Below are 128,612 nucleotides of genomic sequence, written 5' to 3'. Positions count from 1 at the left end.
GGGTGTGTGGAGGCAGCATATATACATGGATGGGGGTGTGTGGAGGCAGCATATATACATGGATGGGGGTGTGTGTGGAGGCAGCATATATGCATGGATGGGGGGAGTGTGGAGGCAGCATATGTACATGGATGGGGGTGTGTGGAGGCAGCATATATACATGGATGGGGGGTGTGTGGAGGCAGCATATATACATGGATGGGGGTGTGTGGAGGCAGCATATATACATGGATGGGGTGTGTGGAGGCAGCATATATACATGGATGGGGGTGTGTGGAGGCAGCATATATACATGGATGGGGGTGTGTGGAGGCAGCATATATACATGGATGGGGGGAGTGTGGAGGCAGCATATATACATGGATGGGGGGAGTGTGGAGGCAGCATATATACATGGATGGGGGGAGTGTGGAGGCAGCATATATACATGGATGGGGGGAGTGTGGAGGCAGCATATATACATGGATGGGGGGAGTGTGGAGGCAGCATATATACATGGATGGGGGGTGTGTGGAGGCAGCATATATACATGGATGGGGGGAGTGTGGAGGCAGCATATATACATGGATGGGGGGTGTGTGGAGGCAGCATATATACATGGATGGGGGGAGTGTGGAGGCAGCATATATACATGGATGGGGGTGTGTGGAGGCAGCATATATACATGGATGGGGGTGTGTGTGGAGGCAGCATATATACATGGATGGGGGGAGTGTGGAGACAGCATATATACATGGATGGGGGGTGTGTGGAGGCAGCATATATACATGGATGGGGGGTGTGTGGAGGCAGCATATATACATGGATGGGGGGTGTGGAGGCAGCATTTATACATGGATGGGGGTGTGTGGAGGCAGCATATATACATGGATGGGGTGTGTGGAGGCAGCATATATACATGGATGGGGGAGTGTGGAGGCAGCATATATACATGGATGGGGGGGTGTGGAGGCAGCATATATACATGGATGGGGGGTGTGTGGAGGCAGCATATATACATGGATGGGGGGTGTGTGGAGGCAGCATTTATACATGGATGGGGTGTGTGTGTGGAGGCAGCATATATACATGGATGGGGGGTGTGTGGAGGCAGCATATATACATGGATGGGGGGTGTGGAGGCAGCATATATACATGGATGGGGGAGTGTGGAGGCAGCATATATACATGGATGGGGGGGTGTGGAGGCAGCATATATACATGGATGGGGGGTGTGTGGAGGTAGCATATATACATGGATGGGTGTGTGTGGAGGCAGCATATATACATGGATGGGGGAGTGTGGAGGCAGCATATATACATGGATGGGGGAGTGTGGAGGCAGCATATATACATGGATGGGGGGTGTGTGGAGGCAGCATATATACATGGATGGGGGGAGTGTGGAGGCAGCATATATACATGGATGGGGTTTGTGTGGAGGCAGCATATATACATGGATGGGGTGTGTGTGTGGAGGCAGCATATATACATGGATGGGGTGTGTGTGTGGAGGCAGCATATATACATGGATGGGGGTGTGTGGAGGCAGCATATATACATGGATGGGGGGAGTGTGGAGGCAGCATATATACATGGATGGGGGTGTGTGGAGGCAGCATATATACATGGATGGGGGGAGTGTGGAGGCAGCATATATACATGGATGGGGGGAGTGTGGAGGCAGCATATATACATGGATGGGGTGTGTGTGTGTGGAGGCAGCATATATACATGGATGGGGGTGTGGAGGCAGCATATATACATGGAAGGGGGGTGTGGAGGCAGCATATATACATGGATGGGGGGTGTGGAGGCAGCATATATACATGGATGGGGGGTGTGGAGGCAGCATATATACATGGATGGGGGGTGTGTGGAGGCAGCATATATACATGGATGGGGGGAGTGTGGAGGCAGCATATATACATGGATGGGGGGAGTGTGGAGGCAGCATATATACATGGATGGGGGGTGTGTGGAGGCAGCATATATACATGGATGGGGGGAGTGTGGAGGCAGCATATATACATGGATGGGGGGGGTGTGGAGGCAGCATATATACATGGATGGGGTTTGTGTGGAGGCAGCATATATACATGGATGGGGTTTGTGTGGAGGCAGCATATATACATGGATGGGGTTTGTGTGGAGGCAGCATATATACATGGATGGGGGTGTGGAGGCAGCATATATACATGGATGGGGGGTGTGTGGAGGCAGCATATATACATGGATGGGGGTGTGTGGAGGCAGCATATATACATGGATGGGGGTGTGTGGAGGCAGCATATATACATGGATGGGGGGAGTGTGGAGGCAGCATATATACATGGATGGGGGGAGTGTGGAGGCAGCATATATACATGGATGGGGGGAGTGTGGAGGCAGCATATATACATGGATGGGGGGAGTGTGGAGGCAGCATATATACATGGATGGGGGGTGTGTGGAGGCAGCATATATACATGGATGGGGGGAGTGTGGAGGCAGCATATATACATGGATGGGGGGTGTGTGGAGGCAGCATATATACATGGATGGGGGAGTGTGGAGGCAGCATATATACATGGATGGGGGTGTGTGGAGGCAGCATATATACATGGATGGGGGTGTGTGTGGAGGCAGCATATATACATGGATGGGGGGAGTGTGGAGACAGCATATATACATGGATGGGGGGTGTGTGGAGGCAGCATATATACATGGATGGGGGGTGTGTGGAGGCAGCATATATACATGGATGGGGGGTGTGGAGGCAGCATTTATACATGGATGGGGGTGTGTGGAGGCAGCATATATACATGGATGGGGGTGTGTGGAGGCAGCATATATACATGGATGGGGGAGTGTGGAGGCAGCATATATACATGGATGGGGGGGTGTGGAGGCAGCATATATACATGGATGGGGGGTGTGTGGAGGCAGCATATATACATGGATGGGGGGTGTGTGGAGGCAGCATTTATACATGGATGGGGTGTGTGTGTGGAGGCAGCATATATACATGGATGGGGGGTGTGTGGAGGCAGCATATATACATGGATGGGGGGTGTGGAGGCAGCATATATACATGGATGGGGGAGTGTGGAGGCAGCATATATACATGGATGGGGGGGTGTGGAGGCAGCATATATACATGGATGGGGGGTGTGTGGAGGTAGCATATATACATGGATGGGTGTGTGTGGAGGCAGCATATATACATGGATGGGGGAGTGTGGAGGCAGCATATATACATGGATGGGGGGAGTGTGGAGGCAGCATATATACATGGATGGGGGGTGTGTGGAGGCAGCATATATACATGGATGGGGGGAGTGTGGAGGCAGCATATATACATGGATGGGGTTTGTGTGGAGGCAGCATATATACATGGATGGGGTGTGTGTGTGGAGGCAGCATATATACATGGATGGGGTGTGTGTGTGGAGGCAGCATATATACATGGATGGGGGTGTGTGGAGGCAGCATATATACATGGATGGGGGGAGTGTGGAGGCAGCATATATACATGGATGGGGGTGTGTGGAGGCAGCATATATACATGGATGGGGGGAGTGTGGAGGCAGCATATATACATGGATGGGGGGAGTGTGGAGGCAGCATATATACATGGATGGGGTGTGTGTGTGTGGAGGCAGCATATATACATGGATGGGGGTGTGGAGGCAGCATATATACATGGAAGGGGGGTGTGGAGGCAGCATATATACATGGATGGGGGGTGTGGAGGCAGCATATATACATGGATGGGGGGTGTGGAGGCAGCATATATACATGGATGGGGGGTGTGTGGAGGCAGCATATATACATGGATGGGGGGAGTGTGGAGGCAGCATATATACATGGATGGGGGGAGTGTGGAGGCAGCATATATACATGGATGGGGGGTGTGTGGAGGCAGCATATATACATGGATGGGGGGAGTGTGGAGGCAGCATATATACATGGATGGGGGGGGTGTGGAGGCAGCATATATACATGGATGGGGTTTGTGTGGAGGCAGCATATATACATGGATGGGGTTTGTGTGGAGGCAGCATATATACATGGATGGGGTTTGTGTGGAGGCAGCATATATACATGGATGGGGGTGTGGAGGCAGCATATATACATGGATGGGGGGTGTGTGGAGGCAGCATATATACATGGATGGGGGTGTGTGGAGGCAGCATATATACATGGATGGCGGTGTGTGGAGGCAGCATATATACATGGATGGGGGGAGTGTGGAGGCAGCATATATACATGGATGGGGGGAGTGTGGAGGCAGCATATATACATGGATGGGGGGAGTGTGGAGGCAGCATATATACATGGATGGGGGGAGTGTGGAGGCAGCATATATACATGGATGGGGGGTGTGTGGAGGCAGCATATATACATGGATGGGGGGAGTGTGGAGGCAGCATATATACATGGATGGGGGGTGTGTGGAGGCAGCATATATACATGGATGGGGGGAGTGTGGAGGCAGCATATATACATGGATGGGGGTGTGTGGAGGCAGCATATATACATGGATGGGGGTGTGTGTGGAGGCAGCATATATACATGGATGGGGGGAGTGTGGAGACAGCATATATACATGGATGGGGGGTGTGTGGAGGCAGCATATATACATGGATGGGGGGTGTGTGGAGGCAGCATATATACATGGATGGGGGGTGTGGAGGCAGCATTTATACATGGATGGGGGTGTGTGGAGGCAGCATATATACATGGATGGGGTGTGTGGAGGCAGCATATATACATGGATGGGGGAGTGTGGAGGCAGCATATATATATGGATGGGGGGGTGTGGAGGCAGCATATATACATGGATGGGGGGTGTGTGGAGGCAGCATATATACATGGATGGGGGGTGTGTGGAGGCAGCATTTATACATGGATGGGGTGTGTGTGTGGAGGCAGCATATATACATGGATGGGGGGTGTGTGGAGGCAGCATATATACATGGATGGGGGGTGTGGAGGCAGCATATATACATGGATGGGGGAGTGTGGAGGCAGCATATATACATGGATGGGGGGGTGTGGAGGCAGCATATATACATGGATGGGGGGTGTGTGGAGGCAGCATATATACATGGATGGGTGTGTGTGGAGGCAGCATATATACATGGATGGGGGAGTGTGGAGGCAGCATATATACATGGATGGGGGGAGTGTGGAGGCAGCATATATACATGGATGGGGGGTGTGTGGAGGCAGCATATATACATGGATGGGGGGAGTGTGGAGGCAGCATATATACATGGATGGGGTTTGTGTGGAGGCAGCATATATACATGGATGGGGTGTGTGTGTGGAGGCAGCATATATACATGGATGGGGTGTGTGTGTGGAGGCAGCATATATACATGGATGGGGGTGTGTGGAGGCAGCATATATACATGGATGGGGGGAGTGTGGAGGCAGCATATATACATGGATGGGGGTGTGTGGAGGCAGCATATATACATGGATGGGGGGAGTGTGGAGGCAGCATATATACATGGATGGGGGGAGTGTGGAGGCAGCATATATACATGGATGGGGTGTGTGTGTGTGGAGGCAGCATATATACATGGATGGGGGTGTGGAGGCAGCATATATACATGGAAGGGGGGTGTGGAGGCAGCATATATACATGGATGGGGGGTGTGGAGGCAGCATATATACATGGATGGGGGGTGTGGAGGCAGCATATATACATGGATGGGGGGTGTGTGGAGGCAGCATATATACATGGATGGGGGGAGTGTGGAGGCAGCATATATACATGGATGGGGGGAGTGTGGAGGCAGCATATATACATGGATGGGGGGTGTGTGGAGGCAGCATATATACATGGATGGGGGGAGTGTGGAGGCAGCATATATACATGGATGGGGGGGGTGTGGAGGCAGCATATATACATGGATGGGGTTTGTGTGGAGGCAGCATATATACATGGATGGGGTTTGTGTGGAGGCAGCATATATACATGGATGGGGGTGTGGAGGCAGCATATATACATGGATGGGGGGAGTGTGGAGGCAGCATATATACATGGATGGGGGGAGTGTGGAGGCAGCATATATACATGGATGGGGGGTGTGTGGAGGCAGCATATATACATGGATGGGGGGAGTGTGGAGGCAGCATATACACATGGATGGGGGGAGTGTGGAGGCAGCATATATACATGGATGGGGGGTGTGTGGAGGCAGCATATATACATGGATGGGGGGAGTGTGGAGGCAGCATATATACATGGATGGGGGGTGTGTGGAGGCAGCATATATACATGGATGGGGGGAGTGTGGAGGCAGCATATATACATGGATGGGGGAGTGTGGAGGCAGCATACATACATGGATGGGGGTGTGTGGAGGCAGCATATATACATGGATAGGGGTGTGTGGAGGCAGCATATATACATGGATGGGGGTGTGTGTGGAGGCAGCATATATGCATGGATGGGGGGAGTGTGGAGGCAGCATATATACATGGATGGGGGTGTGTGGAGGCAGCATATATACATGGATGGGGGGTGTGTGGAGGCAGCATATATACATGGATGGGGGTGTCTGGAGGCAGCATGTATACATGGATGGGGGTGTGTGGAGGCAGCATATATACATGGATGGGGGGAGTGTGGAGGCAGCATATATACATGGATGGGGGGAGTGTGGAGGCAGCATATATACATGGATGGGGGGAGTGTGGAGGCAGCATATATACATGGATGGGGGGAGTGTGGAGGCAGCATATATACATGGATGGGGGGTGTGTGGAGGCAGCATATATACATGGATGGGGGGAGTGTGGAGGCAGCATATATACATGGATGGGGGGTGTGTGGAGGCAGCATATATACATGGATGGGGGGAGTGTGGAGGAAGCATATATACATGGATGGGGGTGTGTGGAGGCAGCATATATACATGGATGGGGGTGTGTGTGGAGGCAGCATATATACATGGATGGGGGGAGTGTGGAGGCAGCATATATACATGGATGGGGGTGTGTGGAGGCAGCATATATACATGGATGGGGGGTGTGTGGAGGCAGCATATATACATGGATGGGGGTGTGTGGAGGCAGCATATATACATGGATAGGGGGTGTGGAGGCAGCATATATACATGGATGGGGGGAGTGTGGAGGCAGCATATATACATGGATAGGGGGAGTGTGGAGGCAGCATATATACATGGATAGGGGAGTGTGGAGGCAGCATATATACATGGATGGGGGGGAAGGCAGCCATTAAATACATGGATGGGGGGGGTGTGGAGGCAGCATATATACATGGATGGGGGAGTGTGGAGGCAGCATATATACATGGATGGGGGGAGTGTGGAGGCAGCATATATACATGGATAGGGGAGTGTGGAGGCAGCATATATACATGGATGGGGGGAGTGTGGAGGCAGCATATATACATGGATGGGGGGGAAGGCAGCCATTAAATACATGGATGGGGGGAGTGTGGAGGCAGCATATATACATGGATGGGGGAGTGTGGAGGCAGCATATATACATGGATGGGGTGTGTGGAGGCAGCATATATATGTAGCACCCTGAGGATTCGGCTGCTACAGGGGTATTGCACCTCAACCCAGAGGTGTGATATTCCACTCCCGGGTAAGGATGGAGTGTGGAACTGAGCTCAGTTAGCTGCATGCACTACACACATCCCATTTCCGGAGGACGGACCAATGGTACTCCCACTTAATAATGTGCAGGTACGACCGAGTCTGTCCTTGGCTGGAGTGGGAGGGGGGTGGAACATCCCAGTAGTGTAGGGGCAGATAGGGGGAGCAGCCTGGGTAAAGCTAGGAGCTCATTGGGTGCTGGTCACCTGAGCTCACACATAGAGGGAGTATATAAGGTGGGAACCATCTTAGATCAGGGTCAGTCAGTCTGTCAGCCTTTGTGCAGAGTCAGAGGAAGAGGAGCAGAGCAGCCCCAGAGAGAGTGAGAGTGGAGCAAGAAAGACCCAGAGGGGGAGACAGAAGGAACTCTGAGAACCCACATACAAACACAGGGTGAAGAGTTGGCAAAAGGGTACCGGATCCCAAACTGGTGGGGGCTAAAGCATACCTCAGCCAGAGACCGGAGGCCGTGGGCAGGATCTGCCACGGCCACCCACTACATCCACCCTGAAGGCAAACCACGTGTAGGGTCAGGGAACCCAAGGCCAAGGGTCTCCCAACAGAAGGCCCGAGGGAGCTGGACCTAGGTGGATCCCTGGTGGGGACGGCCAGAAGAAAGGACAAGAAGGAGGGCTCAGGGACACGCTCAGGACTTGCTTGGGGGTTGGCTGAATCCAGGACCTGGTGGACGCAGCACGGCTCGGGTGGTCACTCAAGGCCGGAGTGACCGGAATATCTGCAGTAAGTAAACACCCTGAACTGCACAACCCGACTCTGTCTTTACTTATCATCTACGCTGCACCACCACAACCCCCATCCTCTGCACCTGACCCCCTGAGGCCATACCCCTCCCGTTGGGGGTTATACTATCTAAAGCTGCACCAACACCATCAGCCTCAGCGGACCCTGCTGCAGCGGCGGCCGTAGTGACCGCAATCCAACGGGTGGCGTAGTCGACATAAAGAACTTTGTAACATCTGTAGGACTGCCACATACTCTGAGCTTGACACCCTGGGCACGGACCGGGTCACAGCCACTCGGAGACTACAACCCCCATCTGATCTGGCTCCGGGTATTCCCCTAAAGAATATGGCCCAGGGGGTGCGTCAACTTTGGCGTAGTCGGCAGGATTACGTGCCCACAACAACCAGGTACTGCGTGCCTGAAGAAAAGAACGAGTTTACCTCAAAAAGAAGTCTCCTGCCGGTTCCGGAGGGTCCCCGCCATCGGACCCCATCACAGGTCGTTTCCCGCCGGTTGTCCGCCATTAACAGCTTTTTCCCGCCATCTGCAGAGTTTCCCGCCACTGGGAGACGATTCCCGCCATTTCCAAAGGTTTCCCGCCTTGGAAGAGCGGACGCCATTATGGGCGTGCCAGAGGGTGGCAAGAGGCCGCCTCCCATCGTGGGCCAGGACCGAAAATGGCGCCAAAAGTGGAAACCGCGCCCACCAACAGAGACTGTGATGCTAGAGGTGTCTGTCAGCGTGAAAGAACTGCCCCTGGAGCTGACAATCACCAAGTGGCCCCGGGACCGCCCTCGAAGTGGGAGGACTGAGAAGAAGAGAGCAAAGATGGGTGTCGCCTGGAGCAGTCTGGAGAGAGCGCACCCGGAGACAAGAAGCCTAGAGCTGAGTCCAGAAGAAGCTTACCCGGAGATGGAAGAAGAGCAGAGCAGCACCGGCCCGCTGGCCAGGAGCCTGCTGGAGACAACGGAAGGAGAGCAGAGCAGCACCGACCCATTGGTCAGGAGCCTGCTAGAAGCAACGACCCCACTAGGCTTAGTGGAGGTCCTGGCACAGCTCCCCCGAGATCGGGAGTGTGCACAGACTGCGCTGGAGGGCCTCGCACGGAGGATGGCCCGGGTGCAGCGGGAGACGTTGGCGGAGTGGAGCCGTGAGATGGCCCAGCAGACAAGAACCCGTCAGCGGAGCACGCCACCCGAGACGAGGCGACAGACCGCCTCTGAGGATGGCGCAGGAGGACTGAAGGCCGGAGACGGCGCCGAGAAGTGAGCCGAACGAAAGGAGGCAGGTAAAGGGGACGTCTCTACCCCAAACCGGGAAACCGCGTACCTGCCCCAGCTCCCCGTCGCAGAGCCCGAAGTATCCCCTGCCGTGCCCGTCGCTGCAACGTCACCGCCGCAGACTAGGCCTCAAACGGGAGCCGCGACCCCTGTGACGTCACACGCCTCGACCCCGAGCGTGACCAAGCAGGAAGTACCACCAGCCTGGTCGCAAGGCCTAGTACCCCCGGGCGCCGCAATACCAACAGCGCCCCCTACCTCCGCGGAGCCACCGGCCTGGTCGCAGGGCCAAGTAGCCCAGGGCGCCGCCGTCCTTACGGTGCCCTTCACTTTCCAGGTGCCCCAGGCCTGGCCACAAGGCCTGGGCAACCCGGGTGCCACCACCACCGCGCCCATAAAACCAAGAGTGCCGCATCTGGGAGAAGATCTGTTCGCCCAACATACGTGCCCGAACGGGTCTGAAACTGAAACTGTCCACAAAGAAAGAGCAGGAGGACGCCGTCGTTGAGTACGGTAGTATAGAGACTGTATATAGTTGCCCGTCGGGGCACAGTGAACTGTTGCTGCTAATATAGTCCCCGTTGGGACCAGAGAATTGAACTGTTACCCGTATTTCCCTTAATCCCACTGACCGAGGACTGAGAGCGGTCATCCCTTTCCTAAATACCTGGCCGAGGACTGAGAGCGGCCATATCCCCATTGTATATAGTTGCGCTTCCTAAAGCGCCCCCTACCGGTTTTATAGGAAAACCATTTTTCTAGAGAAACTGTTGCATTTTTCCCGGGCACACGTTGCACAGTGTCCGGAGGAGGAGCTAGAAGCGAGGAAAAGTCTACAAGAATGTTTTATATGAAAAGTTTTATTGATATATATATATATAATGTTTTATATGATGTTTTATATGTTTATGCAAAAATTGTATGTTTTGGTGTTTTATATCTTACAGCCCGAGGACGTGCTGTGATTTACCAGGGGGGAATGTAGCACCCTGAGGATTCGGCTGCTACAGGGGTATTGCACCTCAACCCAGAGGTGTGATATTCCACTCCCGGGTAAGGATGGAGTGTGGAACTGAGCTCAGTTAGCTGCATGCACTACACACATCCCATTTCCGGAGGACGGACCAATGGTACTCCCACTTAATAATGTGCAGGTACGACCGAGTCTGTCCTTGGCTGGAGTGGGAGGGGGGTGGAACATCCCAGTAGTGTAGGGGCAGATAGGGGGAGCAGCCTGGGTAAAGCTAGGAGCTCATTGGGTGCTGGTCACCTGAGCTCACACATAGAGGGAGTATATAAGGTGGGAACCATCTTAGATCAGGGTCAGTCAGTCTGTCAGCCTTTGTGCAGAGTCAGAGGAAGAGGAGCAGAGCAGCCCCAGAGAGAGTGAGAGTGGAGCAAGAAAGACCCAGAGGGGGAGACAGAAGGAACTCTGAGAACCCACATACAAACACAGGGTGAAGAGTTGGCAAAAGGGTACCGGATCCCAAACTGGTGGGGGCTAAAGCATACCTCAGCCAGAGACCGGAGGCCGTGGGCAGGATCTGCCACGGCCACCCACTACATCCACCCTGAAGGCAAACCACGTGTAGGGTCAGGGAACCCAAGGCCAAGGGTCTCCCAACAGAAGGCCCGAGGGAGCTGGACCTAGGTGGATCCCTGGTGGGGACGGCCAGAAGAAAGGACAAGAAGGAGGGCTCAGGGACACGCTCCGGACTTGCTTGGGGGTTGGCTGAATCCAGGACCTGGTGGACGCAGCACGGCTCGGGTGGTCACTCAAGGCCGGAGTGACCGGAATATCTGCAGTAAGTAAACACCCTGAACTGCACAACCCGACTCTGTCTTTACTTATCATCTACGCTGCACCACCACAACCCCCATCCTCTGCACCTGACCCCCTGAGGCCATACCCCTCCCGTTGGGGGTTATACTATCTAAAGCTGCACCAACACCATCAGCCTCAGCGGACCCTGTTGCAGCGGCGGCCGTAGTGACCGCAATCCAACGGGTGGCGTAGTCGACATAAAGAACTTTGTAACATCTGTAGGACTGCCACATACTCTGAGCTTGACACCCTGGGCACGGACCGGGTCACAGCCACTCGGAGACTACAACCCCCATCTGATCCGGCTCCGGGTATTCCCCTAAAGAATATGGCCCAGGGGGTGCGTCATATACATGGATGGGGGAGTGTGGAGGCAGCATATATACATGGATGGGGGAGTGTGGAGGCAGCATATATACATGGATGGGGTGTGTGGAGGCAGCATATATACATGGATGGGGGAGTGTGGAGGCAGCATATATACATGGATGGGGTGTGTGGAGGCAGCATATATACATGGATGGGGGTGTGTGGAGGCAGCATATATACATGGATGGGGGGTGTGTGGAGGCAGCATATATACATGGATGGGGGTGTGTGGAGGCAGCATATATACATGGATGGGGGTGTGTGGAGGCAGCATATATACATGGATGGGGGGTGTGGAGGCAGCATATATACATGGATGGGGGAGTGTGGAGGCAGCATATATACATGGATGGGGTGTGTGGAGGCAGCATATATACATGGATAGGGGGTGTTGGAGGCAGCATATATACATGGATGGGGGGGTGTGGAGGCAGCATATATACATGGATGGGGGGTTTGTGTGGAGGCAGCATATATACATGGATGGGGTGTGTGGAGACAGCATATATACATGGATGGGGGGTGTGTGGAGGCAGCATATATACATGGATGGGGGGTGTGTGGAGGCAGCATATATACATGGATGGGGGGTGTGGAGGCAGCATTTATACATGGATGGGGGTGTGTGGAGGCAGCATATATACATGGATGGGGTGTGTGGAGGCAGCATATATACATGGATAGGGGTGTGTGGAGGCAGCATATATACATGGATGGGGGGGTGTGGAGGCAGCATATATACATGGATGGGGGGTTTGTGTGGAGGCAGCATATATACATGGATGGGGTGTGTGGAGACAGCATATATACATGGATGGGGGGTGTGTGGAGGCAGCATATATACATGGATGGGGGGTGTGTGGAGGCAGCATATATACATGGATGGGGGGTGTGGAGGCAGCATTTATACATGGATGGGGGTGTGTGGAGGCAGCATATATACATGGATGGGGTGTGTGGAGGCAGCATATATACATGGATGGGGTGTGTGGAGGCAGCATATATACATGGATGGGGGAGTGTGGAGGCAGCATATATACATGGATGGGGGGGTGTGGAGGCAGCATATATACATGGATGGGGGGTGTGTGGAGGCAGCATATATACATGGATGGGGGGTGTGTGGAGGCAGCATTTATACATGGATGGGGTGTGTGTGTGGAGGCAGCATATATACATGGATGGGGGGTGTGTGGAGGCAGCATATATACATGGATGGGGGGTGTGGAGGCAGCATATATACATGGATGGGGGAGTGTGGAGGCAGCATATATACATGGATGGGGGGGTGTGGAGGCAGCATATATACATGGATGGGGGGTGTGTGGAGGCAGCATATATACATGGATGGGTGTGTGTGGAGGCAGCATATATACATGGATGGGGAAGTGTGGAGGCAGCATATATACATGGATGGGGGGAGTGTGGAGGCAGCATATATACATGGATGGGGGGTGTGTGGAGGCAGCATATATACATGGATGGGGGGAGTGTGGAGGCAGCATATATACATGGATGGGGTTTGTGTGGAGGCAGCATATATACATGGATGGGGGGAGTGTGGAGGCAGCATATATACATGGATGGGGGGAGTGTGGAGGCAGCATATATACATGGATGGGGTGTGTGTGTGTGTGGAGGCAGCATATATACATGGATGGGGGTGTGGAGGCAGCATATATACATGGAAGGGGGGTGTGGAGGCAGCATATATACATGGATGGGGGGTGTGGAGGCAGCATATATACATGGATGGGGGGTGTGGAGGCAGCATATATACATGGATGGGGGGTGTGTGGAGGCAGCATATATACATGGATGGGGGGAGTGTGGAGGCAGCATATATACATGGATGGGGGGAGTGTGGAGGCAGCATATATACATGGATGGGGGGTGTGTGGAGGCAGGATATATACATGGATGGGGGGAGTGTGGAGGCAGCATATATACATGGATGGGGGGTGTGTGGAGGCAGCATATATACATGGATGGGGTTTGTGTGGAGGCAGCATATATACATGGATGGGGTTTGTGTGGAGGCAGCATATATACATGGATGGGGGTGTGGAGGCAGCATATATACATGGATGGGGGGAGTGTGGAGGCAGCATATATACATGGATGGGGGGAGTGTGGAGGCAGCATATATACATGGATGGGGGGTGTGTGGAGGCAGCATATATACATGGATGGGGGGAGTGTGGAGGCAGCATATACACATGGATGGGGGGAGTGTGGAGGCAGCATATATACATGGATGGGGGGTGTGTGGAGGCAGCATATATACATGGATGGGGGGAGTGTGGAGGCAGCATATATACATGGATGGGGGGTGTGTGGAGGCAGCATATATACATGGATGGGGGGAGTGTGGAGGCAGCATATATACATGGATGGGGGAGTGTGGAGGCAGCATACATACATGGATGGGGGTGTGTGGAGGCAGCATATATACATGGATGGGGGTGTGTGGAGGCAGCATATATACATGGATGGGGGTGTGTGTGGAGGCAGCATATATGCATGGATGGGGGGAGTGTGGAGGCAGCATATATACATGGATGGGGGTGTGTGGAGGCAGCATATATACTTGGATGGGGGGTGTGTGGAGGCAGCATATATACATGGATGGGGGTGTGTGGAGGCAGCATATATACATGAATGGGGGTGTGTGGAGGCAGCATATATACATGGATGGGGGGAGTGTGGAGGCAGCATATATACATGGATGGGGGGAGTGTGGAGGCAGCATATATACATGGATTGGGGGTGTGTGGAGGCAGCATATATACATGGATGGGGGGAGTGTGGAGGCAGCATATATACATGGATGGGGGGTGTGTGGAGGCAGCATATATACATGGATGGGGGGAGTGTGGAGGCAGCATATATACATGGATGGGGGTGTGTGGAGGCAGCATATATACATGGATGGGGGTGTGTGGAGGCAGCATATATACATGGATGGGGGTGTGTGGAGGCAGCATATATACATGGATGGGGGTGTGTGTGGAGGCAGCATATATACATGGATGGGGGGAGTGTGGAGGCAGCATATATACATGGATGGGGGTGTGTGGAGGCAGCATATATACATGGATGGGGGTGTGTGGAGGCAGCATATATACATGGATGGGGGGTGTGGAGGCAGCATATATACATGGATGGGGGGAGTGTGGAGGCAGCATATATACATGGATGGGGGGAGTGTGGAGGCAGCATATATACATGGATAGGGGAGTGTGGAGGCAGCATATATACATGGATGGGGGGGAAGGCAGCCATTAAATACATGGATGGGGGGGGTGTGGAGGCAGCATATATACATGGATGGGGGATTGTGGAGGCAGCATATATACATGGATGGGGGGAGTGTGGAGGCAGCATATATACATGGATAGGGGAGTGTGGAGGCAGCATATATACATGGATGGGGGGAGTGTGGAGGCAGCATATATACATGGATGGGGGGGAAGGCAGCCATTAAATACATGGATGGGGGGAGTGTGGAGGCAGCATATATACATGGATGGGGGAGTGTGCAGGCGGCATATATACATGGATGGGGTGTGTGTGGAGGCAGCATATATACATGGATGGGAGGGTGTGGAGGCAGCATATATACATGGATGGGGGGAGTGTGGAGGCAGCATATATACATGGATGGGGGTGTGTGGAGGCAGCATATATACATGGATGGGGGTGTGTGGAGGCAGCATATATACATGGATGGGGGGACTGTGGAGGCAGCATATATACATGGATGGGGGGGTGTGGAGGCAGCATATATACATGGATGGGGGGGTGTGGAGGCAGCATATATACATGGATGGGGGAGTGTGGAGGCAGCATATATACATGGATGGGGTGTGTGTGGAGGCAGCATATATACATGGATGGGGGGGTGTGGAGGCAGCATATATACATGGATGGGGTGTGTGTGGAGGCAGCATATATACATGGATGGGGGAGTGTGGAGGCAGCATATATACATGGATGGGGGAGTGTGGAGGCAGCATATATACATGGATGGGGTGTGTGTGGAGGCAGCATATATACATGGATGGGGTGTGTGTGGAGGCAGCATATATACATGGATGGGGGGAGTGTGGAGGCAGCATATATACATGGATGGGGGGAGTGTGGAGGCAGCATATATACATGGATGGGGGGGTGTGGAGGCAGCATATATACATGGATGGGGGGTATGTGTGGAGGCAGCATATATACATGGATGGGGGTGTGCGTGGAGGCAGCATATATACATGGATGGGGGAGTGTGGAGGCAGCATATATACATGGATGCGGGTGTGTGGAGGCAGCATATATACATGGATGGGGGGGTGTGGAGGCAGCATATATACATGGATGGGGGGTGTGTAGAGGCAGCATATATACATGGATGGGGTGTGTGTGGAGGCAGCATATATACATGGATGGGGGTGTGTGGAGGCAGCATATATACATGGATGGGGGGAGTGTGGAGGCAGCATATATACATGGATGGGGGGAAGGCAGCCATTAAATACATGGATGGGGGTGTGTGGAGGCAGCATATATACATGGATGGGGGGTGTGGAGGCAGCATATATACATGGATGGGGGAGTGTGGAGGCAGCATATATACATGGATGGGGGAGTGTGGAGGCAGCATATATACATGGATGGGGGGTGTGTGGAGGCAGCATATATACATGGATGGGGGGAGTGTGGAGGCAGCATATATACATGGATGGGGGTGTGTGGAGGCAGCATATATACATGGATGGGGGGAAGGCAGCCATTAAATACATGGATGGGGGTGTGTGGAGGCAGCATATATACATGGATGGGGGGGTGTGGAGGCAGCATATATACATGGATGGGGGGAGTGTGGAGGCAGCATATATACATGGATGGGGGGGTGTGGAGGCAGCATATATACATGGATGGGGGAGTGTGGAGGCAGCATATATACATGGATGGGGGGGGTGTGGAGGCAGCATATATACATGGATGGGGGAGTGTGGAGGCAGCATATATACATGGATGGGGGGTGTGTGGAGGCAGCATATATACATGGATGGGGGGAAGGCAGCCATTAAATACATGGATGGGGGTGTGTGGAGGCAGCATATATACATGGATGGGGGGTGTGGAGGCAGCATATATACATGGATGGGGGGAGTGTGGAGGCAGCATATATACATGGATGGGGGGAAGGCAGCCATTAAATACATGGATGGGGGGTGTGGAGGCAGCATATATACATGGATGGGGGAGTGTGGAGGCAGCATATATACATGGATGGGGGGGGTGTGGAGGCAGCATATATACATGGATGGGGGGAGTGTGGAGGCAGCATATATACATGGATGGGGGGGAGGCAGCCATTAAATACACGGATGGGGGGGTGTGGAGGCAGCATATATACATGGATGGGGGAGTGTGGAGGCAGCATATATACATGGATGGGGGGAGTGTGGAGGCAGCATATATACATGGATGGGGGTGTGCGTGAGGCAGCATATATACATGGATGGGGGAGTGTGGAGGCAGCATATATACATGGATGCGGGTGTGTGAGGCAGCATATATACATGGATCGGGGGGGTGTGGAGGCAGCATATATACATGGATGGGGGGTGTGTAGAGGCAGCATATATACATGGATGGGGTGTGTGTGGAGGCAGCATATATACATGGATGGGGGTGTGTGGAGGCAGCATATATACATGGATGGGGGGAGTGTGGAGGCAGCATATATACATGGATGGGGGGAAGGCAGCCATTAAATACATGGATGGGGGTGTGTGGAGGCAGCATATATACATGGATGGGGGGTGTGGAGGCAGCATATATACATGGATGGGGGAGTGTGGAGGCAGCATATATACATGGATGGGGGAGTGTGGAGGCAGCATATATACATGGATGGGGGGTGTGTGGAGGCAGCATATATACATGGATGGGGGGAGTGTGGAGGCAGCATATATACATGGATGGGGGTGTGTGGAGGCAGCATATATACATGGATGGGGGGAAGGCAGCCATTAAATACATGGATGGGGGTGTGTGGAGGCAGCATATATACATGGATGGGGGGGTGTGGAGGCAGCATATATACATGGATGGGGGGAGTGTGGAGGCAGCATATATACATGGATGGGGGGGTGTGGAGGCAGCATATATACATGGATGGGGGAGTGTGGAGGCAGCATATATACATGGATGGGGGGGTGTGGAGGCAGCATATATACATGGATGGGGGAGTGTGGAGGCAGCATATATACATGGATGGGGGGTGTGTGGAGGCAGCATATATACATGGATGGGGGGAAGGCAGCCATTAAATACATGGATGGGGGTGTGTGGAGGCAGCATATATACATGGATGGGGGGGTGTGGAGGCAGCATATATACATGGATGGGGGGAGTGTGGAGGCAGCATATATACATGGATGGGGGAAGGCAGCCATTAAATACATGGATGGGGGGGTGTGGAGGCAGCATATATACATGGATGGGGGAGTGTGGAGGCAGCATATATACATGGATGGGGGGGGTGTGGAGGCAGCATATATACATGGATGGGGGGAGTGTGGAGGCAGCATATATACATGGATGGGGGGGAGGCAGCCATTAAATACACGGATGGGGGGGTGTGGAGGCAGCATATATACATGGATGGGGGAGTGTGGAGGCAGCATATATACATGGATGGGGGGGAGTGTGGAGGCAGCATATATACATGGATGGGGGTGTGCGTGGAGGCAGCATATATACATGGATGGGGGAGTGTGGAGGCAGCATATATACATGGATGCGGGTGTGTGGAGGCAGCATATATACATGGATGGGGGGGTGTGGAGGCAGCATATATACATGGATGGGGGGTGTGTAGAGGCAGCATATATACATGGATGGGGTGTGTGTGGAGGCAGCATATATACATGGATGGGGGTGTGTGGAGGCAGCATATATACATGGATGGGGGGAGTGTGGAGGCAGCATATATACATGGATGGGGGGAAGGCAGCCATTAAATACATGGATGGGGGTGTGTGGAGGCAGCATATATACATGGATGGGGGGTGTGGAGGCAGCATATATACATGGATGGGGGAGTGTGGAGGCAGCATATATACATGGATGGGGGAGTGTGGAGGCAGCATATATACATGGATGGGGGGTGTGTGGAGGCAGCATATATACATGGATGGGGGGAGTGTGGAGGCAGCATATATACATGGATGGGGGTGTGTGGAGGCAGCATATATACATGGATGGGGGGAAGGCAGCCATTAAATACATGGATGGGGGGTGTGGAGGCAGCATATATACATGGATGGGGGGGTGTGGAGGCAGCATATATACATGGATGGGGGAGTGTGGAGGCAGCATATATACATGGATGGGGGGGTGTGGAGGCAGCATATATACATGGATGGGGGAGTGTGGAGGCAGCATATATACATGGATGGGGGGGTGTGGAGGCAGCATATATACATGGATGGGGGAGTGTGGAGGCAGCATATATACATGGATGGGGGGTGTGTGGAGGCAGCATATATACATGGATGGGGGGAAGGCAGCCATTAAATACATGGATGGGGGTGTGTGGAGGCAGCATATATACATGGATGGGGGGGTGTGGAGGCAGCATATATACATGGATGGGGGGAGTGAGTGTGGAGGCAGCATATATACATGGATGGGGGGAAGGCAGCCATTAAATACATGGATGGGGGGGTGTGGAGGCAGCATATATACATGGATGGGGGAGTGTGGAGGCAGCATATATACATAGATGGGGGGGGTGTGGAGGCAGCATATATACATGGATGGGGAGAGTGTGGAGGCAGCATATATACATGGATGGGGGGGAGGCAGCCATTAAATACACGGATGGGGGGGTGTGGAGGCAGCATATATACATGGATGGGGGAGTGTGGAGGCAGCATATATACATGGATGGGGGGGGAGTGTGGAGGCAGCATATATACATGGATGGGGGGGGTGAGGCAGCATATATACATGGATGGGGGGTGTGTGGAGGCACCATATATACATGGATGGGGGTGTGTGGAGGCAGCATATATACATGGATGGGGGTGTGTGGAGGCAGCATATATACATGGATGGGGGGGTGTGGAGGCAGCATATATACATGGATGGGGGGGTGTGGAGGCAGCATATATACATGGATGGGGGGGTGTGGAGGCAGCATATATACATGGATGGGGGAGTGTGGAGGCAGCATATATACATGGATGGGGGGTGTGTGGAGGCAGCATATATACATGGATGGGGGGGTGTGGAGGCAGCATATATACATGGATGGGGGTGTGTGGAGGCAGCATATATACATGGATGGGGGTGTGTGGAGGCAGCATATATACATGGATGGGGGGAGTGTGGAGGCAGCATATATACATGGATGGGGGGGAAGGCAGCCATTAAATACATGGATGGGGGGGTGTGGAGGCAGCATGTATACATGGATGGGGGAGTGTGGAGGCAGCATATATACATGGATGGGGGGTGTGTGGAGGCAGCATATATACATGGATGGGGGTGTGTGGAGGCAGCATATATACATGGATGGGGGAGTGTGGAGGCAGCATATATACATGGATGGGGGGGGAGTGTGGAGGCAGCATATATACATGGATGGGGGGGGTGTGGAGGCAGCATATATACATGGATGGGGGGGTGTGGAGGCAGCATATATACATGGATGGGGTGTGTGTGGAGGCAGCATATATACATGGATGGGGGGGTGTGGAGGCAGCATATATACATGGATGGGGTGTGTGTGGAGGCAGCATATATACATGGATGGGGGAGTGTGGAGGCAGCATATATACATGGATGGGGGGGGTGTGGAGGCAGCATATATACATGGATGGGGGGAGTGTGGAGGCAGCATATATACATGGATGGGGGTGTGTGGAGGCAGCATATATACATGGATGGGGAGTGTGGAGGCAGCATATATATATGGATGGGGGGTGTGTGGAGGCTGCATATATACATGGATGGGGGAGTGTGGAGGCAGCATATATACATGGATGGGGGAGTGTGAGGCAGCATATATACATGGATGGGGGTTGTGTGGAGGCAGCATATATACATGGATGGGGGAGTGTGGAGGCAGCATATATATATGGATGGGGGGTGTGTGGAGGCTGCATATATACATGGATGGGGGAGTGTGGAGGCAGCATATATACATGGATGGGGGAGTGTGGAGGCAGCATATATACATGGATGGGGGGTTGTGGAGGCAGCATATATACATGGATGGGGGTGTGTGGAGGCAGCATATATACATGGATGGGGGGGGTGTGGAGCAGCATATATACATGGATGGGGGGAGTGTGGAGGCAGCATATATACATGGATGGGTGTGTGGAGGCAGCATATATACATGGATGGGGGAGTGTGGAGGCAGCATATATACATGGATGGGGGGGTGTGGAGGCAGCATATATACATGGATGGGGGTGTGTGGAGGCAGCATAAATACATGGATGGGGGTGTGTGGAGGCAGCATAAATACATGGATGGGGGTGTGTGGAGGCAGCATATATACATGGATGGGGGAGTGTGGAGGCAGCATATATATATGGATGGGGGGTGTGTGGAGGCTGCATATATACATGGATGGGGGAGTGTGGAGGCAGCATATATACATGGATGGGGGAGTGTGGAGGCAGCATATATACATGGATGGGGGGAGTATGTGGTGGCAGCATATATACATGGATGGGGGGAGTATGTGGTGGCAGCATATATACATGGATGGGGGAGTGTGTGTGGAGGCAGCATATATACATGGATGGGGGGAGTGTGGAGGCAGCATATATACATGGATGGGAGAGTGTGGAGGCAGCATATATACATGGATGGGGAGTGTGGAAGCAGAATATATACATGGATGGGGGAGTGTGGAAGCAGCATATATACATGGATGGGGGGTGTGGAGGCAGCATATATACATGGATGGGGGGAGTGTGGAGGCAGCATATATACATGGATGGGGGGAGTGTGGAGGCAGCATATATACATGGATGGGGGAGTGTGGAGGCAGCATATATACATGGATGGGGGTGTGTGGAGGCAGCATATATACATGGATGGGGGGTGTGTGAGGCAGCATATATACATGGATGGGGGGTGTGTGGGAGGCAGCATATATACATGGATGGGGGGTGTGTGGAGGCAGCATATATACATGGATGGGGGTGTGTGGAGGCAGCATATATACATGGATGGGGGGAGTGTGGAGGCAGCATATATACATGGATGGGGTGTGTGTGGAGGCAGCATATATACATGGATGGGGGTGTGTGGAGGCAGCATATATACATGGATGGGGGGTGTGGAGGCAGCATATATACATGGATGGGGGGTGTGTGGAGGCAGCATATATACATGGATGGGGGGTGTGTGGAGGCAGCATATATACATGGATGGGGGGTGTGTGGAGGCAGCATATATACATGGATGGGGGAGTGTGGAGGCAGCATATATACATGGATGGGGTGTGTGTGGAGGCAGCATATATACATGGATGGGGGGGTGTGGAGGCAGCATATATACATGGATGGGGGGGGTGTGGAGGCAGCATATATACATGGATGGGGGGGGTGTGGAGGCAGCATATATACATGGATGGGGGGTGTGGGAGGCAGCATATATACATGGAATGGGGGAGTGTGGAGGGCAGCATATATACATGGATGGGGGTGTGTGGAGGCAGCATATATACATGGATGGGGGGTGTGTGGAGGCAGCATATATACATGGATGGGGGTGTGTGGAGGCAGCATATATACATGGATGGGGTGTGTGTGTGGAGGCAGCATATATACATGGATGGGGGGTGTGTGGAGGCAGCATATATACATGGATGGGGGGTGTGTGGAGGCAGCATATATACATGGATGGGGAGTGTGGAGGCAGCATAAATACATGGATGGGGGGGGTGTGGAGGCAGCATATATACATGGATGGGGGAGTGTGGAGGCAGCATATATACATGGATGGGGGAGTATGTGGTGGCAGCATATATACATGGATGGGGGAGTGTGTGTGGGGCAGCATATATACATGGATGGGGGAGTGTGGAGGCAGCATACATACATGGATGGGGGAGTGTGGAGGCAGCATATATACATGGATGGGGGTGTGTGGTGGCAGCATATATACATGGATGGGGGTGTGTGGAGGCACCATATATACATGGATGGGGTGTGTGTGGAGGCAGCATATATACATGGATGGGGGTGTGTGGAGGCAGCATATATACATGGATGGGGGAGTGTGGAGGCAGCATATATACATGGATGGGGGAGTGTGGAGCCAGCATATATACATGGATGGGGGAGTGTGGAAGCAGCATATATACATGGATGGGGGAGTGTGGAAGCAGCATATATACATGGATGGGGGTGTGGAGGCAGCATATATACATGGGATGGGGGAGTGTGGAGGCAGCATATATACATGGATGGGGGGAGTGTGGAGGCAGCATATATACATGGATGGGGGAGTGTGGAGGCAGCATATATACATGGATGGGGGTGTGTGGAGGCAGCATATATACATGGATGGGGGGTGTGTGGAGGCAGCATATATACATGGATGGGGGGTGTGTGGAGGCAGCATATATACATGGATGGGGGTGTGTGGAGGCAGCATATATACATGGATGGGGGGAGTGTGGAGGCAGCATATATACATGGATGGGGTGTGTGTGGAGGCAGCATATATACATGGATGGGGGTGTGTGGAGGCAGCATATATACATGGATGGGGGGTGTGGAGGCAGCATATATACATGGATGGGGGGTGTGTGGAGGCAGCATATATACATGGATGGGGGGTGTGTGGAGGCAGCATATATACATGGATGGGGTGTGTGTGGAGGCAGCATATATACATGGATGGGGGGGTGTGGAGGCAGCATATATACATGGATGGGGGGGGTGTGGAGGCAGCATATATACATGGATGGGGGGTGTGGAGGCAGCATATATACATGGATGGGGGGGTGTGGAGGCAGCATATATACATGGATGGGGGAGTGTGGAGGCAGCATATATACATGGATGGGGGTGTGTGGAGGCAGCATATATACATGGATGGGGGGTGTGTGGAGGCAGCATATATACATGGATGGGGGTGTGTGGAGGCAGCATATATACATGGATGGGGTGTGTGTGTGGAGGCAGCATATATACATGGATGGGGGGTGTGTGGAGGCAGCATATATACATGGATGGGGGTGTGTGGAGGCAGCATATATACATGGATGGGGGAGTGTGGAGGCAGCATAAATACATGGATGGGGGGGTGTGGAGGCAGCATATATACATGGATGGGGGAGTGTGGAGGCAGCATATATACATGGATGGGGGGAGTATGTGGTGGCAGCATATATACATGAATGGGGGAGTGTGTGAGGAGGCAGCATATATACATGGATGGGGGGAGTGTGGAGGCAGCATACATACATGGATGGGGGAGTGTGGAGGCAGCATATATACATGGATGGGGTGTGTGTGGTGGCAGCATATATACATGGATGGGGGTGTGTGGAGGCAGCATATATACATGGATGGGGTGTGTGTGGAGGCAGCATATATACATGGATGGGGGGGTGTGGAGGCAGCATATATACATGGATGGGGGAGTGTGGAGGCAGCATATATACATGGATGGGGGGGGAGTGTTGAGGCAGCATATATACATGGATGGGGGGGTGTGGAGGCAGCATATATACATGGATGGGGGGTGTGTGTGGAGGCAGCATATATACATGGATGGGGGTGTATGTGGAGGTAGCATACATACATGGATGGGGGAGTGTGGAGGCAGCATATATACATGGATGGGGGTGTGTGGAGGCAGCATATATACATGGATGGGGGGGTGTGGAGGCAGCATATATACATGGATGGGGGGTGTGTAGAGGCAGCATATATACATGGATGGGGGGTGTGTGGAGGCAGCATATATACATGGATGGGGGGTGTGTGGAGGCAGCATATATACATGGATGGGGGGAGTGTGGAGGCAGCATATATACATGGATGGGGGGGAAGGCAGCCATTAAATACATGGATGGGGGGGTGTGGAGGCAGCATATATACATGGATGGGGGAGTGTGGAGGCAGAATATATACATGGATGGGGGGGGGGGAGTGTGGAGGCAGCATATATACATGGATGGGGTGTGTTTGGAGGCAGCACATATACATGGATGGGGGGGTGTGGAGGCAGCATATATATATGGATGGGGGAGTGTGGAGGCAGCATATATACATGGATGGGGTGTGTGTGGAAGCAGCATATATACATGGATGGGGGGGGTGTGGAGGCAGCATATATACATGGATGGGGGGGAAGGCAGCCATTAAATACATGGATGGGGGGTGTGGAGGCAGCATATATACATGGATGGGGGAGTGTGGAGGCAGCATATATACATGGATGGGGGGGGAGTGTGGAGGCAACATATATACATGGATGGGGGGGTGTGGAGGCAGCATATATACATGGATGGGGGTGTGTGGAGGCAGCATATATACATGGATGGGGTGTGTGTGGAGGCAGCATATATACATGGATGGGGGGGTGTGGAGGCAGCATATATACATGGATGGGGTGTGTGTGGAAGCAGCATATATACATGGATGGGGGTGTGTGGAGGCAGCATATATACATGGATGGGGGGGAAGGCAGCCATTAAATACATGGATGGGGGGGTGTGGAGGCAGCATATATACATGGATGGGGGAGTGTGGAGGCAGCATATATACATGGATGGGGGGGAGTGTGGAGGCAGCATATATACATGGATGGGGGGGTGTGGAGGCAGCATATATACATGGATGGGGGTGTGTGGAGGCAGCATATATACATGGATGGGGGGGAGTGTGGAGGCAGCATATATACATGGATGGGGGGGATTGTGGAGGCAGCATATATACATGGATGGGGTGTGTGTGGAGGCAGCATATATACATGGATGGGGGTGTGTGGAGGCAGCATATATACATGGATGGGGGTGTGTGGAGGCAGCATAAATACATGGATGGGGGGGTGTGGAGGCAGCATATATACATGGATGGGAGAGTGTGGAGGCAGCATATATATATGGATGGGGGTGTGGAGGCAGCATATATACATGGATGGGGTGTGTGGAGGCAGCATATATACATGGATGGGGGGGTGTGGAGGCAGCATATATACATGGATGGGGGAGTGTGGAGGCAGCATATATACATGGATGGGGGTGTGTGGAGGCAGCATATATACATGGATGGGGGGAGTGTGGAGGCAGCATATATACATGGATGGGGGGAAGGCAGCCATTAAATACATGGATGGGGGGGTGTGGAGGCAGCATATATACATGGATGGGGGAGTGTGGAGGCAGCATATATACATGGATGGGGGGGAGTGTGGAGGCAGCATATATACATGGATGGGGGGGATTGTGGAGGCAGCATATATACATGGATGGGGTGTGTGTGGAGGCAGCATATATACATGGATGGGGGTGTGTGGAGGCAGCACATATACATGGATGGGGGTGTGTGGAGGCAGCATAAATACATGGATGGGGGAGTGTGGAGGCAGCATATATACATGGATGGGGTGTGTGTGGAAGCAGTATATATACATGGATGGGGTGTGTGTGGAGGCAGCATATATACATGGATGGGGGTGTGTGGAGGCAGCATATACACATGGATGGGGGGGTGTGGAGGCAGCATATATACATGGATGGGGTGTGTGTGGAGGCAGCATATATACATGGATGGGGGGGTGTGGAGGCAGCATATATACATGGATGGGGGAGTGTGGAGGCAGCATATATACATGGATGGGGTGTGTGTGGAAGCAGCATATATACATGGATGGGGGGTGTGTGGAGGCAGAATATATACATGGATGGGGGGGAAGGCAGCCATTAAATACATGGATGGGGGGGTGTGGAGGCAGCATATATACATGGATGGGGGAGTGTGGAGGCAGCATATATACATGGATGGGGGGGGGAGTGTGGAGGCAGCATATATACATGGATGGGGGGGTGTGGAGGCAGCATATATACATGGATGGGGTGTGTGTGGAGGCAGCATATATACATGGATGGGGGGGAGTGTGGAGGCAACATATATACATGGATGGGGAGGTGTGGAGGCAGCATATATACATGGATGGGGGGGTGTGGAGGCAGCATATATACATGGATGGGGTGTGTGTGGAGGCAGCATATATACATGGATGGGGGGGTGTGGAGGCAGCATATATACATGGATGGGGGAGTGTGGAGGCAGCATATATACATGGATGGGGGTGTGTGGAGGTACCATATATACATGGATGGGGGGGTGTGGAGGCAGCATATATACATGGATGGGGGGAGTGTGGAGGCAGCATATATACATGGATGGGGGGGAAGGCAGCCATTAAATACATGGATGGGGGTGTGTGGAGGCAGCATATATACATGGATGGGGGAGTGTGGAGGCAGCATATATACATGGATGGGGGGGGGGGAGTGTGGAGGCAGCATATATACATGGATGGGGTGTGTGTGGAGGCAGCATATATACATGGATGGGGGAGTGTGGAGGCAGCATATATACATGGATGGGGTGTGTGTGGAAGCAGCATATATACATGGATGGGGGGTGTGTGGAGGCAGCATATATACATGGATGGGGGGGAAGGCAGCCATTAAATACATGGATGGGGGGGTGTGGAGGCAGCATATATACATGGATGGGGGAGTGTGGAGGCAGCATATATACATGGATGGGGGGGGTGTGGAGGCAGCATATATACATGGATGGCGGGGTGTGGAGGCAGCATATATACATGGATGGGAGGGTGTGGAGGCAGCATATATACATGGATGGGGGGGTGTGGAGGCAGCATATATACATGGATGGGGGAGTGTGGAGGCAGCATATATACATGGATGGGGGAGTGTGGAGGCAGCATATATACATGGATGGGGGGGGAAGGCAGCCATTAAATACATGGATGGGGGGGTGTGGAGGCAGCATATATACATGGATGGGGGAGTGTGGAGGCAGCATATATACATGGATGGGGGGGAGTGTGGAAGCAGCATATATACATGGATGGGGGGGTGTGGAGGCAGCATATATACATGGATGGGGGTGTGTGGAGGCAGCATATATACATGGATGGGGGGGTGTGGAGGCAGCATACATACATGGATGGGGGAGTGTGGAGGCAGCATATATACATGGATGGGGTGTGTGTGGAAGCAGCATATATACATGGATGGGGGGTGTGTGGAGGCAGCATATATACATGGATGGGGGAGTGTGGAGGCAGCATATATACATGGATGGGGGTGTGTGGAGGCAGCATATATACATGGATGGGGGGAGTGTGGAGGCAGCATATATACATGGATGGGGGGGAAGGCAGCCATTAAATACATGGATGGGGGGGTGTGGAGGCAGCATATATACATGGATGGGGGAGTGTGGAGGCAGCATATATACATGGATGGGGGAGTGTGGAGGCAGCATATATACATGGATGGGGGAGTGTGGAGGCAGCATATATACATGGATGGGGGGGAAGGCAGCCATTAAATACATGGGTGGGGGGGTGTGGAGGCAGCATATATACATGGATGGGGGAGTGTGGAGGCAGCATATATACATGGATGGGGGGGAGTGTGGAGGCAGCATATATACATGGATGGGGGGTTGTGGAGGCAGCATATATACATGGATGGGGGTGTGTGGAGGCAGCATTTATACATGGATGGGGGGAGTGTGGAGGCAGCATATATACATGGATGGGGGGGGAAGGCAGCCATTAAATACATGGATGGGGGGGTGTGGAGGCAGCATATATACATGGATGGGGGAGTGTGGAGGCAGCATATATACATGGATGGGGGTGTGTGGAGGCAGCATATATACATGGATGGGGGGAGTGTGGAGGCAGCATATATACATGGATGGGGGGGAAGGCAGCCATTAAATACATGGATGGGGGGGTGTGGAGGCAGCATATATACATGGATGGGGGAGTGTGGAGGCAGCATATATACATGGATGGGGGGGAGTGTGGAGGCAGCATATATACATGGATGGGGGGGATTGTGGAGGCAGCATATATACATGGATGGGGTGTGTGTGGAGGCAGCATATATACATGGATGGGGGTGTGTGGAGGCAGCACATATACATGGATGGGGGTGTGTGGAGGCAGCATAAATACATGGATGGGGGGGTGTGGAGGCAGCATATATACATGGATGGGAGAGTGTGCAGGCAGCATATATACATGGATGGGGGGTGTGTGGAGGCAGCATATATACATGGATGGGGGAGTGTGGAGACAGCATATATACATGGATGGGGGAGTGTGGAGGCAGCATATATACATGGATGGGGGAGTGTGGAGGCAGCATATATACATGGATGGGGTGTGTGGAGGCAGCATATATACATGGATGGGGGGTGTGGAGGCAGCATATATACATGGATGGGGGGGTGTGGAGGCAGCATATATACATGGATGGGGGGTGTGTGGAGGCAGCATATATACATGGATGGGGGAGTGTGGAGGCAGCATATATACATGGATGGGGGGTGTGTAGAGGCAGCATATATACATGGATGGGGGGTGTGGAGGCAGCATATATACATGGATGGGGGGAGTGTGGAGGCAGCATATATACATGGATGGGGGGTGTGTGGAGGCAGCATAAATACATGGATGGGGGTGTGTGGAGGCAACATATATACATGGATGGGGGAGTGTGGAGGCAGCATATATATATGGATGGGGGTGTGGAGGCAGCATATATACATGGATGTGGGAGTGTGGAGGCAGCATATATACATGGATGGGGGGTTGTGGAGGCAGCATATATACATGGATGGGTGGGTGTCGAGGCAGCATATATACATGGATGGGGGGGTGTCGAGGCAGCATATATACATGGATGGGGGGGTGTCGAGGCAGCATATATACATGGATGGGGGGGGTGTCTAGGCAGCATATATACATGGATGGGGGGTGTGTGTGGAGGCAGCATATATACATGGATGGGGGTGTGTGTGGAGGCAGCATATATACATGGATGGGGGGTGTGTGGAGGCAGCATATATACATGGATGGGGGGTGTGTGGAGGCAGCATATATACATGGATGGGGGTGTGTGGAGGCAGCATATATACATGGATGGGGGGAGTGTGGAGGCAGCATATATACATGGATGGGGTGTGTGTGGAGGCAGCATATATACATGGATGGGGTGTGTGTGGAGGCAGCATATATACATGGATGGGGTGTATGTGTGGAGGCAGCATATATACATGGATGGGGGAGTGTGGAGGCAGCATATATACATGGATGGGGGTGTGTGGAGGTAGCATATATACATGGAAGGGGTGTGTGTGTGGAGGCAGCATATATACATGGATGGGGGAGTGTGGAGGCAGCATATATACATGGATGGGGTGTGTGTGTGGAGGCAGCATATATACATGGATGGGGGGGTGTGGAGGCAGCATATATACATGGATGGGGGAGTGTGGAGGCAGCATATATACATGGATGGGGGTGTGTGGAGGCAGCATATATACATGGATGGGGGAGTGTGGAGGCAGCATATATACATGGATGGGGGGTGTGTGGAGGCAGCATATATACATGGATGGGGGTGTGTGGAGGCAGCATATATACATGGATGGGGGAGTGTGGAGGCAGCATATATACATGGATGGGGGAGTGTGGAGGCAGCATATATACATGGATGGGGGGTGTGTGGAGGCAGCATATATACATGGATGGGGGTGTGTGGAGGCAGCATATATACATGGATGGGGGAGTGTGGAGGCAGCATATATACATGGATGGGGTGTGTGTGTGGAGGCAGCATATATACATGGATGGGGGTGTGTGGAGGCAGCATATATACATGGATGGGGGAGTGTGGAGGCAGCATATATACATGGATGGGGGTGTGTGGAGGCAGCATATATACATGGATGGGGGAGTGTGGAGGCAGCATATATACATGGATGGGGGGTGTGTGGAGGCAGCATATATACATGGATGGGGGTGTGTGGAGGCAGCATATATACATGGATGGGGGAGTGTGGAGGCAGCATATATACATGGATGGGGGGGTGTGGAGGCAGCATATATACATGGATGGGGGGTGTGTGGAGGCTGCATATATACATGGATGGGGGTGTGTGGAGGCAGCATATATACATGGATGGGGGGTGTGTGTGGAGGCAGCATATATACATGGATGGGGGGTGTGGAGGCAGCATATATACATGGATGGGGGTGTGTGGAGGCAGCATATATACATGGATGGGGGAGTGTGGAGGCAGCATATATACATGGATGGGGGTGTGTGGAGGCAGCATATATACATGGATGGGGGGTGTGTGGAGGCAGCATATATACATGGATGGGGGTGTGTGGAGGCAGCATATAAACATGGATGGGGTGTGTGTGTGGAGGCAGCATATATACATGGATGGGGGGGGAGGCAGCCATTAAATACATGGATGGGGGGGTGTGGAGGCAGCATATATACATGGATGGGGGAGTGTGGAGGCAGCATATATACATGGATGGGGGGAATGTGGAGGCAGCATATATACATGGATGGGGGTGTGTGGAGGCAGCATATATACATGGATGGGGGGTGTGTGTGGAGGCAGCATATATACATGGATGGGGGAGTGTGGAGGCAGCATATATACATGGATGGGGGGGTGTGGAGGCAGCATATATACATGGATGGGGGGTGTGTGTGGAGGCAGCATATATACATGGATGGGGGAGTGTGGAGGCAGCATATATACATGGATGGGGGTGTGTGGAGGCAGCATATATACATGGATGGGGGGGTGTGGAGGCAGCATATATACATGGATGGGGGGGTGTGGAGGCAGCATATATACATGGATGGGGGGTGTGTGTGGAGGCAGCATATATACATGGATGGGGGAGTGTGGAGGCAGCATATATACATGGATGGGGGTGTGTGGAGGCAGCATATATACATGGATGGGGGGGTGTGGAGGCAGCATATATACATGGATGGGGGGGTGTGGAGGCAGCATATATACATGGATGGGGGGGTGTGGAGGCAGCATATATATATGGATGGGGGTGTGGAGGCAGCATATATACATGGATGGGGGAGTGTGGAGGCAGCATATATACATGGATGGGGGGTTGTGGAGGCAGCATATATACATGGATGGGGGTGTGTGGAGGCAGCATAAATACATGGATGGGGGGGTGTCGAGGCAGCATATATACATGGATGGGGGGGTGTCGAGGCAGCATATATACATGGATGGGGGTGTGTGGAGGCAGCATATATACATGGATGGGGGGTGTGTGTGGAGGCAGCATATATACATGGATGGGGGTGTGTGTGGAGGCAGCATATATACATGGATGGGGGGTGTGTGTGGAGGCAGCATATATACATGGATGGGGGAGTGTGGAGGCAGCATATATACATGGATGGGGGGGGTGTGGAGGCAGCATATATACATGGATGGGGGGTGTGGAGGCAGCATATATACATGGATGGGGGTGTGTGGAGGTAGCATATATACATGGATGGGGGAGTGTGGAGGCAGCATATATACATGGATGGGGGTGTGTGGAGGCAGCATATATACATGGATGGGGGTGTGTGGAGGCAGCATATATACATGGATGGGGTGTGTGTGTGTGGAGGCAGCATATATACATGGATGGGGGAGTGTGGAGGCAGCATATATACATGGATGGGGTTTGTGTGGAGGCTGCATATATACATGGATGGGGGGGGGAGTGTTGAGGCAGCATATATACATGGATGGGGGGGTGTGGAGGCAGCATATATACATGGATGGGGGTGTGTGGAGGCAGCATATATACATGGATGGGGGAGTGTGGAGGCAGCATATATACATGGATGGGGGGGTGTGGAGGCAGCATATATACATGGATGGGGGGTGTGTGGAGGCTGCATATATACATGGATGGGGGTGTGTGGAGGCAGCATATATACATGGATGGGGGGTGTGTGTGGAGGCAGCATATATACATGGATGGGGGGGTGTGGAGGCAGCATATATACATGGATGGGGGGGGTGTGGAGGCAGCATATATACATGGATGGGGGGTGTGGAGGCAGCATATATACATGGATGGGGGTGTGTGGAGGTAGCATATATACATGGATGGGGGAGTGTGGAGGCAGCATATATACATGGATGGGGGTGTGTGGAGGCAGCATATATACATGGATGGGGGTGTGTGGAGGCAGCATATATACATGGATGGGGTGTGTGTGTGTGGAGGCAGCATATATACATGGATGGGGGAGTGTGGAGGCAGCATATATACATGGATGGGGTTTGTGTGGAGGCTGCATATATACATGGATGGGGGGGGGTGTTGAGGCAGCATATATACATGGATGGGGGGGTGTGGAGGCAGCATATATACATGGATGGGGGGTGTGGAGGCAGCATATATACATGGATGGGGGGGTGTGGAGGCAGCATATATATATATGGATGGGGGTGTGGAGGCAGCATATATACATGGATGGGGGAGTGTGGAGGCAGCATATATATATATGGATGGGGGTGTGGAGGCAGCATATATACATGGATGGGGAGTGTGGAGGCAGCATATATACATGGATGGGGGAGTGTGGAGGCAGCATATATACATGGATGGGGGGAGTATGTGGTGGCAGCATATATACATGGATGGGGGAGTGTGTGTGGAGGCAGCATATATACATGGATGGGGGGAGTGTGGAGGCAGCATATATACATGGATGGGGGAGTGTGGAGGCAGCATATATACATGGATGGGGGAGTGTGGAAGCAGCATATATACATGGATGGGGGGTGTGGAGGCAGCATATATACATGGATGGGGGGAGTGTGGAGGCAGCATATATACATGGATGGGGGAGTGTGGAGGCAGCATATATACATGGATGGGGGTGTGTGGAGGCAGCATATATACATGGATGGGGGGTGTGTGGAGGCAGCATATATACATGGATGGGGGGTGTGTGGAGGCAGCATATATACATGGATGGGGGGTGTGTGGAGGCAGCATATATACATGGATGGGGGTGTGTGGAGGCAGCATATATACATGGATGGGGGGTGTGTGGAGGCAGCATATATACATGGATGGGGGAGTGTGGAGGCAGCATATATACATGGATGGGGGGAGTGTGGAGGCAGCATATATACATGGATGGGGGGAGTGTGGAGGCAGCATATATACATGGATGGGGGAGTGTGGAGGCAGCATATATACATGGATGGGGGGTGTGTGGAGGCAGCATATATACATGGATGGGGTGTGTGTGTGGAGGCAGCATATATACATGGATGGGGTGTGTGTGTGGAGGCAGCATATATACATGGATGGGGTGTGTGTGGAGGCAGCATATATACATGGATGGGGGTGTGTGGAGGCAGCATATATACATGGATGGGGGGTGTGTGGAGGCAGCATATATACATGGATGGGGGTGTGTGGAGGCCCTTTTGCCTTCACTCTGCGGTCCAGCTCACCCCAAACCATCTTGATTGGGTTCAGGTCTGGTGACTGTGGAGGCCAGGTCATCTGGCGTAGCACCCCATCTCTCTCCTCCTTCGTCGTCAAATAGCCTTTACACAGCCTGGAGGTGTGTTTGGGGTCATTGTCCTGTTGAAAAATAAATGATGGTCCAACTAAACACAAACCAGATGGAATAGCATGCCGCTGCATGATGCTGTGGTAGCCATGCTGGTTCAGTATGCCTTCAATTTTGAATAAATCCCCAACAGTGTCACGAGCAAAGCACCCCCACACCTCCTCCTCCATGGTTCACGGTGGGAACCACGCATGTAGAGTCCAACCGTTCACCTTTTCTGCGTCGCACAAAGACACAGTGGCTGGAACCAAAGATCTCAAATTTGGACTCATCAGACCAAAGCACAGATTTCCACTGGTCTAATGTCCATTCCTTGTGTTCTTTAGCCCAAACAAGTTTCTTCTGCTTGTTGCCTATCCTTAGCAGTGGTTTCCTAGCAGCTATTTTACCATGAAGGCCTGCTGCACAAGTCTCCTCTTAACAGTTGTTGAAGAGATGTGTGTGCTGCTAGAACTCTGCGTGGCATTGACCTGGTCTCTAATCTGAGCTGCTGTTATCCTGCGATTTCTGAGGCTGGTGACTCGGATAAACTTATCCTCAGAAGCAGAGGTGACTCTTGGTCTTCCTTTCCTGGGGTGGTCGTCATGTGAGCCAGTTTCTTTGTAGCGCTTGCTGGTTTTTGCAACTGCACTTGGGGACACTTTCAAAGTTTTCCAAATTTTTCGGACTGACTGACCTTCATTTCTTAAAGCAATGATGGCCACTCGTTTTTCTTTACTTTGAATTTGTATTATGGCAAGAAAAAAGCAGCTAACAGTCTATTCAGTAGGACTATCAGCTGTGTATCCACCAAACTTCTGCACAACACAACTGATGATCCCAACCCCATTTATAAGGCAAGAAATCCCACTTATTAAACCGGCAGCATATATACATGGATTGGGGGGGGGGGGGGGGGGGAGTGTGGAGGCAGCATTTATCCATGGATGGGGGGGGGGGGGGGGGGGGGAGTGTGGAGGCAGCATATATCCATAGATGGGGGGAGTGTGGAGGCAGCATATATCCATAGATGGGGGGAGTGTGGAGGCAGCATATATCCATAGATGGGGGGGGGGGGGGGGGGGGGGGGTGGAAGCAGCATATATCCATGGATGGGGGGTGTGTGGAAGCAGCGCTGCATATATCCATGGATATGGGGGGGGGGGGGGGGCAGCATATATCCATGGATTGGGGGATGACAGCATATATATCCATGGATTTGGGGGTAGGGCAGCATATATCCATGGATTTGGGGGTAGGGCAGCATGTATCCATGGATTTGTGGGTAGGGCAGCATGTATCCATGGAATTTGGGGGTAGGGCAGCATGTATCCATGGAATTTGGGGGTAGGGCAGCATGTATCCATGGAATTTGGGGAGGGCAGCAAATATGCACTGCTCAAAAAAAATAAATGGAACACTCAAATAACACATCCTAGATCTAAATGAATTAAATATTCTCATTGAATACTTTGTTCTGTATAAAGCTGAATGTGCTGACAACAAAACCACACAAAAATCATCAATGGAAAATCAAATGTATTAACCAATGGAGGCCTGGATTTGGAGTCACCCCCAAAATTAAAGTGGAAAAACACACTACAGACTGATCCAACTTTGATGTAATGTCCTTAAAACAACTCAAAATGAGGCTCAGTATTGTGTGTGGCCTCCACGTGCCTGTATGACCTCCCTAAAACGCTGGGGCATGCTCCTGATGAGGTTGCGGATGGTCTCCTGTGGGATCTCCTCCCAGACCTGGACTAAAGCATCCGCCAACTCGTGGACAGTCTGTGGTGCAACGTGGTGGATGGAGCGAGACATGATGTCCCAGATGTGCTCAATCGGATTCAGGTCTGGGGAACAGGCGGGCCAGTCCATAGCTTCAATGCCTTCATCTTGCAGGAAATGCTGACACTCCAGTCACATGAGGTCTGGCATTGTCCTGCATTAGGAGGAACCCAGGGCCAACCACACCAGCATATGGTCTCACAAGGGTTCTGAGGATCTCATCTCGGTACCTAATGGCAGTCAGGCTACCTCTGGCGAGCACATGGACGGCTGTGCGGCCCTCCAAAGAAATGCCACCCCACACCATTACTGACCCACTGCCAAACCGGTCATGCTGAAGGATGTTGCAGGCATCAGATCGCTCTCCACGGCGTCTCTAGACTCTGTCACGTGCTCACTGTGAACCTGCTTTCATCTGTGAAGAGCACAGGGCGCCAGTGGCGACTTTGCTAATCCTGGTGTTCTGTGGCATTTCTTTGGAAGGCCGCACAGTCCTCCATGTGCTCGCCAGAGGTAGCCTGACTGCCATTAGATTTTGTTGTACAGAACAAAGTATTCAATGAGAATATTTCATTCATTCAGATCTAGGATGTGTTATTTGAGTGTTCCCTTTATTTTTTGAGCAGTGTACATGGATTGGGGGAGGGCAGCATATATACAAGGATTGGAGCATATACCAAGATGGGGGTGAGCGCATTCTTTATTTCTGAAGTCTCATACCCCTGCTCCTTTCTGTGGATGCTCTCTGCCCCCTCCTCCTGCTTGCTCTCTGTATCAGTTGTTTTTTGTTTTGTTTTTTTTTAAACCAAAACCTCAGTATTCGGGTTAATTTGCCATGTTGGCACTAGGCAATAAATAAGTGGGTTTTGCAGTTTGTGCACTCGGTCTGCAAAAGGTTCGCCATCACTGCACTAGGAGTTGTGCATAGTTCATGAATATAGAAGAGCGATTGGTATACTGCAATAGTCAGATGTAAAGTACAAAAATAGACCTGACAAAATGGAGCAGATTTACCTCACTAGATGCGCCATTAAACTGTCTTGCGTGCCTTGCTCCTTGCTTATTAAGTGATCAAGACTCTTTTTCAAACTCCTTGAACAGATTTGAGTTATCAGAAAAGCAATGCGACATAGAAAAATGCCGGGCTTGGGATGCAACAACATGCACCACAATTTTGGTGCAAATTTCTCATACACAGCAAACAGTATAAAATGCATAAAATTTATTAGTTTGCACACAAGCTATCAAACAGCATGAAACGCTTTGATAAATGTGGCAATTTTCAATACGGTCTAAAAATTAGACCATTTCAGTAGATCTGCCCTAGTGGTATTTATACCCATCTCTCTGTAAAATGTTCACAAATAGTTCTTTATACATTTAGTGATAAGAAAACCACCAATCCCAGCATGTCATAGCAGTCTGGAGTCTTCATGACAAGCAATTCTATATAATTTGACAACAGGTATCTGACTTCTGCACAGATGTATTCGGTATACTTATTTCTATTCATGCTCTCTACTTGTCACATAATAGGCCTCACCCCTTTACTGAGAAGCCACTCCCGATTGTCGGACAAATCACAACATTTTTAGACCACATAATAAATCTGCTGCAAAGCGCTCCTTTCCATCCCTCAGCTGAACTTGATTGACAGGTGTCATTTTTGCTTCATTATGTAATTGTAGTGCAAGGCATGTAAGACATTTAATGCATTTAGCATTGTAGCTTGTGCACTTGTTTCACAGCAATTTTAAATTATTGCATAAAATCTGTTCTGAGAGGCAATATTTATATTTTATTGTAGAGTACTTGTACCCAGAGTACAGCTTTGAAGTTCCTCATATTGGCTGCCAAAGGGAACGAAAGCGGATTGGGGTGAGAAACCCCAAAAATTACCTACAGACTAGAATGCTCTGTTGGTGACAAAGTAAGATATTGGCTCTATGAGCGCTTGAATGGCTGTCAGAAAGTAGCCTTCTTTTGAGTAAGATTAAAGGAAATTTAGAGTGAGAATGGATGAACTTACAAAACAAAGACTCCACATTGTACTACATAAGTCAGAATTTTATTTTTTGGCTGAAAGTACATTTCAAAATCATTGGAAGAAAAGTCAACATTTTTTGGAAGGATCATTGTCATTTCTAAATGACTCTGCATTCCATTAATTTGCCAAAATCGCAACATTAAGATAATTCCCAAATTGACCGGTTTAGTCCATTATTTCACACTATTATACCAAATGTTTCAATAATGTGGTGCTGGAAGGGAAACTATTAAGCATAATAAAAACTGGGATGAATCTGTTTCAGCGGTGGCTGAAAAATCCTTGTGGATAATTATACTTGAAAGGCTTCATACGGCTCGGTCCCCTGTGGCAAACAAAAAGGAGAATAAAATGTAAATGAAAATGAAGCGCAAAGATTGCAGAATTAAATCCCATTTGAGAAACAGTGGCTTCTTTATTTTGTTTTTATTGGTGTTACAGGTCAGTTCTAAAAGGCTGTATTACGGCAGCAACACTCAAACCCTCCATTTATGAAACCAGACTTTGATCACCGTAGAAGCCTAATGGTATTTTAGGCCTTGGAAAAATTAGTAACACACTATAGTAATTGCCCAGAGATCGCTCAACAACATGCTGTTTTGCCCAGAGATCGGCTTTAAAAAGTATCAATTTCATTAAGTGATGCTCCAGGGTAAAAACACCACACACTTCTCATTGGAATCATATGACACCCATGTAATGCACAGACAAAATGGCTATTTTAATAAATAGTACCAACCAAATAAATTAAACTTTAGGAGTGGAGAATCTAATTAAAGTGGAAAAAAAACTTTAAAAATATTTTGAATACGAAAATCAATTGGAATTGATAGTTTGACATTGGTAAAGATATTAAAGAACCACTCAAGCGCTTTTTTATTTTTGTGTGATTTTGTTGTCAGCACATTCATCTTTGTACAGAACAAAGTATTCAATGAGAATATTTCATTCATTCAGATCTAGGATGTGTTAATTGAGTGTTCCCTTTATTTTTTTGAGCAGTGTATTAAGAGGATAAAAACTTTGATGGGAGGAGTGCTTCTATAAGTTAAAGAATATATTGATGCAGTGCATCTTGCATAGTTACCTGACTAAACGAAGACAGATCTTCTCTGGAGGAAATTCATGTGGACCCTCCACACTGTTATCATGGCATTCAGTCTCCAAATAGACATCCAATAACATACACAATCGTTGCAGCTGATTTGTCAGCAGCTGAAACCCCGGGGAAGGGCCGCTGAGTTCCTTGTACTGGACATTGATTTCACTTTCCATAACCTTTGAAGAAGTGGATAATCAGTCACCATCACAGATAGTTAATAGAGGATATATCTACATACATATAGCATGCATGCGTGAGAATATACATAGATACAGTATATCACAAAAGTGAGTAACACTCCTCACATTTTTGTCATATACCATGTATATTTTTTTTATTGATAGAATGTGGTACTGCCAATGTCATATTGACATGAAGAATGACTTTAACGTGACTTAATCACAGTGAATATTGTAAAAAGAATAATTATTTTCTTTAACCCCTTTCCGACATGGTCAGTAATAGTACGCACCATGTCGGAAAGGCCGGTTCAGCGGGGGCTCCGGCGCTGAGCCCACACTGAACTGGGCACATGTCAGCCGATTTATAGATTGGACAACCCCTTTAAACACTAGTTTCTACTATTTTTTTCATATGTAAGAAGATTTGGTATTTACCGGAGGACGGGCACACACCCATTTACAAGTGGTTTGCTTGTGCTGCTCTTTTTTTCTATCTATCTATAACGTTCTCAGGCCCTTGATTCCTTAAGGTGTTATAAGTCCTAGTGTCATAAAACACAGAAAAGTAGCTCTGCCTCTTCACTCTTTTCCCAAGGATTTTAGAGTGGTAAGGAGCACTACAGAACACCAGATTAGAGGCTCTGTGATAGAGGATAAAGACTGAAATGCTGCCCCAAATAATTTCCTACTAATGCATTAAGTGCTTGTGGCGTCTAGTTGTCGTGATTTAAAGTGACACTGTCCTTCGAAGTCTCAATATTTCTAATAGTCAACAATAATCTACTTACTCTGATGTTTTCATCATTTCTGGAACTACGCTCACCCTTCCAGTTGAGGCAAAGACTAAACAATGGCGGGATCAGGCAATAACTAGGGTTAAGAACCACTGCTCCATGTAGTTTGGCTGCAAAACAGAAGTTGGATGCAGTTAAGAAATGTATCTAAAAATGAAACTGCTCAAACAAAAACAACAACTTCATCTCATTACTGAACATTAAAAAGAATCCAGTCAGCACATTCTAGAAAGTGGTATAGTTTGTAAAAAAAAAAAATAATAATAATAATAATGAGCCGGTCATGAGAAATCTACCATAGAAGCCATATGAAAATCATGTTGGAAGTTCACTGGGATGTGTGAATGTACTCTGTCTGCTTCATGCAAGTGTATCAATTTAATAAACCTTTTTTTTTTTTTTTTTTTTTTATATATATATATATTTTTTAAAATTTGTGTATTGCTAGTCCCAATTCTTTTAGATTTTTTTCCCCATAACAGTTACAGTACATGCAAAGCTGCACATCTATAAAAGAATATAGCACTTTGACAGGAAGAACTATTCAGTTCCAGCAATGTCCTTTAGTTTCCTTCAAAAGGTACACAAGATCAATGTCCATCCTGTCTTTAGTCCAGTGACTTTTGTTATTGTTATACGCTGTATATAAAACAGGTATTAGACCAAACTTTACATGTATAAGTATCAAATCTTCCCTTTTATTGTGCTGCGTCCTGTGACATTCTACCAAGCGAGTTAGAATTTTTAATTTTGCTGCTAATAGAGAACAGCTAAACCCCCTCCCCCCCAAAAAACCTAAAATGTCAGTTGACCAATATACAGCATCTCTTTCCTCGCGGCGCTAGTGTGTACAGTCTCTTTCCTCGTGTACAAAAAATATGAGCACAGGCAATAGTAATGAAGGCTTGCACATGACATACACATTAGACATATACAGAAAATCGTATACACACATCCAAATAAAATAATTAAAAATGAAAAAAAAATATATATATATAGAAATTAATGGTATAGGGAAGGTGGAGAGGCGTTAACTAAATTATTTTTGTTTTCTGCATATGCAATATGATTTACTCCCTTTTCTTTTTATGTCTGTAATGTTTGTTTTTTTTCTTTTCGAAAATAAATAAAAATGCTAATGAAAAATCACAAATCACTCCACAAATCAATAAAAAAGAATTAAACCCTCCCCAAGGCAATTCTTGTAATTTATCTTATATTTCAAATTTCTGCTGATTAAGTGACTATATTAAGCGCTCCTCCTCCTTCTTACTACCCCTGACAAAGCTGCATGTTTGCATCAATATGCGTGGGCTCAGCACTAGTGATGAGCGAGTATGTTTTGTTAACCCTTTAACAGAGTATGCTCGGGCCGAGCACCGATTAGTTACATAGTTACAGCTGCTCAGTGTTATGCTTGAATCTCTCCCGTGTGCATGATTTGCGACTGTTTAACAGTTTTAATACATGTGAGGAATGTGTAAGAAGCAGACATTCCTCACATGTATTAAAGTTGTCAAACAGTAGCAAATCATGCACACGGGAGAGATTCAAGCATAACACCGAGCAGCTATAAATACTCTGTGCTCGGCCTGGGCATACTCGGCGAAAGGGTTAACAGAACATACTCACTCATCACTACTCAGCACATTTTCTCTTTAACTTGGATATTTTTTTAAAATACCATGGCCGTTACCCTTTATTGGTTTGATACCTTACTATTCGCTCTATTTACATTGTTCCAAGGTTGTTTCTTAAATTTATGGATCTGACTAATGTGCTTTTATTGTGAGCTTCCCCATTTAGAATATTTAAGCTGTGGCTCCAGTCCATTGGGGTGTATGCACAGTGTCAAAGACGCTGGTGTACCCGCACAGTTTTTGAAGCAGACAATGTCACAAGAAAACGCCAGTGGTGTGTTTTCCCTGAGGAGTCTTTCTTTATCATCTTTTTTGCAGTTTATGCGAGGGTCTTTTTATTTTTACTATACGAAATGGTTGTAGCTTCCAAGCAGAAGCTGCCTGAAGAATAGCCGCTTCACAACTTTAAAAAAATTGATGTGGTTAAAAGAAGTTACAGAACATATCTAAGGAACACATGCAAGGCAAGTCACTGACGCCACAGTGCACATGATCATTATTTTAAATGTTTATTGAGAGCTTTCGCCGGCAGAATCTTTGTACGCACACAGTTATATCAATTTAGGCTGCTGGTACAGGGTTTGTGGTGATTTATGGAGTGTTGTGATTTTACATATTTAATAAAATGTAATTATTTTGACATGCACACGATCTTCTGTATATGTCTGGTGTGTAGTCTCTTTCCTTGCAGTGCTAATGTGTACAGTCTTTCCTCGCGGTGTTTGTGTATACAGGCTTTCCTTAAATAGCTAATTTGGCACAGAACAGTAGAGAAACAAGTATACTGAAGTTTTCCATAAACATTTGAAGATGTGGCAATTAACACTTTGCAATATTCTAATCGCATTGATACTTACCGGTCCCCCTTTCAATCATTAGGGAGTAATACAGATGAGTATCCTGTGCTAACCCACATTCTATAACTTCCTTAGTATAGGGGAGCATCTGTAACACAGAAGCAATCATAATAAATACCTATGTACATCAAAGTATATATGCATCTAAGGCATTCATAATGAAGCAGGAGAGAAGCAAAATTCAGAAAACCTAAAACTTGACTACACGCATTATCATTCCAATAAATACCAAACAATGGGCAAAAGTGTGGCGGTTACATAATGGGGATGAAAAGTCGGCTCTGACAGTTTTTCCTCCAGACATCTAGAAATAAACTCAACGTTGAAATCATAACACCAAAAAGGAAACGTTGAACTATGGAAGTCAAAGGACTGAGAAAATCGAGAAACATTTTCAAAACGTCTTGATTTATACATTATTAACATTAGTGACCAAGCTAATTTTCACCTTTATGAGAAGGCCAAATTTTTGAATTCTTACCAGTATTTATTTATTTTACTCATTTATATAGCGCCATTATTTCCACAGCGCTTTAATGACATTATCTGTATACTTTATTGAACGTATTCTAGCGATTCTGCGATTGTTTTTCATGATTGTGGTAAAATTTGTTCGCTATGACTTGCATTTTCGTAAATATCGCAATTTTGGCAAAAATTTTGAAAATATAAAATTAAGAAAAATAAATATTGCAATTTTCAAACTTTCAATCATTTCCCTCCCGTATGTCTACTTTATATCTGCATCATTTTTCAAACATTTTATTTTGTTAGGATGTTAGAGGGGTTAAAAGTTTAGCCGCAATTTCTCATTTTTTTCAACAAATTTACAAAACCTGTTTCTTTAGAGCCCTATTTAGATTTCAATGGACTTTAAGGGGCCTATATATTGGAAACGTCCCAAAAGTGATATCATTTTAAAAACTGCACCCCTCAAATACTTCAAAACTGTGGTCAGGAAATTTTTTAACCCTTCAGGTGGCTACACAGGAAAATGTTGCTTTAGCCCCAATTTTTTCACTTTTGCAAGAGGTAACATCCAAAAAAGTGGGCCCCACAGTTTGTTACCTACTTTCTTACGAGCACGATGATACCCCACATGTAGTCAAAAAGTTCTGTTTGGACAAACAGCAGGGCTCAGAACGGAAGGAGCAATATTTAAATTTTGGAACTCAAATTTGGCTGAAAAAAAAAAAAAATGCGGCACCATGTACCATTTGCAGGGAGTGACCCCATTTTGTAAACTTCATCCCTCAAGTATTTTATTCAGGGGTATAGTGAGCATTTTGAACATTTTTTTTGTAACTTTTGAAAAAACCCTAACTGCAAAGAATGAAAATTAAAAATTATAAAATAAAAAAATAATCTGACTAGGAGGATGACAGGAAAGGGATGATCAAGGGGGTGATTAGGAGATTGGGGAAAGATTTATTGAAACTGAGCTAGCAATTCAATTATTTTTTTCTCTGACAGTGCAGCACTTTGGACGTAGTGTATATCTCTTCTGTCCCAGAACTACAAGGAGAGAAGAGGCACAGCCCAAGTGCTGCCATACTTACTAAATATTGGGCTTTTGATCACTGCGATAGAATCTATCACAGTGACGAAAACCAATAGAAGAAAAAGGAGATTTTTGTGTACTCCCCGTAAAATCTCTCTCTCTTAGCCTCTAATAGGGGGACACAGGACCATGGTGTTATGCTGCTGTCCACTAGGAGGCGACACTATGCATAATCTGAAAAAGATTAACCTTGGCTCCTCCTCTGCAGTATACACCCCTGGACGGCGTCAGCCTTTTCCAGTTTTGTGCAAAAGCATTAGGAGGAACGTAACATGGATAACATAATCATGCCTATAAGAAGGCAACTATGTACGAGCTCAAACAAAGACCATATGAGAACTCAACATAACGGCCCGGAACGGGCAACAGGGTGGGAGCTGTGTCCCCCAATTAGAGGCTAAGAGAAAGATTTTACGGTGAGTACACAAAAATCTCCTTTACTCTGTCGCCTCATTGGGGGGACACAGGACCATGGGACGTCCCAAAGCAGTCCCTGGGTGGGAAGCAATGGACGAATATTGTGTAGACAGGCCCCTACAATTGGGGCACCGCCTGCAGAACACATCTACCCAGGCTCGCGTCTGCTGAGGACTGGGTATGAACTCAGTAGTGTTTGGTAAACGTGTGTAGGCTAGTTCAGGTGGCTGCCTTACACACTTGTTGTGCCGAAGCCTTGTGCCGAATGGCCCAGGAGGCCCCTACCGCACGTGTAGAGTGTGAAGTAATTCCTGCTGGAAGAGGAGAATTTTTGAGGCGGTAGGCCTCTTGTATGGTGGATTTGATCCACCTGGCAAGGGTAGCTATGGAAGCTGGCAGACCCTTGTGACCGCCTTCCAGTAGAAGGAAGAGAGAATCAGACTTCCAGAAGGGCGCAGTCCTAGACACATAGATACGAAATGGGCATGGTTGCTTCCGCTGGGGACCACTTGCCCTGTGCTCTGTGGTGTAAGTGCACCGCACCCCAACCTGTCAGGCTCGCGTCGGTGGTCAGTACCTTCCATTGACCCGTGAGAAAGGATTTCCCCTTTGTTAGTGAGGTTGGCTTGAGCCACAAGTGCAGGGACCTCCTGGTTGACGACGTCAGCTGGAACTCCCTGTCGAGAGAAAAAGGGGTTCCTGTCCCATGACTTGAGGATGGCTAGTTGGAGAGGCCTGAGGTGAAGCTGGGCAAATGGGACCGCTTCTATTGCCTCCATCATCCTGTCGAGGACTCATGGCAAACCGGAGAGATCGAGGGGGTTTGCTGAGGAGGGTGCAAACTCCTAGATGGAGAAGCAGTGCCTTGTCCTTGGAAAGGAGCACTAGACCCCTGAAGGTGTTGAATAGCATTCCCTGGAAGGTCAGAGACTGACTCGGGGTTGGTGATGACTTTTGTAGGTTGACTAACCAGCCCAGGCGACTCAGAATGTCGATTGTGATTGAGACGCTGAGCTCGTAGTCTTTGAAAGTAGGAGCCTTGATAAGGAGATCGTCCAGGTATGGAACGACTACTATGCTTCTGGAGTGCAGGACGTCCATGGTGGCTGCCATGACTTTGGTAAACCCTCTGGGAGCCGCGGCGAGTCCGAACGGGAGAGCCACTAACTGGTAGTGGTCCTGGTCGATTGCGAACCTGAGAAATCTCTGATGGGCGGGTGCAATTGGTATATGCAGGTATGCGTCTTGTACAGTCATGGCCAAAAGTTTTGAGAATGACACCAAAATTATATTTTCACATGATCTACTGGCCTCTGGTTTTTATTAGTGTTTGTCTGATGTTTATATCACATACAGAAATATAATTGCAATCATAATATGAGTACCAATAGGTTATATTGACAGTTAGAATGAGTTAATGCAGCAAGTCAATATTTGCAGTGTTGCCCCTTCTTCTTCAAGACCTCTGTAATTCTCCCTGGCATGCTCTCAATCAACTTTTGGACCAAATCCTGACTGATAGCAGTCCATTCTTGCATAATCAATGCTTGCATTTTGCCAGAATTTGTTGGTTTTTGTTTGTCCACCCGTCTCTTGATGATTGACCACAAGTTCTCAATGGGATTAAGATCTGGGGAGTTTCCAGGCCATGGACCCAAAATCTCTATGTTTTGTTCCATGAGCCATTTAGTTATCACCTTTGCTTTATGGCAAGGTGCTCCATCATGCTGGAAAAGGCATTGTTGGGCGCCAAACTGCTCTTGGACGGTTGGGAGAAGTTGCTCTTGAAGGACATTCTGGTACCATTCTTTATTCATGGCTGTGTTTTTAGGCAAGACTGTGAGTGAGCCGATTCCCTTGGCTGAGAAGCAACCCCACACATGAATGGTTTCAGGATGCTTTACAGTTGGCATGAGACAAGACTGGTGGTATCGCTCACCTCTTCTTCTCCGAATAAGCTGTTTTCCAGATGTCCCAAACAATCGAAAAGGGGATTCATCAGAGAAAATGACTTTGCCCCAGTCCTCAGCAGTCCACTCCCCGTACCTTTTGCAGAATATCAGTCGGTCCCTGATGTTTTTTCTGGAGAGAAGTGGCTTCTTTGCTGCCCTCCTTAAAACCAGCCCTTGCTCAAAGAGTCTCCGCCTCACAGTGCGTGCAGAAGCACTCACACCAGCCTGCTGCCATTCCTGAGCAAGCTCGGCACTGCTGGTAGTCCGATCCCGCAGCTGAAACAGTTTTAAGATACGGTCCTGGCGCTTGCTGGTCTTTCTTGGGCGCTCTGGAGCCTTTTTGACAACAATGGAAGCTCCCTCCTTGAAGTTCTTGATGATGCGATAGATTGTTGACTGAGGTGCAATCTTTGCAGCTGCGATACTCTTCCCTGTTGGGCCATTTTTGTGCAGTGCAATGATGGCTGCACGTGTTTCTTTAGAGATAACCATGGTTAACTGAAGAGAAACAATGATACCAAGAACCAGCCTCCTTTTAAAGTGTCCAGTGATGTCATTCTTACTTAATCATGACTGATTGATCGCCAGCCCTGTCCTCATCAACACCCACACCTGTGTTAATGGATCAATCACTAAAATGATGTTAGCTGCTCCTTTTAAGGCAGGACTGCAATGATGTTGAAATGTGTTTTGGGGGGTAAAGTTCATTTTCTTGGCAAATATTGACTTTGCAAGTACAGTAATTGCTGTTAAGCTGATCACTCTTTGACATTCAGGAGTATATGCAAATTGCCATTACAAAAAATGAAGCAGTAAACTTTGGAAAAATTACTATTTGTCTCATTCTCAATACTTTTGGCCATGACTATGTCTATGGAGGCGAGAAATTCTCCCTTCTCCATGGACGCAATGATGGACCGAAGGGACTCCATGCGGAAGTGACGTACCTGTACATATTTGTTGAGCTGTTTAGGTCCAGTATGGGCCGTACGCCGCCTCCTTTCTTGGGGACTACGAAGAAATTGGAGTAGAACCCTCGGAAGCGCTCGGCTGCGGGGACCGATACTATGAATCCTGCTTGAAGAAGCAAGGAGACCGCATGGCGGAAGGCACGAGCCTTGGCTGGCGGCTTTGGGGGAACAGAAAGAAAGTCTGTTTGGTGGGTTGGAAGTGAACTCTATCTTGTATCCCGAAGACACTAGTTCCCTGATCCACCTGTCTTCTGTAATAGGCAGCCAGACTTGATGAAAGAGCAAAAGTCGGCCGCCTTCCAGAGTCCGTGAGTCATGATGAGGAGGAAATCTGAGATTTTCCTCCTTTGGACTTTGACTGGCCTGCTTTTGACTGCCAGGTCTTGTCCGACTTTTGCGTCGACCGCGAGTTGTCCCTGCGTGGGGAGCGGTTGCTATTTTGTGCTGGACGCGAGACGGACCAGTCCGAAGAGTTCCGAAAGGATCGGAATCGAGTTTGGTTACGCTTCCTGTAAGTGCGTTTGGAGTTTCAGTTGGGGGAGAGAGGTACTCATACCCCCGGTGGCGTTGGATATCATCATGTCCAACTGTTCGCCAAAAAGTTGACCATTGAGGTACGGGAGGTGCGTGAGGGACTTCCTTGAGGCTGCGTCTGTTTCCATTCCCGCAGCCAGAGGATACGCCGAATCGTGATGGCGTTTGATGCTATCCCCGCTGCACCCCTTGCTGAATGAAGAGCTGCATGAAGCATGTAATCTGTTACAACTGCTATTTGAACCGCTTGGTCCAACAGCTCAGGAGCAGATACTTGGAGGCCAGCTTGTAAATTTTGGGCCCAAGCCAGGATGGCCTTGGCAGCCCAAACTGAAGCGAACGCGGGAGCCAGGGAGGCCTCTGCGGCCTCGAAAATTGAACGAGCCTTGCGTTCCACCTGCCGGTCTGCTGCATCCCAGAGGGTTGAGCTATCTGGCAGTGAAAGGAGTGACTGTGGTGCTAGCCTAGAGACTGGGGGATCCACTTTGGGTGGATCTGTCCATTCCTTGGTGACTTCCTGTGGGAAGGGGTACCGCGCCTCCAGATATTTGCGATTTAAGGATCGATTTAAACTCTGGGTGGTCAAAGATCTTAAGCGGCTTCAGAGCTCCTTCAAAGGAAATGTTCTGGTGCCTCCAGGGGCGGATCAGAAATGTCCAGCACCCGATGGATGGACGTGATTACGTCAACTAGCGCTGTATTGCTAGGGGGGGGGGGGATTGGGATCAGGGACCCTTCATTTTCCTTGTCAGAGTCGGAATCACAGATGTCTTCCGAATCCTGTGCATCTGTAAGACGTCTCCTGCTGGATGAATCGGGGCGGAGGCCTTCTCTGGTCGGGGATCGCTGCGGAGATCTGCATGGTCTGTCCCTGGTAGGGGACGGTCTAAATGACCTGGAATTACGGTGTCTCTCCCTAGAAGGGGATGACCGTGTGCTATGGGATGACGCAGATGAACGTGACCTGTGGGTCCGCTTGCATCCTGACCTAGACGTGGATGTGCCCGGGTCGTCATGTCCCTGAGTCGAGCTCTCCCTTTGCTGGGTAGCCTGAGTCAAGATCTCCCTTTGCTGGGTAGCGTTCATAGCCGAGGCATGACGCTGCAGAGCTCGAAGCAATGTGGAGGTTAGGTTATCTATAGACTGCGTCATAGATTGCGACATCTGAGTGACCCATTCCTGCGTGGCATTAGACCCGAAGCATTGGCAGGGGCTTCTTGGGGCTCTGGCACAGTAGTCTGGATGCAGTCCTGGTAGTGCAGGTACGTGCTGCCACTGGGGAGAGTATTACTGCAGGCTGTACAGAGTAAATATTAGCAGTCCTGCCTGGTTCTCTTGGACCTGGTCTCTGGCATAGTGCACAGGAGTGGCTATGCAGAGTGCAGAGGAGCTTATAAGAAATAATGGATTCACAGCCGAGGAGGAACTCCAGCTGTGATCTTACCCCACCAGTGTGCCCTTAGGTCCAGAGCCGAAGATCCACAGGCCTGGTCTGTATCTGCCGACCGGTATCTGCCGACCGGTAGCTGCAGGGTTATTTCTTTATCCTGCAGCAGATAATGGCCGCCGGAGTAAAGTTTAAGGAAGATAGGGGGCGGAGAGCTGAAAAGGGCGGCAGTTGCTGTGTGAAATCGCGCCCTTTCAGTCTGGATCCGCCCCCTCTATGACACTGTAGTGTGTCATATTTGTCATCCGGGGGGTGGAGAGGAGGTGGCGGCTTCAGCTAGGCCGAAGCCGCGGTCTAAATTAGATGCCTGATGCCCAAAGGGGCTCCAGGCCGGCACGGCAGTCTGGGAGGGGGTCGGATCTGAACCGGACCCCCCCGGATTTCAAGGCAGGTTAGCGGTGGGGGTATAAGTGGAAGGGGGGCCCTGAGAAGAGTCCCCCTGAGGCACCATACAACTGGTGCTGCCGCAGAGACAGGGCTCAGGGAGGCCTGTGCCTGTACTGTGCCATGCCTGACTGCCCCGACAGGAGCCCGCAGCAGGGCAGGGGTCCCTGGATTCAGCTGCAGTGTGCTGGCTACTGGGAGCTGCAGAGTGTTGCCTGTACAGGCCCTACCTGAGGCGTTTCAACCTAATGCCCCCAAAGGGGGATTAGGGAGGGTGCTGCTGTCACCATCAGGGGGCTTTATCCTCGACTCGACCTCAACCCAGAAACCAAAAGGAATTGGGGAAGGAGGGGGGTCTCGACTTCGAACCAGCACCCGAGGGGCTGGGGAAGGAGCGACATGGGGAATAGCCATCTCGACTTCAACTGTGCACCCCATAATAGGGGGCAGAGGAAGGAGCCATGCCGGGAGTCTCGCAGGAGACCCACTTTTCTTCATCTGTAATCCCGTCGGAGAAAATGGAGTAAAAGTTTTAGGTGTGCCTCCTATGCGACACTAAGCAAAAACTGGAGAAGGCTGACGCCGTCCAGGGGTGTATACTGCAGAGGAGGAGCCACGGTTAATCTTTTTCAGATTATGCATAGTCGCCTCCTAGTGGACAGCAGCATAACCCCATGGTCCTGTGTCCCCCAATGAGGCGACAGAGTAAATCCCTGCGTTTGCCGGGCGCCCGCCATTTTGCTTCAAGAAAAGGAGGAAAGGGGCCGGGGTTGGCGGCTTCAGTACTAAGGTACCATGGGGGGGGATCTGGGGACACCATTTCTCTCTCCTCTGCCATGTTAGATCATGACAGAGGGGAAATTATTTTTACACCGGATTTCACTTTATGTGATCGCCGTTATTAGTTTAAAAAAACAGGCCTGATTGTGTTCTCCAGGGTCTCAGCTACCCCTGGTAGCTGAAACCCCGGAGATTTTACCACTCTGGTGGGCACTATTACCTTAGTCCCGATTATAAGGCCCCTTAGCGGCCACCGTTTTTATGCACATCAGTGGTCGTTAAGGGGTATTCCTATCTCCAAGATCGTGTTATGTAGTAGACGTAATAATAATAATAATATTAGCAAATACCTTCAATTAGAAATGTAGTATAGTTCTTCTGATTCACTATGTTGCTTACCCCATGTGCAGGGCAATGCAGTAGCTTAAATATCTATGGTTATGACCACTAACAACGGTCACTGTACTATACGAGTAGTTGTAACCATAAATACCTAAGCCACTGCAATGCCCTGCACATGAGGTAAGCAACATAGCAAATCAGAACTATAATACATTTATAATTAGAGGCGTTTGTTATTATTATTACACCTACTACATATAAGGATAGTCTCTTGGAAATGGGAATACCCCTTAAAGTATGAGTGCCATGCACAGAAATGTACCAATTTACCGTATTTTTCGGACTATAAGACGCACCGGACCATAAGACGCACCCCAAATTTTGGGGTGGAATATAGAAAAAATATATATTTTTATTAGATGGGGTCCGTCTTATAGTCTTAATAGGTACAATATCTTACCTGGGGGTCGGTGGAGCGAGGGTCACAGGAGGCAGGGTCCTTTAGGAATCCAGTGCTCCAGCAGTGGGGAGTCACAGTGGAGCAGGATTGCAGGGCCCTCTGTTCCCTCCCTCAGGAACCTGGCAGCTGCAGCAGAAGAGATGGCCGAGGCCCAGTGCACGGCCGGGGGCCTGGCCGAGGCCCAGTGCACGGCCGGGGGCCTGGCCGAGGCCCAGTGCACGGCCGGGGGCCTGGCCGAGGCCCAGTGCACGGCCGGGGGCCTGGCCGAGGCCCAGTGCACGGCCGGGGGTCTGGCCGAGGCCCAGTGCACGGCCGGGGGTCTGGCCGAGGCCCAGTGCACGGCCGGGGGCCTGGCCGAGGCCCAGTGCACGGCCGGGGGCCTGGCCGAGGCCCAGTGCACGGCCGGGGGCCTGGCCGAGGCCCAGTGCACGGCCGGGGGCCTGGCCGAGGCCCAGTGCATGGCCGGGCCCTGGGCTTGGCGGAGGGCCGGGGCCAGTGTTTGCCGATAGGGGCCTGCCTGAGGGCAAGGACTGGGGTCTGGTGCGTGCCGCCGAGGCCTGCCTGGGGACCGGTGGTGGTAGTGGTGGCGGCAGCGGCAACAGCAAAGGAGGAGGAGGTGAGGTGCTGCGGGTGCATGCGCCGGCTCGGGCGGCCACTTTCCTGTGGATCACCGCTTCAGGAAGATGGCCACGCACACCGGAAACCTGCGCTGCTCACCGCCCCGGCCCGCAGCCAGACACTGCTCGCATTCAGTCCAACCCGCGCTGACCCCCAGCCAGACACCCGCAGCATCTCACCTCCTCCTCCTTTGCTGCCGCCGCCACCTTAAAAGGAGGGAGAACCCGCTCCACTGTCAGGGTAAAAGAATATATATATTTCCACTTTTATATTCTTGTAAGTTTTTATACGCTTTTTTGCTAATGTACTAACCACCATTTTGTGTCCTATAACAATAAGCTTTCCTTGCTACGTAATACTCAAATCGAAACTTAAACTAAGACAGTTCCAGTGTTGCCAAGACTTATTTCAGAGAAACGAAACAAGATTATAAGCTGACGGCTGCAATATCTGCCCAGAGACTGAGATAAGGAGATGAGGACCAATCAGGAGTGGCCAGACACTGGACTTTCATGGCTTACCCCGCCCCGGACAACCCCTTTTCCCTCCCCATTATGTAGTGTATTTAGGTTTGTGCATGTAAAAAATAAACACAGAACATTGCTGAGGACGTTGTCTGTAGTAGCCTTCTGAGCGTGCTCTGAGTTTGAACCAGCTTGTTGCCTGACTCATTCTTTGAATGGTTGACCCATGCTCATAGTTTGAATTTGGAGTGACTGGAGGACGAGTGGAATGTCATCACGACCCCCACAAATGGCGCCCAACGTGGGGCGTGGCTAGCGGTACGCCGTCCTCCCGGACCCATATTGCTGACTTCCCTGGTGGTGACCGCGGTGGCTGAATTTGAGGCCTGATCAACCTCCATCGAACACGGTAAGTTGAGATGTATTTTATATGTCTCACTTGCCTGTGTGTCAGCCGCAGCGGTTCCTGTTGGGTTGTCAGGTTGGATCTGGGTGGGTGACCGGTCGAGTGGTGAGACCTTAGGCGTCCCGCACCACGTCCTGAACCAGCAAGTGTTAAACCGAGTGACGTCGCATGCCTGCGCGTGCTCGTGTGCACACCACCTCCTCCTCCCCCGGTCACTGTACTTTTCTTAGATAGCTGCCTCCCGTAACTGATAGTCGAAGTTTCAAAGCATTCCTGAATTGTAGTGTAAGGGAGAAAGGATCTGTGACGAATTGAGGTGTGCTCTTCGTCTAACACAGAGACTGCTGTAAAGTCAAGGTTAGGAAAGGAGATAGATTGAGAGGTGTACTCTCTATCTCATCAGTGTATTGAGAGGTACTCTACACTGACGGGTGGTGCCGTGGTAGGAAAGAAGACGGATTGAGAGGTGCTCTTCGTCTTATACAGAGAAACCTCATAAGGAGGGGTTCTGCTGTCAGTCAGGGTGCCGTGGTGAGTCGTACTGTAAAGTCGCCATTCAAGGTTAGGGAAGGGATAGATTGAGAGGTACTCTCTATCTTATCAGTGTATTGAGAGGTACTCTACACTGACGAGTGGCGACCTGTCGGCTGCACCAGTGATCTGAGTCGCGACAGATCATTGCATTCTATAAGAAAATGTTGTGTATATTCAAATTTGAAAGATTTCGTAAGTTGCGGAATGCTGCTGTAGGAGTTAAGCCAATTAGTGGAGTTACGGGAAGGCAAGAAGAATGTTAGGAATTTGTATAATATGATAAGCTTATCCAGTACAGGCAGGCTCCAGCTTTCAGTGTAGAAAGAATGTGTTACACAGAAGTTGGGAAAGTTGGGTGAGGACTTCTGCACCAGGCTCAAGCACATCTTAGAGTAGCGAGTGATTTGAAGTCTGAAGGCTGGAAATAAGTAGATGGTGCAGGGGGGAACAGAGAATGCCGAGCCTTTGTTCGGATACATGAAAGCTGCAGAATGTGATTTATTATGTGCCCCCAAAAATGGCCGTTGCACCTTTGATGCCTGTCACTACACTGAGCCCTCAGTCACCACCCTATAATGGCGCCGACGCCAAATCACCGGAAGGGTGGACGTGTCGGGTGTGTGGAGAGCAAAACCCACTCTGGGCGGGCCGCCCATGGCACGATGCCCAGCCTGCCCCCAAGAATAATCCCACCCCCACTCCTAACTCCTCCCTCCAACGGCCATCTTACTACACCCTTTCCTGCCTCCAAGAACAATCCCACTTCCACTCTAACTCCTCCCTCCCACGGCCATCTTGCTACACCTCTTACTTGTTGTGGGAGGCCCGGAAAGCCCCAATCCGGCCTATATCCACTACTAGATCCGTCCGGTGCATATTACCAGCCACCAGCACAGGTGGAAAAGCCCGCAGTCCCAGAGCACCCATCTGAAACTAATGTGACACCCTCTGCTCCAGTCCACGATGCTGAGACGCTTCCCCTGTTTCCTATGGGAGTCACCCACAACCCTGGGGATATCCTCCTCAACTCCCCAGAATTTCAGGCCAGACTGCTCTCCCTCCGCCAACATACTGTTACTCAAGACGATACGGAGCCAGATGAGGGATGGGCTCAAGATACTCCAGCCCCCCCCCCCTCCTTTACCCCATACGTCTCCTATGGCATCCTCCACCCCACATCCATTACCCGTACTCCGGCCCTTGCTCCAAGCAACTGCTGAAAGAGCACCACCCCTCAGCCCCTCAGAAGTCTGGGACCCCTGCCGCTCCCGGAATCTAGTAGACCCATCAGGACGCCCTGTCACTCTGTCAATAGGCTATGGTGACATCCTTACACATCGGGTGGGGGCCATGGTCAACCCTGCAAACACCCGTATGAGCCATGTTGGAGGATTGGCTCGCAAAATTTCCCTTGCTGCTGGTTCTACTCTGGCTGCAGAATGCCAGGCTCACTTAGCCGAAAACGGAGAGCTTTCAAAAGGCCATGGATTCCACAAAAGCAGGATCCCTTAGTACGTATGAATCCGGCCTAGAATACATGAAACAGTTAAAGGCCTGGGCTCAGGATCGCTTGTCAGATCAAGCTGGGTCTATACAAGATGTTCAACAAGACCCTGATGAATCTGTGGAAAGATATGCTGCAAGACTCAGCATGCATTTTGAGGATCTCGGATACAGTTTTCACGTCAAGACGCAGGCCGCCCTGTTGGTTCAGGCCCTAGTAGATGGCCTACAAGACGCTCTCAGAGATGAAGTCCTGAGAGTACGGCCCGAGATTCGTTCTTCTTCTTTCAATGACGCGGTGGACTTCGTTAAAGCTTTCCAAAAATCAATGCTAAAAATGGAAAAAGATACTAAGCAAAAGAAGAAAGCCGCTCCTGCCATGGTATATCAAGCTCAAGAAAGCTACCCACCCCTGGCAACCAACATGGAATCAAGTGGGTAATGGTTAAAGGCACAGGTGATGATACTCCTCCCACATATAGAAGACAAGACAGAAGAGATGACAGGGGACCATCCAGAAACAAAAGACCATCTCGTGATCCTGAAGGACGAATGTTGTGTTGGGAGTGTGGTAGCCTTAACCACATCCTCAGAGACTGTCCAACTCGCAGACAGTACCATGACCGGTCGTTCCGTGACGGTCCACACAACCATGGACCTTCCCGTGAACCATCTCATCCACGCCAATGACGGCTCGGTCAACCAGTGTCCACTTTTCCGGCTACGCATCTCACGGCCGCCTGTGGGACTGTCACTTTACAGGTGGACCATCAACCACTGGAGTTCCTGGTGGACACTGGGGCGGCCACATCTGTCATTTCCTCTGCACAGCTCCCTCCTTCTGTATCCCTATCACCGGATACCCTCACCTGTGTTGGGGTGGAAGGCCAACATATTTCCTCTCCACTCACAGTCCCTGTGTCTGCAGGACCGTTCACCGGAGTACTCACAAGATTCTTGGTCTCTGAAACTTGCCCTGTCAATCTGTTGGGAGCCGATCTCTTAGACCGGATGAAGGCAACAATTACCTTCGGAAACCATGGTATGGAGCTTCTTTTGCGGGACCCTCATTCAGAACAAGGGACTGAAGACCGCTGTGTTCTTAAAGCCTTCCCTCTCATGATGATGACCATACAACCTCACAGTTCCCTCACTCTCTGTGGTCCAGTGGGCCAGAGGACGTCGGCCTCCTGCAAGTTCCCCCGGTCCGAGTATACCTCAAGCCTGGACACAGGTACCCACGGTTGCCACAATACCCCCTCAAGGCTGCACAAGAACAAAGCTTGGGTACCCAAGTCGCTTCCCTCCTGGAATCAGGAGTCCTTGTCAGATGTGTATCTCCATGCAATACACCCCTCTTTTCTGTAAAAAAGAAAACCGCTCCGGGAGAGCCTCCAAGATACCGGTTGGTTCAGGATCTCAGAGCCGTCAATGCAGCTATTTTAGAAACTCCAGTGGTACCCAACCCAAACACCCTTTTGTCTCAGGTGCCTCCAACGGCCACCTTGTTTATGGTGTTAGATCTGGCCGACGCCTTCTTCAGTATACCCTTACATGAAGATTCGTGGTTTCTTTCTGCCTTCACCTTTCAAGGAGCACAGCTTACATGGACCAGGACTCCGCAAAGAGCCCAGAACTCTCCTAACCAATTCACTCATTTTATGAAGTCTATTCTGGAGCCATGGGTTCAAGAGAACCCTCAGGTCACCCTTCTACAGTATGTGGATGATCTTTTACTCTGTGGCACTGAAGAAAATTTGCCAGAGATGTCAGCATCCCTTCTCTGGTTTCTTCACTCAGCTAACTGTAAAGTCTCGAAAGGCAAAGTCCAATGGTGTCTGCCCAAGGTCATTTTCCTCGGACATTGTATATCACAAAGTGCTAGACATCTGACTGAAGAAAGAAAACAAGCCATCATGGATATCACCTTCCCAACCACCTACTCCGCTATGCAGACTTTCCTTGGCCTCATCATTTACTGCAGGCAATGGATCCCTGATGCCTCAAAGCTCATGCAACCTCTGTACGACTGTCTCAAGAATGAAGGCTCAGTTTGGCTTCATGCTGAAGATCCACGTGTTTCTCTTCAACACAGACTATGTTTTGACCACCTTAAACAGGCTGTTGTCTCTGCCCCGGCCTTGGGCTTACCAGACTATACTCAGCCATTTTATCTTTTTGTCTCGGAATCGGAAGGTCATGCCTCTGGAGTTCTAGCACAACGCTATGATCATAAGTATCGGCTTTTGGGCTACTACTCAGCCCGCCTGGACCCTGTCGCCCGAACTGCCCCCACGTGCCTTAAGGCGGTCCACGCTGCTCACATCCTCCTTGACAAGTCAGCTGATATCGTCCTTGGACATGATCCAGTTACACAGGCCGGCCATGATCTCTCAGCCGTTCTGCAAACAAACATCTCCGAAACATCTAACCAACCAAAGACACCTGCGGCTGCAGTGTTCCCTATTGTTGCCCTCCAATATAACATTTACCAGATGTCTGACTATCAATCCTGCCACTTTGTTTCCACCTTCTAGGGGGGAAGGTGAAGAGGGTGAAGGTCCATTGGTGGAACCTCATGATTGTATAAAAATTTTGCAGGAAGAGACTTCTGCTCCAGAGAATATGGTGGCACATCCGCTCGCACACCCTGCCATGCACCTATGGACTGATGGATCCCGTCTCGCAGACCCTCAAGGGAAGTTCCACACGGGATATGCTGTCACAACAGACCTAACAGTCCTCAAGGCTGAAGCTTTACCACCATACATGTCTGCACAAGAAGCTGAACTTGTGGCTCTCACAGAGGCCTGCCACCTGGCAGCAGGAACAAAGGCGTATATATATATATATATATATACCGATTCCAGGTATGGACATGGAATTTGCAATGATTCTGGACTCTTGTGGAAGTCTAGAGGATTCATCACAGCTGCAGGTACACCAGTGAAACATGTCTCATGGATTAAGGCCCTAATGAAGGCCCTGGAACTACCCATTCAGGTTGCTGTTATCAAGGTCAAGGCTCATGGAAGACTAGATTCCAGAGAAGCCAGGGGCAACCACCTAGCTGACCAAGCAGCCAAGACTGCAGCAGTGGAGAATGTGTCATCAAAGTGGCAGGAAAAGGAAGAAGAGATGGGAGAAACCCTGCAAACCGTAGCTGTGGCGCTCACTAGAGCAAGAGCCAAAAAACAGCCGCCGGAAGACCATACAAGTCCAGCGGAGACACGAGTGGAATCCAGGGGGGTCAGGATGCCTGAAGAAAAATTGTGTGAGGAACAAAGGAAGACCCCCACTGAAGAAGTCAAGCAATGGAAAGCGGCAGGAGCTGTGCTGGCAGGTCGCAAAGATTCAAAGGTCAACTCGACTCTTTACCAAGTGGATGGGAAGCCTTGCTTGCCTAGACGCATGTACTCAGCTGTGGCAGCATGGGCTCACGGGCCTACACACAGAGGAAAGAATCAAGCCTTGGCATGTATCAAGAAACTGTACTTTGCACCCGGAATCTCTTCCACTGTGACTGCATACTCAAAATCCTGCTCTGTCTGCGCTACCTGCAACCCAACGTGTACGGCACGGGTCCCTCTCCAACACCTGGCTAAACCAGACTCCCCTTGGCAGAGAATACAAGTCGACCATATCCAAATGCCTAAAGCAGGAAAATAGGAGTACGTTTTGGTAGCCGTGGATATGTTCTCAGCCTGGCCCGAGGCCTACCCGGTTGTCAACATGACTGCTAAAGTCACAGCCAAGAAACTGATCACCGAAATTGCCTGCAGATTTGGAGTTCCCCAAGTCATAGAATCGGATCAAGGACCAGCTTTCACAGCAAATATCTACAAAGAACTCTGGAACATGTTGGGAACAGATTTGGGCCTCCACACTCCATACCATCCTGCCAGTTCAGGCAAAGTGGAAAGGATGAATTCCACACTTAAGACCCAGCTCTTGAGAATGACCTAAGATCATCCCCTCCCCTGGCCCGACCTACTCCCTATAGTATTGTATCATATCAGACACACTCCTCAGGCCAAACATGGGCTGACTCCCTATAAAATTTTGTTTAGGACCCCACCCAAGATAGGAGAGATTAGGCCCCAAGAGTTGTCTGAAACACATGATAGAGTGGTAAAATTTGTGATTGCTCTGTCTAAAGAATTGACTAACACCCGCTCTCCAGTATCTGCTTCTCTCCCAGAATCTACAGGTGATGCAGTACATGATTTCATCCCAGGCGATCTAGTGTATGTGAAGAAGTTTGTCCGGAAAGACTGCCTCCAGCCGCGGTTCGAGGGACCGTACACTGTGCTTCTCACCACCCCGACGGCTCTGAAGCTTGAGGGCAAGAGCACCTGGATTCACGCCTCCCACTGCAAGAAAGGCAGAACGAGTCTATAAAAGATGACTACCTTCTTCTATATCCTTTCCATATGCTTACTGTCTGTCCCAGGGTGGACAGCTACCACACAGGGGTAGATACCTCCTTCTTCTCAGGTTGGTCGGGAGGGCTCAAGGGATTCCTCCAACAAGTTTGTCTAGTAACGGGAGGTCTACTAGTATTGGGCCTGGTGGTCCTGTGCTGCATAGTCCCCTTATACAGGAAAGCTATAACCAATGCTGTCCCAACCTCCGGGACCTTTCTGAATCAAAGGAAGATATGGAGAAATACACTCCTTTGAACAAGCCTGACCAGCCCCCCCCCCCCCATGACAAAGTCCAATTGAGAGATTTAGTTTAGGGACAGTTGGGAGAACTCCATGTGTCATTTAGGGTAGGGCTCAATTGTTTGGGGGCGTCCCATAAGGGGGCAGCTTCTAAAATGATTGGGTGAAGAAATCCACCTCCCCTCTCCCCACACATGGACAGTCTCAAAGGCCCCGAAGCAAAGGAAAGCTTAGTGTTTAGGGGGGAATGTCAGGGTAAAAGAGAATATATATATTTCCACTTTTATATTCTTGTAAGTTTTTATACGCTTTTTTGCTAATGTACTAACCACCATTTTGTGTCCTATAACAATAAGCTTTCCTTGCTACGTATTACTCAAATCGAAACTTAAACTAAGACAGTTCCAGTGTTGCCAAGACTTCAGAGAAACGAAACAAGATTATAAGCTGACGGCTGCAATATCTGCCCAGAGACTGAGATAAGGAGATGAGGACCAATCAGGAGTGGCCAGACACTGGACTTTCATGGCTTACCCCGCCCCGGACAACCCCTTTTCCCTCCCCATTATGTAGTGTATTTAGGTTTGTGCATGTAAAAAATAAACACAGAACATTGCTGAGGACGTTGTCTGTAGTAGCCTTCTGAGCGTGCTCTGAGTTTGAACCAGCTTGTTGCCTGACTCATTCTTTGAATGGTTGACCCATGCTCATAGTTTGAATTTGGAGTGACTGGAGGACGAGTGGAATGTCATCACAACCCCCACACCACCACCACTGCAGGTACGCAACGTTCGGACCATAAGACGCACCCCCCCATTTTCCTCCCAAATTTGGGGGGAAAAAAGTGCGTCTTATGGTCCGAAAAATACGGTACATGCCTTGGCATGCTATCAAGACTACTACTGGTTGTCTTAAAAATGTTTTGCTATGATGAATGCACTTGTGCACACAAATCATCAAAATCCACTGCTGGCAGCTCCTTTTACAATTGCCGACCGATGACATCCCAGATGTGCTCGATTGGAGACAAATCCAGAGATGTTAAAGGGGTTGTCCGAGCTTTCTCTATAATTTGTGTGTACCTAGGTTGCAGAATGCTGACAGTTGTAATATACTCCCTGTCAGCATTCTGTATCTTCTCCTAGATATTACACCATTACTACTCCTAGATATTGCCGCTATTAACCTGCAGATATGGGGTTAATCTGCAGGGCTAGCTGTCAGTCAGAGCCAAGGGGGTGCAACTATAGCCATAGCCATTAACCTGCCAATTAACCCCATATCTGCAGGTTAATAGCGTTTTTTTTTCTGGTTACAAGTTCCCTTTAACAAAAAAAAATAATAATCAGTAATTTCTTTAATGCATTTTATTCTGGTACGTGGCACACGGACGGCACACACGTACACACAGATGGTACAAATGAATAGTGCCATACTTTCACACATACATGTGAAGGAGGTCTAAAATATATTATTAGGTTCTGTAGCAGCGGATGTGTCTATAATGAGGTTCTGCAGCAGATAAAGTGTGTATTGCGAGGTTCTGCAGCAGCTGAGCTGTGAATTATAAGGTTCTGCAGCAGCTGGGGTGTGTATTACGAGGTTCTGCAGCAGCTGAGGCGAGAATTATGAAATTCTGCAGCAGCTGAGGTGTATTAGAAGGTACATATCTAGGTCTTATCCCGTCCGTCCATCTTGGAAATCCCGGGTCGCTGATTGGTCAGGCCGCGGCCAATCAGCGACGCGGCATTTCAGAAAAACATGGCGGCCGTTAGCGGCTCATGTGCGGCACGGAGGTCAGCGGCGATGCAGCCGGCTGCTCGCAGCATAAGTCCCCCGACCGCAGGCGCCGCTGACCTACATGCGGCTATCGTCGGAAGATCAGCGGCTATGGCCACTTATCTCCCGAGGACAAGTGTGACGCCCCTCCCCTCCCCTCCTCTCGTCCCTCCACCCGCTCGATCAGGACCCCGGCGTCATACTTACCCCTCCCCTCCTCTCCTCTCCTCCTCCCGTCCCTCCCCCCGCTCGATCAGGACCCCGGCACCCGGCGTCATACTTACCCCTCCCCGTGCCTCCGCTGCAGCTCTGTGACGTCTCAGGTCAGAGGGAGAGGTGACGTCTGTACACCGCGCTCTCTCCTGACCGGTCACAGCGCATAGCGTTAAGATGCCGGCTGCACTCGAGTCCAGAGAAGCAGTGAGGTGAATATTGGATTTTTTTTTTTTTTTGTATGGGGCCATAAGGGACCTGCATGAGGCACTATGGGGGGATGGGACATCCTGCATGGGGTATTATATAGGGGGGATGTGACAGCCTGCATATGCCATTATATGGGGGGAGAGGTGACATCCTGCATGGGCCATTATATGGGGGGAGAGGACATCCTGCATGGGCCATTATATGGGGGGGAGAGGTGACATCCTGCATGGGCCATTATATGGGGGGAGAGGTGACATCCTACATGGGGCATTATATGGGGGAGAGGTGACATCCTGCATGGGGTATTATATAGGGGGGATGTGACAGCCTGCATGGGGCATTATATGGGGGGAGAGGTGACATCCTACAGTCATGGCCAAAAGTATTGAGAATGAGACAAATAGTAATTTTTCCAAAGTTTACTGCTTCATTTTTTGTAATGGCAATTTGCATATACTCCTGAATGTCAAAGAGTGATCAGCTTAACAGCAATTACTGTACTTGCAAAGTCAATATTTGCCAAGAAAATGAACTTTAACCCCCAAAACACATTTCAACATCATTGCAGTCCTGCCTTAAAAGGAGCAGCTAACATCGTTTTAGTGCTTGATCCATTAACACAGGTGTGGGTGTTGATGAGGACAGGGCTGGCGATCAGTCAGTCATGATTAAGTAAGAATGACATCACTGGACACTTTAAAAGGAGGCTGGTTCTTGGTATCATTGTTTCTCTTCAGTTAACCATGGTTATCTCTAAAGAAACACGTGCAGCCATCATTGCACTGCACAAAAATGGCCTAACAGGGAAGAGTATCGCAGCTACAAAGATTGCACCTCAGTCAACAATCTATCGCATCATCAAGAACTTCAATTGTTGTCAAAAAGGCTCCAGGGCGCCCAAGAAAGACCAGCAAGCGCCAGGACCGTATCTTAAAACTGTTTCAGCTGCGGGATCGGACTACCAGCAGTGCCGAGCTTGCTCAGGAATGGCAGCAGGCTGGTCTGAGTGCTTCTGCACGCACTGTGAGGCGGAGACTCTTTGAGCAAGGGCTGGTTTCAAGGAGGGCAGCAAAGAAGCCACTTCTCTCCAGAAAAAACATCTGGGACCGACTGATATTCTGCAAAAGGTACAGGGAGTGGACTGCTGAGGACTGGGGCAAAGTCATTTTCTCTGATGAATCCCCTTTTCGATTGTTTGGGACATCTGGAAAACAGCTTATTCGGAGAAGAAGAGGTGAGCGATACCACCAGTCTTGTCTCATGCCAACTGTAAAGCATCCTGAAACCATTCATGTGTGGGGTTGCTTCTCAGCCAAGGGAATCGGCTCACTCACAGTCTTGCCTAAAAACACAGCCATGAATAAAGAATGGTACCAGAATGTCCTCCAAGAGCAACTTCTCCCAACCGTCCAAGAGCAGTTTGGCGCCCAACAATGCCTTTTCCAGCATGATGGAGCACCTTGCCATAAAGCAAAGGTGATAACTAAATGGCTCATGGAACAAAACAGAGATTTTGGGTCCATGGCCTGGAAACTCCCCAGATCTTAATCCCATTGAGAACTTGTGGTCAATCATCAAGAGACGGGTGGACAAACAAAAACCAACAAATTCTGGCAAAATGCAAGCATTGATTATGCAAGAATGGACTGCTATCAGTCAGGATTTGGTCCAAAAGTTGATTGAGAGCATGCCAGGGAGAATTACAGAGGTCTTGAAGAAGAAGGGGCAACACTGCAAATATTGACTTGCTGCATTAACTCATTCTAACTGTCAATATAACCTATTGGTACTCATATTATGATTGCAATTATATTTCTGTATGTGATATAAACATCAGACAAACACTAATAAAAACCAGAGGCCAGCAGATCATGTGAAAATATAATTTTGGTGTCATTCTCAAAACTTTTGGCCATGACTGTACATGGGGCATTATATGGGGGAACAAGTGGCATCCAGCATGGGGTATTATATAGGGGGGATGGGACTTCCTGCATGGGGCATTATAAAGGAGGGTCGGGAGACATATGCTAGAATACCCGATGCGTTAGAATCGGGCCACCATCTAGTCTTATCAATAATATCATTAACAACAGGTACACCTTTTTCTTTCCAAAGTGCTGCTATGGCATTCTTGGTTACCAAGAAGATACTTTCGACACTGTGGATCACCAGCTCCTCCTCACTATTGGCCTCAAGGACACTGTTCTCTCCTGGTTCTCCTCCTATCTCTCTGACCGCTCCTTCTCTGTGTCTTTCGCCGGCTCCTCCTCCTCCTCTCCTTCCCCTTACTGTCGGGGTTCCTCAAGGATCAGTCCTTGGCCCCCTTCTTTTCTCCTTATACACCGCTCCCATTGGACAAACAATCAGCAGATTCGGTTTCCAGTACCATCTCTATGCTGATGACACCCAATTATACACCTCTGCTCCGGACATCACTCCTGCATTACTACAAAAGACCAGTGATTGTCTTTCTGCTGTGTCTAACATTATGTCCTCCCTCTGCCTAAAACTGATTCTGTCAAAAACTGAACTACTCGTATTTCCTCCCTCCACTAACCTACCTGTGCCTGATATTGCCATTTCCGCTTGTGGCTCAACCATTACTCCCCAGCAACAAGCCCGCTGTCTTGGGGTCATTTTTGACTCAGATCTTTCCTTCACTCCTCACATCAAATCACTCGCTCGTTCATGTTATCTACACCTCAAAAACATCTCAAGAATCAGGACTTTTCTCACCTTTGACTCGGCAAAAACTCTTACCGTAGCTCTTATTCATTCCCGTCTGGACTACTGCAACTCTCTACTTATCGGGCTCCCTCTTACTAAACTCTCCCCTCTCCAATCCATCCTTAACGCAGCAGCCAGGATCATATTCCTCGCCAACCGCTACACCGATGCCTCTTCCCTGTGCCAGTCATTGCATTGGTTACCCATCCAACATAGAATTCAATTTAAACGTATTACGCTTACCCAGAAAGCGCTCCATGCTTCAGTACCCCCCTACATCTCCTCCCTTGTCTCAGTCTACCACCCTACACGTGCCCTCCGTTCTGTCAGTGAATTAAAACTAAAATCCTCCATAATCCGAACTTCCCACTCCCGTCTCCAAGATTTCTCGCGTGCTGCGCCAATTTTTTGGAATGCACTACCCAGGACAATTCGACTAATTCCCAATACCCACAGTTTCAAGCGGACCCTAAAAACCCATTTCTTTAGACTGGCGTATCGCCTCCACACACTACCTGTCCATCCCAGTTGTCCGTCCCAGTTTTCCCCCATATTAAAATCTTCTTCAATTTCAGGTTCATACCAACCATGCACATAATAGCCTCGGTCAGGACTGCACACATACTGGCAGGCGACCAAGTCCATGTATTATTTATCCTATTTAGTATATTAAGGCTGCATTATAAAATATATGTACATTCTACCTTTTGTGTCTCCCCCATTTCCTCATAGATTGTAAGCTTGCGAGCAGGGCCCTCACTCCTTTCGATATGAGATATGCTTATTTTGTATTGTCTGTATAAGTCCCCCCTAAAATTTGTAAAGTGCTGCGGAATATGTTGGCGCTATAAAAATAAACATTATTATTATATTATTATAAGATATGAATAATTATTGGTTTGTAGTTTGGATTAATGGATTCTAGATGTAAGCACAGCAAAGCCATTTGATTTGTTAGATTTATATTTAGTTGTGTTAGGTTATTAATCAAAATAGATATGTCCCTCAAGAGAGGCCGCAGTTTAGGACAACCCCAAAACACATGTATTATATCATCTTTAAGGCCGCATCCTCTCCAGCAGTCCAAAGGGTTGACCTGGAAAGGCTTTGGCTATCCTTGCAGGAGTAAAGCACCACCTTGATATTATTTTGAAAAAGGATTCATGCAGTGACACACAGACATTGGATGAGTATGTCGCTTTTATTGCAGTTTGTCATTTTTCTGGGGTAAAAGAAGTATTTCGGTCCTTTTCCCAATTTGTCATGAAAGAGGATTTTTCGAATTCTAAGTCTTGGTTTAAAAAAACAAATATTCTTTGATTTCCAGTAAAGTTTGTTACTGGAGTTACATAACAGTAGGCCAATAGCTTCTGTGATTAATTATCTATTTTTAAGAAGAAATAATAATGAATTCTTTATTAAGGCAAGGGAAGTAAAGTCCTCATTGGAAAAATTATTTTGAGTTATTAGTTGTTGGTGCGGGATAAAATCACTATTGCGTAGATCCTTGATTTTAGTGAAATTTTTGAGTTTCCAGAAGTCAGGTATTTTCTGATCTGATGTTAGTTCAAGGAATTTTAATGGTAAGTTTTTAATTTGGTCGTATCTGCGTTTCTGTTTGCTTTGTTGTCCTGCTAAGTATCTCCATGCCTGTATGGTAGCGGATAAGAAGTTCATTAGTGGAATACTTATTTAAGTATTGTTCAATTTCAACCAAGGCCGGAGAATTGTCAGTCTTAATCCAATTAAGTGACTGATTAACTAAGTTTGCACTATAATAATTAGTTAAGTTGGGAAGGGCCAATCCTCCATTAAGCTTGCTTTTGATCAGAGTTTTATTCGACACTCTGGCTCTCTTTTCATTCCATATGAAACTGTTAAGAAGGGTTTGAAGTTTTCTCAAGAATTTCAGCGGAAATACCAGTGAGATAGCTCTAAAAACATAATATTTTTGGCAAGGAAAATAATTTAAAAGGTGATAATTCTGCCCATCCATGATAATTCACACCCTGAAAAATTGTTTAATTCGGTTTGTATAGATTTAGTAATATTGGTTAAGTTTAATTCAATAGTCTTAGGACTATTCCTGGGTAGATATATACCTAGATATTGAATAGTATCTTTTTCCCATTCAAAAGAATAAAAACGTTTATCATCATCAGTTGTAGAGCCGTTAATATTAAAGTCGAGAATTTTTGACTTGGATGTGTTGATTTTGTAGTAAGATAGTTTTGTAAATTCTTCAAATGATTAAGAGTTTCTCGAATGGATATTAAGGGATTGGAAAGACTAAGTATAACATCGTCCGCAAACAATCCCATTTTATAATGATTTAAATCTGTTTGTATACCGTTAATTTTTTTGTTATTTTCTTATATGCTCTACTAATGGTTCCATGGCTATAACAAATAGTAGGGGAGAAAGTGGGCAGCCTTGTCTTGTACCATTAGTAATTGGTATAGAATTAGATAGTTGATTATTTACGAAATTTTTTGCTGAGGGATATGCGTATAATGCCATGATTGTGCTTATAAACTGAGGCTTGAGCCCGAATTTAAGTAATGTTGCAGTCAGAAAGTCCCAATTCATTCTATGGAAGGCCTTTTCGGCATCGAGTGTTAATAAAACAGAAGGAATCTTAGGTTTGTTCAATATTAATTAAAATTGAGAATTTTTCTAGTTCTATCTATTGTTTGTCGATCTTCAATGAATCCGACTTGGTCTTTATGAATGACTCCAGGTAAGAAATTTTTTTTAAGTTGCTTAGCGATAATTTTTGAACAGATTTATGAAGGATATGGACCTATAACTTTTTATCGATTCTAAGTATCCTTTGGGTTTAAGGATTAATGTGATGATGGCCTGTAGGTTTCCTTTTCTATTACAGTTATTTTATATATAAAATTGTAGTGTAGCCATCTGTGAGACTCGAAATCCAGCATGTAGAAAAGGTCATAAAGAGCTACAATGATAACTCATACATAGTCTTTCTCGTGTATTAGTGTTCTTTGAATCATTATAATAGATGATGAATGGTGTATTCTGTGATAGTATGTACTGATTATAGGTCCTATGTTTGCCATTAACAGTGGGTAGGTGTGTATGTGTGTGTGGGGTGGGGGGCATCATGCTGCACCTAACAATGTGATTCCGTATCAGGAAAAAATGGGATAAGCTGTTTTAGCTGTGGTTACTTTTAAATGACAGCCAAAAAAATAATCTTAAATGGCTACATTGACAGAATAGTGCACCATTTAGGGCTCTCAAACAGGGAAGCAGAAAAAGAATGGTTATGCCCCTGCACTGGAAGCAAAGAGCTTGAAGCCCTAGCATTATGCATGATGTAGAGAAGCATTCACGAAAGTAGTGGAGTTTTAGTGAAGACAGTGCTGGTACAGTAATCAGTAATTTTCTCTGAAAAATAGCAGTAGTGTAGCATTGTGATGAAAATAATACATCTGCTCTGCAATATCAGAACTGTTCCTATTTGGTGTGAATTACATTATTCTGACATGAAAATAAGTTTTCTCTATACTGCAGTCAGATGACTAAATCCTATAAGAAGACAGTCTGGGAGAACATCGTAAAGTACTCGGGATGTCGATAATGCCCATTATATCCCTGATCTTGGCAGTTCCCAAAAACTTTAGGACTATTTGCAAACGTTAAATGTTATATCCACAGGGAATGCCATAAATGTATAGATGTGGATCCCACAAAGGAAACACACTTGGGTCTCTAGAACGGTGTTTCGCACGCTGCTTTCAGTGGAGGTGGGTGGAATTCCCCTACAATTGAATGAGCATTGTGACCCCCGCTCTGCTGACAAAAATGTACGTCAGAGCACCATTCTTGAGATAGACGCAGGCACAAATGGGGGGGGGGGATCCGCATCTACCAATACCCTAAATAAAAGTACATAAACATTTTAGCTTTACTTTTTTTTTTTTTTTTAGCAGGACACGTGCAATATTGTCTAACCTTGAACCCATCTGCAATCTACATAAAAAATGTATACATTATACTACTATATTAGATAAAACTTCAACTCACCACATAATCCTCATACGGGATCATGCTCCATCTGGCTAGACGGGATACGACCTTTGCAGGAAAGAGATTCTGGCATTCACTAGAAATTGGAATAATGCCATGTTCTGTAAAATAAATCACAATGTCACAAAAAGTACAACACGTGGGGGCAAGGAGATGGAAAAGGCCTAGATCACGTACCCAAAGAAGCAAACTGTTTGTGCAGAGATAGACGAGACATCAGTCGTGACCTCAATAACTTAATGGTCTTCTCCATGTGACTGGCGCTCAGCGTATTGTCTGCAACGACTGACGGCTGTGGGAGAGGCAGATTAAAGGTTTACAAATGCTGATAGGTTTAAAAAAAAAAAAAAAAGGCATTTCTCTACTGGTTATGCAGTCTTACTTGTGGTTGATCTGTTGGAAAATGCAGTCCTCCCATTGTTTGTACCCACAGATAAGGGTGGCCAAGCTCTGTTATATAGTCACTCAGATCCAGGATTCTGTAATAAGTGTGAATAATGCTTGTAACACAAGATTTAACCAGGTAATTGGACAAAACCTAAGCTAGAAATAAAATGAACATATATACTCTGCTATAAGTAAAACACAATAGTGCATATAAATAACATAGGGTACTTGGTAAACACTGGTTTGGATTATAAAAAAAAAACAAACAAAAAAAACCACACGTGGTAAGGTTTTAATACTAAAGGTTAGGACCATCCCGACTGGGTACACCTTGGCGCTGGTGGGATGGCTTTTAAACTTTTTTTTTTTTTTTTTTTTTAAATCAAAAAGCCTTAGTTACTTACCGGTAACGGGATTTTTCGGAGCCCATGACAGCACCACGAGAGAGAGGATCCGCCCATCAAGGACAGGAAACCTACAGGTTAAAAAGGGCGGCATTTCTCTCCCGCCTCAGTTTAGTTAACAGAGCATGAGAGGACCGCCAAGGTTAATAACACAAATTCATTTTAAGCCAATTACTTTGACTAACTTCCCCCCCGAGAATGCAAAAAAGGGAAATTAATTCTACGGGAGTGCGAAAACACAAGTGTAGGGAGGGAATATAAGGGTGCTGTCATGGGCTCCGAAAAATCCCGTTACCGGTAAGTAACTAAGGCTTTATTCGTACTCCCATGACAGCACCACGAGAGAATTACAGAGACGAAAGGAGACTAGGGAGGGACCACAGCTTGAAGCACCCTTCTCCCAAAGGGGAGATCAGAAGGGACACCCAAATCCAATCTATAATGCCTATAGAAGGTGGAGGGAGAAGACCAGGTGGCAGCCTTACATATGTCTTCGATGGAAACCCCTGTCTTCTCCGCCCAGGAGGTTGCTACTGCTCTGGTGGAATGAGCTCTCAACCCCTCCGGTACTTCCTTATCCCCTGAGGAGTAGGCGAGGGAGATGGCCTCTCTAATCCATCTCGCAATTGTAGATTTCGAAGCTTTACAACCTTTCCTAGCCCCCTGATGGCATATGAATAGGGAACTATCTTTCCTAAAACTGTGTGAAACCTCCAGGTATTGGAGTACACACCTCCTAACATCCAATGTGTGTAGCTTCTCCTCTTTTTGATTTTTAGGGGGGAAAACAAAAAGTTGGAAGATTAATCTCCTGAGTCCTATGGAACAGAGTGACTATCTTTGGAAGAAAGGCTGGGTCAGGTTTTAATACAATTCTATCATCCAGAATTTGAGTAAATGGTGGGGATATAGAAAGAGCCTGTATGTCACTTACTCTTCTGGCTGAAGTCAGGGCAACTAACAGGGCTGTTTTAAGAAGAATAATTTTATGGGAGGCTAAATCTAGGGGCTCGAAGGGAGGGTTAGTCAAGGCATTTAGGACTAGATTTAAATCCCAGGGAGAGGATTTCGTTTTTAGAATAGGTCTACACCTAAAGGAAGCTTTTATAAATCGTGCTACCCAATAATTAGCCGCTATATCGGAAGAAAACAAGGCTCCCAAAGCCGAAACTTGTACGTTCAATGTACTAGTGGTAAGGCCCTGTTCTAAACCCGGCAGCAGAAATTCTAGTATTTTACCAATAGGGGGCTCATCCTCTGGTTTAAATTTTGAGGACAGAAACTTCCTCCAGGTCCTAGCATAAATGTCGGGTAGTAACGGGTTTTCTGCTACATAAGAGAGAGTATTCACTACATTTGTGGGGAACCCTTTGCTGGTTAACAGCGCCCTTTCAAATTCCATGCCGTTAAATGGAGATTTGAGGCTGGAGGATGGGAAACCGGACCCTGAGTGAGAAGGTCCGGAATCTCCGGAAGAACCCAGGGATCTGATATGGACATTCTTCGGAGACAAGGGAACCACGGTCTTTTGGGCCAAAAGGGGCATATGAGGATTAATCTGGCTTTGTCTGCCCTGATCTTCCTTATGACTGATGGAAGCAGGATCATGGGAGGAAATGCATACGCCAGAGGGAATTCCCAGGGAACCATGAAGGCATCCACTGGGACAGGGGTCTTTCCCTGGGGTTTAGGGAACAAAATGTTGTCACCTTTCGATTGGATTTTGTCGCAAACAAGTCCACTGTTGGAAGACCCCACATTGCCACAATCCTGGAGAATATCTGAGGGTTCAAGGACCATTCTCCTTTTATGGAAGTACGGCTGAGAAAATCTGCTGTGACGTTTTCTTTCCCTCTTAGATGAACAGCAGAAAGGGAGAGAATGATCTTCTGCATTCTGAAGAAGTCTGTCCGCTACTCTCATTAAGTCTCTTGAACGGGTTCCCCCTTGATGATTTATATAAGCTACTGAGACTTGATTGTCCGAGAGTATACGGACATCCTGGCCCTGTAAATATACAAGGAACTTGTTGAACGCATAATCAAGCGGAAAAAGTTCCTTAACATTTGAGGAAAACCGCACCTCATTTTTTGACCAGGTCCCCTGAATTAAGTTACCTTCAAAATGAGCTCCCCAACCTGTAGCACTTGCATCTGTAGTCAAGACTGCAGTAGGCTTACATTCCCAAGGGACTCCCCTAGAAAGATTAGTGTGTACTAACCACCAACGAAGGGATTGTAAGGAGCGAGGGGCCAAGGTAAACTCCCGGTCTAGATGTCCATCTAGGATTGAGTCGTTATACAATATATCCCATTTAAGTGCCCTTGAGTGAAATTGGGACCAACGCACCACGGAAAAACTCGAAGTCAAGGTCCCTAATAATGACCTGGCTTTACGGAGAGACATAGAGGGTCTATCCATACAATGTCTTACCAAGCCCTGGATCTTTGCAATCTTTTCTTCTGATAAATAGCATAACTGTCTTTCAGAATCTAAAATGACCCCCAGAAACTGTTGAGCTTTTAGTGGAGTCAATCTAGATTTTTCCAGATTTAGAAACCAACCTAGTCCTTTCCAGGACAGAAATAGTTACCTGAAGGTGGGCCTCGCATTGAACAAAGGAGTTCCCCACTATCAGGAAATCATCAAGGTAAGGGATTATTAAGATGTCTTTTTCTCTTATATGGGCCATAACCTCTGCCACTAGTTTGGTAAAAATTCGCGGGGCTATAGCTAACCCAAAGGGAAGTGCAGTATACTGAAAGTGTTTAACCACCCCACTTATTTCAATGGCCGCCCTCAGATACTTTTGATAGTCCTTATGAATGGGAACATGGTAATAAGCATCCTTAAGATCCAGAACTACCATATAACAGTGGGGAAAAAGTAAATTTTATTATAGTTTTTAAGGATTCCATTTTAAAGGTGTCTATTTTAAGGAAGCCATTTAAAGATCTTAAATTTATGATTGTCCTGAAACACCCATCTGGTTTGGGGACCAGGAAGAGTGGGGAGTAGAATCCGTGACCTCAATCAGGACGTTTTTCTTTATTAGGACTTGAATTTCCAATACGAAGGCAGTCTGCTGCTCTGGGGAGGGGCTAGAGGGAACAATCATGAATCTTCTGTAAGGAAGAGCTTGAAATTGAAATTTAAGACCAAATTTAATCAGGCTCAAAATCTAATTACTATGAGAAATTCCTTCCCAAGCTGGGAAGAATAATGACAATCTCCCTCCCACCTGGGCCGATTGTGATTTCCCTGGCTTCTGCTCATTTTTGTTAGAAGAACCAAAGAGTAGGCCTCTACCTTTGCAACCTCTTTTTTCGAATTTCTCTTGTTCTCTGAAAAATCTTCTTCGGATAAATTTCTTTTTCCGAAACGATTTCTTAAAAGAGGGTCGAGGTACAGATGGAAATCCCTTCTTAGGATCTCCGGCTTTTTCCAACAATTCGTCCATGGTCTGGCCGAAAAGATATTCCCCTTCGCAAGGAATTGTACAAAGTCTAGACTTCGTCTGTACATCTCCAGGCCAGCATTTAATCCACAGGGCTCGCCGAGCAGCATTTGATAGAGCTGATGATTTTGCTGCCAATCTAACAGAGTCCGCAGATGCATCAGCAAGAAAAGCCGCTGCACCCTGGACCCGGGGAAGAGAAGAAATAATCTCCTTCCTAGAGACACCCTCCTTTAGCTGATTGTCTAGTTGTTCCAGCCAAACCATCAGGGCTCTCGATGTGCAGGTGGCTGCTACTGCTGGTTTCAGAGCTCCTGCAGCCGTCTCCAATGCACCTTTCAGGAAGGTATCGGCTCGTCTGTCCAGGGGGTCTCTTAATGCTCCCATGTCGTCAAATGGGAGAGAAGACTTTTTTGATGCCTTAGCGATGGCAACATCCAACCTTGGTGCTTTTGACCAAGAGGTACATGCGGCATCGTCAAATGGATACCTCCTTTTGAAAGAGGGAGGAACGCTGCCCTTCCTGTCTGGTTTTTGCCACTCTCTATCAATGAGATCTTTGACTCTTGTATTTACGGGGAAACATCTTTTCTTCTTCTGACCTAATCCCCCAAACATTACATCCTCTACAGATTTTTCTGGCCTCGTGTCTATAATGCCCAAGGTAGTCCGGACAGCTTTCACCAAGGCATCAACCTCCTGCAGAGGAAAACACTGTCTATCCGACTCGCTATCAGGACGAGAGAGAGGAGGAAGAAATGTTTGATATATCAGAGTCTGAGCCCGGCTGAGGGTCCCAAGGAACATGACTGGACTCAGAATTCCCCTGCAAAGCCTTGCCTATTTCTTCTCTAATTAAAGTCTTTAGGCCCAAGGAAAACCCCGGGGTTTCTTCCGTCATTACCTTGTCAATACAAGGTTGGCATAATTTCTTAACATATGCATCAGGGAGCGGATTGCTGCATAGGGCACATTCCTTATGTTTAGACTTAACTGAACATTTCTTGCTCTGAAAGAAAGTTATAGATAGAGAAGGAGGAGGAGAATTAGTAGAACTTTCACAAAGATTCCACTTACCCCATGGAATACTTGGTACCATAGAAGCAGAAGAATCCATCTTAACCGGCGGAGAATCACACCGAACCTTCTTTTCTGCTTTTTGCGGTGAATTTTCCAATCGTTCGGCTAGACCCAGACCGGGAACGTCGTTGCACCGCCAGTTGTGAGGGCTCCCCAGAGGGCTGCACCTGCAGCAGTTGTTCTTGCTGAGGTGATAACTGCTCCTGTGTATCTCCCATGTTTACCCCCCCGTTGGGCTAAACGCCGCTGTTAGCAGTTCCAGCGGAACGCCCCTGGACTCCTGCTTCGGCGTTATCATGCTCGCACGCGGCTTCCTGGTTGCGCGCGCGAGCTCCGCCCACTTCCGGTGGAGTATCCGACACACCGGAAACACGTCACAGGGCCGCGCCTGTCACGTTCCCCGCCTGCATTGTATAGCGGGGGGGGGGATGCCCGCAAGTGGCTCCACACATGGCGGACATCTACCTCCACGGGAGGGGATGTCACGCCCGAAGCAACGCACACGCAGGTGCCCAATGAGCCCTGCCGTGGCATCTCCAGAGGTTCAGGACCGACCCAGGGTGGGAAGCTTCATTACTCCAAACACCCTGTCGATTCCATCTGGGGCAAGAGACAGTCTTCATTCCTGCAGGTAAGCCTGAGAGGTCTCCCATCAAGGACAGGAAACCTAAACTGAGGCGGGAGAGAGGTGCCGCCATTTTTAACCTGTAGGTTTCCTGTCCTTGATGGGCGGATCCTCTCTCTCGTGGTGCTGTCATGGGAGTACGAATAAACAGTTTTTACAAAGTACCCTATGTTATTTATATGCACTATTACTTTTTACTTAAATAAAGTGAACACATACCTTGCTATACACCTCTTTCAGGTTTTGTCTGTTTAATGGTTAGTGTGAACATACTGCTATACATTGCATGTATACCAACTTATATTTCAGTTTATTTCTCTTGATTTTGCTGCAGGCAGGTAATTGGTAAATGGGAGATTGTTTAAACACGAGAGAACCAAGTATTGTGCATAGTGCAGTCTATAATAGAATCAGACAGATTACAGGGAAGCAGCCATCTTATCGACTGTAAGGAAAGCATACTGAATCCGGGATGTAAGGCATGTAAATTAGGAAGAGCGGCTGATTGCTCCCTTTAATTAGCACCATCCGTCAGTAATTAGGTACAACTCACCCCACTTTATCGAACTGATACTGGTTAGCCGGGTTTGGAGTTTTCTTCCCATCATCTCCAGAGTAGAGGCAGCTAAGAACTGTATCAGGGATAAGTAGCTCACTAGATAAAGCAAATATAACAATTATATTAGAGAGATTAAAGGGAATCTGTCAGCAGGTTTTTCAAAAGTAATCATGATTCCAGAGATGTATCACTTAGTAGTCTGTGTTTTTGTTTCAATAAAATCAGTGTTTTAATCAGCATGCAATAATCACTACAGGACAAGCTGCCTCCTGTTCCAACCACGCACCACCACTGATTAGCAGCTTTCTGTCAATATACAGGCCCAATTCATCAAAGCAATTTTGCCACAATTATGACACATTGCTTTGAAAAGTCACAAAAGAGGATTTTGGGTACTCACTGTAAAATCTCTCTCGGAGTCTTCATCAGAGGACATAGGAGACCATGGGTGTATGCTGCTGCCACTAGGCAAAAAAAAAGTTGTCTCCTCCTTAGAAGGTTACACCCAACAACTGGCAGCAACACATAAGAGTAGAAGAACATGCATAGAAAGAGAGGGTGCTGAAAGCTCCGAGAAAGATTTTACGGTGAGTAACCAAAAATCCTCTTTTCTCTATCGCTTCATTGGAAGACACAGGAGACCACGGGATGTCCAAAAGCAGTCCCCAAGAGTGAAGAAAACATTAACAACAACGAAGGAATATTTCTTTCAGGTCGGAGAGATCTTCTGCCCAACCTGGCATCTGCGAAGGCTGGCATCTGCGAAGGCATGGGTGTGAACGCTGTAAAATTTGGCAAATGTGTGAACCGAAGAGCGGTTAGCCGCCATGCAAACCTGCAGAGCGGTGGCATGGTGGCAAACAGCTCAAGAAGTCCCAACTGCCCGAGCGGAATGAGCCTTAACACCGGGGGGAGGCGTTCAGTTCTTTTTCCAATAGGCTTCCAAAATTGCGGACCGGATTCAAGAGCGATAATAGCCTTCGATGCCTGAAGATCTTTCTAGGCACAGTCTGGCATGATGAAGAGAGAATCAGAGAGCATAAAAAAGGCTATCCTGGAGAAGTAGATGCGAACCGCTCTAATGAGGTTCAATTTGTTCAGAGACCGTTCCAGGGAGGAGGACAAAAAAGAGGAGAGGAAAATTTCCTCATTAAGATGAAAAACAGATACCACCTTTGGAAGAAAGGAGGGGACTGAACGCATGACTACTTTGTCCTGATTGAGAATGAGGAAGTGAGAACAAAAAGAAAGTGCTGCCAGCTCAGAAACCCGTCTGATACACATGATGGCCACAAGAAGTGAAACCTGATAGAAGAGGCAGAGAGATCGCTCAAAGGGAGATCCCAGATGAACGTCCAGTACCCAGTTGAGGTCCCACGGGTCCTCAGGGAAATGGTAGGGAGGGTCTAAATGTGCCACGCCCTCGAGAAGGTCATGATCTGAGGGTGAAAGGCCAAGTTCTTCTGGAACAGGATGAACAGAGAAGAGAGCTGAGGGCAAGACCAGCTTCAAGGCCCGACTGCAAAAATTCCAGGAGGGATGGAAAGAAAAAAGTCATAGGTGCAGTGTGATTGGATTCACACCAACGGAAAAAGGCCTTCCAGGTCTGGTGATTTTTCCAGTAAGGCAAAAGAAATGAAAGTTTCTCCTATACTTTGCAATGTTAAACACGTACACCACACTGATGCCATCTGTCTACAAGCTTGGGGCGCACGGACATGTGCAAAGCAGTATAGGTAATAATGGGTATGTATGGCATACTGAAAACACGTTCTGCAAACACAGACATGTGAAGGGGGCTTTACTGCGAAGCCAAGAAACCTCTGGTGACCCGGAAAAATGGGAATGTGGAGACAAGCATCCTGAATATCCACGGAAATAAAAAAAAAGGAATACCTCTGGTTCCATGGAGGCCATCGCCAAAGTAAGTGATTCTATCCTGCAATGGTTTAAGCGTACGCGCTTGTTTAGTAACTTGAGATCCAGGATTGGCCATAAGGAGCGATCTTTCTTGAGGACTACAAAAAGATTTGAATAAAAACCCTTGTAGCGCTCTTGTGGAGGGATGAGAACAATGACGCCTGTCTGAAGAAGCGAAGAAATGGCCTTGAAAAAACGAAAGACGAGTGTGGGATCTCTGGAAGGGGGAGGGGGGTGGGGGGAGAGGGGAAGTGGGTGTGGGACTCGAGGAAGCAGTCAAGAGGGTGGTGTGGGGACTCTTTTGTATCTGGAAGAGATGATCTCTCTGACCCAAGCGTCTTCGACTGCGGAGAGTCACACGTCCTGAAAGACGTCCAACTACCCTGAGAGTCTTCCCAGGTGGGAGCGACCCGTCATGCAGAAGAGAATATGTTGGATCTGTTCCGGGCACCAGATGGCCAGGGTAGAGCTGGCTTGAAGGAGGGTGTCCTTTTTCTGAGAGATGGATGGTTTATTCTGAAGGAAAGACTATTTGCCAGAGAGAAACTGGCTAAAGGAGTGAAAGGACAGAAAGTTCCTAGATCTGGGCTGAGGAAGTAGGGTATTTTGCTCCAAAGAGGTGAGAGCCTTGGAAGGGAAGGCAAGCAATCCTTTGGAAACAGTATCCAAGTGCCATGCTTTAAGCCATATAACCCTGCGGATGGCAACCACATTACTGGAGGCTTGATTGGCACAGCCAGCAGTATCCAGGGAAGCCGAAAGGATTTTATCCTGCCTGAGCAATTTGGTTTGCTAGATCCACCAGATCATCAGGTGGAGCCCCGGAAAGATTCCCTGCCATAATTGTTTTGCCCAGTCTGAAACCGATTTTAACACCCATGTAGATGGCGAACGCTGGACACATGGTCGAGCCCGCAGATTCAAATGCTGACTTGACTAGCAACTCGATATGTCTGTCAGTGTGCTCCTTCAAGAATGCTCCATCAGACAGAGGGAGAATAGTCTTGGAGTCTAGATACCGGAGTATCCCCACAAGCTGAAGATTCAGTCAACATCTTTAGGAGACAGGGGGGAAAAGAATACAGACTCTCCAAACGCTTCCATCTTTGGTCCAGTTTGTCCGATGCTCCCATTCACTAGATAGGATGCCCTCACACTCCTTGAGGTTAGCGAAAAATTTGGGGATGGCGCCCCGCTTACACTCTGCTCAAATGCTACTGCCCATGGACCTAGAGAAGAAAAGGGGGTGGCGGTGGAGAAGAGTACCTTGAGCTTCCTAAAGATGACATCTGACTCCTCCTCAACAAGGCGTCTGTGGACGGCCATCGACACCTCTGGATTGCATACTGGGTTCGTGGACAGTCTTCGCTCCTGACGCCGTCTCACTCTAGTGGACGAGCAGGCAGGAGAGGGAATGCAAGGACCTGATCACTCTCCAGTCCCTGAATGGGAGTTATCTTTCTAGCATGGCACACGCCACTTGTCAGTCACTTCTGATTCATAAAGAGGTATGTACTTTAGGTCTTAATGAATAGGGGCCCTCAATGTACACAGAAAATCATCATCAGTGATGTGGGCAGGGTTACACAAGGCTCAACATTCTGAGCTCTGCAGCAGAGAAGAGAGGGATTTTTGGTACTCACCGTAAAATCTCTTTCTTGGAGCCTTCATTGGGGGACACAGGACCATGGGTGTATGCTGTTGTCACTAGGAGGTTGACAATAGGCAAAAAAAGAAAAAAGCTCCTCCTCCGCAGTATACACCCGCCTACAGGCACCAAGCTCACCAGTTAGTGGCTAAAGCAGTAGGAGGAACTTAAAACAATTAACTATGCAATGCCCAAAGGGGCACAACCGTGAAAACTAAATTAGATTCCCAACAGGGCCCACTGTACCTATGCCCAAAATCAGGGCGGGTGCTGTGTCCCCCAATGAAGGCTCCAAGAAAGATTTTACGGTGAGTACCAAAAATCCCTCTTTCTTTATCACTTCATTGGGGGACACAGGACCATGGGACGTCCAAAAGCAGTCCCTAGGGTGGGAGAACAAAAAAAGGTAGCCACAGACTAGGTCTGACTGCAGGCAACCGCTGTCTGCAGAACCTTCCGTCCAAGACTGGCATCAGCCGATGAATAAATGTGGACCTTGTAAAACTTTGAAAAGGTGTGGAGTGAAGACCATGTTGCAGCCTTACAGATCTGAGAAGCTGAAGCCTGATGGCGAACAGCCCAAGAGGCCCCCACCGCCCGGGTGGAGTGAGCCCTTACCCCCGGAGGGGGAGATTTGTCCGAGACGCGATATGCCTCCAAAATGGTCGAACATATCCAACGGGCGATGGTTGACTTGGAAGCAGGGAGACCCTTGCAACGCCCCTCAGGAATGACAAACAGGGCGTCCGAACGCCGAAGGGAAGCCGTTCTAGACAGGTACACAAGTAAAGCTCTGACCAGATCCAGTTTATGCAGGGATTTCTCCCGAGGATGCACTGGGGTCAGGCAGAAGGAAGGCAAAACAATGTCCTGATTGATGTGGAAAGAGGAGACTACTTTTGGCAAAAAGGAAGGCACTGGCCTGAGCACTACCTTGTCTTGATGGAAGACCAGAAAAGGAGACCGACAAGAGAGGGCTGCGAGCTCTGCAACCCTCCTAATAGAGGTAAAAGCCACCAGAAAAGCCACCTTCCAGGAGAGAAGAGAGGCTGAGATGTCCCGAATGGGTTCAAACGGGGGCTGTTGAAGGACGCTCAGGACCATGTTAAGGTCCCATGGATCCACTGGGGGACGATAAGGCGGCGCTAGGTGGGCTACCCCTTGCAGAAACGTCTTGACCTGAGGACGGAAAGCCAAGTTACGCTGGAATAGAATGGACAAGGCTGAAACTTGGCCTTTGAGAGTGCTTAGAGAGAGTCCCGCCTCCAGGCCAGACTGAAGGAAGGCCAAAATAACCGGTAGCGAAAAGGACATGGGAGCTAGCTGATCCTTCTCGCAGTGACGAAAAAAAGACTCTCCAGGTTCTGTGGTATATGCGCGAGGCTGCGGGTTTCCTGGCACTAATTAGGGTCTGGATGACATTGTCCGCAAAACCCGCCTTCCTCAACACTGCGGTCTCAACGGCCATGCCATTAAATTCAGAGAACGAAAAAACTCTGATGAAGAATAGGTCCTGAGAGAGGAGGTCCGGACGGTCCGGTAGTCTCCAGGGGGAGTCGACGAGCAGGTTTACTAGATCTGCGTACCAGACGCGTCTGGGCCAATCCGGGGCTATTAGAATTACCGGTACTCCCTCAGTCTTGATCTTTTTTACGACCCGAGGGATCATTGGTAGAGGGGGAAAGAGATAGGGCAGCTGGAACTGAGACCATGAGATGACTAGAGCGTCTTGAGCGATCGCAAGGGGATCGCGGGACCGGGCTACGAAGGATGGAACCTTGTGGTTTAACCGAGACGCCATGAGGTCGACGTCCGGCGTGCCCCATCGTGAGCATATCTGATGGAACACCTCGGAATGGAGAGACCATGCTCCTGAGGCAAGGCCCTGCCGACTGAGTAAGTCGGAGGCCCAATTGTCGACCCCCGGAATGTGTACTGCTGAGATTGCCGGAACAGTGTTCTCGGCCCAAACTAGCACTCGTCACCTCTTTTAAGACGGACTTGCTGCGCGTTCCTCCCTGACGGTTTATGTACGCCACCGCCGTGGCGTTGTCAGATTGTACGCGGACTCCAATATCTCCAATATATTGATCGGTAGGGAGGCTTCGTGGAGACTCCAACGGCCCTGCGCTGTGTGGTGGAGGAAGACTACCCCCTAACAGATGAGGCTGGCATCGGTCGTGACCACCTGCCAGCGAAGCGGTAGGAATGACCTCCCGGGTCTAAAGGAAGAAGGACGAGTCCACCATATTAATGACCTTCTCACATGAAGAGGTAACCTGATGCGTCGATCTAGAGACGACGGGTTCTTGCCCTATGCCGACAGAAGGGCCAGTTGAAGAGGCCGGGTATGGAACTGGGCAAACTGGACTGCTTCCATGGCTGCCACCATTTTTCCCAAGACACTCATGCACAGGCGAAGACGGCGTGGATTTGGGTCGGAGAGAAGGTGAATCCCCCGATGGAGAGAGTTTATCTTCTCTCTCGGGAGAATGACCCGGGCATGGGTCGTATCGAACTGCATCCATAGAAAAGTTAAGCACTGAGATGGAACCGGGGAGGATTTGTCTGTGTTGAGCAGCCAGCCTAACCGAGAAAGCATGTTCAGGGTGATCTGGAGACTGTGGAGGCAGTCCATGAACGTGGGACTCTTGATCATTAGGTCGTCGAGGTAGGGGATAATTACAATCCCCCTGGCGCGTAGAATGACCATGACCGTCGCCATTACCTTTGTGAAAACCCTCGGGGCGGAGGCAAGCCCGAAGGGGAGAGAAGTGAACTGGTAATGTGCGTTCTGGAAGGCAAATCGAAGGAACTTCTGATGTGGTGCGCAGATTGGGATATGAAGATGCGCATCCTGAATATCCACTGAACATAGGTATTCCCCGGCCTCCATCGAGGCGCTTACCGACCTGAGGGACTCCATTCTGAAGTGCTGTACACGTATCTGTCGGTTTAGTTGTTTGAGGTCTAAGATCGGACGTAGTGAGCCGTCTTTTTTTGGGACGACGAAAAGATTTGAGTAGAAACCCGAACATCTTTCTTGAAGGGGGACTGGAACTATAACTCCTGAGCGCAGAAGGGAGGCAATGGCCTGAAGGAAACCGGGAAGTAGAGATGGATGCGGGTGGGGGGACCTGAGAAATCGTGTTCTTGGAATGGCGTTGAATGCGATCTTGTAGCCTGAGGTCACCATCTCCTTGACCCAGGCATCCTCTATTGCCGATACCCAAGGGTCTCGGAACAGAAGTAAACGGCCGCCCACCCTGGGAGAAAACCCAGGTGGGTGTGATCCGTCATGCTGAGGAAAATCTGTTGGATCGTGATCGGGATCCAGAGGGCTTGGAAGAGCGACCCTTTGCACGCCAGTTGGGAGTGGGCCTAAAGGTAGGCTTACGTTTGTCCTGCTGTGCTGGGGTACGGTCCTGTTGAGAGGAGGGTCCTGGTTGAGCGAACCGACGAAAGGACCGAAACTGAAGGTAACGTTTCCTAGGAAAGGGGAGATTAGGTCTCGGCTGGGAAGTGCTCTTGCCCCCAGTGGCATCGGAGATGATCTAGTCTAATTTAGACCCAAATAGTCAGGAGCCCTGAAAAGGGAGGAGATTTGTTAGTGATTTCTTGGAGGCCGAGTCGGCGTTCCAAGCCTTCAGCCAAAGAATCCTACGTATGGCGATATTGCTGGAGAGGCGGGCTGAACAGGTAGCGGTGTCAAGGGACGCCGTGAGAAGATATTTCCCTGAGTGGGCGATCTGATCCGCTAGGTCAGCCAGATCGCCTGGGGAAGCCCCGGTGAGGATGCCCTGCCTAAGCTGTTTGGCCCATGAGGAGACTGCTTTTGATACCCAAGTTGAGGCGAAGGAAGGACAAAAGGAGGTGCCAGCGGCCTCGAAGGCTGACTTAGCCAAGGCCTCAACCTGTCTATCCGTAGTGACCTTGAGGGAAGAACCGTCTGGAAGGGACAGTACCGTCTTAGCCTAGAGACGAGAAACAGGAGGATCCACAGAAGGGGACTCCGTCCATCTGCTGACGAGGTCGTGGTTAAAGGGGTATAGTATGTCTAACTGTTTCTTTCCAGTGAAGTGCTTCTCAGGATGCTCCCATGGTTTCTGAAAGACACCATCAAATTCTGAATGGTTAGAAAAGGTGCGTGCCGGGCGCTTGATTCTCTTGAAGGAAACGGAGTAGTCCTGAGAAGGGCTCTCGTCCTCTTTAACAAGCAGAGTCTGATTGACGGCCGATATAAGGCTGTCAACCATGTCCTGGATTCTAGAATATTGGTCCGTGTCGGATCCAGAGTCAGAATCTGATGCAGTGTCTGATCCCGGAGCGACCTCTGGAGAAGAGGTGTGCGATGCAGGGAGCAATTTGGAGTCTGGAGAGCTGGAGGATGAGCTTGTGCAAGTCCGTTTCTGAGAACGTGCCCTCGGTCTGCCCTTAGAAGGAGGGGGCAGGGGTGCCTGCGAATCGTCCGTTGGAACGTTCGGAGCACTGGTGGCCGTGGATAGCATGGGCAAACGTTCTAGGACCTGCACCAGAGATTGAGATACCTTGGTGAGGTCAGAGACAGACTGGGACATAGCAACAGTCCACTCGGGAGGAGGGGGAGTTACCTCGTCCTGGGCGGCAGGGGGGTTTTGGGGTGCCAGCATGGTGGGAGGCTTGCAGGTCGAGCAGAAAGCCGTTGTCAGACCCGCGGGCCCCTTAGTACTGCAAAGAGCACAGGCGTAATATGTGACTGTGTGAGTGGGACGGACAGAAAGCTCCCTGGGATTGGGCATATGTGCCTAACCAGGAATACTGCAGAGGAGGGAGCCTATGGTGTGTGGAAGTGGCAGAGTAGGGCCTACCCGGTCTGTAATGGGCACGGTCCCGTATCCCCCGTCGGAAAGTCCGGAGCCGCGGAGACAGAAGCAGGGCAGCGATGATGAGGCAGTCACAGAATGATGCTGCCGGAGCCAGACTGAGAGCGGCGTAGAGGGGCGGAGCCGGAGTGTGCTGCCCTGAGCAAGCTAGGTGAGCTAAGGCTCCGATAGGCAGAAGGGATGGAGGCGGGCTTAAGAACTCAGCCGCTGATAGGCCCCCGGGATAAAAGTGGGCGTGACGAAAGAATCATATTGCTCCTCGGTCCTGATTGGCCGTTTTTTGGGAGGGGCGTATACCCGCCGAAAATAGTAACGCCCACCCCGAACCGCCCCCCCCCCGACAGAGAAAGCACTGGCAGAAATGCCACGCAAAAAAGCACAGAGAAAGGGAGGGGGGTATCTGTGGGGGACGCCATGCTATTGTGAGTCCGAGGCCCCCGGTTCGCTTCCCGATGTCTGTGAGGAGAGGGGGCGTGGCAAAGCGCTGCTGTAAGTGAGCGTCAGCGGGGAAATGTGATGCCCCCCTTATTATCCCAGGGTTTACGGGGCCCGTGCCATAGCTAAAATGTGGGGGACCTGGGGCTGAGGAGACAGCAGGGAGGGATTGTACCTTTCCTGATGACTCTTCTTCCTCTTTCCCTCTGAGGATGTACACAGGAAGTCCTCCGTGGATAGGGGGATCCTGGCTCTTCCTCCTTCCCGCACTGACAGGTCCTGGACAGTGCAGGAGACTGTGTCAACCCCTGAATCTGGGGGAAGGTCACCGTAGTGACCACCGTCTCCCTCCCAGGCCGCTCCGAGGAGGGGGCTGGGGTGGGGAATGGGCAAGGACTGGCCACCGAGAATCACCCTGAGACACCCGAAGGTGACCGGGGATAGGTCCTGCCCAGCGGGTCCAAGAGTGGGCGATGTGGGAAATGCCACACTGCTCTCTCGGTCGCTTGAGAATGGGGATAACAGGGGATGCAGTGTTCCCTGTTAACCCTGAAGAGCTGTATCTGAAAAATAAAGAAGAAAACATTAATAAAACACAACAGGGTTGGATCAGTTAGGATCCAGGTCTACCTCCTACAGACACTAAGCTTAAACTGGTGAGCTTGGTGCCTGTAGGCGGGTGTATACTGCGGAGGAGGAGCTTTTTTCGCCTAGTGTCAACCTCCTAGTGACAACAGCATACACCCATGGTCCTGTGTCCCCCAATGAAGCGATAAAGAAACTGATCTATCACAACTGCCGCACCCAATAAACTAAGTGATACACAGCTTGAATTAGGATGCGTCCCTACATCATTCTGCTGACAGATTCCCTTTTATAAAAGACTTGTACATTAATGTTACATAGGCTTGTGGCCACTTACCCAGCACTGATGGAGCTTGGCAGTTCAGAAACTGGCACGACTTTTGCCTTCACAGTGAGTATGTTGAGATTCATAAGGAAGTAGAAAGTAAGATTCAAGGAGCTGTTATCTGTAAATTAGAGAAGGGGCATTACAATCACAATTTTTACCAGCTAAGGCCAGGTTTACAGTTAGAAATTCAGTATTTTGGTTCTGTATTAAAAACATAAAAATGGAATTCATACCAAGGACGGCTTTGTTACATGATTGATGCAAAGCACATAATGGACTACAATTATAATTGAGTTTGTCAGGTTTCCATCAGGTCTCATTTTACTGAAAAAGTAGTGTATTTTACCATTTATTTCTCTAAAAATGATGGTACCTCCAATGTGATATTCTAGATCCAGCAATATCCTACTGTCATCCAAAGGCCAAAACTAAATTACCTTTGCATTTGACTATAATAGAAACACAGAGTGGATGTCTCTTCAACATCTCCTTCCTTTTATCATCTAGCTGCACACCAAGTGTGGGGCGACGACGTTTCTGTAACATTTAAAAAAAAAAAACATTAGAAGAATAGTTATAATTAAATCCCTTCCCATCAAAGGAATCCTAACCAGGTCAAATGTTTTAATTCTGATATGTTACATTATGTGGTAATAAATATGGAATGAGTCTACATATCCCAAAAAAATAGAAACTCTATTGCCCGCTATAGGCTGCTATCCTCCAAGTAATGTCCATTCAACAGTGAGACACCCGCTCATCAGCTTTGTTTGATACTGTAGCTTTGCTCCACAGAAGTGAATGAGGCGGAGCTGCAATAAAACATAACTGGCGTCTGTGGGAATGATGAACATAGCTAAGTGCTTTACTTCAAGATTTCTGTCCATCCATAGATAATGAATGGAGCAGTAATGTGCATTTGTGACCATGGCTCAGTTACATACAGGGATCTAAGAACCTTGTTTTCATTATCAGTGTGTGTTAAAGGAGTTCTCTATTGGCTAGGTCACTTCAGATCCGTAGAGGTCTAATATCCGAGAAACCCCACAAGCTGTTTGCAGCTCAGGGAGCAGAATGTATGTACAGCGCAGGAATAATATGGCTCCAAGCAGTGAGTAATGACTGCAAGCAGGTGCTGTAATTCACTTCTTATTCAAGTGGATAGGCGTTAAGCTGCAGTACCAGAAAACGGCCACCACACAATGCATGGAGCTGTGCTCTTCTGGCGCTGTACACTGTATATATCCTGCTGGTAGAACTGGAAAGAGCTCATTGGTGGGGGTGCCTGGTAATATGTAGTACCCACATATATCGGAATAGGGGTCAACCCCTCAAAAATGGAAGAGTTATAAAATAGTCTTATCAACCAGCAAGTATTGCAAATTCTGACGTGCAAGATCAGACCAGTTAACCCTAGCTACATTTACTAAAAACTTCCTCTCTGGAAGAAACATCAGCATAGTCTAGACCAGGGTTCCCCAACTCCAGTCCTCAAGGCCCACCAACAGGTCATGTTTTCAGGATTTCCTTAGTATTGCACAGGTGATAATCCCATCACCTGCACAGGCAACAATCCCATCACCTGTGCAATACTAAGGAAATCCTGAAAACATGACCTGTTGGTGGGCCTTGAGGACTGGAGTTGGGGAACCCTGGTCTAGACCAGCTGTACAGGAAGTTCAAAGATTGGGCAAGCAGGACACATTAGCTGGAGATAGCCAAGCTCCATAGAAGGAAACATGCTCAGGTAGGCTCTTTTCTGTATAGTCATGTAGTAGATCTCAGAACGTTGTCATTAATTCAAACTTGCTACAAAGTACTTTTTTCAGCATCTTAAAATGGATATGTATTTAACCCCTTATTGACTGAAATTTTGAAATTTGAACAGTGTCACTTTATAACTCTGGAATGCTTCAACGCATCCCAGTAATTCTGAGACTGTTTTTTCGTGACACAGTTTATGATAATGGTAAATTTAGGTCGATATTTTTATAAATAAACACAAAACTTATCAGAAATTTTACAAAAATTTAAAAAGATTTGCGATTTTCAAACGTTGAATGATTATCCCTTTAATCCAGATAGTCATACCACACAAAACATTAATAAACATTTCCCTCATGTGTGCTTTACATCAGCATAATTTCTAAAATGTTGTTTTATTTTGTTAGCACATTAGAAGGTTTAAAAATTTAACAGTAATTTTTAATTTTTTCAAGGAAATTTACAAAATGTATTTTTTTAGGGACCTATTAAAGCGCACCTGTCAGCAGGATTGTGCTCAGTAAACTACATACACTGTCAGGTGGGCGACACTACACTGATTAAAATAATACCTTGGTTGATGAAATCCGTCCTGTGGTTCTTTTTAATCTTTATTTTCATTTCTGAGATAATGATATTCTGGTGCTTCGGGGCGGCCTATGGGAGGGGCTTTATGTGCTGGTCTGCGTATATATTCCATTGTATAGCTTCTGTCAGGTCACTGTGCTTTCAGTGACCTGCCTACTATTTTAAATACTGCATGTGTAATTGTGGTACAAATCAAGAAATTTACATGTAGCAAAATGGCCCTGCTGCCTGCGCACGTGCAGTAGCATCTTTCGTTTGCCGAGAGATGCTACTGCGCAAGCGCAGCTGGCAGTGACGTATTGCTGCAGGCAAATTTTTTTCCTCCAGCAAGCTGCGCCATTTTGCTGGAGGAAACACCAAGGTTACTTACCGGTAGCTGGTTTTTCATGAACCCATGACAGCACACCTTGAGGGAGAGAGGGATCCCCCCACCAAGGACAGGAAACTGTCTGAAATAAAAGGGCGGTACCTCTCCTTCGCTTCAGTTGATTACAGAGCATTGAGAAGACCTCCAGAAAAGGTTAGACAAATAACCAACACTTACAATATACAGGGTGGTCCAAAAATAGGTGGACAGAAAGTGTAATAAGGTTATGAAGGGGGAGATTTATCAAACACTAAATTGCAGCCGCCTGTCTGGATCATCCTCCAATAAACCATGAATTAGACGTGGAGGATAAGCTTTCCACCCAATAGATTTCAGGATTCGCATGATAGAAGCTCATGAAATTCCCAATTCCAAAGAGGCTCTTCTGGTGGACTTTTTTGGAATCTGAACAAATGTTTCAGCAACTAGTCGTTTATTATCTTCTGTTTTGGGTCGACCAGTTTTTGGAGCATTAATGATTGAGCCAGTGGCATTGAATTTGTCACGAATGCGGTAAATGGTTGGTCTCTTTGGGGCTTGAGTACCAAATGTTTCAACCCAATTTGCTCTAACGGTTTCAGCATTTTGAGATTTCCAATACTCTGTTAAAATCCATTTTCTTTGATCTGTATTTAAATTATTTGCCATTATGTGTTATCTGAATTATCTGAAAAGAAAACAGATTTGGGGGAGATCTGTCTGTGAAAACTAGATCTGTGAAACTGGCTCAGTTGCCCTTAGCAACCAATCAGATTCCACCTTTCATTTTCCAAAGAGTCTGAGGAATGAAAAGTGGAATCTGATTGGTTGCTAAGGGCAACTGAGCCAGTTTTCACTTTACACCATATTTGCTAAATCTCCCCCTTCATAACCTTATTACACTTTCTGTCCACCTACTTTTGGACCACCCTGTATATATAAGCACCCCAAACAAAGTGCACACCAGGGCGTGAGGAAAAAGAGGGGGGGTGGGGAGGGGGGACAACAGGTGCGATCATGGGTTCACGAAAAACTGGCTACCGGTAAGTTTTCCCCTCACCCATGACAGCACACCTTGAGAGAATTTTGTAGAATATGAGCACCCTAGGGAGGGACCACCGCCTGAAGTACCCTTCTCCCAAAAGGTGAGGTCAGAGGAGGATAGATGCAACCTATAGTGCTTGTAGAAGGTGGATGGTGCAGAACAAGTAGCAGCTTTACATATCTGGTCAATTGAGACGTCTGCTCTCTCCGCCCAGGAGGTCGCTACAGCTCTGGTGGAATGAGCTTTAATTAAGTCCGGCGCCGGAACTCCTGTAGATATGCAAGCTAGACAAATGGCCTCCCTAAGCCACCTAGAAATAGTCCCCTTTGACACCCCGTGACCTTCCCTACTCCCCTGAAAGGCCAGAAACAAGGAGTAGTCCTTCCTCCACTGACTAGTCATGTCTATGTACTGCAGCAAAGCTCTTCTAACATCCATATTAGAGTATGCTATGGATCTGCGGATCTGAATATGGTCATACACTTGTGCTGTTATGTTCAGTGTTGTGTGTATCTAACATCCATATTGTGGAATCTAACCTCCCCGGGTTTTTTTGGATTGCTGCAGAATGAGGGAAACACAATCTCTTGATTACAGTGGAATCTGGACACTACTTTAGGAAGGTATGCTGGATCTGGATGTAGAATGATCTGGTCATCATGAATTTGGGTGTACAGGAGATAAACAGAAAGGGCCTGCAGGTCACTCACTCTACAGACTGATGTTAGGGCCACTAGGAGAATGGGTTTAAGGGTGAGGATTTTTGGAGAGATAACCTGCAGGGGTTCAAATAAGTCGCCAGACAGTGTGTTTAAGACCAAATTCAGGTCCCAGGGAGGAACTCAGAGTCCAAACTGGTTTAGATCTGGAACAGGATTTAATGACTCTAGAGACCCACCTGTTCCCCACCAGGTTGCAATTATAGAGCGCCCCTAGAGCAGACATCTGAATAAGTGTTCCTGTAGCCAACCCCAGGTCACGTCCCTTCTGCAAAAACTCTAGGACATCTTTAATTGGAGGTTTATCTGATAATGGGGAATCTATGAAATCCAGGAATTTTCCCCAGATTCTGCTATAAATCTTAGTTGTTATGGGCCTTCTACTACCCAATAGGGTGGAAACTAGGCCCGGTGAAAACCCCCTATTAATCAGTAACATCCTCTCAAATTCCAAGCAGCCAGATGAAAACCTTTGGCCTGTGCATGGAATACCGGCCCCTGGATGAGAAGGTCCGGCCTCTCCGGCAGGACCCAGGGATCAGAGACAGACATTAGACGAAGCAGGGAGAACCAGGGTCTTTTTGGCCAAAAAGGGGCTATTAGAATTATCCTTGTACCTTCCTCCCAAATTTTCCTCACAACTGCCGGGATCATTACTATCTGTGGAAAAGCATAGGCCTTCCTGAACTTCCAGGGAACCTGGAAAGCGTCTACAGCACAGGGATTCTCTGTCGCATCTAGTGAACAGAAGCTCTCCACCTTCCTGTTTGCCCTGGTGGTGAACAAATCTATGTCCGGTGACCCCCAGAGTTGGATAATCTGCTGGAAGACTATCGGGTTTAGGGCCCACTCTCCTTGTCTTTAAGTGTGGCGACTGAGAAAATCTGCCATTGAATTTTCTACCCCCCGGATGTAAAGAGCACTGAGGGATGGGAGATGCTGTTCCGCTAGTTGCAGGATTCTGTTTGCCACTACCATCAGGGAGCGTGATCTTGCTCCTCCCTGGTTATTTATGTAAGCCACTGTTGTCCGATTGTCGAATCTGACCTGGACATGATGACCCTGAATGTGGGGAAGGAAGTCTATCAGGGATTTCTCCACTGCCCAAAGTTCTTTTAGGTTTGATGATGCCCCTACTTCGTGACGTAACCAGTGCCCTTGAACTGAGAGATCTGCCAGATGACCCCCTCCCCCCCCCAAGCCGGAGCCACTCGCATCTGTTGTGATTATATGGTCGACTGGTCTGGACCACTACAAGCCTGAGCTCAGATTTTCCCTGTTTGTCCACCATGAGAGGGAGTCTACAGTCTCTAAGGAAAGAGATAGACGACTTTTTAGTAAACATTTAGAAAAAAGACTAAGTAGGGAACAATCACCACGTTTTTGATTCGGAGAAAAGCCATCACCTCCGCTATCACCTTCGTAAACACTCTCGGAGCTAAGGAGAGACCAAAAGGTAGGGCAATAAATTGGAAATGTCTCAGTTCCCCCTGAATGAATAGAGCTACCCTTAGGTACTTTTGGTAGTCTGGATGGATTGGGATGTGATAATAGGCATCTTTTAGGTCGATAACTGCCATGAAACAATTGGTGTAGGAGTTTTACTGCCGAGTTCATGGATTCCATTTTGAAAGTTTGGTTCTCTATCAGCTGATTTAGACTCCTGAGGTTCCATTTGCTTTTTTTTTTTTAATCACAATTAGGGGGGAATAAATCCCCTTAATCTTTGTGAATCCAGAACTTCGTGAAATAACTGTTTCTTTACTAAATCTAATATCTCCGACTCTAGGGCTATCTGCTCCTCCCTGGACTTCCTCCTGGGGGTGATCATGAAAGTTCGGTGACGGATCTGACTGAAGCGTATCTTTAGGCCACTCTTTACAATACTCAACACCCAGGGATTTGATGTAATAGCTTCCCAAGCTGGGATAAAATGGGATAGCCTTCCATCGACCTCTAGCCTGGCGTCATTGGGAAGATTTTTTAGTACTGGAGGATGGTCTTCCAAACATATAACCAGACTCTTTTAGATCTGGGCTCCCATCTTTTTCTTTCTCCGGGAGGGCAACCCCGGGTTAAATCTCTTCCTCCGAAAGAAAGATCTTTTCGTGTCCCCCGTGAACCCTGGGAAACCGCTCTTCCTGTCGCCACCTTCTCCAAAAGCTCATCCAGTTTCTGGCCGAATAAGAGTTTGCCATCACAAAGGAGGGAACATAACTTATGTTTTGACTGGTCTCCTGGGCAACCCTTGAGCTACAGTGCTCGTCTGGCAGCATTAGATAAACTCTCTGCCAAATCTGCAAACTTAACAGAATCCGCTGAACAGTCAGCAAGGAAAGCTGATGCTGCCTGCAGTAAAGGTAGATTGGAGAGGATTTTATCTCTAGGTATCTTTTTATCCTTGAGCTGGTCTTCTAATTGTTGAAGCCACACCAAGAGTGACTTAGCAACACAAGTGCCTGCTACCGCTGGCTTCAGGCCCCCTACCGCAGCTTCCCAGGTGTGACGTAGGAAGGAGTCTGCCTTTTTATCTAGAGCATACTTTTGAATGCCCGAATCCTCCAGGGGTAGAGATGATTTTTTGGATGATCGGACCACAGACCCGTCGACTCTAGGAATTTTATCCCAAGACCCAGAGACACTATCCTCGAAGGAGTACCTCCTTTTAGAGGATGAGGGCAACGCTCCCAATTTTACAGGCTTCCTCCATTCCCGATCTATAAGGGTCTGAATTTTAGGGTTCACCAGAAAGGAACGTCTCTTTCTCCTCCAGGCCCGCGAACATAATGTCTTCCAGGAATCTGGCTGCCTTCTCCTCCCTTAAACCAATGGTTGATCTGACAGGTCTGACCAACTTGTCCGTACAGTCAATAGGGAAACAGGGCCTACCATTATCTGATGAAGAGGAGGATGATGATGACTCACTGAGAAATGGATCCTACCACTGGGAAGATGAATCATAGTCAGAGGAGATATCCTTATGGGATCTTTTTTTCCCTTTAAGTAAACCCTTTAGGGAATCTTGTACCTCTGTAAGGATTATGGACCTCAAATTAGATGCAAAATCTGGAGTACTCTCCACTATGGTTCTGTTAATACACCTTCCACAAAGCTGTTTCTGCCAATCTATGTAAATGGGAACTTGGCATAAGGCACAAACCCTGTGCTTTTGTTTGGCGCTACTCTTCTTAGGCTTCTAAGGAATGAAGCACATAATAACTTTCCATTACTATCAAGTGACATTCACTAAGATCACTCACCCCTGAAGTCACAAAAGGGTACCGGAACATAAGATGAATCCCTTCTGGATAGCCCTGAAGCGTCCGACACCTTACTCCTCCAGCTGCCGCTACGGTTGCTTGAGCGGCCGTCTGTGTGAGAGGCGTCAGACTGTTTCTTTGAGCTGGCGTTGCTGAGGTGGAGGGATCAGCTGCTGCTGTTCCTGACTGTCCTGGTCTGCCACAGCTGCTATAACATGAGCTTGAGCATAAGCAGCGCTTGTCAGGAGAACCCCCCCACCTTAAATAGGACACATCCAGAAACTCCTCAGGTTCCAGTGCCCTCCCCACTCCTGATGCCCGCCGGCCGAGGTTTCAAAAAACTACCGGCAAGCACTTACATGGCGTCGCCATGTTGGATCTGGGTGCAGCCCCCCCCCGACATTACCAGGCACGCCTCTCCCAGCGTGCATCGCTCCGTGACTTCAGGCGCGTCACACCCGGAAGACGCCGCTCCAAGCATGCGGCCAGCAAGGAGCTTGCAGCAGGGGGAGGGCGGCGCAGCGGTCTGCAGGGAGCCGGAGCCCTCCTCACCGCCTGAGCACGCTCGGACCTGGCCCCAGGGAACCGTAGAAGGCGCTTCTGGAGCCTGGAACCCGGTGCACAGGCCGGCGCCTGCTCTTCCACACCAGAACAGACCCAGTTACAGCATTATTTTCTTCCACAGACAGGTTCCCATCAAGGACAGGAAACCAAATGAAGCGAGGTAGAGGTACCGCCCTTTTATTACAGATGGTTTCCTGTCCTTGGTGGGGCAGATCCCTCTCTCTCTCTCAAGGTGTGCTGTCATGGGTGAGAGGAAAAAATGAAAGTTGCCTGCAGCAATACGTCACCACCGGCTGCGCTTGCTCAGTAGCATCTCTTGGCAAACGAGAGATGCTACTGCGCATGCACGGGCCTCGGGGCCATTTTGCTACATGTAAATTTCTTGATTTGTACCACAATTACACATGCAGTATTTAACTGCTTCCCGACCGCCCACTGTACATAAACATCGGTGCTGCCTGGGCTTTGTGCAGCGCTGACGTTTATAAACGGTCGGTGGTCCAACAGCGCTCAGGACCCCCAGGGTCCTGCAAGCGCTGCGGGTGCAGTGCAGAGCGACAGCTCTGACAGGGGACATCATCGGGACCTGATTGGATCAGGTCCCAATGATGTTAACCATTTGCCATCTTCTAGATGACGCGATCTACAGTGATCGTGGCATTTAGAAGATAGTGAGAGGAGAGGGGATCATCCACTTACCTCTCCGACGGCCCCCTGATGTCGGAGAGGACCTGACGTCAGGGCAGACAGGTCACATGACCGCCTCCGGGTCTGCCATGTACGGTGTCCTGCTAGACTCAGCCTGCAGCTGAAGTCTAGCAGGAGACACTGACAGTGTAAAACTGTCAGCAAAGCTCTCATGCAATGCAATACATGTCTATTGCATTGCATGAGAACAGTGATTAGAAAAATAAAAATTAATGTCCCATACAGGGACTAAGTAAAAATGTAAAAAAAAAGTCTAAAAAATGTTTTCAAACTGTTCAAAACAAAAAAAATAAATCACAAAATAAAAATAAATAAAATATTAAACCAATAAATCCATATATTTATGCAAAAACCAAAAAAGTACACATATTTGGTATCGCCACGTCCGAAACAACCCGATCTATAAAACTGTCACATTAATTAACTCCTTCTGTGCACACCGTAAAAAAAAAAAAAAAAGGGGAGCAAAAAAACTATGCTTTTTCATATCGCCAAACAAAAAGTGGAATGAAATGCGATCAAAAAGCAAATAAAAATGGTACCGCTGAAAACGTCATCTTGTTCCGCAAAAAAAAAAAAGCCGCCATACAGCTCCATCATCCGAAAAATAAAAAAGTTATAGCTCTCAGAATAAAGTGATGTAAAAAAAATATTTTTTCTCTAAAATTGTTTTGTGTAAAAGCGGCAAAACATAAAAAAAAATATACGGCAAGTGTAGTATCGCTGTAAACGTACTGACCCGAAGAATAACGCTGCCTTATCACTTTTACCACACGCAGAAAGGCATAAAAAAAAACTCAAAAAACAATTCCTGAATTGTTGTTTTTTGTTCATTTTACTTCCTAAAAAACGGAATAGAAAGCGATCCAAAAATGTCACGTACCCAAAAATGGTACCAATAAAAATGTAACTCGTCCCGCAAAAAAGAAGCAGTCACATGACTGTCGGCCGAAATATGGAAAAATTATAGCTCTCAAAATATGGCGATGCAAAAACTAGATTTTGCAAAAAAAAAAAGCGTCTTTTAGTGTGTGTGACAGCTGTCAATCATAAAAACCCCATATAAATCTGGTATCGCTGTAATCGCACCGACCCGAAGAATAAAGTAATCTTATCAGTTATACCACACGAGGAACAGCATAAAAAATAAAATAAATAAAACCAATTCTTCACCTGCTACTGATTTGTTTATTATGTCTCCCAAAGATCGCAGTATTATTATTATTATAGCGCCATTTATTCCATGGCGCTTCACACGTGATAGGGATATACATAGCAAAAACATTGACATAATCTTAACAAAACGAGTCAGCGACTGGTACAGGAGGAAAGAGGACGCTGCCCGTGAGTGCTCACAGTCTACAAGGGATGGGTGAGGATACAGTAGGTGAGGGTAGAGGAGGTCATGCAGTAATGTGGTGGGGCGGTGGTTACTGCAGGTTGTAGGCTTGTCGGAAGAGGTAGGTCTTCAGGTTTCTTTTGAAGGCTTCCATGGTAGGCGAGAGCCTGATGTGTTGGGGTAGAGAGTTCCAGAGAAGGGGGGATGCATGGGAGAAATCTTGTATGAGATTGTGGGAAGAGGAGATAAGAGGGGAGTAGAGAAGGAGATCTTGTGAGGATTGGAGGTTGCATGCAGGTAAGTACCGGGAGACTAGATCACAGATGTATGGAGGAGACAGGTTGTGGATGGCTTTGTATGTCATGGTTAGGGTTTTGAACTCGAGTCTCTGGGCAATGGGGAGCCAGTGAAGGGATTGACAGAGGGGAGAGGCCGGGGAATAGCGGGGGGACAGGTGGATTAGTCGAGCAGCAGAGTTTAGGATAGATTGGAGGGGTGCAAGAGTGTTGGAAGGAAGGCCACAGAGCAGGAGGTTGCAGTAGTCAAGGCGGGAGATGATGAGGGCATGCACTAGTGTTTTTGCAGAGTCTTTGCTGAGGAATGCACGGATCCGGGAGATATTTTTGAGCTGGAGTCGGCAGGAAGTGGAAAGGGCTTGGATATGTGGTTTGAAGGAGAGATCAGAGTCCAGGGTTACCCCAAGGCAGCGAGCTTGTGGGACTGGGGAGAGTGAACAGCCATTGACGTTGATGGATAGGTCAGATGGGGGATATGAATGAGAGGGTAGAAAGATGATGAACTCTGTTTTATCCATGTTGAGTTTTAGAAGTCTGGCAGAGAAGAAGGATAAGATGTTGGACAGACATTGTGGGATTTTGGTTAGTAGGGAGGAGATATCGAGTCCAGAGAGGTAGATCTGTGTGTCATCAGCATAGAGGTGATACTGGAAGCCGTGAGACTCCATGATCTGTCCCAGGCCAAAGGTGTAGATGGAGAAGAGCAGAGGTCCTAGAACTGAACCTTAGGGGACACTGACAGATAGTGGGCGAGATGAGGAGGTGGTGCGTGAGTGGGAGACGCTGAATGTCCTGTGTGTTAGGTATGAGGAGATCCAAGATAGGGCCAAGTCTGTGATGCCAAGAGATGAGAGAATCTGTAGTAAGAGGGAATGGTCGACTGTGTCAAAGGCAGATGACAGGTCCAGAAGGAGGAGGATGGAGCAGTGTCGCTTGGATTTGGCGGTTAATAGGTCGTTGGTGACTTTGGTCAGGGAAGTTTCAGTCGAGTGATGCGGTCGGAAGCCAGATTGTAGGCGGTCGAAGAGGGAACAGGAGGAGAGGTGGGAGGACATGTTGTTCTAGTAGTTTTGAGGTAAAGGGGAGAAGTGATATGGGGCGGTAGCTAGTCAGAGAGGATGGGTCAAGGGAGGACTTTTTGAGGATGGGTGTGATTGCGGCATGTTTGAAACATGAGGGGAAGACATCGGTTGTTAGTGACAGGTTGAAGAGGTGGATTAGGGTTGGGATGAAGACTGTGGTAAGGTTAGGGATGAGGTGGGATGGGATTGGGTCAAGTTCGCAGGTGGTGAGGTGTGATTTGGAGAGTAAAGAGGAGACTTGACCTTCTGTAATGGTGGAGAAGTGGGGTTTGGAGGAGGAAGGTTGAGTAGATATGAGGAGGGGTTGTGCGGACTTTAGGCAAAAGCTTTGTCTGATGGTGTCAATCTTCTGCTTGAAGAATGAGGCTAAGTCTTCGGTTGAGATGAGAGAAGAGGGAGGAGGTGCTGGGGAACGATGGAGAGAATTGAAAGTGTTAAAAAGCTGTTTAGGGTTGTGAGACAGGGAGGATATGAGAGATGAGAAGTAGGTTTGTTTTGCTGTAGTGAGTGTGGACTTGAAAATAGTGAGGGATTGTTTGAATGCGATGAAGTGCTTGATGGAGTGAGACCTTTTCCATCTCCGCTCCGCAACCGTGGAGGCCCGTCGCAGTTCTTTAGTAAGTTTGGTGTGCCAGGGTTGCCTGTTGATTGTGCGAGCTTTGGTATGTGTGAGAGGGGCGATCGAGACGAGAGCTGCAGCCATTGTGGTGTTATATAAAGCAGCAGCAACATCTGCGTCGTTTACGTGTAAAGAATTTATGTCTGTAAGAGGGAGGAGGGATTCAGAGAGTGAGTGTAGGTCAAGGTGTTTGAGGTTTCTGCGAGCGTGTTTAAGTTTGTGGAGTGGAGATTGTGCACCTGGAGAGGAGAGGGTAGAGAATGCAAGGAGAGGTTAGAGAATGTGAGGAGGTTATGGTCAGAGAGGGGGAGAGGTGAGTTAGAGAGGTTAGATAGGGAACAGAGGCGGGTGAAGATGAGGTCCAGTGTGTGGCCATCTTTATGAGTAGCTGCAGAAGACCATTGGGCAAGGCCGAAGGAGGAAGTGAGGGATAGGAACTTAGAGACAGATGAGTGGGAAGTGTCAATGGGGATGTTTAAGTCTTCCATTATGATAGTGGGGATGTCAGCGGAAAGGAAGTGAAGCAGCCAGGTGGTGAAGTGGTCTAAGAAAGTGGTGGCTAGCCCTGGGGGTCGGTAAATGACGGCCAGTTGGAGGTCAGAGGGGGAATAGATGCGCACACAGTGCACCATAAACTTCTTGAATGTGGTTTTGAGCACCTTGAGGGGTGCAGTTTTTAGAATGGTGTCACTTTTGCGTATTTTCTGTCATAAAGGCCCCTCAAAGTCACTTCAAATAAGATGTGGTCCCTAAAAAAATGCTTTTGCAAATTTTGTTGGAAAAATGAGAAATCGCTGGTCAACTTTTAACCCTTAGAACTTCCTGACAAAAAAAAAATGTTGGTTCCAAAATTGTGCTGATGTAAAGTAGACATGTGGGAAATGTTATTTATTAACTCTTTTGTGTGACATATCTCTCTGATTTAAGGGCATGAAAATTCAAAGTTTGAAAATTGCAAAATTTTCTAAATTTTCGCCAAATTTCAGATTTTTTCACAAGTAAACGCAAGTGATATTGAAGAAATTTTACCACAATCATGAAGTACAATATGTCACGAAAAAACAATCTCAGAATCAGGAGGATCCGTTGAAGTGTTCCAGAGTAATTACTTCATAAAGTGACAGTGGTCAGAATTGAAAAAATTGGCCTGGTCACAAAGGCGAAAACAGGCTCTGGCGTGAAGTGGTTAAAATAGTAGGCAGGTCACTGGACAGCCCACTTGATTTAAAATTATGGGCGTCATTAATAAGCTGTAAGTGAGATACTGTGCATCACACCCATCTGTGTGACTGGCGTCCTATGCAAGACTCATCTGTGTGCATTTCTAATCCTACACAGCCACTCACATATCTGCCAATTCATGGAAGGGGTGGCTGTCACATCAGTATTTTGCAACTGTGCTGCCCCCGCCTTTATCATGGGGGTCTGCTGCATCTTGCTTGTGCTCTGGTAATCTGACCTGGTGTTAAAGCTGGTTTCTTTTCTGTGATGTTTTTTGAAGCCATGTACTTGTGGGAGACGTTTTTAATTTATAGTAGGGACATACCAGTATGAGGACCCTTGATGCGGGTTGAGAGCTTGCATATTTTGGCCAAAATATCGACCAATACCTCATGTTATGTAGTTATCTTATACGTTATTTTTCGTCTTTTTATTGCAGGATGCAGCCAGGCCTTTTAGTGTTGGTTGGGTGAATTGGGGCGTCTCTTGTGGGGTGCACGTATATAGTGCTTGACAGCCCACTTGATTTAAAATTATGGGCAGGCTGTAAGCCAGACACTGTGCATCACATCTATTTGTGTGACTGGCGTCCTATGCAAACCCCATCTGTGTGCAATTGTAGTACTAAACAGCCACTCACATATCTGCCAATTCATGGAGGGGGTGGCTGTCGCATCAGTATTCTGCACCCGTGCTGCCCCCACCTTTATCATGGAGATCTGCCGCGTCCTGCTTGTGCTTTGGTAATCTGAAATGGTGTTGGTAAGGCCTGCTCCTTTTCTGTGATGTTTTTTTAATTCATGTCCTTGTTTGAGCTGTTATGTGGTTTACTAAGCACAATCCTGCCCACAGGTGCACTTTAAACCATTATTTGGCAATGAAGTGCCATGGCAAACATCAAGACCATATGATCAAGATCTGAAAGTGTCCATGAGGTTAAAAAGGGAGCGCCCACACTCAGTTAACCATCTAACTGCTGTAGTCATTGACAGCAGTATTTAAGAGGTTAAATGGCCATGGTCAGTGTCAACACTGATTGTGGCTAATGCAGCAAGTTGTTAGCTATAGTGTAGAGCTGATATCTGCTGGATTGTCACCCGTAGGGGGATGCTAGTCTCTTATATCGCAGGTCAGTAAAAAGACGTATTGGTGGTCACTAGGGGGTTAAGTTTACACATATTATATGTGTACTAATTATCCCCCAAAAAGACCAAAGTGGACTTTAAACCAATCAATAGCAATCCTCATTTCTTATTTACACACAATATATACATAGGAATTACTTTCAACTTCTTCAGTGAGTCAGTTATAAAGTGGACTTAAAGGGGTTATCCGGTCCAAATCGATAGTCTGCTGTCACTGTGTGACTGCAGACTTATGAATCCCCCCCAGTGCACAGATTGTGCACTGCAAGGATTTTCCGATTTCTGAGCCAGGACCGGAGGGTATGTATGAGTTATACATACTCCAGGCCAGAGCCAGTCTAGTGGGCACGGCCTCGCTCCATACACTTGTATTCAGTGAGGCCGCTCCCCCAGGCCAGGAGTATGAATAACTCATACATACCCTGCGGTCCCGGCTCAGAAACTGGCGAATCCCTGCAGCGCACAGTGTGTGCTGGGGGGTTTCATAAGTCTGCAGTCACACAGAGTGACAGCAGACTATCGATTTGGATACTCCCTTTAAAACCAGTTAATAGCAATCCTCATTTACTACTTATGTACACACACAATATATACATAGGAATTACTTTCAACTTCTTCAGTGAGTCAGTTATAAAGTGACTTGTAGTGCCTGAACTAAATAGGAAATGTATGATCAGGAATTATCAAAATGTTTGAGTTAATTTTAAGGTTAATAAAAAAAACACTCACGTTTGTCTGCTCCTCCTCGGCATCAGAATCACTTTCATCATCTACGAGAAAACAGAGCAGGAATATTAAAACCTATATTGATGCGTATAAAGATGGTTAAACATTGGGCGCATATCAGTTTTTGCCATCTAAGTGGCAAATTTTGTGCTGCACATATAAAGTGATTAGAAATGTAAAACTGTTTCCATTCAGCTTCAGTAATTTATTTTCATTAAATATTTTAAGATATATTTAAAGTGGACCTGTCACAAGGTTGAAAGCGGCCAGTTTTTACACTGTTTATTTCTGTTGCTCCAGTTTTGTTTTTTTTAATATCCGCCATACAGTTCCAGTGATAGGAGCCTTTTTGGTTAGTACTAGTGATGAGCGAGTATGTTCTGTTAACCCTTTCGCCGAGTATGCTCGGGCCGAGCTCCGAGTATTTACAGCTGCTCGGTGTTATGTTTGAATCACTCCGGCGTGCATGATTTGCGACTGTTTGACAGCTTTAATACATGTGACGAATTTCTGCTTCTTACACATTCCTCACATGTATTAAAGCTGTCAAACAGTTGCAAATCATGCAAACGGGAGTGATTCAAACATAACACTGAGCAGCTGTAACTACTCGGTGCAAGGGTTAACAAAACATACTCGCTCATCACTAGTCAGTACTAATTTTTTATGGGAACGTGATTCAGGATTCTCTGGGGGCATGTATTTGCTCTGCATTATGAACCTACGAGCACCAGCCCCTGGTAATGATCATCAAAATAAGCACTAAATAAAAATGCCCATATCTCTGGAGCATACGGATTTAAAAAGGAGGAAAAAAAATGGAATATTAAGAACAACAACGGGAATAAAATGAGACCAAAAACATGCTACTGACAAGAAATCAGGGATTTTACTTGCAAAATTTCTCATTATTATGATTAAGACTGGGTCTTCTTTGCGATTTATCTTGTCCAATCTCACATGAGATCAAACTTCAGAACTGCATTACATAAGTACTAAATGTAAGGCTGTGTGCACACAATGCGTTTTTAATGCGTTTCCGCGGCGTTTTTGCAGCTGCGGAAACACCGCGTAAACGCATTAAAAAAGCATGGTAGAAGGGAAGCAATGTTCCCCAATGGAAATCCGCATGGCTGTGCCCATGCGGCGGATTTTTCCGCAGCGTTTATGCTGCGCAGCATGTCCATTAATTTTGCGGAAACGCGGCGTTTTCGCCGCCATTGACTTGCATTAGAAAGCGCCAATACCGCAAGACTGCATTTGTACTTGCGTTATTGGCGCGTTCTAATGTGCGGATGGTACCCTGGTGTGGAGAAGATGAGACTCTCCTCCACACCCAGGTACCATTAAAAAGCTGTAAAAACAAGAATAAAATAAAAAATAAATGTATACTTACCTTCTGTCGGCCCGCGCACCGCTCCTGCTTGGTTCCCGGCACTTTGCAGTGAGTTGAAGGACCTGCGCTGACGTCAGTCATGTGACGGGTCACGTGACGCTGACGTCGGCAGGTCTTTCAATTCACTGTTGCCGGCAGCCGGGAGAACGGAGTGACCGGGACACCGGGGGCCATCGGAAGGTAAGTATACAGTACATTTATTTTTTTATTTTTACCACTCTCTCGGGTCACACTATATAAATCCATGCTGTTTGCATGGATTTATATAGTGTGACCTAGTTGTCACAAGCACTTTCCAAGTGATGCTAATCGCTTGGGAAGCGCTTGTCAATCCGCATGCGGAAATGTCAGTGGGACCGCTTCATTTCCACATGTCCCTGGCAGGAAAACGCATGTACAATCCGCATGCGTTTTTTTTTTGCCAGGGAGATGCAGAAACGCTCAGGAAAAGCCTTAGTTACTTACCGGTAACGGGATTTTTCGGAGCCCATGACAGCACCACGAGAGAGGGGATCCGCCCATCAAGGACAGGAAACCTACAGGTTAAAAAGGGCGGCCCTCTCTTCCCGCCTCAGTTTAGTTAACAGAGCATGAGAGTACCGCCAAGGTTAGTTATAACAAAACATAATCACATTAAGTACATTACTTTTCAATTTCCCGCAAGGGTGCACAAAAGAAAGGGAGGGAATATAAAGGTGCTGTCATGGGCTCCGAAAAATCCCATTACCGGTAAGTAACTAAGGCTTTATTCGGTCTCCCATGACAGCACCAAGAGAGAATTACAGAGACGAAGGAAATTAGGGAGGGACCACAGCTTGAAGCACCCTTCTCCCAAAAGGGAGATCTGCAGAGCCACCCAGATCCAATCTATAGTGCCTATAGAAAGTAGAGGGAGAAGACCAAGTGGCAGCCTTACAAATTTCCTCAATAGAAAGCCCTGTCTTCTCCACCCAGGAGGTTGATACCGCTCTGGTAGAATGCACCCTCAACCCCTCTGGTATCTCTTTATCCCCCGAGGAGTATGCGAGGGAAATGGCCTCCTTGATCCATCTAGCGATTGTAGCTTTTGAGGCCTTACAACCCTTTCTAGCCCCCCGATAGCATATAAATAGGGATTTATCCTTTCTAAACCCACGTGATACTTCTAAGTACTTTAGTACGCACCTCCTAACGTCCAAAGTGTGGAGCCTCTCCTCTTTTTGATTTTTGGGCGGGAAGCAAAAAGTCGGGAGAACTATCTCCTGGGTTCTATGGAATCGAGTGGCCACTTTAGGAAGAAAAGCTGGATCAGGTTTTAATATAATGCTATCGTCCAGAATTTGCGTAAATGGAGGGCATATTGAAAGGGCCTGTAGGTCACTGACTCTCCTGGCTGAAGTTAGGGCTACTAACAGGACTGTCTTTAGAAAAATAATTTTGGGGGGGACCAAATCTAGTGGCTCAAAAGGAGGACTGGTCAAGGCATCTAAGACAAAATTCAAATCCCAGGGAGACATCTTTACTTTGGTAATGGGTCTACACCTAAAGGAAGCTTTTATAAAACAGGCTATCCAATAGTTATCTGCAATATTGGAAGAAAATAAAGCTCCCAAAGCCGACACCTGTACTTTCAAGGTACTGGTAGTGAGACCCAATTCAAAGCCCTGCTGCAGAAATTCCAGAATTTTCCCAATAGGGGGCCCCTCCTCCACCTTAACTTCTGCAAAGGACAGAAACTTTCTCCAGGTCCTGGCATAGATACGGGTGGTAACAGGTTTTCTGCTAGCCAGGAGAGTATTCACTACATTTGCGGGGAATCCTTTGTTGGTCAATAACACCCTCTCAAATACCACGCCGTCAAATCTAGACTCCAGGCTGGAGGATGGGAAAGTGGCCCTTGAGTGAGGAGGTCCGGAATCTCCGGAAGAACCCAGGGATCCGATATGGACATCTTCCGGAGACAAGGGAACCACGGTCTTTTGGGCCAAAAGGGGCATATGAGTATCATTCTGGCCTGGTCTGCCCTGATCTTCCTTATCACTGCTGGGAGCAGGATCATGGGAGGGAAGGCATATGCCAGAGGGAATCTCCAGGGAACCATGAAGGCGTCCACTGCCAGGGGTCCCTCTCTGGGGTCTAAGGAACAAAAATTTACCACTTTCCGATTGGCCCTTCTTGTGAATAAGTCCACAGTCGGAAGGCCCCACATTTCTACGATTCTGGAGAATATTTGCGTATTTAGGGACCACTCTCCCTCTTTTACAGAAGTACGGCTGAGGAAATCCGCTGTGATGTTTTCCTTCCCTTTTAGAGGAGTAGCCGAAAGAGAGGGACAATGATCTTCGGCTTTCTGCAGAAGTGTGTTCGCCACCCTCATCAAGATTCTTGAGCGGGTTCCCCCTTGGTGGTTTATGTAAGCTACCGTGACTTGATTGTCCGAGAGTATACGGACATGCTGGCCCTGTAAATATATAAGGAACTTAGCATTTGATGACAACTGTCGCTCACTGCTTGACCAGGTTCCCTGCACTAATTTCCCTTCAAAGTGAGCTCCCCAACCTGCAGCACTTGCATCAGTGGACAAGACTGCAGTTGGACTACATTCCCAGGGAACCCCTTTAGCAAGATTGTCTTGTCGTAACCACCAACAAAGGGACCGTATGGCACGAGGACCTAGAGTAAACTTACTGTCTAGATGCCCCTCTAAAGCTGCGTTATTGTACAACACATCCCACTGAAAAGCTCTTGAATGTAATTGTGACCAACGAACCGCAGGAAAAGTGGAGGTGAAGGTTCCCAACAGTGACATGGCCTTACGGAGTGACATAAAAGGTTTACGTATACACTGTGCTACCAACCCCCGGATTCTATCAATTTTTTCTTCTGGAAGACAACATAGCTGTTTCCTAGAATTTAATATGACCCCCAGATATTGTTGTACCTTGAGTGGAGATAGTCTAGACTTTTCTAAATTTAGAAATCACCCCAAGCTCTTTAAGACCAACATGGTCTCCCGCAGGTGGGTCTCGCACTGAACCAACGAGTTCCCCACTATCAGGAGATCATCCAGGTAAGGGATAGTTAGAATGTCCCTTCCTCTTATATGGGCCATAACTTCCGCCATTACTTTAGTAAAAACTCGCAGGGCTATAGCTAAACCAAAGGGGACTGCAGTGTATTGAAAGTGTTTAACCACCCCGTCAATTTCAATGGCCAGCCTCAAGTATTTCTGATAGTCACTATGAATTGGGATATGGTAATACGCATCTTTGAGATCGAGCACTACCATATAACAGTGGGGAAAAAGTAACTTTATTACGGATTTTAAAGACTCCATTTTAAAGGTATGTATTTTAAGGAAATTATTAAGGGATTTCAGATTTATTATTGTCCTGAAACTTCCATCCGGTTTCGGAACCAAGAAGAGCGGGGAGTAGAAACCGAGACCCTTTTCAGCCTCCGAGACCTCAATCAGGATGTGTTTTCTTATTAGGGCTTGTATTTCCGAAACAAGGGCAGCCTGACATTCTGGGGAGGAACTGGAGGGAACAACCATGAATCTTTTGTGAGGCAATGCTTTAAATTGAAATTTAAGACCATACTTAATCAGGCTTAAAATCCAATTGCTACGAGAAATCTGTTCCCAAGCTGGGACAAATAATGACAATCTCCCTCCCACCTGGGCTGATTGTGCATCCCCTGGCTTCTGCTCAATTTTTGGAGACGGATCAAAGAGTAGACCTCTACCTTTTCGACCCCTTTCGTCAGACTTGTCTTGCTCCCTGAAATATCTTTTCCGGAAATATTTCCTCTTCCGGAATGATCTCTTAAAGGAGGGTAGAGGTACTGATGGAAACCCCCTCTTAGGGTCCCCAGCTTTCTCCAATAAGTCATCCATGGTCTGACCAAAGAGGTATTCTCCTTCGCACGGGATTGTGCACAGTCTGGATTTAGTCTGTAAATCCCCTGGCCAGCATTTAATCCACAAGGCCCGCCGAGCCGCATTTGACAGTGCTGCTGATTTTGCTGCCAACCTTACTGAGTCCGCAGATGCATCAGCAAGAAAGGCTGCCGCCCCTTGAACCAGTGGAAGGGAAGAAATAATGTCTTCCCTAGAAGCCCCATCCTTCAACTGACTGTTCAGCTGTTCAAGCCAAACCATCAGGGCTCTGGACGTGCAGGTAGCTGCTACTGTTGGCCTCAGTGCTCCCGCAGCTGTCTCCCATGCCCCTTTCAAGAAAGTATCAGCTCGTCTGTCCAGGGGGTCTCTCAATGCACCCATATCATCGAACGGGAGGGAAGTTCTTCTTGCTGCTTTGGTAATAGCAACATCCAGTTTGGGTGCTTTTAACCAGGAGGAACACACAGCATCCTCAAATGGATATCTCCTTTTAAAGGATGGAGGAACACTACCCTTCTTGTCAGGCTTTTTCCACTCCTTATCAATGAGGTCTTTCACATTTGAATTTACCGGAAAGCCCCTTCTTTTCTTTAGTCCCAGACCACCAAACATAACATCCTCAGCTGACTTCTCTGCCCTCGTGTCCACTATCCCCATTGTAGATCGGACAGCCTTTACTAGGGCATCAACCTCCTTCAGGGGAAAGCGCTGTCTGTCTGGCTCACTGTCCGAAGAAGAGAAGGCGGACGATGGTTCAGAGTCTGAACCCGACTAGGTTTCTTGAGGAATATGCCCAGACTCTGAACCCTGCAAGGCTTTGCCTATTTCTTCCCTTATTAAAGTTCTTAGGCCTAGGGAAAAATCTGGGGTTTCCTCAGATATCATCTTGTTAATACAAAGCTGGCATAACTTCTTGGTATATGAATCAGGGAGTGGACAGCTACATAAGGCACATTCTCTGTGTTTGGATTTTGAGGAACATTTCTTGCTCTAAAAGAAAGTTATAGATAGAAAGAAGGAGGAAACATTAGTAGAACTTTCACGAAGATTCCACTCACCCCACAGAACTTTCGGTACTGTAGAAGCAGAAGAATCCAACATGCTTGGCGAGGAATCACGCCGCACCGGACCGTCCTTCCTGCTCTTAGTGGTAGCTCTTCTAGTTGCACGACCAGACCCTAGCCGGGAATGACGCTGCGCCACTAGTTGTGAGGGCTCCCCAGAGGGCTGCTCCTGCAGCAGATGTTGTTGCGTAGGTGACAGCTCTTGTGAATCTCCCATAACTTACACTGTAATAATGGGCTAGGAAGCACCTCTGTATGTTACCAGACCCTTTATATACTGGCCATACCGGTACCATGTGTGGGTGTGTGTTTCCTTTTTTTTTTTTTTCTCCCAGGAGGGCGTTACCTGCTCCTTGGTCTTCCTCCCCTTTTTTTTTTTGCTGTAGGAAGGAGAAGTTGGCGATTCATCATCCCCGGCGTTCTGTTGCTCGCGCGCACTTCCTGGATGCGCGCGAGCTCCGCCCCCTTCCGGTGACGTCACAGGGACTTCCTGCCCGGCGCACCGGAAGTCACGTCACTAGGCCGCGCCTGTCACGTGCCCCGCCGGCGCGGCCTGGATCTCCTGCGAATGTAGCGGGGGAATGAAGCCCGCTAGCGGCCCCACACCTGGCGGACATCTACCTCCCCATGAGGCGATGTCGCGCCCACCGCAACGCTCACGGAGGCGCCCCCCAGAGCCCTACCATGGCGTCTCCAGAGGACCGGAACGGACCGGCTCCAACCACATGCTGTGGCCCTCTCTGGGACAAGAGTCCAACTTCTGCAGGTAAACCTGCGAGGTCTCCCATCATGGACAGGAAACCTAAACTGAGGCGGGAAGAGAGGGCCGTCCTTTTTAACCTGTAGGTTTCCTGTCCTTGATGGGCAGATCCTCTCTCTCGTGGTGCTGTCATGGGAGACCGAATAAAAATCCTGAGCATTTCTGCATCGTGTGCACATAGCCTTATTCTGCAATATTTATCGCAACGATTGGAGAAAATAAACAAGCAGCGCAATATACTGGTAACAAAGTTGTATGTGCACATGTCATTTCATCCAAACTCATGGAATTAATGATTAGATATTACAAAGCTAGAACAGCCAGGACTCTTCTATAGCAGTTCTTTTTTGTTGACACAATATAGTAACGCTTATGTAGAAAAGACACCCATACATTATACCACGTTAGATTATATACCTTGAGAATCCTCAGGTGGTTTAAATAAAGCTTTCGCTTCTTCAACACTCCCTTCAATGCTGACCACAAGCTTCTTGTCTACAACACAAGATGGGAGAATTCATTAATAAAATTATAAATGGTACAAAAAAAAAACATGTACTGTGTCTGCTGCAGCCATGTGAATAAGAAGTCTGTCGTATGTCAATATGAATGTATATACAAATAAATAGAATTTTGTGTAACCCTAATACATGTACTAATTAACATAATGGTGCTATTAATATAATAAGTGTGTGTGTGTGTGTGTGTGTGTGTGTGTGTGTGTGTGTGTGTGTGTGTGTGTGTGTGTGTGGACAAGTCCATATTGATTTTTTCAGGATATAACCGTTTCTCAGAGCATTTTCGCATGCATGAGTCATGCAATCACCACTGGTAATGCTTTAAGCCCCAGACCACAAAGCACAGTTTACAACAGCAAAAGCTCAATAGTCAGCGCACAGTAAAGTAACACCCCATGAGACGTGTGGTCGCCACAGCATCTCTCTCATTTGCAATCAAAGCCAAAATTCTTGATACCAGAAGCAAAATGCAATTTTGAAATTTGCCACAAAGACAAAAAGCTGAACAGAAGATGAATACTCACCCTGCCGATAGGGCTGGGAGTAACTCTTCATGTGGGCTGACATCAGGGAAAGAGGGACAATAGATAGAGAAAGAGCAAGACATAAATTAAGAGAGTAAAGAGGGTCCAGAAATGTATGATGGGACAGCAAGGAAAAGAGTTGTGACATACTGTGCTCTGATAGGATATCGCCACGCTCTTCTTGTCATGACATGACGGCAAGGAGAAGAGTATGGGGATAACCTATATCTAGACAGCAAGAAAAAAAAGTTTGGTATAATGTGTCCTGACAGTATAGAAAAAGTGTGCGGCTATTCAAAAAGAAGATGAATGATGATCAGTTACGTCCTGACGGTAAGGAAAAGTGTGTGGTGTGAACCTCTATCCTTATAACAAGAAAAGAGTGCAGGCATATCATGTCTTAAGGCTTCTTGTACAAAGCCTCAAGAAACAAAAATTAGGGTGATTTCACATTGTGTTCTGTATACCTGTCCTGATGTATGCGCCAACAGGGCCATAGACTGTAATAATGCAGACAGCGAACGTGCGCTCTGACGTGCATCATTTTCGGCCATATATGCCTACTGGAGGCGGACACCCATATGAAGTCTACTACATTTGAGTGTCCACCTCCAGTAGGCGTACAATCCCGAAAATAATGCACGTCAGAGAGCACGTTCGCTCTGTCTGCATCATTACAATCTATGGCCCCGTTGGCGCATACGTCCGGACCCCGTTTTGCAAGGGATTTCGGAGGTATGCCCCGATGGGAACACAGAATGCAATGTGAAAACACCCTAAGAAAAAAATAGTAGTATATGTAACATTAATCAACACAAAAAAGTTACATTTCACTTAATGATGAACCTTGCATTGCCAATGACCAGACTAATCAATAAGAACAGCAACCAAGAACAAAACACCAGCAAAACCAGAATGGAAAGTCTGCCATTTACTACAGCTCAAACAGGTCATTCATGGTATCTCCAAGATAAGGAGGCCTAATATTTTAAAAGCAATTACAAGATAGCCATACAGATTGGACTGAGGTCAGTGGAGTTGCAGACTTCAGTGAGGCAGGCAGAACATCTAATAAGTATTTGTTTGTCTTTGGATTGTTTTCTAGGGAGATAAGCAGCCATCAGGAGTCTGCCAGAGGCTCACTCTCCTCTTTCCATTGAGAAGACTTGGCTTAGCAGAGAATGCAGGTGTATGTGGAAGTTGAAAGAAATGGCTGTCGGCTAACTACTGACATTGTATGGTCATTTAAAGAGTAAGGACAAAAGCATGAGGAACTTTATTTGTGGAGCTACAGTAGGAGACCCCTGTGAACACATTACATCTAGAGAAAACATATACGGTGTTATGGGCATTATCAGAGATTATCACTATCTTTTTTTATTTTGTGTAAAGGGGTTATGCAGCACCTCAGGTTTCCGGTCCGGCAACAAAGAACTGTGGTGCAGAATGTAGCACGAGACAGCTGATAAGGCAACTGTCTGATGTTCGGCAGGTATTGTGCATGGTTCCTATACTTTCTAATAGGACAAGTGCACAATGTCTGTCGGCTGTCAGACAGGAGTGTATCAACATCACATGCAGAATTGAAGAGGCACTGCATAATGCCTTTAATTGAAAAAAAGCAAATCTGTGTATCCAGATTACTGATATTGCAGAGAAACAATTCAAAACTGACAGCTCTTATCTTGTGCAGCAGTACTTATGTTAAGAGACTGATGTCAGCTTCTAATCTCATTGAGTTCACTACTGAAGCTTATACAAATACATATGTAACATAATTCAATTTTACAACACAGAAGTGATGTAACTATAGTGAACCTCATGTCCTTAAAGCAATAATCTGAATTTAGTAAATTAAATCATAAGTGTTTTAGAAAACCACTCACCACATGCCTGGCTGTAGGCGCTAGCCTGAACAAAGAGCACATACAGGGGGGCTGGTAGATGTCGTGCGATCTCATACTGCTTGTGCATACAGTCAAACGGCATCGACAGATATTCCTGTACTGGTAAAGAAGCCTGAGGAGAGAGAATTAATTTCAAGCTTCCAAAGCAAAATACACAGCCTTGTACTGTGGTTAAATTCAGTATCACATAAAAAAACAAAGCATGCATCCATGTCATTTCATGTTCTGAGATAGCAATCCATTTCTCCCAATCAACATTAAAGGAGGTGTCCGGGAACAAGATACCGAAGAGCCAATCCTTTTGATAGGTTATCAATATTAGATCAGTGGGGGTTCAATCAGCTGATACTTGGTGCTGCAGAAGTCAGACATACACATTGTACAGAGAAGGACCACCACAGTTCTGTAAATTCAGAAGTGGCTGTTCTCAGGTACTGCAGCTATGCACCCGTTTAAGCAAATGCGAGTCAAGTTTCAGTACTGAAAATGGCCACTGCACAGAGCACTGAGCTGTGCCGTTCCGGCCTGATACACTGTGTACTTCCATCGCAGGACATGCTAAAAGTTCAGTGGTGAGGATGCCATGTATTGGCCCCCACCGATCTTACGATCTTTCCTAAGCATGGATGATCAATCTATTAAAGGGGATATTCGTGACTTTATAAAAAAAAAAAAAAAAATGTACCCAAGCACTAACAGGCAGGTAACTGCAATTTTCGCCATAACTGAACGGGAAAATGATTATATCAAATAAATGTATTTCTTAATTGTTTATTAACTACAGGCAAGTGAAAAGGGGAGGGTTTCTAATTTGTGACCAGTGAATAGCACCGATGGGGGTTAATGATAAACTAATAAAGTTTATTGGCTTAGGTATTACCAGACAAGCGCCAAAACTAATGTTGGCAGCAAAAAAAAAAAAAAAAAAGAGGCAGAGGGCAGAGGTGAGAGCACTGGAATGCTGTGAGAAGAAAGCAAGCAGGTTATTAAAGTAACTTAAGAGAGGCACAGACTAGGAGGATATGAAAGGTCAATGCTTTGACGTTATTCGGTTAAAGAAACCTTAGAGCAAATAACCTGCATAATGCTTTGAAGCTGTGGCTGGAGACTGTTCAGATATTCCTTCTTAACCTCAATCTCCTTTAGAATCTTCTCCTTACTGGCCAAACTCTCCTTGTACTTTACTGCCAATCTAAGGGCCAAGAAAAAAAAAATTATAATGCTTTTCCAAAATATGAACAATGCTTATAAATGCGATATTGAGTAGAATGACAACATTATGGACAAATACAACAAAATGTTCTTACTCTTTTCTCTGCTCCAGTTCCCAATCCAGACGGGATAAAGTTTGTTGATGTGGGTCATTTGATGTGGTCTCTGGTTTGCTGATCTCTGGAGGAGCCTCTCGATAAAATTCTTCCACATCTACAAGTTCAATTTCCTCATGCTTGGATCTAGAAAGAAGGCAGTTACAAATCATTAAATGAGGACCTGAAACACTGAAGGATGTGCATTTGTATTTTTGCTAATAGGTATTTAAGTATTACTTAAACTCCAGACATTTGGTGATCTCCTTCTGAAGGTGCATAACTTCATATAACAAATTCTGCAGCTGCAAATGATATGCATCCACCTTCTGTTTAGCCTGATAAAAAAAAAAAACAAGTGTTAATATAAAAGAAAGCAAGTTAAAATTTACTGACATGAGGAAAAAGAAGGGTTAGTGAAATCTCGATATTGAGTGCTGGAAGCATGTTGTAAAGTAGACCGATGAAAGTATTACTGCAGGGTCAAATTACACAGGGTTTGTTTAGTCTGTAACCATGGAGACACACAAGGTCTACATAGTAGCTGCACACACAAAACGGTAGGAATCAATCGGGCCAAATTGAAATAACAGTCAAGAGATTAACAATTTTCTTTCTGTGCATTACATGGACATTACACTTGCATATCACTAAAATGTCTATCCAGCCTGTGATTTACATTGTTTCATGACATTTATTTCTTGGTGATGCACTTTCAATGTTGAAGAGTGTATATAGTATTAATATATTGAGCAGTATTGTAATGCTAATTCTTTATTTTCCTTGCTTGTGTTGCAATTTCAATATGTGTATTTAATAAGATATTAAAATCACGGGGGCAAACAATCGCCTAAAAGCCACGTACCTCATGAGTTTGATCTCTAGCCTTCTTTAATCGGATGTGAGCCAAGCGATTCAGTTTTTTCAGGGTCATGAAGTGTACACAGCTCTGGATACGTTTTTCCTCGATCTCTGCAGACTGATGCAGGTAACAGTTAAATGGAGAATACAGTGACAAACGGGAATACTAATTTGCTATTTATAATAACACATTGATTTATTTTGCCATCTATTGCTGTATGCATCATTAAAGGGAATCAGTCACTGCAGATAACACTATTAACCCGCAGATACAGGGTTAGTCTGCATGTTAAATTGCATTAGTAAGGTTCCTGGAAAGCACGGTGAGCCGCTGGCTTGCAGTCATACAGGTGTGCCACTATGGTCACCGCTCACTGTATTGTGGCCGGCGGCTGTAAGCACGTCCCACTTTCACAGCCAAATCTACAATGATGTACTGAAATGCAAAGTTGGCTCTCAGTCATAACAAGTGTCAGGGCGTGCTTTCATTCCCCACTCAGAGTGCTGTGAGCGGTGGCTGCAGCCATGGTAGCACGCCTGTATGACTGAAAGCCAGGCACCTGCCTAATGCCATTATCTGAAATGACAGGTGCCCTTTAAAAAAAAAAAAAATAGATCTCAAAACTGATATTTAACCAAAATACATATACTGATAAATTGGATACACTAAGGCTAAGTGCACACCTGCATGTTGGCTTATTTTATGATTGTAGACAACACTATAGTGGATCTATTGTATGACAGATATAACCAATACCCAGCAGACCTCAAGAGACTTCGAGGATTTGTTGGTTTCAGTTGTGGTGTCCTGAAACTTGGTGCCCATTGTTTTTACAAGAAAAAAAAAAGTGCTACATTTATCAATATTTTCCTTTCAAATATTATAAATTATGCAGAAAAAGAGTCTCCGACAACTGCACAAAGAACTTCAAGGCATAATCTGGCTCCATCCCCATATTGGGAGGTGAGCAAGGCTGGTTTCATCTCTACAGATAATGAAAAGGACAGGTGAGCGATATCTGCTGCTTGCTGGTGTGAAGTAAAAATAGCTGGATTACCCCTTCAAGTCAGACAATCTCAAATGATTTAATTATCAGGAAATACCATGTCTTTGCTGCCCTTGCTTTTAAGATCCTGAATTTCAGCCATGAGTCTCTGCAGATCTTCACAGGTTTCTTTATAAAGCCGGTAGTCTTTTTTGGGGTCTCGCACATCTACCTCTGATTCCTCATTGTAATATCGTCCTTCCTGTACAAAAAAAAAAAAATAAAAATCCAAAAATGTTTTTTTTTTTTTTTTTTTTTTACAAAACTTGACACTACATTCAAGGAAGTTTGTGAAATTAAAAATGCCCTAGTGTCACCTTAGGATAGGTTCCTGGGTATTTCTTACTTTAGTTACACTGAAGTTTAAGAAGAGGGCGATTTCTATTGTGAGGGTTAACAGTCAGTTCCTATTCAGCTTCATTAATGAGAATCTGTCACCAGGTTTTTGCTGCCGCATCTGAAAGCAGCATAATGTAAGGGCAGAGGCTCTGATTGCAGTGTCATCTACTGGGCTGCTTGCTGAAGTTTTGATAATATCACTGTTTTCTCTGCCGCAGATCTACCAGTTCTCTGAATGCTGAGCTCCGTATAACCCTGCCCACACCACTGGCAGCTCTGTTTACACTGTACATAGGCAGAAAACTGAATTATTGGTGGGGATGCGGTTATACAGAGCTCACGAATATGGAGGATTACATGACGGCAAGTTTAGTAGTCCTCTAGTGAGAAAAATCACTGTTTTATCAGCAGATCATCATAAGTCCTCACATAGATTCTAGGTTTGGCACCATACCGTACAGTATCGAACAGAATAAAACAGACAACCTGAACTGCTGGTGCTCACTATCCACAAATTACTGTATAGCATAGAATTGAAGTCCAGAAACTATATACAGCACTCACCAGATAATATTCATATTGCTTTTATTCCATGATTACTGAGGCAATCAGACTTAGACCACCTGCCCAAAGAGTCGACACTGTGGAGGTGAAGGAGCTCTAAGCCTGATTGGCCCAATAATCATCCCATTTTTATTTTTATTATGGAATAAAAGCAATAAGAATATCATCTGGTGAGTGCTGTATATATTTTTGGGACTTAAATTCCATCCTAATAATTTTATCAAAACTACAGCAACAACCCAGAAAGTGACATCGCTGGAATAAGAATCTCTTTGTGTGCATTATCCTTCTCTCAGGTTAGGTGGCAAACACCTGGTGACAGATTCCCTCTATACGGACAGCTAAGCCTTGTCTTTAGCTACAATATGTCTATCTTCAGGTACCTGCTCCTCATGGCGGCTTCGCTTCCCTTCTTCACTCCGGATTACTTTTGGCTTCCTTTTCTTGGTATCTGAAGACATTCTTTATGGTGATGCGATTCCTACCACACAGGGAAGAATATCACAAACATTATGACACTGGGAACGGAAAAATACCAACGAGCGTTTCCCTCATTTTCGGATACTGCTCGGTCCAAGAATTAGAGATGGATGTTGGGAGCGGATCCGGCACAAAGAGCCACTTGCAGTCTGTGAACGGCCCTCACAACTGTGTCAGGTGTAGATGATACTGACAGCCCACCCACCCAGAGAAATGCTCCATCGCCTTTTCCATACATATGTGCCCACCTGCAGGTCTACACGTTATACAGGAATCCATTTGGGATACCAGAGAGCTGGCTCTGTCTGGTAAGAGGAGAAGAATGACCACCAAAGAGCCTGACTGCCCAACACTAAGGTCATGGTACTTTATATATGCTAAATATGTGCTATGGTCGGGCACAGGCCCACGAGTCTGCACTGGAAGCGGCCATTATAAAAGACCGACAACTTACAAGTCTTCTCAGTCTCCAATGCAGGCGATGGAAGCAAACCACTACTTCCGGTGGTTTAGGTCGTGCGCCGCCAGGAAACGCGACCTCTGACACCAGTTATCTACCATAGAGCTGCCGGTAGTACGGGAAGCCTTACCCGAAGGTACAGGAGTGCGAGGAGCGCCCTCTGTACGTGGGCGGTGGTGAAAGCACAAAGCGCGTCCCAGACTGTACGCGGGCGTGTGTCGTCATATCAGTAGAGAGGCTTCTGTCAGAGCGCGCACACTGAGCCCCAGCCTCCATAGACAAGCACGGGATAGGCGATACCTACATAGACATGCACGGGATAGGCGTGATACCTCCATAGACATGCACGGGATAGGCGTGATACCTCCATAGACATGCACGGGATAGGCGATACCTCCATAGACATGCACGGGATAAGCGTGTTACCTCCATAGACATGCACGGGATAAGCGTGTTACCTCCATAGACATGCACGGGATAGGCGTGATACCTCCATAGACATGCACGGGATAGGCGTGATACCTCCATAGACATGCACGGGATAGGCGTGATACCTCCATAGACATGCACGGGATAAGCGTGATACCTCCATAGACATGCACGGGATAAGCGTGTTACCTCCATAGACATGCACGGGATAGGCATGATACCTCCATAGCACGGGATAGGCGTGATACCTCCATAGACATGCACGGGATAGCCGTGATACCTCCATAGACATGCACGGGATAGCCGTGATACCTCCATAGACATGCACGGGATAGGCGATACCTCTATAGACATGCACGGGATAGGCGTGATAACTCCATAGACATGCACGGGATAGGCGCGATACCTCCATAGACATGCACGGGATAAGCGCGATACCTCCATAGACATGCACGGGATAAGCGTGTTACCTCCATAGACATGCACGGGATAAGCGTGTTACCTCCATAGACATGCACGGGATAGGCATGATACCTCCATAACACGGGATAGGCGTGATACCTCCATAGACATGCACGGGATAGCCGTGATACCTCCATAGACATGCACGGGATAGCCGTGATACCTCCATAGACATGCACGGGATAGGCGTGATACCTCCATAGACATGCACGTGATAGGCATGATACCTCCATAGCACGGGATAGGCGTGATACCTCCATAGACATGCACGGGATAGCCGTGATACCTCCATAGACATGCACGGGATAGGCGTGATACCTCCATAGCACGGGATAGGCGTGATACCTCCATAGACATGCACGTGATAGGCATGATACCTCCATAGACATGCACGGGATAGCCGTGATACCTCCATAGACATGCACGGGATAGCCGTGATACCTCCATAGACATGCACGGGATAGGCGTGATACCTCCATAGCACGGGATAGGCGTGATACCTCCATAGATATGCATGGGATAGGCGTGATACCTCCATAGACATGCACGGGATAGGCGTGATACCTCTATAGACATGCACGGGATAGGCGTGATACTGGACCCCATCCCAGAGTGAAATAACTGATAGTAGAGAGCAATAGCTTTCAGCACTGTAGAGTGAGATCGGACAGCCTTTAGCTGGCACTTTGCTGGAGTTACGCCCAGGCCGTGGGGTCCTACTTTTGACAACACTAGGGGAGACGTACTAAAAGAATGAAGAAAAAGAATAAAAAAAAAACAAAAGAAAAGAATGAACATAATACCTTATAGGTCCAAAAATATGGAGAGGTATAATAGAGTCCTGTGCATCATATATATGGAATATATGGAGATTACAGGGGAATTAACACATATTCCATATAAACAGGTGTATATTAAAGTCCCTGTGCTTGGTGGGTGGGGAATGAACATGAAATATATGTAGATAATAGGGGAATTATCACATCCCATATAAACAGTATAACATATGTATAATACACTGACGATGCACAGTACAGACCAAAAGTTTGGACACCCCTTCTCATTTAAAGATTTTTCTGTATTTTCATGACTATAAAAATTGTACATTCACACTGAAGGCATCAAAACTATGAATTAACACATGTGGAATTATATACTTAACAAAAAAGTGTGAAACAACTGAAAATATGTCTTATATTCTAGGTTCTTCAAAGTAGCCACCTTTTGCTTTGATGACTGCTTTGCACACTCTTGGCATTCTCTTGATGAGCTTCAAGAAGTAGTCAACGGAAATGGTTTTCACTTCACAGGTGTGCCCTGGCAGGTTTAATAAGTGGGATTTCTTGCCTTATAAATGGGGTTGGGACCATCAGTTGTGTTGTGCAGAAGTCTGGTGGATACACAGCTGATAGTCCTACTTAATAGACTGTTAGAATTTGTATTATGGCAAGAAAAAAGCAGCTAAGTAAAGAAAAACAAGTGGCCATCATTACTTTAAGAAATAAAGGTCAGTCAGTCCGAAAAGTTGGGAAAACTTTGAAAGTGTCCCCAAGTGCAGTTGCAAAAAACATCAAGCGCTACAAAGAAACTGGCTCACATGAGGACCGCCCCAGGAAAGGAAGACCAAGAGTCACCTCTGCTTCTGAGGATAAGTTTATCCGAGTCACCAGCCTCAGAAATCGCAGGTTAACAGCAGCTCAGATTAGAGACCAGGTCAATGCCACACAGAGTTCTAGCAGCAGACACATCTCTACAACTGTTAAGAGGAGACTTTGTGCAGCAGGCCTTCATGGTAAAATAGCTGCTAGGAAACCACTGCTAAGGACAGGCAACAAGCAGAAGAGACTTGTTTGGGCTAAAGAACACAAGGAATGGACATTAGACCAGGGTTCCCCAACTCCAGTCCTCAAGGCCCACCAACAGGTCATGTTTTCAGGATTTCCTTAGTATTACACAGGTGATAATTCCATCACCTGCACAGGCAATAATTCCATCACCTGTGCAATACTAAGGAAATCCTGAAAACATGACCTGTTGGTGGGCCTTGAGGACTGGAGTTGGGGAACCCTGCATTAGACCAGTGGAAATCTGTGCTTTGGTCTGATGAGTCCAAATTTGAGATCTTTGGTTCCAACCACCGTGTCTTTGTGTGACGCAGAAAAGGTGAACGGATGGACTCTACATGCCTGGTTCCCACCGTGAAGCATGGAGGAGGAGGTGTGATGGTGTGGGGGTGCTTTGCTGGTGACACTGTTGGGGATTTATTCAAAATTGAAGGCATACTGAACCAGCATGGCTACCACAGCATCTTGCAGCGGCATGCTGTTCCATCCGGTTTACGTTTAGTTGGACCATCATTTATTTTTCAACAGGACAATGACCCCAAACACACCTCCAGGCTGTGTAAGGGCTATTTGACCAAGATGGAGAGTGATGGGGTGCTACGCCAGATGACCTGGCCTGCACAGTCACCAGACCTGAACCCAATCCAGATGGTTTGGGGTGAGCTGGACCGCAGAGTGAAGGCAAAAGGGCCAACAAGTGCTAAACATCTCTGGGAACTCCTTCAAGATTGTTGGAAGACCATTTCCCGTGACTACCTCTTGAAGCTCATCAAGAGAATGCCAAGAGTGTGCAAAGCAGTCATCAAAGCAAAAGGTGACTACTTTGAAGAACCTAGAATATAAGACATATTTTCAGTTGTTTCACACTTTTTTGTTAAGTATATAATTCCACATGTGTTAATTCATAGTTTTGATGCCTTCTGTGTGAACAGCCAGCGTATAACTTTGATGGGTCTTATTTCATGTTTCATAGCACTCGCTCTAATGTTATACTATGGAGCAGTGTCGACCAGCGTTGATTTTCTCATGCCGAATCGGCATGAGAAAAAAAAATAACAATGCTGCAATTGGCAGTGTATATTGGACGGCACACATCCACACAAGTCTATGGGAGTGTGCAAAACATCAGACTGCACTCTGATGTCATCTGAGTGCAGCCCAATATACGCCGACTCATGGAATGGAGACAATAGTAAAATTGTTCTCCATCTTCTCCACACCTGTGATCCAATTCCATACCTTCCAACTTTTGTAGAACAGAAAGAGGGACACATCATGAGGCGCGCAGCGTGGCAAATTTTGGCCACGCCCTTGGCCACACTCCAATCCACGCCCATTTACCATTTCTTTCTCCCCTGGCAGGAGGAGTTGTCAGGAGGGCGCTGGTAATGAGGGGCATTCAGCAGATGCCAGAGACTGCAGGGTGTAGACTCAAATCCAGCACTGTCCGCTGTATCCAGGACAATTGGGACTAGAGATGAGTGGATGGATTCCAGGGTCTCTGGTCCAGCGTCCAGGTCAGTGGTACCGGGCGGCTGGACAGGAGGTCGTGAATCTCTAACCATCCAGCATCCCCAGTGCGGCTTTTGATCACCCCTGGCCGGCACTACGGCATCTGTGGGTCCTGCTCATTTCTAGTTGTGGATTATTTTTTGTTCCTTCATTCACAGTTGGAGCCACCAGAACTTTCTCATCTTCATGTAGCGTCACTATACGACATCTTGTTTGTAAGGCCATGTTCACACGTGGCAGAAATACTGTGTTTTTTGTTTTCTGCAGGATCCGCACAACAAGAATCAAAGTCTTTCTGTACTGTTTCATATCTGCCCCAAAATCGCATCAAATAAGCAGGAAAACGCATAAAAGAAACGCAGCAAACACGATAAAATCAGAGAAGATTGTTACTGCGTCGTGTGGTATGGACACCTGCAGAAAAAAAGCACCAGAAAGAACGCAGCATTTACGCTACATGTGAACACAACCTCAGCATTACCGTTTTATTACATTTTTATAGGTTTAATCGCAAAAAATAAAAATTACGCCATTTTATTTTAAAGTCCCTTACCGATCCCCGGAAATAATCTGATCGCTGCGTTCTGCGGGTCGTTACGATTACAGGGCCACTAAATATGTCCTTGTTATTTGCTGATTTGAGATGTTCATTTATTTAAAAATAAACGCATTAAAAATAATTTTTTTTCATTAACATTGTTTTTCATTGTTTTTTCTTAGTAATTTTTTAAGATGAAAAAAATCTCTTAGGGTATGTGCAGACGATCAGGAGCCGCTGTGGGTTTGAAGCGGTGTGCTTATGCAGCGTCAAACCCGCAGCAGCCAGCTGTCACAGCAAAGTGGATGGGATTTCTAAATCCCATGTCCACTATGCGTTTCCGTGCACCTGCGAATCACCCGCAGACACGGACATGCGGCGTGTCTTTCAGACCCGCAGCATGTCAATTTCTCTTTCAGGTCCGCATGCGGGCTTTCCCCATAGACCTAACCTCTATGAGGAAAGTCCACATCTGGAAAAAAAATGGTGCCACTTAATTGCATATTGAGTGGAAGCCGCCGGTGGATACTCGACAGCGTCAGGACTGCAGGCTGGTATGCATCGTCGGCAGAGTACACCACTAGAGCTTGTGGCTCAACACACTAAAGCTCCATCTATCTGTCTTATGAAGGTTGTGAGTTCAAGACCTGAGTAGACACTAAAAAAAAATGTAATTGCGTATTATTTTTAACCCCTTTACCCCCGAGGGTGGTTTGCACGTTAATGACCAGGCCAATTTTTACAATTCTGACCACTGTCACTTTACGAGGTAATTACTCTGGAACGCTTCAACGGATCCCCCTGATTCTGAGATTATTTTTTTGTGACATATTGTACTTCATGATTGTGGTAAAATTTCTTCAATATTACTTGCGTTTATTTGTGAAAAAAATGGAAATTTGGCGAAAATTTAGCAATTTTCAAAATTTGAATTTTTATGCCCTTAAATCAGAGAGATATGTCACACAAAATAGTTAATAAATAACATTTCCCACATGTTTACTTTACATCAGCACAATTTTGGAACCAAAATTTTTTTTGTTAGGGAGCTATAAGGGTTAAAAGTTGACCAGCGATTTCTCATTTTTCCAACAAAATTTACAAAACCATTTTTTTAGGGACCACATCACATTTGAAGTCACTTTGAGAGGTCTTTATGACAGAAAATGCCCAAAAGTGACACCATTCTAAAAACTGCACCCCTCAAGGTGCTCAATACCACATTCAAGAACTTTATTAACCCTTCAGGTGCTTCACGGGAATTTTTGGAATGTGGAAGAAAAAAATGAACATTTAACTTTTTTCACAAAAATGTTACTTTAGACCCAATTTTTTTTATTTTCGCAGGAATAACAAGAAAAAATGGACCCCAAAATTTGTTGTGCAATTTCCCCTGGGCACGCAGATACCCCATATGTGGGGAAAAAACACTGTTTGTGCGCACGGCAGGGCTCAGAAGGGAAGGGGCGCCATTTGACTTTTTGATTGTAAAATTAGCTTGAATAATTAGCGGACGCCATGTCGCGTTTGCAGAGCCCCTGTGTGCCTAAACATTGGAGCTCCCCCACAAGTGACCCCATTTTGGAAACTAGAACCCCCAATGCACCTATCTAGATGCATAGTGAGCACTTGGAACCCCCAGGTGCTTCACAAATTGATTCGTAAAAATGAAAAAGTGGAAAAAAAAACACTTGAACATTAATTTTCTTTAGCAGCAGGGACAGTGTAGGTTGCAGCGGGCGGCTGCTGCCTCCTGTGCCCCGCTCCCCCCACACCCCATATATATACACCCCCCTCCCCCCAACATTCGGACTATAAGACGCACCTCCCATTTTCCTCCAAAATTTTTTGGGAAAAAAGTGCGTCTTATAGTCCGAAAAATACGGTAATTAGGTTAGGAACATACGTAGCAAATAGTATAGGACATCAATGGGAAAAAGCAACAATCCTCCTTTTTGGTATGAAATAAAGTTTGAAGGTTGTTTTAACTGGATGGGACTTCCCACTTTATGCTTTTAGAAGTCAGATATAGGTAGGTTAGTAGAGGGAGGAAACAGAAAGAGTTCATCTTTGGAGATATTCAGTTCAAGCCCATGTTGAAGAATTCTAACCAAGGAGTACAGGCGAGGGAGACAAACCAGATGCGGCAGAAGCAGGGGAACGCTGTCAACGGTCTGGGACAGTTGTCTCAGACCCTCCAAGCGCCCAGGCCCTGATACACGGTGTACCCTGACAAGGAGGGAAAAGTTTTGGAAGGTGCTGAAGGACTACCTTGGCGACCGTACCAGCATCCTCCATGATTCCTCTCTGTGCCTTACAACTGTTGAGTATTCAAGCAGGAAACGTGGCATGAACTGTCTTTGTACGACTTGGAGGTCATGGCCACTAGCGTTTTGTCTGAGAGGGTTTTTAGTGCCACTAGGGGCATTATAACTGATAGGTGCATCCGCCTGTCAACTGAAAATGCTGACAGGCTGACTTATAAAAATGAACAAGGGCTGGATTGGGCCAGACTTCTCAACACCACCCGATGATAGTATCGAACATAAACTCAAATCCAGTGGTTATTTTTTTGGGGGTCTATTCCCATGCACCCCTTCATACCCAGACATGGGTAATATATACGCCTCAGGATCTCTTCTATTTTATGTCACCCTCCTTCTTCTCATCCTCTACCACTATATCACGAGGGTGACCATCATGCAACGCCCACATAATTTTAAGGGTGTTTATGATGCGTGTAGGAACTATTTTTTAGAAGCCTACCACTAACTTCATATATAATATATATGTATACCCCCCCCCCCAGGGGTGAATGTTTTTTCAGCCCATGCACTTAGTGCATGGGAATTACCAGTCTAGGAGACACACTCCTTATAGAAAATAAATTAACTGTGGCCCTCCACTACTGTGACAAAACAGCTTATTAATTATCGTAAATCAGCCAGACGGTTAGATTTGTTAAGCAAAGAGAAAAACATTCACAAGCCAACACAAACACAATAGTATATGTGTATTTCTGTGGTGGGTCAGGAAGGACAGACCAGTATTTGTATAACCCTGATTGTTGTCTTCTCTTGGTTCTTAAACAATGATGGTTGTTGATATGCTAATTGCATATTATACTAAAGCCAGTAAGAGGTTTATTCACAAGAGCCCCCTGCTATACCAACTTTGTAAATTGATTAAAGGCTCAAACAATGTGACCTGAGCCCTGTGGAATAATACCCTCCCCTAATCCTTGACCTGTGAATGTGTACTTAAAAGGACAATTGAACTATTTAAGGAACATATGCCTCTGCTCTGTAGCAGGAGCTTAGAGACAGAGAATTGAAAGAGACTTTACAAAGATAAAAATCAAAGATCAGACTCTCTGCAGATCATCAGCTTGGTAGCATGGCTTTATCCAAAGAGACAGACACACTGTAGGAGAGGAGCCATGGAGTAGCCAGCGCAGCCTGCGAGCCTCAGATATGGCTCAACTCTCTGAAGAGGAAAAATAAAGCTGGACTCGTCGAGTGGATGAGGAGCTCTAATGTATCACTGGTGCAAGAGAATGGACAAAGGAAACATGGTGGCCCCCCTCCAGGTTGGGTTGGAAAAGCTCTTCCACATGGTTCTGAAATTTTTATTGGTAATATTCCACAGGAGATCGATGAAGATGCATTGATACCCCTCTTTCAGTCTTTGGGAATGCTGTACGAGTTTCGCTTAATGATGACTTTCAGTGGCCTAAACCGTGGCTTTGCTTATGCACGTTATTTCTCAAAACGCATTGCAGATCAGGTCATTGCCCAACTGTGTAGTCATTAAATTCAAGGCGTAAAGAGATCTTTGTGTGTCGAAGCACCAAGAAGTGGGAGCTGATGTTAGACGAGCTGCCATTGCTTATGGAACAAGCTTCATTAGAGGACTTCATGGGAGAAATGACAGCTGGAGTAGATACGGTTTCCCTCTATGCCAGACCTAAAGAATATGGCTATGGTGAAATACAACTCTCACCAAGAAGCAGCCCTGGCTAAGAAAAGTCAGTGTGAAGGTTCCCGGACACTCTATGGCAGGTTTTTTTTTCTACTGTGGACTGGCTCCAGCAATTTATAAGACTTAAGATCTGCAAACTGGCACCTTGGCCAAGCCCAATTATGTTCTCCCTCTGATATCAAACAAACAGGTCATGCTGGAGAAACTTGCACCTACTGCCACTTAGTGTCTTCAGCTCCTTTGTGTTTGGGCAGCCAGTTTACCAAATAAAATTCCCAAGAAATGGAAATTGTGGATGGCTTCGCTTCTGGTAAATAAATAAAAATGGGTGCTAATTAGTGATGAGCGAGTATGTTTTATTAACCCTTTCGCCAAGTATGCTCGGGCCGAGCACCGAGTAGTTACAGCTGCTCGGTGTTATGTTTGAATCACTCCTGTGTGCATGATTTGCGACTGTTTGACAGTTTTATTACATGGGAGGAATGTCCATTTCTTACACATTCCTCACATGTATTAAAGCTGTCAAACAGTTGCAAATCATGCACGCCGGAGTGATTCAAACATAATACCGGGCAGCTGTAAGGGTTAACAAAACATACTCGCTTATTACTAGTGCTAATACCAAATCATGGCGTGCTATTCCTGGCTGGTTGGAGACAAGCTAATTCCCACAGAAAAGTACCAGCAAGCTAAGGAGAGGGTGGCCTCTATCATCACGAAGGAGTTTGCTCGTTGTCTAGGAGACCAACCACACCTTCAGTCTACCTTGTGAACAGTGTGATGAAGCTTGCAAGTATTAAGAGGTTACATTGGGGAGTCTGGTCTTTATGCTAAAGATCCTGCTGTGATTTTATAGTTTTTTTTTTCAATTTATTTGGCCTTATATACAAGTCATGACCCTGCAAAAAATGTTTCTTAACATTTCTTCCAGGAAAATCCATGTTAGCTTCATTTTTGTATGTTTTATTGTCAGTCCGTAAAAGTGGCGTAATACTCTGACATCATTGTTCACAGTTATGCTATTGGTCAGCGACCAACTGAGAAAAGGTTTGAACACACAACATTCTTTAAATGGAGTAAAACATTTGACACGTTCCCTAAAAATTTCAGTATTACTACCGCAGTAATATCTGATACGTTTGGCTACCACGGTTTTAGCCACTGGCCTTGTAGTACACTTAGTATTGGTTTAGCGACGAGGTTTGAATAGTTTGGAACAACACACAGCTGCCAGACTGTAAATGGAGTATAATATTTCACACGCTCCCAAAAATTTCAGGATTACTACCGCAATAATACGGGATCACGTCTGATAACCGCGGTTTTAAGCACTGGCCTTGTAGTATGGTATTTATCAGCGACCAAGTGTGAATAGGTTGAACAACACACAACTGGCAGACTTTAACTGGAGTGTACTATTCGGCACGCTTCAAAAAATGTCACGATTATTAAGGCAGTAACATGTGATCACATCTGATGATGGACAAGTTTCTCTGCTTCCACAATACAGAAATGCGAATAAAATAAATAAAAAAAAACGGCTTTATGCTAACGAGCAAATGGACCAGTAAAATGCTGTACTGTATTGCTTTTAAAGCAAATAATCAGGATTAAGAGCAAAAAAAAAATAAAAAATTAGCCCCGATATCTAGAGCTATGGATATCTGTAACAGCAGCAGTCAGAACGTGCAATGGACCCTATTGTGCTGTATGCAGTGTCCACAAACTCTGCCTGCCTAACTTCTGCTATCACCAGTAATATATGCAGCTGCAACCCACTCCCATCGGTGTAGGGAGTGGTGAATATTCATGGTCTTTAATAGCGGGCACACAGACCGCAGAGCGGCAGCAGGAGCCGCACTGCGAGTACTGTATGCGCGCTGTTAAGGAGAATGAATTGTCACTGCTCCCCACGCACACAGTCCCGGAGTGGGGAGCAGTGACTATTCCGGCACAGCATCTCATAGTGTGAGGGCGCATGGCAGTTACGCCATGCGCGGCTCACACAGTGAGATCCCTGTCCGCAGCGGAGCAGGACACAGCGCTGGAGGAGAGGGGAGGTGAGCATAATTGTTTATTTTTTTGTGTGCAGCGTGATGGGGATTAGGGGGTGCTAAGCATACCAGGATGAGGGGTGGCAAGCATACCAGGAAGAGGGGGGCCATACATTCCAGGAAGAGGGATGAGGGGTGCCATACATACCAGGAGCTGCGCTGCAGGTACAGTGTGCACGCTATTAAGGAATAATGAATATTCACTGCTCCCCATGCCAATGGGCGTCGGGAGCAGTGAATATTCATTTTCTTTAGCAGCGGGCACAGTATATTATATATACACACACACACACACGTTTGTATATACACATGTTTGTATATATACATATATAATGCATGTGTGTGCGTGCGCGTATGTATATATGTGAACATAACCTTAACTGTGTGATCTTGCCCCGGACGAAAAGTTGGAGGTAAATGGTAAAGGCCTGATTTCTACCGATTAATTTTTGCATCAGTTAAGATGCGCGGAGTTGACTCAGGCTCAAAAAACTGAGTCCGATATAAAAAAATACAGGTGAAACCAGTTGAAAGGAAACCTGTCATTAAAACATTTACCAGCAGCCATAGTGGCAATCTGCAGGTAAATATTATTTTAAACATGTGAAGCATTCAAATTGGAAGAACGGCTGCAGGGAGAAAATGAAGTTATATTATCACTGCAGTCGACCAAAAAATGTAAAGTAGGAAAGGCACATCCAGAAGAAATCTTCAAGCTTTATTTCATTGTCAAAATGTTAGTATCACTGCAGTCGCTCTCTTCCACTCACAATGCACAGACCGACCGCAGGTCTCCTAACCCAAACTCCAAGGTCTCAGGCATATATAAGGCTGTCCAGTTCAGGTGACTTGCAGTTGGTTTGTGCAGAATGGTCCCACACCAGGGCCAGAGATCATGGATGTATGAGGCCCTCACCGTCTCTGTCCAGCAACGTAATTCTCATTAACTCTCATTGCCCTCACTCACCAGGGATGTTTCCATTGACTTCCTTTCTGGCATAAATTATTACCAAAAAATGTAACAATTAACCCTGCCACTACCATAAACCAAGTCAATGTTACCCATTAGTAAAATTTTGACACTCAGGCTGTTTTCTGGAAGAAAAAAAAGAAAAAAAAAAAAAAGCTATAGGCTTTGATTCAAAGAGATTACTTTATGACCATAACCTAAATCACTTTAAAAAGTCAAAAGATGTTTGCGCAACGTAGAGTTGCACAAAAAATTTGCGCCACTTGCCGTTTCTACACCAGTTTTGCAAAAATGGGAATGGGGTGTAACGTCACAGCTCGTCTAATTCATGACGAGCTGTGGCATTTCTTTTATGCCAGAAATCTTACTCTAGTCCCTGACTGGAATAAGATTTGTGGCGAGATGCACGGAGGCACACGCCACTTGTCAGATACTCCTGATCCATTAAGTGCCGTGCTCCTCCTCATCAAGACTAGCATAAACATCACTATTTTTGATGAATCGGGGCCAATAGTTTGCAAATCAGATAGACACACTAAGGCCCTCCCCCGTTTCTTTATTAAATGCTCATTCGTCAGTGCAATAGAAAGTATCTCTAATGTGAATACAGTGAGCTCCCTTTCCAATGACTGGTATGGCGGTAGTGTGGCATCACACATGACACTTTATCCAGGTGCGTCAGAGAAGCTGCAATTCACAGACATGCTAGCAAAATAGGTTCACTCACTGATTTTCCACTTGGGCCCTATGTTAGCAATGTGTGTCACGGAGGGGGGGCATTATATAACGTTTAAATAAACCTGGTTTTAAATTATTCTAAATGAAAAAGAAAAATTAACATGTATTCATATAAAAAATAATCAAATATACTGGTTATTTTAGTACCAGTGAATATACCACAGATAAAGATTTTATAAATCCATTACAATTGCAGCCAATTTAGTTTTTGATACTGTTAACACTTGGAAGAGGTTCTCCACAACTCGGACAACCCCATTCTTAATCA

At 47.4% G+C, this 128,612-nt stretch overlaps 1 protein-coding gene across 3 annotated transcripts; it reads right to left on the bottom strand.

Moving 5' to 3' along the window:
- Positions 1–38,394: 38,394 nt before the first annotated feature.
- On the bottom strand, positions 38,395–115,951 carry THOC5 (THO complex subunit 5). 3 transcript variants are annotated; one of them, XM_073671734.1, is made up of 21 exons: positions 115,811–115,951; positions 115,260–115,357; positions 114,032–114,175; positions 112,932–113,045; positions 112,307–112,404; positions 112,067–112,213; positions 111,837–111,951; positions 110,739–110,871; positions 108,853–108,888; positions 108,228–108,305; positions 100,714–100,754; positions 85,726–85,825; positions 85,298–85,406; positions 75,505–75,606; positions 69,381–69,477; positions 69,176–69,290; positions 68,996–69,099; positions 42,971–43,058; positions 40,468–40,583; positions 39,483–39,673; positions 38,395–38,720 (listed from the first exon to the last, which is right to left on the bottom strand). In XM_073671734.1, exons 2-21 carry the CDS (start codon positions 115,335–115,337, stop codon positions 38,657–38,659), a joined length of 2,070 nt encoding a protein of 689 aa, XP_073527835.1. In that variant the 5' UTR covers positions 115,338–115,357; positions 115,811–115,951; the 3' UTR covers positions 38,395–38,656. The 3 variants fall into 3 exon arrangements, with proteins under 3 accessions (XP_073527835.1, XP_073527843.1, XP_073527851.1); XM_073671742.1 differs by lacking the exon at positions 115,811–115,951 and adding an exon at positions 115,605–115,804; XM_073671750.1 differs by lacking the exon at positions 108,853–108,888.
- Between the last annotated feature and the right edge of the window lie 12,661 nt (positions 115,952–128,612).

Source organism: Phyllobates terribilis, unplaced genomic scaffold (assembly GCF_046119375.1).
Source record: "Phyllobates terribilis strain yellow unplaced genomic scaffold, ASM4611937v1 Scaffold_1__5_contigs__length_1240528914, whole genome shotgun sequence".
NCBI lineage: Eukaryota > Metazoa > Chordata > Amphibia > Anura > Dendrobatidae > Phyllobates > Phyllobates terribilis.
Note: the sequence above shows the minus strand (reverse complement) of the source record. Positions and strands in the feature narration are given on the sequence as shown.

Coding starts and splice junctions, on each gene's coding strand:
- THOC5 (XM_073671734.1), bottom strand. CDS start 115,337: ATGTCTTCAGATACCAAGAAAAGGAAGCCAAAAGTAATCCGGAGTGAA. Junction 112,214..112,306: donor ACCAAATGTCTGGAGTTTAA/GTAATACTTAAA, acceptor CCTTCTTTCTAG/ATCCAAGCATGAGGAAATTG. Junction 39,674..40,467: donor GAAATGATGAAAACATCAGA/GTAAGTAGATTA, acceptor ACTTCTTCAAAG/GTTATGGAAAGTGAAATCAA.